Source organism: Helianthus annuus, chromosome 14, assembly GCF_002127325.2.
Source record: "Helianthus annuus cultivar XRQ/B chromosome 14, HanXRQr2.0-SUNRISE, whole genome shotgun sequence".
NCBI lineage: Eukaryota > Viridiplantae > Streptophyta > Magnoliopsida > Asterales > Asteraceae > Helianthus > Helianthus annuus.
Window position 1 is genome coordinate 151,770,460 of NC_035446.2, and position 144,179 is coordinate 151,914,638.

At 37.8% G+C, this 144,179-nt stretch overlaps 6 protein-coding genes, 1 long non-coding RNA gene and 1 pseudogene across 8 annotated transcripts; 1 reads left to right on the plus strand and 7 right to left on the minus strand.

Moving 5' to 3' along the window:
* Nucleotides 1–27,271: 27,271 nt before the first annotated feature.
* On the minus strand, nt 27,272–30,040 carry LOC110907594 (replication protein A 70 kDa DNA-binding subunit B-like). The gene is made up of 11 exons (XM_035983376.1): nt 29,900–30,040; nt 29,527–29,806; nt 29,328–29,430; nt 29,105–29,232; nt 28,929–29,013; nt 28,712–28,847; nt 28,415–28,623; nt 28,214–28,334; nt 27,928–28,107; nt 27,761–27,830; nt 27,272–27,658 (listed from the first exon to the last, which is right to left on the minus strand). Exons 1-11 carry the CDS (start codon nt 29,918–29,920, stop codon nt 27,417–27,419), a joined length of 1,575 nt encoding a protein of 524 aa, XP_035839269.1. The 5' UTR covers nt 29,921–30,040; the 3' UTR covers nt 27,272–27,416.
* Nucleotides 30,041–30,967: 927 nt separating this feature from the next.
* On the minus strand, nt 30,968–32,816 carry LOC110906091. 2 transcript variants are annotated; one of them, XM_035983377.1, is made up of 4 exons: nt 32,569–32,816; nt 32,385–32,477; nt 32,107–32,292; nt 30,968–31,402 (listed from the first exon to the last, which is right to left on the minus strand). In XM_035983377.1, the coding sequence occupies exons 1-4, from the start codon at nt 32,776–32,778 to the stop codon at nt 31,316–31,318; spliced, it is 576 nt and encodes a 191-aa protein (XP_035839270.1). In that variant the 5' UTR covers nt 32,779–32,816; the 3' UTR covers nt 30,968–31,315. The 2 variants fall into 2 exon arrangements, with proteins under 2 accessions (XP_035839270.1, XP_022007088.2); XM_022151396.2 differs by having other exon boundaries at nt 32,047–32,292.
* A 14-nt stretch (nt 32,817–32,830) lies between these two features.
* Nucleotides 32,831–35,313, minus strand: LOC110906090. Its single transcript, XM_035983127.1, has 5 exons — nt 35,245–35,313; nt 33,520–33,557; nt 33,359–33,413; nt 32,989–33,235; nt 32,831–32,841 (listed from the first exon to the last, which is right to left on the minus strand). Exons 1-5 carry the CDS (start codon nt 35,311–35,313, stop codon nt 32,831–32,833), a joined length of 420 nt encoding a protein of 139 aa, XP_035839020.1.
* Nucleotides 35,314–39,971: 4,658 nt separating this feature from the next.
* Nucleotides 39,972–43,551, plus strand: LOC110904345. The gene is made up of 2 exons (XR_002572490.2): nt 39,972–41,285; nt 42,469–43,551. It is a non-coding gene; the product is annotated as an uncharacterized LOC110904345 (long non-coding RNA).
* Nucleotides 43,552–63,280: 19,729 nt separating this feature from the next.
* LOC110904344 (sucrose-phosphatase 2) lies at nt 63,281–66,687 on the minus strand. The gene is made up of 9 exons (XM_022150189.2): nt 66,539–66,687; nt 65,878–65,958; nt 65,489–65,788; nt 65,257–65,358; nt 64,473–64,667; nt 64,094–64,384; nt 63,807–63,993; nt 63,681–63,727; nt 63,281–63,591 (listed from the first exon to the last, which is right to left on the minus strand). The coding sequence occupies exons 2-9, from the start codon at nt 65,935–65,937 to the stop codon at nt 63,499–63,501; spliced, it is 1,275 nt and encodes a 424-aa protein (XP_022005881.1). The 5' UTR covers nt 65,938–65,958; nt 66,539–66,687; the 3' UTR covers nt 63,281–63,498.
* A 3,004-nt stretch (nt 66,688–69,691) lies between these two features.
* LOC110904342 lies at nt 69,692–72,746 on the minus strand (annotated as a pseudogene).
* Nucleotides 72,747–77,289: 4,543 nt separating this feature from the next.
* Nucleotides 77,290–79,702, minus strand: LOC110904341 (myosin-binding protein 7). Its single transcript, XM_022150187.2, has 3 exons — nt 77,953–79,702; nt 77,829–77,872; nt 77,290–77,738 (listed from the first exon to the last, which is right to left on the minus strand). The coding sequence occupies exons 1-3, from the start codon at nt 79,135–79,137 to the stop codon at nt 77,627–77,629; spliced, it is 1,341 nt and encodes a 446-aa protein (XP_022005879.1). The 5' UTR covers nt 79,138–79,702; the 3' UTR covers nt 77,290–77,626.
* Nucleotides 79,703–81,126: 1,424 nt separating this feature from the next.
* LOC110904340 (D-lactate dehydrogenase [cytochrome], mitochondrial) lies at nt 81,127–85,505 on the minus strand. The gene is made up of 17 exons (XM_022150186.2): nt 85,194–85,505; nt 84,991–85,093; nt 84,073–84,173; nt 83,884–83,932; nt 83,678–83,770; nt 83,307–83,421; nt 83,168–83,228; nt 82,957–82,993; nt 82,817–82,878; nt 82,626–82,722; nt 82,476–82,550; nt 82,270–82,378; nt 82,049–82,158; nt 81,909–81,971; nt 81,708–81,787; nt 81,442–81,616; nt 81,127–81,355 (listed from the first exon to the last, which is right to left on the minus strand). Exons 1-17 carry the CDS (start codon nt 85,439–85,441, stop codon nt 81,236–81,238), a joined length of 1,698 nt encoding a protein of 565 aa, XP_022005878.1. The 5' UTR covers nt 85,442–85,505; the 3' UTR covers nt 81,127–81,235.
* Between the last annotated feature and the right edge of the window lie 58,674 nt (nt 85,506–144,179).

Consider the following 144,179-nt stretch of genomic DNA (forward strand, 5'->3'; position numbering starts at 1 on the left):
ATTGATCACCCCGAATACTCTTGTGCTTGACAGGACCGAACAAATCCATGTGCAAACGTTCAAGAGGAACTGCCACTGTGTTGATCTTCTTTGTAGGGTGCTTCTTCTTTGTTTGCTTTCCTTTCTGGCACGAAACACAGATGTCTTGAAGATGGAAATTTTTGAGAGGAACACCATTCACCAATTCATTTGAAACCAAATGATTCATTTTGCGTAAGTGAATGTGACCCATTCGTCTGTGCCAAGAGATAGTGTCTTTTTCTGTGGCTTTAGAAACGAAACAAGTTGCTTGTGCAGACGTAGTAATAGCCTGGCTCATGTCAAGGACGTACAAATCATTTATCCTTGGAGCCGACAAGAGAATCCATTCTTTTGGAATTTTGAAGCCGGGTTTCAGCACATAACATCCATTAGCATCAAAGTGTACTGAAAATTTCTTGTCACAAATTTGAGAAACACTAAGAAGATTGTGATCAAGTTGTTGCACAAAATTGATCTTGTCAAAGCTGACAATCCCGTTAGATATCATTCCTTCTCCCGTAATGTATCCACCTTTATCTCCAGCAAAAGCAACATAACCTCCTCTAATAGATTTAACGTCGTAGAGAAGCTTCATGTCGCCCGTCATGTGCCTGGATGCCCCACTATCAACAATCCAGTGACTACTGATAGTTCCTCCTGAAGCACCCTGCACATGAACTCAAATGAATTAGTTGGAGATTGGGACCCAAGCCATTGTGGTCTTGGGTCTTCCATTTTCATCAATGACAATAACTTCTTGTCTTTGATGGTTGGTGAATTGTGATGGTCCCCCTGATTCAACAACCGTTTTTGGTTTCCAAGTCTGTTTGGTTTCACCAGTGTTTTTCTTTAAAATTTTAACTTCTTGATGATTTGAAGTTTTAGAATTTTCTGGTTTTACGACAACAGATTGTTTTTGAACCACATCGGTTTTAATCGCTTTTTCAATCTTTTTGACCTGTTGGCGTTTCTGTTTCTTTTCCCTTTCTTTTACAAGGCGGGGATCTTGTTTTGTGGAAACAGTTGGCTTACGGTCAGTTTTGCCACGGGGATCATCAACCTTTCCTTTCTGCTTATGAAGATATGGGCAGTTTCTAATAATGTGCCCAATGGTTCCACACTCAAAACATGATCTTCGTTCTACAAACCCCGAAGAATCATGTGATCGTCTAGCCGATGATGTTGAACTTTGTGAACCCGAGGTACTAGGTTTTGAACTGCTTGGTTCATTTCTTTTCTCGACAATAGCTTTCTTGACAAAATCTAAGTTAGATTGATTTTCAAACTTTTCAATTTTGTCTGTTCCCGTCGATTTCACAAAGTTAACATTCTTCTTCTTCTTTTGGTTCGGCTTCTTGTTAGCTTGAGCCGGTGCTTTACCTTTGGGTTTGGTGTGATTTTGCTGTGTTGGCACTGTTGGTAATTTCTTGTTACCAAATTGCTTTCGAACTTCAGCCTTTGGGATTGGAGGACACTGTGTGACTGTAACTTTAGGTCCTGCCTTTCCCAAGAACTTACTCGTCGAATTCTCAAAGACTTTGCAGATTAAGGATTGATTAACGTTCTTAATGGGAAAATCTTTGTCTGAGTAAATTTTATCATCACCAACTAGAGTGTACAGCAAATTCACACTCTCCGACTCTCCTGCAGATGAGGACTCAGTTGCAACAGTCTTAGCGGGTTGAACAGGGGGATCACATAGAATGTGATTCTCAAGAGGTATGTCCTCATTTTTGACTACCGCATCAGACTTTGCTGGGACAGTATCGTCAGATTCATCATCAGACGAATCAGCATCCTCAATCACAACTGGAGGATCTTGATTCTGTTCAGCACTCACAAATGTATCTGCTGACACATCTGAATCTGAGGATACTTCCTTTTGGTATCCAAGTCCTGCAGCAAACTCCTTAACATCTAGAGGCACAGAAGGTTCAAAGAAAACCCTGTCCTCTTCATCAGGCATGGCGTCATAGTTATGTCTCACTGGTGGTGGACACTTCTTGTAGCCTATGCATGTGACATCTCTCTTTTCCTTCTGAACGTCAATGATGTGATCTAACACATAGCTAGAACTCAAATAACTGTCTAGCTTGAGTTTGATCGCATCACTTTCGGTTTTCACACAAGCCATCTCTTTTTGCATACTCTCAAGGCGAGATATATACAAATTAATATCAGTTTGTTTTCTTGAAACCATTTTAGTCAGTTCTGTTTTATCCTTCTTTAATGTTTCAATTACTGACTTAAATTCTTTCTCATGGTTTTCATAAAACATGTTAGCTTCTGTGCATTTTGAGAGATCCACAGTCAATTTCTGATTGTGGAGAAAGGTCACATCATATTTCTCTTGCAAAGCGTCATGCTTACTTTGCAAGTCACTCAAATTCTCATTTACAGTAGTATGTTTGTCTTGCAAGTCAAACAAACTAGCTTGTAAAGCATCATGTTTGCCTTGCAACTCAGACATACTTTTCTCAAGATCATCACATCTAGCATGCAACCTAGCACATTCATCACAATTAACAGCAGTGGGTTCATCGACACATACCTGACTTGATGAACCGTCGACATTAGCCATAAAGGCTGAATGGAGAGAAGACGAAGAGTAAGCAGCTTGATCCACCAGAATAGATCTTCTTTGAGTTTCTGCTACAGTTTCCCCCAAGAGTTCATCAATGTCAATATCATCCGAAACATTAGATGTCTCACCCACATGATCATCACCAGAGTTGGATGATTCTTCATCAACACTCCTGCTGTATCCAGAGGAGTCTTCATCTTCAGACGATTCATCACCACTGGCAGAAGATTCTCCACCACTGGTGTGAACTAGCTCCTTCACAATCTGAGCAAAACATGCTGTTCCATCAGGAGCATCACCACCCAACTGGATTGACCAGTCACAACCTTCATCCACCTGAACTGCAAGTGCTCGGTTGGTTTGGTTGTTAACAGGCACCAATGTACGATCATTGTTTCTGTTCTGCTGGTTTCCTTGGTTTCTGAAGGGGTTTTGATTCCCGTGTTGTGCTGGCTTTGTACATTCCCTTTTAAAATGGCCCCGTTCACCACAGTTGAAGCACTTAACAGCCTGCTTATCGAACCCATACTTGGTGTCTCGCTTACTTTCCAAGCTGGTTCTGCCAGTGCTTTCCATCCAATCCTTTGCTCTTCTCACTGCACTCGCAAAGGCCCACTTGATATCCATCAAGTCCATCTCTTCCTTATCAATCTGCCTGTAATCTTCTTGTGTCAGATTAATGTTTCCAATCTGACCTTCTATCAGCCCACAGTACGCGCTCACTACAGTGTTAAGCAGCTCCATGTGTTCCTTAGCTACTTCTACACTGATTTTAGAAAAACTTGAAGTGTCAAGCTGTACTGTATTTGGCTTTGATTGTTGACCTGCAGCAGATGATGTTCCTCCATAACATGCATATTGTTGTTGTTGAGCAGGAGGAGGAGGAGGTGGTTGTATTGGATTTCCATACAGATCTGTGGTTGGAGGCGGCTTTACAGGAACTTGCACTGGATTGCCATACATATCCGTGCTTGTGACAAACGCCGTTTGAAGTGGAGCATGTGAACCGGCTTTTGCAGATGAAGAAGTGGAGGTGCCATAATACATCTCTGGATTCTGTGGCACTGCAACTCTCTTTGCCTTCAACGTTTCTTCCTGATCCTTGTTCTCCAGAAGCTGCACGAAATCGTTGATATTTGTAGTTCTCAACGTTCCGTTGTACTTCAAGATTTCCAGGAAGTTATTCCATTGAGGAGGCAATGCATCGGCAAACTTCTTTACCACCTCTGTTGGAGTCGTTGTGACTTCAAAGTTGGTCAGCTCAGTAAGTAGATGATAGAAACGGCTTGTCATATCTCCCAAGGACTCCTTATCCATACATGTGAAGCCATCGAATTCTTTCTTCAGTAGATCTCGTCGTAGTTGACGTGTGGCTTCATTACCTACTCCTCTCGTCTTCAATGCATCCCACAGCTTCTTCGTAGTCTTGAAACTGACGAACTGATGATAAATATCCTTGCTCAGTGCTTGAGTGAGAATAGCGTATGCTTTCTTTTCTAAGTCATACGTCTTCTTTTGATCATCAGGAAGATCGGCAAATGTAGCTGTCGAAGAAGCAGCAACCTCGATAGTTTGATCGAATTCCGTAATGAACCGCAACCACAACTCTGTATTTTGACCAAGAATGTATGTATGAAAACGATCAACCCATCCTGGATATTCATGAAGATGCATCAGCTTTGGAGGCCTGTTCAAACTTCCGGTTTCACTTTCGCTTAGTAGAAGACTTTGAATACTCGGAGTTTGATTTGAAACAAATGCCCATTGACCAGCTGGAGTGGCATTTGCTTGTGAGGATGTAGAAACTGGAGATTCGGCCCATGATGGAGATTGACTGGTATTCATGTATTTTCCACTGTCTGGAGCCGGACTTCCCCACCAACTCGGATTCATGATAGATGAGCAAAATAAATGCTAAGTAAGAATGATCCGAAAGATACACACCCGAAGGATCCTGGTCGAAGGATCTAAGATCACAGAAACTTGTTAGCAATAAACTGACCACAGTCGAAAGATATAATCTTGTTCGAAGGATCAACAGTACTCGAAGGATTACTGTTGACTCTCGAACAATGATCTCGAAAGACTCAAGAACACGAAGGATTCCCTTTTGAAAGATCCTTATCTTTCGTGTTAAATCCTTATCTTTCGATCGACAGATCTCGAAAGATTCACCAGTACTAAGGATCCTAATCTTTCGGACACTAGTCTTTCGAAAAGATTCCTCTGTCGAAGGATATGTTTCAGACTTCAAAGGATGGGTCGAAGGATATAAATCTTTCGAGCCCTCCTTGATCGAAAGATATCGAAGGATGATCTTTCGATGTCGAAAGATATCTTTCGAGAGTCTCTGACACAACTGACTTTGATGTGATAGGTTGGTGAAAAGGTGATGGGTTGGTGTACCAACTTTCGGCAGAATGGATGGTTCTGCAACAACTTTTCACCAAACTTTTTGACTTTCAAAAATTTTACCAAAATAGGCAAACCAAATCCTCAAGTCCAGTTCACCGGAATGATAACCGGAATATGGCCGGAAAAATCAAAGTTTCACAAACACGATTTTTATGTTACCCAAACCGACCCCGAACACTCCCGATAGGTTTAAACACGTTTTTACTCAAAGAAAGTGCAAGAAACCAAGTAAAAACAGGTGCAAAACCAAGTGTTTCAACACACCAAAACTTGTAAAAACCCGGTTTTAAACAAGGTTAAGAGCCAAGCTCTGATACCACTTGTAGGTCCCTCTCGGAGGATCGAGAACAAACCTATACCTTGTTATACCAACCCACTAGCGAGTGCGGAATCCAAGCTAGTAGGCAAACCGGGATGACACAAGTAGAAACACAATCACACAAAGATTCACCGATTAACACTAGTCGTATTAATGCAAATGAAGGTTTCGGTTACAAGCACAATGTTTACAAATATAACATGTAAACTCTCAAGTGTGTGTGTGTGTGTGAGTTCCGACAGAATGCTCTCAAAGAAACTCTCTATCTCTCGGTTGTCTTTCTGTCTGTGTGTCTACTGAAACTCAACACATGCATGGGTATATATACCCAGCCCAAGATGCTATGTCCGAAGGATTCGACAGATGGTCCGAAGGATCATCTGTCGACCACATGTTACACGAAATATCAGCATGAACCTCGAAGGATCATCCTTCGAGGTCTAATGGTCGAACCATATCTTTCGAGCATCTCGAAGGATCAGTTGTATCCTTCGAGGCTATCCTTCGATCCAGACAAACATCTTTCTAACTGTTGACTAAGTCAAACCGGAGGATGGTTGACTTTGTCAACTTTACAGAACTGACATGGACATCGTTTACATACAGACCGAATACAGACAAAGTACAGACACAAGTGCACCAACATACCTAAATATCGATTGCCTGTTTGAAATTTCGTTCTCAGTATCATATATGTATAGTTGGCAAAATTTTGGTTGAGCTCCGTTGATTGGCATAAGACTTCCAATTGTATGATAATTCTCACCGCTAATTCTAAAGCAAAAAGGACCATTGCCTCTGTTAACCGTCGAATCAACCTTACCACCCATTGAAGTAAATGCGAACATAGAATTGTAACGGCGAATATTTTTCAAAAAGTGCTTGCTTTCATCACCATTGTTAGTAAACAGGATTCGATAACTTCCTCTTGCATCTTTGTAATCTGGAAGCTCTACTATGCCATAAGAACAACAAATGAAATAACAAACTTTTCCATCCTTTTTTCTTCCTTTTCCTTTTTCTGCATTCCACAACTTTGCATTACATACTTCACAAGTAACGCATTGGTCACCATGGTCCAAATAATCTGTTGTGAAAATAAACAAAAAAATGTTAACAATGTTATTTAATAAAGAAGATAACATTATATCGACAAATTTAATACTTTTTGTGCATAAGAATACAAATTATTTGAAATGTACCTTTTGAAACACCTTTCAAGGGATCTTGAACCATAATTTGCTCTGTGGTAAAGTCAATAATTGGTATTGGAGAAGTAATTCGTGGTCTACCAATTAACTTACGTTTACCGGATGACAACCTTTCAAAAGAAGAATTTTGAAGAATACCGGAGGTGCCACTAAATGACGTAATGTTAAATGCAATATGACCGGGAGTAGCGTCTGTTGGTAGAGTACCGTTGTTCGTAACACAACTTAAATTGCCTATAATATATATAAAAAAAAATATAATCTTCATGATATAAATTTATATACAAAAACATTGAAGCGTATAAAAGTTAATAAGTATTTACTTGTTCCCATGAATGATGCAGTTCGATTAGTAATGACATTTTGAGTTGCTTCTAGATCAGGAGAGCTATGTATATTCCTATTGGAATATGATATACTATTTCTCAGATGAGATCTTGTATTCTCCAAATTTACTTCCCTAAAACGGCTGTTATCTATATATACAAATTATTAAATATTGTTATATAAAAATAACATTAAAAAAATATATGATTACGTTGAATTAAACATATTGTGAAATGCAAGTTTAGTAAAATAAGGTATTCTAAATACGGCTATTATAAATTACAAAAAAACAAAATACAAACTAACCTGCAGATAAAGCAGATAATTGTTGGGTAACGGTCGGAATAGAAGGAGTGGGTATCGAATCAGTTGTTATGACCATTGTATGGTCAACATTTGATGGACATCCATCTAATTTAGATCTTTTGTTATCCAATAATACTTTCCTAATTTTTCGACTATGTCTTGCCTGATCTTGTGTTACAGTAGGAACAACAACTAAAACAACAACATACATAAAAATTAATTTTATAAAGAATATGGAAAAAATAGCTAAAAATCAATGAACATGAATGTACAAAAACAGGAAAGTAAAAAAAGTTAGTAAATTAGTACCATTAGTAATTGTCGATAATGGCCTTCTACCTCTACGAACTGTAAGGGAAAAATATAGACAGTTTAGCAAAACTAATTGTTTGTTAAGATATACATGATAAAAAATAAACGTAATACAATATAAAAATTAATTTAATTTTATGATAAAGCAAAAAGATTTGAATATTTATAACAACTTAAATTACCATTTGTATGACCAGTTGTAATATTTGTAGATGCATTCGTATTTAAGATGGCTGGAACACCTGTAATTAACATGATTAAATTATGTATAAAGATGTAAATAAAATAAAACTATATGAAATAAAAATCGATATTTAAATTAACGACATTACCGTTAGAAATGTTTTCTTTTCCTTTGTTGTAAGATTCAGATGAAAACTCGTTTTTTCTTTTAGATATTCCTGAAATCATAATGTGATATGATTTAAGCATGCGACATTCCAAAATTGTAGTAAAGTTTAAATATATTTAAGTATGACATTCTAAACATTCTTATTCTTATGTATTATATAGTAATTGATACGTCAATTATATTATCCTAAATTAACATTATACAACCACAATATAAATGCATCACAAAAATTAAAAAAATCACAAACAGAAACAAAACACAATTGATGTGAATACATAACTTCAAATGTTGTATTAAACCAATGAAAAAAGAAAGTATAATAAGGTCTTTAGTTATTCAGTTTAAGATAGGATATAAGATTAAGCAGTTGAAACAATAATATAAAAATATTTAAACTATAGGAGACATAGTGGTCTCGATAAATAAAGCTCCTTTAGGACCAATGTAGTCATCAACATGTTGTAGGTACTCAAAAGATTCGTTGGAAAGGTCAACTTCTACAATATCACCCCAGATGCTTGTTATGAGCCACTTGTTGTCTTGAATTATATTATTCCTTCGACGCCTTTCAAGATAATGAACAACATGAGGCGTATTGAAAGAAAACACCTTCGCCCAAGCCTCATCTTCAAATTTGAACAAATCAGCATATAGGTTTTCAGAACGTCCAACATTGTACGTGCAGCTTCATTTCTATGCTCAAAAAATGTCCTTGCCAAGGATTCAAATCCAAAACTTCGGGAAAAGGAATTGTGCTGAAAGTTTCGGAGACAACGTCGAAAGCTACCATGTGTCTCTCACCTGGTGGAAACCAATAATTGGAAACCATAAAATAAATGCTTCTACCAGAATAAATTGCGGGAGACCATGAATAATATGTTGAAGCATAATTAGTGACGTTAAATGAATTTATCTTTCTCCATGACTCACGGCGACGTGAGTAAACTCGTGCAGTAAGAACATTACGGTAACGTTTGATGTGGAGAACTTTGAGATCGTTCGAGTCGTCAAAGTACATTCCACCAGTAGAAGCGTCTCGCTCAAAATTACGATCAAAGTAGTCATCGGCCAAAATTTTAAAGCGCCTTGTTGTTGGATTCCAAAGAATGAGCTCACAAAACATCCTTTCATTGCAAATTAAGATCAGACCTTTAAAGGATGCTAAAATACGTAAGTATGAAGGATGGACATTAGATGGAGAAATTATAGTTTTGCTTGTATCGGCTTGCAAATTACCCCCTACTATGTTGTCAACAATAATTGTGTTGTCTTTTAAGGAAAGAAGCTTCTTTTGTAGCGAAGTTATAATTCGCCTAGAATGCGTAATCTCAAAATTGTTATTTGATAGTTCATCACGAAAAAATTTAGATAGACACTTGAAACGGCCTATAGCTTTTGCAGGCAGCCTCATGAAAATCTCGTCCACAATCAATTCAGAACCAAGCTTCTCCATTTTATGATAAAATTTTGCTACAATAAAAGATATAAGAAATAAAAAAAAACTTTATGTATACATTAAAAAAAAAACTATCTGTTATTTCTTGCTATAATTACACAATAAATTTTTAATTCAAAAACTTATTATGTAATAAAAAAATTAAATATAATACAAAAATCACGTAAGCATGTTTAACTGTGTATTACAACATAGAAGAACATTAATTAAAAATCTCTAAAATAGTATCAAAATATATAATAACGGTAATTTAAGTTGTTAACTTAAAGAATATATGAATGTATAATAATGTTATTAGTACAATGGAAGAATGAACAACAAAAAAAATTGTAATTGTAATACACATTAAAATTTATATATGCTTATACAATAAAATTTTATAATATTCACTTATTATGTGTTACATTAAACGAAATTAACTACAAACGTAGACAATTACATGGTATAAAAATAAAAAGCAAAAAGATTCAAAAATATCCAGTAACTATTATTTATCTTAAAGTTATTATGTATAAAAATAATCGGAATTAACTATAACCGGAACCAATTGCATAGTATATAAAATAAAAATCAATAAGATACTGAATTATAAACAATATTAATCCACATACGCATTAAACTTAATAATTCCGTATAACAATTTAAATTGTAATCTGGAAATAAGAGGTAGACTGAATACTAATACTAATAAGAATACATGATCATGTAACTTTTACTCTAAAAAAAACATTGTTATAAATACAAAAAATAACAGATGAAAAGAAATCAAAGAAATTAGGTTGATATTAACGGACAATGGATGAATGATGAAATAGATAATAGCATTACCTTTGATCGTGTAGAATGGATTGACAGAAACTCTAAATGTTAGATGTGAATGAAACACAATGAAAGAAAGGTATTTATAATAGAGGATGGGTTTGAAATTTTATCAATCAATTTTAAATTTTAAAATTTGGTAATGAAAATTTACTAAAATATTCAAATCAAGGTGAAATAATTTCTTTGATTTAGCAGTTCCCAAAAATAATGTAAACGTTAATTTATGGTAATAAAAAAAGTTAGTTGTTAAAATTTAAAAGTTAAACATATTATGTAAAATTTTACATCATACTAATATCTAAATTTGTAAAGATATTTATCATCTCATTTAAAAACTAAAAATATGTATTGCATATCCATTGCTAAATATAAACGATATCAAACAATTTAAAATAATAATTACAATAGTTTGTTTAAATTTACAAAGTAAACTCGTTATTCTTTTTTTTTTAAATTCGATTTGTCTGTTTTTAAAAAGATATTAAATTGAAAATTATATTTGTTTGTATAAAAAAATATTAATGTCTCTATAGCTATCAAACAAAACAATGTATCGGAATAACTTGTTTCAGAACTATGCTTGTAAAGTATGTTGTAAAGTTATTAGGTGTATTGTATGTAAAATCATAAATGTTTACATTGCTTATATTTATGCATATAATTATAATGTCTTTATATAAGTAATGAAACATTTAGAAAGAAATAATATGAACTGGATATATTAAATTCATTTAAAAAATCGATTGACCTTAATTAATAACTTTAACAAACATGGATTCGTATGATTATTGCAAGTTAATGTTTACGTTGATAAGTAACATTCATGTTAATACTATATATTATTAGTTGCATAAGAAAACCCAATAACGCTACATACAAACAAAATGGTTTACTCAAGTTGTAGACAATTAGATTTAAAAGATCAAAGAGTAACATACAAACAAAAACAATAATACTAAAGTTCTAAAATACTGGTTCAATACACAAAAGTTAACAAACCAACAAAAGTTTAGTTCATGTCAACTTCCACTTAACTTGGAAATACAAATATCTAAAGTTTTACTAACCGGATCGGACGTTTTTCAATATTATGGTGTTTTTCGAAGTAACAAAGGTGAAATCAAGCATCATACCATCAATCAATTTGTTGTCATCCATAAATTTTTGCCAGTTTTCAACAGAATAACGCTTCGCAGTTCCGTTTTTTTCAATCTTGGCAGTGTAAACAACAACCTCACCTTCCAAATTCTGAACTTTCAATGAATGTCTCTTCTTCTTGAACCCAGCTCGATTAGCAACTTCGACGGGAAGACGCTGCATTAACAACAGACCTTGCTTAGCAACATACGTTAAAAGTAAACAATATTTAAAATTAATTAATAATTGCTAAAATGTATATCAAATTTTAATATACGAAAAATCATACCAGCCTATATTCTCCTTTCCGAGTAAAGTCGAAAAATTCCGAGTCCGTGTTAACATTCCATGTTTGTACCTTCTTCGGCAGGCTATACTTCTTCACTTGTTTAATCTTTTTATCCTGATAGATGTTAAAAAAAGTATACTAAATACTTATAATCGTAAAAAAATTAAAATAGTATCATACACAAAATGAGCGTTTTCAAATACATGGTGATACTTAACACGGATACATACCTTTAAAGTGCAATGAACAACATCTTCTCTCGTTTTCATTGGTTTGAAAAGTTCTTTGTTAATCATGATACCTTTTCCTTTATAAATGTCAGGTAGCTTCGTCGATACACATATCAATCATCAAACAATCAAACAAATTATTATAAATAAATAACTTTATTATGTAACATCCTAAAATTGATTATGAAGTGTAACCATTATAAATACTAATATCAAATACAACATTACCTTGTTATCTGTTTTTTGTTCATGTCGGATGATGTCGCCAGAATGTATACCATATGCCTATCAAAAAAATATTGTAATAAATTCTGAAATATTATTTAATAAAATCAGGTGTATATAACAAAAAAAAGATAAATACCTTGTCTAACTCATCAACAAATTGACCATGACTTATTTCAACAACCTCATCATCATCGACTGAATCAACTTCGTCAACCAAACCAACAGGAATACAATCACGATAAACTGATAATTGAAAGGAAACATTATCAATCTTATTAAAAATCAATAAATCTTCATCAACGATTTTAAGCCTTTCGCAAAGAGTAGGCCATCCGTCCGTGAATGCATAGCAGTTATGTATTTTAGCAGATTCCACAGTCCATCGATTACCAGCAGCTAGTATTTCATAAGTGCCGTTTAGATTTTGTTTTTGAAAAAACTTTTTAATAAAAGCATCTGGAATTACCTGTATTAAATGAAAATGAAATAAATAACTTCCCGCGAATGTTGATTCATTATAGTAAACATAACTAATAATATAATGTAACATAAATATATACTAAATAACATGTATACAGTTAGATTAATAATGTGCAAAAGGAAATAAAGATACATACAGTCAAGCCCAATTGTGTGTATCGCTGATATGTGAAATACGATTGACCGCATACACCGTCAATAAAAAACTTCAGTTCAAAAACATCATGTAGGATCGACTTGAAAACCAAGAGTGAATCCTTTGGCAATTGAAGGCCTTTAACAACTGCTGCCCAACCATCAGCCAAAGCCGGTCTAGACTCTAATGTTTTCATAGTTACGGTCCAAGACTTACCAGATTCATGAACTATCTTGAGATGAATACGTGGCCATGGACGACCCCAATGTTTATAAACATAACTGAGAGGTAACTCCTGAACACAAAGATATTACTATTAAGTATATATAATGAAGTTAAATAAATATTATATGAATTTGGGTACTAAACATCATATTATTCAGTAAAATGTAAATAATCATACCGGCTTTAAAGAGTTTGGATCTTCTAGGATCTTGACAAACGAAACATTCATGAATTCACCTGAATTTTGAAGATATATATATTTTTTGTTACATCTTAACATATCAACTTGAATTCATGAAAAAACAAAATGTATAAGGTTAAGAAAAATACAATTTCTTTCTTATTACCTTCAATCCGATAACTAATTTGTAAGAATCAGAAATTTATTGTTCCTAATAAAGGTTCTATGAGATTCTAAGTTAATGACTAAAAATCAAATAATCAATGTCATTATGTCTAAATTACGGTTGGTATGTAAACAAAATTTGAACAAAAGATAACTACAAACACTTAATTTCGGACAAATAAAGAGTGAATCTTACAAAGACAAAACTATAAACGGTTTAGATTTCCGTTATTGACCATTATAATAACTAATAATATCCTTAAACAAATATCGGATAAACCATTACAATCAATCTTATAAGTACCTATAATGATTTTGAAATCTAATGTTCTAATAACTGTATCTATGAAATTATAAGTGAATGTATATAATGAAGAAATCATAACAAATCACAACTACGAACAATAAATTCCAAACAATTAAAGATTCAACCCTAAAAAAACAACACTAAAACCGGTTTAGATCTAAAATATCTAAAATTATATATCATCAATCAACGATTCAAACGATTAAGTAACAAAATAAAAGAAAATCTCAATGAAGTGGAATGTTATTACCTTTAGATGAGGAATCCATCTAAGAAAACTCCGACGGCAAGCTTAAGATCGGTAAAAATGGATATTATCGGAGCCCTAGTTTCCGTCGCCGATGAAGTGACTGGTAGTGAGAATTTGAGACATGCTATGATGGTATAGGTTGCTATGTAATGATGATGGACTATATTTCAAAGAACCATCATTTAATATTTTACATAAACAACCCACAAACTTTTAAAAATTACGATAATATAATGGATTTCGATTTAACTTACAACAACATGTTTTTATCTTTGTATGTTACAATTATGTATATAAATATTAACGGTTTTATTGGTTAAAAAATCATTAACTAACAAATGAATTAGTAAAAATAAAATCTAATTACCATTCTAAAGTTAGATATTTAGGTTTACTTAAATAAATATGGTTGTTAATTACAAATAAAATTCCGCCAAAAATATGAACTTGAGTTAGATAGATGTATAAATAAATTTGAATTATACTTAAAAACATTAGCATATTCAAATTTGTGATTCCAAAGATCGACTTGCCTTTTTTAAATACAAATCGTATTTTTTTTATAATGCAAAACCTAAGGTATTATATAAAGGATATACTTTACATATTCACTTATATGTATTGAAGTTTATAAACAATGGTTTATATTCCTTTCGATATTATACTCTTTGAAATCTTGATTAGGCTGAATGTAAGATACATTTGTCAAAACAAATGTGTGTGCAAACAGTGGAATGAAGGGCTAACATCATGGCCGTTTGAATGGTTACACGTCAACTATGCTAACGAATGTCTGGTATTATATTATAGTTGTTTTTTTATAATTTTCAAAATTTAAATAAAATGTATGAAAATTGTTGGTTTTTTAATTGAAATTTATTTGCCAATTATGCACACAGGAAAGTTTTTGGGAGGATTGCCTATCGTTATATGGAGAACATTATAAAGATTTTTTTACTTCTGAATCGAAACGCAACAAAATAGAAGAATATGAGGCAATTGAAGAAGATAAAACGATTGGGAAAAAAAGAATTAGTATTTTGGAACATTATTGTTCTGGCTTGTTTGTTCGTTATAATAAGTGTTTCCTATGTTTGAATAATATTAACAGTTTTAATTTTTAATGGATTAAAAAGAAAATTGTGGTATGCAAGTCAATGGGTTTTGATTGATAATAATGAATACAAATAATACAAAATATATATAATAACAATAAATAAGATTGCAAAACAAAAAAAAAATAAACATTGTGCTTGAATAAATGAAACAAATATTACGATTGATTAATTATTCATTAATCCTTAAAAATGGTCAATAATAGAAAAATTCAAAACATATAAAGACAATGTACACCCCATGCAGGTTCTCAAACGTCAAAAGGATCTGGAAACATGCCTTGTTCCAATAGTTCATCCTAAAACATATATGATAAAAAAATTTAACAATAAATATGAACAATGTTAACGAAATATTAATATTGTAATCATTGAAATTATATAACAAATTTATTATCTTACCACTCTATTACTAACGCGATTGGTGTGTCTCTGTAAAAACTCAAAACTTAAAAGATCTTCATACCATTTTTTGCATACGCTTCTAAACCGACATATTGATTTCATAGAAAGCCTAACAAAAATTTCCATCATGACAACATCAAACGGAATTTGTTCCATTATATGGAATACCTAAAAAAATAAAAACGTATAATAAAACATATATTACATTTGTTTGTATCTTCCACATGAAAATATATTTTGTATTAATTAAAAATTTTGCATAATACCTGGTTGAAGAAACAAATGAATAGCTTAAAACTGCATATATAATACATATGTATGTTGTAATTTATATTCATATAGAATGATTTTATAAATAGAAAGTTATATTATTAAGGTAAATTTAAATCAACTCTAGTAAACCTGATTGGGTTTATATTATTGTAATCGAATACTTTTGTAAATGTAACCAATAATTAAAAATTAATACATATAATAATAATATCTCTAACTATACTTTCAGTGTATATTTAAATAATTAAAATGTCTTATTTTTAAAATGGCTAATTGTAACTTTATATTACACAATCAGAAAAATAATTGTAACTAATACTATGTGTTTGTGCAATCTACATATAAATTATATCTTTTAATTTAAGAAACTTTCCATAAATTTAAAAATAATAATACATAGAATTGTATATCTCTTTATAATTTAACAAAATATCGTAATTAGTAGTTACTATATTAAGATAGTGAATTACTTGAAAATAGAATTATAAATGGAATGATATATAACATTATTTTTTATCAACATATTTTAAGTAATATGAAAATGTAACAATTATAATAAAACAAAAGAATATTCGAAAGGTAAGTTGTGCTAATTAATGAATTCGGACAATTAATTTAAAAACCAATTAAATTAACAATTTTATAAACTATATATAATAAAAGTTTATTAGTTATTAACTACTATAAATAACAATTATTATAATTACACACTTTTTTTTAAATCATGTTAAAAGTTTAAATGATTAAAATAAAATTGTGTTTACAATGCTTTTTGATGAAATTAATAACGTAAATAAACAGCCAACAAATGTCAAAACCATACCGGATGTAAAATATATATATATATATATATATATATATATATATATAAATTTAATATCTAACATATGAAAGGGAGATAACTTGAAGTATATGTCATAAACTGTAACAGCTTTCATATCTAGTGACTACGCTTGACGAAGGGTACAACCAGATCAACACTCAACACCTGCTCGTTTTCATCAAAAGAATAGTGAACCCTGTCACGGACATTAATTCTAGCAGCTTTCATAAACTTCTTCCAACTGGTAAATGCGTATCGCCAACCTCCGTCGGATTTTCTTTCACGTCTGGTACCGTTGGTAATTTGCTGTGGCGGATTCAAATGCATAAGCCTAACGCTGATATCTTTTAAACCTTCATCAAGTCTAGCCATCCGTGAAACAGGATCAGGAATCCTCTGTATTGTCGTAAAAATAAAATTATTAATACATATGAACCTAAACCAACAATGTTTATTAAGTAACAACAAACAGTAAGACCTGTATTTTAGCAGTTTAAAAAAATAATATTAGAACTTACAAAATAACGATCACCAGCCATACGAATAAAACGACGAACACCCCCATGTATTTGTTCATCGACTTCATTTTCAGCATCGATAGGTACAACATCAGCCTTAAAATTAAATATATAAAATGTATTACATTAACATATATAAAACATGCAATTAAGTAATAAAATGTAACTTACTTCGTCGACATCCACATCAGGAAACTTCATTTCAACACCGTTTTTTCCAAATATTTTTAAATAGAAAAAATTACCAAACCCTTTCGTAAATAACAAAAGACAGTCATCCTTCAACTGTAACTGACTAACAATTACATCAAAACCAACTGTAAACCCGACTTTACCGTCAGACGTTTCAATGGCAACGTCATAAGTTTTGTTGTCTACTATTACCGTAGATATTACATCATTTGAAGAATAATCATAAACTTTTGGCAAGATACATTCAGGAATAACCTGTGGGAATGATAAAAAAAAGGAAAAAATATTTGTATTTAATAATAGTGACGTAATAGATCAATATATATCAAAAAATAAAGAAATACTTTATCTTACGTAAAAATGAGATGATGGAGGGAGCATATATGTCCAGAAAGAGCCACGACTAACCCCATCAACGAAATATGTTAATTTAAAGGTAGTAGATTCTAAAGGATTAAATACTACCAAACAGCCTCTGGTTAGTCGTAGATGTTCTACAACTTTGGACCAACCGTGAAAAAAGAATAACTTTCCTTTAGCAGCGCTTAAAGAAACATTAAATAATCGGCCATCTTCAGTGTGTATCATGACATTTGTAGGGACTTGGTCTACAACCCATAGTTTGCACGCAGCGTCGTCCGGAATAGACTAAAAAAACAAACAGATACAAAATTAATTATTAGTATAATAAGAATATATAAACAGTACAATAATATTAAAGTGTATTTAATAATGATAAAAAAACAAAATAATAAATATAAATTATAAAGTAAGTTATCAAAATACCAAAATAACTTTGTCAGCTACATTCATTAGCCTACAGAACCAGTATCCTCTGAAACTGATTTTAAAATTACAACATTAATAAAGAGTAATAAGTAAAGGTTAGTGTGAGAAGAATAAAAAAATTTGAAAAAATAAACAAAGATACTACAAATTAGATGTTACATAAAGTAACAAAATTAAAAATAAATACCTTGATGACCCTTCAGCCATAAGAAATACCTACAAAAGGACGTTACATAAACAAACCGCAACTAATGAGTCATTAAAAAAGATATTACTAACAACATAAATAATATGTGAACAACATCTTTTAATATAAAATAGATATGTAATAGTTTCTTCATGATACGTCATGTTTATAACATAATTCATAAAAAAAAGGAAACATATGATATAACATTATAATACATCGAAAAAAAAATCATCAAACAAATTTATTTACACTAACAGTTAACAAATTTTAACACTCTTTAAAATATACAATAATATTCTACGGTTATGAAATATAGATACAATTTGATAAAAATTTAATAACAATACGAATGAATTAAAAATTATATAACAGCAACTGTAAAAAAACTTAATAAATATATTTATACCAAACGGATTAAGATTTTCATAAAAACTACAGTCAATAAATAAACATTACAAAAAAAATAAAAATAAAAAAATAATATATGAATGGTTATCGGATTTAGGGATTTGCATAAACAACATATAATTTAACAACAACATATTATTAAAACAAAAAAATTAAGAACTCTTAGAAAAACTAACAGATTTAGGATTAAGTAAACATAAAGATAGTTTAAAGAATTTCAATAAAATAAAAAACACATGAATACAGATGGAATTTAACAAAAAACGACTTACAGATTTGTAGAGCGATATGTGAAATTCAGAACTCAATTAAATAAAAAGAAAATGTAGATGAACACGGTTAGGAATGTAAAACCATGTATATATGTAGATCCATTGAAGTAATGAATTGTTATATGGAAACCGAGTGTTTTATTGGAAGACGATTGGAGTGAAGTTGAAAAGATGATTGGAACCATAACTGAAAATATAGTAAGTAAATAATTTTTCGATTATAACATCAACATAATCGTAGAAACAGTGACTAAATAAAGAAACGGACTTATAATTATAATTTCGTAAATTAAAAAAAATTCGTTAGACTGTTTATATACAAAAAATACATTTTTCTATAATTAGATTCAAAACATTAATCTGATACCTTAAAAATCAAAATATAATATTAAATGTGTTGTGAACAAAAATCACACAGCCTATCAAGAGAAAGAGGATGAATCAACGGGTCAAAATAAAGAAATCAATCAAGGCAATAAGGAAGGTCAAAGCAATTTAAGGAAGAGCACAAGAACCTCTCAATGAAAGCACCAATGAAGTGAACAGAAATATAAGAACGAACAGGGGGTGGAATGAGAATTTCAAATTAGATCAAGAAGGGGATGAGGATTCAAGAATTCATAGAAGGAGATGAGAATGATAGACCACAAATTACATAATTTTTCTATCCTCAATACTAATTCTACCTCTCCTTAATATAGACTTCTAAATCAATTATTTTAGGTAATACTCCTTCAATTTACTGGGTAATTGAGAGGTTCTTGTGCTCTTCCTTAAATTGCTTTGACCTTCCTTATTGCCTTGATTGATTTCTTTATTTTGACCCGTTGATTCTCATTCCACCCCCTGTTCGTTCTTATATTTCTGTTCACTTCATTGGTGCTTTCATCAACCTTCGGAACCATGGCCGACGGAACCCGATTCAAGGTACTGGATGAACAACTCAAAATGTTGCAGGAGAATCAAAAGGAATTGCAATCACATCTTGCTGATACAGCTCAGCAATCAGATGTTGCCCTCATAGCTACTTCTCTGGAAGAAACAAAACAAGCTATGAATAAGTTATGTGTTCAGGTGGGGTTATTAGCCAAACAAAAGTCAACAGATGATTCTGGACCGTCAGGTAAAACCTTCAATTCTGGGTTCTCTATTTTCGGTCGACACAAACCAGCCCCGGATAATCTTCCTCGATTTACTGGGTTAAACCCGGAGCGTTGGGTCGCTCAATCGACTCGTTACTTCGAATTTTATAACATACCAGCAGATGAACGATTGATGATTGCTTCGTTCTATATGGACGATGCTGCTGCGGACTGGTATGATTGGATGGAACGTCACTCCCAGATCCCCACCTGGTCGGCATTTACGACCGAGATTATACAGCGATTCAAGGCTAAAGATCTGGAACCCCCTGAGGGTCTCCTTGCCAAGCTTCAACAGACATCCACGGTGGAGGATTATCGAAAACGGTTCGAAGAAATCTCTAATCGTACTACCGTTGCGCTGCCAAAAGAATTTTTGATCTCCTGTTTTATTTCCGGCTTGCGTGCAGACATTAAACAATCGGTTCTCATTCACAACCCCACCACGTTAACAGATGCAATAGACAAAGCCCACCTACATGAAAATCGGATCCAGATGGAAAAAGGTGTGGGCCGTGTGTTTTTGGGCTCAAGTAAGCCCCTTCTTCCAACCCCTAAGATAAGTTCCCTTGTTCCACCTCTTACATATGCTCCTAAATCAGGCACCTCCTCAACACCTACTGGCCAATTAGGGTTTCGCCGACTTTCTCATGCTGAAATTGCCCAAAAGAAAGCCAAAGGGTTATGTTTTCGCTGTGATGGACCTTATTCCAAGGATCACCAGTGTACTGCTGCACCACAATTACTTTTTTTTTGATGATGACCCAGGACCAAAGGATTCATCTATACCGATACCCACGGATTCGGAGGTTGCCGACGCCTTGCAACTAACCGAGAAACATCACTCGGAAATTTCGTATAATGCCCTGGCAGGAGGTTGTTCTGCATCAACACTTCGCTTTACAGGCTTAGTCAAAGGTCAGAAGGTCCAAGTACTCTTAGATGGAGGCAGCACTCACTGCTTTGTTCAAACCCGCATGGCTACATTTCTCAACCTGACCATTGAATCTATTGAGCCATTCTCTGTCTTAGTGGGTAGTGGAGAGAAACTCCCTTGCACCGGCATCGCCAAAAACGTTGAGTTGTCTATTCAAAATTCTTCTATTGTTGTTGATTTTTATGTCCTTCCTTTACAAGGATGGGATATGGTATTGGGTGTCTCTTGGTTGTCTACTTTGGGACCAGTAGTCACGAATTATGCGACTTCTACTTTCTAGTTCGTATCGGGTAAGACACGCGTCTTATGGCATGGTGATTCGTCCACCACCGTGCAACCTCTTCAATTCAACGGTCTTCGAAAACTAGCTGCTTCTGATGCAATTGCTATGTATTTTCATTTGGCGTTACTGCCCCGGGACAATACCCTTCCAACGGTCTATTCTAAGGATGTGCAAAGTTTAATTAATGAATTTGCGCAGGTCTTTAAACCACCAACGGGGCTGCCACCTCCACGACCACAGGACCATGTGGTTGAATTAATTCCAAATTCTGTACCAGTAGCTGTCCGTCCATATCGTTATCCCCATTTTCAGAAACAAGAGGTTGAAAAAATGGTGCAAGATATGTTACAACAAGGCATTATCAGACCAAGTTGCAGCCCTTTCTCTTCGCCCGTATTATTAGTCCGCAAGAAGGACGGGACCTGGCGATTTTGCGTGGACTACCACGCGCTGAATGCAATTACCGTTCGTGATCGTTTCCCTATTCCTTCTATTGACGAGCTTTCTGACGAGTTATACGGGGCCAAATTTTTCTCTAAATTGGACCTTCTATCCGGCTATCATCAGATTCGACTTCAAGAAGGTACCATTGCTAAAACAGCCTTTAGAACCCACGATGGTCATTATGAATTTCTTGTCATGCCCTTTGGGCTCACTAATGCACCATCGACTTTCCAACGCCTCATGAACGATATCTTTCGACCGTATCTTCGCAAATTCGTACTCGTTTTTTTTTTGATGATATTTTGGTTTATAGCTCTAGTTGGTCAAGACATTTGCAGCATTTGAGAATGGTCTTCCAAACTCTTTTGTCCAATAGTTTGGTTGCCAAGCTTTCTAAATGTTTGTTTGGTCAACAAGAAGTGGGGTACTTGGGACATATTGTATCAGCTGATGGGGTTGCTGTTGACCCTGACAAAATTATTTCTATTCAGCAATGGCCTAATCCCCGTAATGTCAAAGATATTCGTGGGTTTTTGGGACTCACCGGCTACTATCGCCGGTTTATTCGCAACTACGCCTCCGTTGCTGGCCCCTTAACTGATTTGTTACGCAAAGACAACTTTCAATGGTCACCACAGGCCGACGCGGCTTTTACTCAGTTGAAGCACCTCCTAAGTTCCACCCCGGTATTGAAATTACCGGACTTCTCTCGCCCTTTTACAGTTGAGACAGATGCTTCCGGATCCGGTATTGGCGCGGTTCTTTCCCAAGATAAGCAACCCATAGCCTATTATAGTCACAAACTCTGCCCTCGCATGCAGCAAGCATCTGCATACCAACGAGAGATGTTTGCAATAACCAAAGCTGTTTCAAAATGGCGCCAATATTTGTTGGGGCGGAAATTTTATATTATGACGGATCAACAATCCCTTCGCAATCTTCAAACTCAGGTTATCCAAACACCGGATCAGCATAAATGGCTAGGTAAATTGTTGGGGTATGATTTTGATATCATATACCGACCGGGTAAACTTAATGGCGCAGCTGATGCTTTATCCCGTACTTTTTCATCCCATTTATTAGCCTATTCTCGACAGGATCCCACACTGTTAGAGGAGCTACGTTTGGCAATTCGATCAGACTCAACCTTGCAGACTTTAATGGCTGCTGTCCAAGGGTCCCCCTCAACATATCCGGATTACTCCCTCCAACATGACTTGTTGCTTTATCGGGGTCGTTTGGTGGTACCCACCCCTTCCTCTATTTGTCAACGCCTGTTATTCGAGTTCCATAGCTCAGCTACCGGGGGCCATGCAGGGATTACACGCACCTTCCATCGGCTTTCATCTAATTTTTATTGGAAGAAAATGCGTCACGATGTCCAACAATTTGTAGCTCAATGCCAAGTCTGCCAACAAATGAAATCAAGTTCTTTGTCGCCAGGGGGTCTGCTACAACCTTTACCTATTCCCCAGCTCGTATTTGAAAACCTCGCTATGGATTTTATCACTTGGCTGCCTCCTTCCCTCGGTAAATCGGTCATTATGGTGGTCGTGGACCGACTGTCGAAATACGGGCATTTTATTGGGCTTCCTTCTACCTTTACTAGCCAAAGTGTCGCAGCTGCGTTTGTTACCGACATTGTCCGCTTACATGGGATCCCCGTGGATATTGTCACTGACCGAGATCCCCGGTTTATGTCTGAATTTTGGAAGGAATTGCATCGCCTACAAGGTACCCATTTATCCTTTAGTGCCGCGTATCACCCGCAATCCGATGGCCAAACTGAGTCTCTCAACAAATGTCTCGAAATGTACCTTCGATGCTATGTTTCCGACTGCCCGAAGGAGTGGATGCGTATGCTTCCGTGGGCTGAATACTGGTACAACACATCGTACCAGACATCAGCACAGATGACTCCCTTTGAGATTCTTTATGGGAGAAAACCACCAACTTTGACCCGCTACCTACGTTCCGACACCGACAATTCCACCGTGGCTACGCAATTACTGGAACGGGATGCGCTCTTAGCCCTTCTCAAGCAAAATTTGCTCAAAGCCCAGGCACGCATGAAAGCCTATGCTGATTCTCATCGTACTGACGTTTCCCTTCAAATCGGAGACTGGGTGTACGTAAAACTACAACCCTACCGACAACATTCTGCTCGTCTCCAACGACATTCTAAGCTCGGCAGGAGATACTTTGGACCTTATGAGATCGCTGAGAAAATTGGGGCGGTTTCTTATAAGCTGAACTTACCTTCTTCTGCTCGGATTCATAATGTTTTCCACGTCTCGTTACTCCGCAAATGCATCGGCAAACCAGCTCAGCAAGTCACGCCTCTTGGTCTGGTAGATTCCACCACTACCTTACATCTCCGACCATTGCAGATTCTGGATCTCCGCACTATTATCCGTTCAAACAAACCAGTAGAACAATATCTCATTCAATGGGCTGGGCTCACGGCTGAAGATGCAACTGGGAAGATAAGACAGCAGTCCAGCACGCTTTTCCTCATCTACACCTTGAGGGCAAGGTGTTTGTTAAAGGGGGAGGTAATGTTGTGAACAAAAATCACACAGCCTATCAAGAGAAAGAGGATGAATCAACGGGTCAAAATAAAGAAATCAATCAAGGCAATAAGGAAGGTCAAAGCAATTTAAGGAAGAGCACAAGAACCTCTCAATTACCCAGTAAATTGAAGGAGTATTACCTAAAATAATTGATTTAGAAGTCTATATTAAGGAGAGGTAGAATTAGTATTGAGGATAGAAAAATTATGTAATTTGTGGTCTATCATTCTCATCTCCTTCTATGAATTCTTGAATCCTCATCCCCTTCTTGATCTAATTTGAAATTCTCATTCCACCCCCTGTTCGTTCTTATATTTCTGTTCACTTCAAAATGTAAAAAGAATAAAAATTGAATATTTGGTAAATGGTTAGTTCGAATTAAAAAAATAATAATGTATAGATAATTTACTGAGAATTTAAAGGACATTAAAAAATTAAAATTAAAAATAAATTGTGTATGTTTTTAATTAGTTATTCATATGAAAACATAAATTCAGTAAACAACAATATGTAATACTTCCTATAATTGATTACTATATATGTTTAGAAACACCTTTAGAAACTGTATATAATAAAAGTTGATTATGGAAATTATGATCAGCATATTTTGTATTGAAATATATACATAATTTGTAAACTATTGAACTACATATCTTATTGTGTATATAGTGTATAATCAAAATATACGAATTTTTTTAAAAAAATTTCCATATTTATTGATAATGCTTATGGTGGTGTTACAATCTATTATCTATATTAATAAACATCAAAGATATTCTTTTTTTAATTATAAGATTTGTAATTTTATTAGGATGGATCTTAATCGATGATGGTATTTGTTAATAAAGAATACCATCACGACAATGAATGTTAAAATACGTAATTTACGGTACACGTTAATTGGATATAAGAAAATGTGAAACATAATACAAAACTCTTTTATTATTAAAGTAACGAAAGGATAAAATTTCAGATACTTTAAACAAATTAGATAGTTTGAGAAACAAAAGATGAAATAGTATCAAATTAATTCCTAATTTTTAATCGGAAGGCGAAACGATTGTCTCCAAAAATAATGCGCCTTTCGGTCCGTTGTAGCTGTCAACATGTTGGATGTAGTTAAAAGACTCATTGCAAAGTAGAACTTCAACAGTATCTCCACAAATACTGGTTATCAACCACTTGTTGTCTCGAATTACATTTGTCCTTTGCTGAGGGTCCAAATGTTGAACTATGCGAGCCTTATTGAAAGAAAAGACCTTGATCCAGTGATCATGTTCAAATTTGACCAAATCTGCAATTAGTTCACCAGCATATTGAACGACAATGACATGGAGCTTGTTCGAAATTGTTAGAAAATGTACTTGGCAAGGATTGACTTCAATACGCTCCGGAAAACGAAGTAAACTGAAAGATTCAGAGATAACATCGAAAGCAACTATGTTCCTTTCACCAGGTGGAATCCAGTAATTAGAAACAATGAAATATATTGTTTTGCCGGAATAAATTCCAGAAGACCATGAATAAAAGTTTGAAGCTAATTGAGTTCCGTTCAAGAAGTTTAATTTTCTCCATGAGTCATGACGTGGTGAATATACACGAGCAGTGACTACGTCCCAGTAACAATTAATATGAAGCACTTTTAGGTCGTTGTCCTCGTCTAAGTACATTCCACCCGTATCGTTATGTCGACCAAAATAACGAATAAAGTAGTCGTCCGATATCAACTTAAAACGTCTCGTCGTTGGATTCCAAAGGACCAGCTCATTGTGCTCATTGTGATTCCTTTTAATGCAAACTAAAATCAGACCATTAAACGAACATATAATGCTTAAAAAGGATGGATGAACATCCAAAGGAAAATTTACGGTTTTGATAGTATCGACTTCTAAGTCGCCAGATACTATGTCGTCGACGACTATGGAATTTTCTTTCAAGGAGAGCAGCTTCTTTTTTGTTGAATTTCCAACTCGGCGAGTATGGATGAAAACAAACTTTGGTGTGGATAATTGATAACACCATTGTTTAGAAACACATTTGAAACGACAAACTACCTTTGCGGGTAGTCTCGTTAAGATCTCTTCAAATATCATGTCATCCCCAATAAGTTCCATGATAACTAATAATCTGAAAGAATAAATAAAAAAAAACGATTGTATACAAAGTTATTGTATAAAAAATTGATAATTATCAATGGAAGATTAAACAATTATAATACAGTTCAAAGTAACTAACCGTGTAAGTGGAGGTGTTATGTATACGAATTTTTGAATGAGCAAGAATTACACGAAATATGGGTATTTATAGGACTTTCATCATATAGTGAATATCTATTTTGGAAACCTTAATTTTTTAATATATGATTTTATCAAATAATGCAAAACTTATGAAAGATTTATGTAGATCATCTTGACTTATGGTTAATTAGTGTTTCGAAATTTAAAAGCACATATATTTTAAACTATTTTTTGATTTTTTGTTATTTAATCAATTACATTAATCAAATAACGGATAAATATTATATCATCAATATTACATTTCGAGTAACATGTTTTTTTACAAACAAAGTTTAATATGTTACAATACGTGTATTATAAATTGTAAAAGATTATTCTTTAAAAAAAAAGGAGGGAAGGAAATAATCTTTCTTAATTTTGTAAAAGTCTATTACAGTTCAAATATATCGAAAAATTAATATCATAACTATCCAATGTAGATGTAGATTATAAATATGTAAATAATAACATCAAATAACATTTGCAGTTTATGATTTCATTGAAGCTTTAAAAAAGTATATAAAAATAAGTAAATTAATGCCATGTAACATAAAACAATGAACGGGTCATTTTGTAATACAATCGCATGGAATAGATGATCGAATATTAAAAACAATAAGATGTGATTTCGGAATTTTAGACGAAAAAATGATGTTAGTCAAATTCGTTGATCTAAAAATGTTTATTGTAAATTATATTAAATAGTTTTAAACAAATAATTGTGTAAACTTAAATGTTATGTAACAAAAATAAATTAATTATTCACGTTATGTAAAATAATTTAATCCATATAACTATTCAATATACATGTAACAAAATAAAAAGGTTTGAATTGATGCAATAAAGAAGAGGAAATTTAAAAAAATTAAAGCAATCAAATCATCTTTTAATACCACGATAATAAACGAAATATCCATATGAAACCAAACATCAAGTACTGAAATAAATGTTACGAAATAAACAAACCAAAATAAAACATGTCAAATTGTTCGAAAAAACTGAAATGACTGTTAAATGTTAATACTAATTTTCCAGCTTTGCTTTCATCTTCAAACCTTCATTGTTCTCACAATCACCCTGACGCGGTTTAGTTGAAGACTGAGAAGAACAAAGATCCACATCATAAACCGCCTCCAAATTTCGCTTCAGCTCATTGTCCAGCATCTTTGAAGAACAACTATTATGAGCGCCAGATGGTGTAGTAAAGATGCTGTTGTTCAAATTGGACATGGGAGTGTCTTCATCAACGACACGGGAAACAGAATCTTGTACAACAAAATTAAAAAAGTAAAAAATATAAATGGACATAAAAGTTGAATACAAAAAAATAATACAGGTTTAATGAAATAAAAAAGTTGCTTAACAAACCCGGATGTTAACGTTAACAATTGGATTTGGATCAGAAGCAACAGGATCTAAAGGTTCTTCATCAGCAGCCTGTATGTAGTTCATAAACTACAATAAGTATTCCTAAATGGTATATAAGATTTCTATAACAAAAAATTTAAGTTAACGTGTAGGGTACATATAGAACCTGGTAAACATCAAAATGAGTATCAAGATCTTTGATGATAGAAGGATTTTCAGTCAACTTGGAAACAGAGTAGCCATCTGATTTCTTTTGTATATTAAACGAACCTATGGCTATCTTAAACGCAAACCTCTTGTTTATCAATGCCTTCAGCCCACTCGGAAAGTTGCCTTCGCTTGCTAACTGTTACATATGAAGTTCATATATAAGTTAGATACATAATGGAAAATAAGAAAATATATACGTATAAAGCAATTAAGAAAACTTATATTTGGATACTATAAGTTACCTCCATGTTATTATCCAAAAGTTGGTTTGCGTTAACATTTAGGAGTTTAACAACTTCACGTTCAAACAACGTCAAAGTAACAATCCCGGTACAATCCTGAACACGAATAGGAAGTTTTATCCTAAAAAATTAACAAAAAAAGATGGTGTTAATAATCAGTATGTTTTATAATATAGCAACAATTGAATCAAGTAATTTCACCTGGGAACAGAGACAACAGTCCTTTTATTGCAACGATCAGTTTGGCATTCCAAGACAGTTACTTCATCGTATCCTTCGCTACCATCTTCCTTGGCCTTGGAAATAGTGTTGGTGAAAACCTTTTTGTTGCAAGTTTTACATGCATTGTAAAACCATGAGTCTTCTGAAGCAAAGCTTTTAATTGTTCCCAGTATAATAACAAACTTTTCCTGTATACATATTTGTATTTATTTGCATTATAGTAATTTAAAAAAAATAAAGGGTATAACAATAAAATACTACTAAACGTAATATTACTTCTGATATTCCGCTTAATGCTCCAATTGTACTAAAGGAAATATCAGAAAGAAACTCCTCAGCCATTGACTTCATAACAGGGAAACTCAAACCAGAGTAACCGGAAGACGTTGACGTATTCAGCTGAGCAAGGAAACTGTACAGAAATAATGGCATTTTTTAGACTAATATGTACAAAAAGTAGACTATAAAACAAAAACGTAATAAGATTACGTACCTTCTTTTAAATTCCAAAATCTCGGGAATTTCAGTGTTTATGAACACTCGAGTTACAGTATACAAATTGGATACAAACAAATTTCCTGTATAGTTATAGGAAAGTATAAAAAAATATATAGTTCAAACATTTAATATGAAGTTGTTTTTAAATTGACAATCACTATAAAAATATACCTCCCCAAAAACGGTACTTGCCAAACTGAACAACCACAACAACATTTTTTTCATCCTTATGTTTTCTTTGAAATTCAATAATCTGATCAGCATAAACCCCCCATAGAGTAACGTAAATCTGCTGGTGTCTACAACAAACAGTTTATAAAGTTTGGTTAGAAGGTGTAAACAAAAAATAAAATCTAATAAACCGAATTAAATTTATGTATGTACTAGACGGTACTGCAAATCCTCCAGAATAAAGGTAGCCTTCTTCTCATCTTTCCCGTTATTATTTTCAGTCTTCTCCTCTGACGGAAGACACTTAACCACAAAACCGATAACGTCTACATAATGTACAAACAGAACTATAATTAAAACAACATCAAATTTAAAAAAAAATTTAATATTAATTATGCATAAAATATTTTGTTAAAACATACCAATAGGGCTTTTGAATGACTTGCCGTCATTATCAGGGTCTTCAACAACAGACTCAAATGGAGAAAAATCAAATCCCCATTCAGCACCAACAGGTTCGGCAGATTGCTCGACAATGGTGGTCTCATTTAGATTTATCTTGAACAAACTATGAACGTATTTCACTTTCTGACGGTTTTCTCCAAGAGAAGGATTACGAATAGTTAAACACTGATTTTCTTTCAGCAAATGCTCGTAAACAGTAGTGTTTTTTTGTAAAACGAAAGCCTGCATTTTGGTGCCCTACACCAAGGCATTGTATAAAGAAAAAATCATAAAACATAATAACACGTTAGAAACATAATAAAAAATAATATGAATTGCCACTAAGAAAACCTCCTGGTCCATGAATATCATGTCGTAGCAATAAACCTTCCTAGGATTGTTGAAAGAAGGTCTTGTCCATAGCCGAACAATACGGATTCTGATAGTGTAATCATCAACATTAAGATCAACATTATTTAGAAGTGTGATAGCAGCCTGTTCCATCTCTGAAATCAAAAAAAAAGAAAAAACATCACATTAGAAACTTTAATATTATAATACACATATCAATTAAGAGATGTGTGTAAAGAACATAATGTGTTAAATAAAAAAACAATAAACATGTGAAATGTATTGAAACTCTGAAGAGTCTTACCAGAAGTAATGCACTCGAATTATACCAACTCCGTAGCTGGGTTGTGTATCAAACATAAGTAATTATACTTATTTATAACCAAAGATACAAAATACTTTTGGAAACGTATTTTTTAATTATAATTAAAAATAGGCAACCTTTACTAAATTACAAAAAAACGCGTAAAATAAAGAGTTATGGTTGACCAGTTTCCTTAATTCTGAATATCATTAAAAGGAAAGACGTATTTTATTTTTAAAATAAACATATATGATTGAACATTTTCCAAAATTATATAAAATAGTGTGACTACATAAAAACAAATGATGACATCCAAAATTCATACATACGAATTAACAGCTGGAAATACAAACTATAGTACCTAAACTACCTATACTACCAATAATAATTTTAATAATTATACTACATATATAATACCTATATAAGCAATAAAAATAAAGATCGATTACAACAAACACCATGTATAACAGCGGATAACACATTTAGTAGCTAATAACGTAAATATCAAAGGTAAAAAAACATTTACCGTTAGCCATTTCAATCATAACGTCAAACGTTTTGTTGGATATCGATATCGATATCGATATCGTGTATATTAGATAAATGATTGTAACGTCAATATCAAAGGTTTCCGGCGTTGATAAATTAACGAATGACCTATAAAATAAATAAGAAAACAAATTATAACTTTAGTTTTAATATAAATAAAGAGCAACAGAAAGACTTTAAGATAGATAAATTAAATAAATGACTTACATAAAAATGAGATGATATGTGGTGATGAAAAGTTATTCCGATCAACTTTAATTAAGAAATTAATCTTAATTGAATGTTGATGTAATAACAATAAACAGTCAGTCAAAAAAAGTTGAGATGATACAGGTTCAGGTAACAAAAAAAAAACCCTCTGTTGAAGAAGCAACCGGTGTGAGAGTTTTGATGGAGTTTTTAAGAGGGGTCGGTGACATTGTCGAGGAGTATAAGAAAATGCTAGCACTAAGCATTTCCGGACACTCCTCGACAACATCACCGACACATCCATCTTTTAAGCAAAACTCTAAAAATGGTTGCTAATTCGACAGAGGGTTTCTTCTTATTACCTTGAACATGTATCATCTAAACCGTATTTGACATATCCTTTGTGTATAGCTCTCTTCCTTAATAGCTAAAAGCATGTCATTTACATCATCGACAACATCCTGAAACCTCCATTAATAGGTGTTTAGAAAAGGTAATAAAATTAGAAATGTATTATGTAAAATTAAGCATCTTACTACAAAAAACGTGAAACAATTATACAAAATTTAATACTTGAAATGATATAAAACAATAAATTTAGTGAAATTGTAACAGAAATAGCAATCGAGTAACTAAATTCTTTCTATTTATTGACTTATAAATGATACGAAAACAACCCAGGAATACAAATTTCTTTTAGTTATTTGTTTGAAGTTCAATAATAATACCTATAAGCAATAAGCATTTGTAACCTATCGTAAAGGTGTAACTTATACATACTACATAATGTAACAGATATTCAAGAAATTTAAATGAAAAGTAATGAATAGTTATTAAAATTAGAAATAGGTATTTTATCAAAAATTTGATGATAACATTGTACACATTGGGTTTTTAATAATTTAATATTACCATATACAATTCATTTTTATTGGATAAAATCATACATAACGTAAACGAACATGTACTATCTTGATATTGAAAACCATAACAATGTTAAAAACCAAAAAAACCGTAAAAAGTAAATATATAAACTAATGATAAAGGAAAAAACAACAGCGAAAGTGTCAAATAACTAATTACGACCACTAACGTAAGGTACAACCTTTTCAACACTTAGCACTTGATCATTTTCGTCAAAACAATAGTCAACGGTGTCACGGACCTTAATTCCAGCAGTTTTCATGAACTTAGACCATCGCCTTAACGCATATCGAAAACCATTATGTGTCCTTTCACGTCTTGTACCATTGGTAAACTGAACTGGAGGTTCCAGATTCAAAAGTCTGACGGTTATATCTTTCAAACAAATATTAAGTTTGGCCATTTCAGAAACACGATCGGGAAGCATCTGTATTGTTAACAAAAAATAATTAATAAAAAAAATACGGATTATAAATAATGAAATTATTGTATATTAGATAAAATATTATTAGAACTTACAAAATCGGTACCAACGGTACGGGAAAACCGATACATACGACTATGTGGTTCTTCATAAATTTCATTCACAGCATCAATAGGAGGAACTAAAGGCTGCAAATTAAATAACACATTTAATACAATTTATTACATTATTAATTTAACAAATGTATAAATAACATATAATAACAAAATGTAACCTTACCACATCAACGTCTACATCAAGAAAGTTCTTTTCAACACAATTTTTTCCAAATACTTTTAAGTTAAAATCATTACCAAAATACTTTGTAAATATCAAAAAACAACCAGGCTCTAAATGTAAAAAACTAACAATAACGTCAATACCAACGGTAAATCCGAATTTACCGCCATCCATTTCAATCCTAACATGAAACGGATTGTTGTTTATCATTATAGTGGATATTAAATCAATGGATGTAGAAAAGGTTTCCGGCCGAAGAACTTCAGGTATTACCTATAAAAACGATAATTAAAAGAAATAAGATAACTATTTTTAATATCAATAAAGATAAACACAAATAATTTAAGATGCATAAAAGTAAATAATAACTTACATAAAAATGTGATGATGTACGTAGCAGATATGTCCAAAAAGACCTACCGCTAACACCATCAATGAAATGCGTTAATTTAAACGTAGTACAATCGAGGGGATTGAATACTATAAAACATCCTTCGGATAGTCCCAAATGTTGTGTTACATTGGACCATCCATGGAAAAGGAACAAATTTCCTTTAGAGTAGCTTAAACAAACATTAAAAATGCGGCCATCATCAGTATGTATGTCCACATTTGTAGGGCCCATATCAACACCCCACAGCTTGCAAGCAGCATCAGAAGGAATAGACTAACAAACCAAACAGTGGAAGATGAAATATAATTAGAGAAAAAAATTATAAAAAAATAATATAAAAAAAGTATAACAAATTTAGTTTAATAATAACAACAGAAAATATGAAATATTAATTACCAGAATTATCTCATCTGCTTTTTTCATATGCCTACAGAAACAGGGTTCTCTGATACTGATTTTAAAATTAGAATGTTAGTAAACATTTTTATATGTTATTGTTCGAAACAAATGATACAGAATGAAAGAAAAATAAACAAACAATACAGTTATATATATACCTTAATGAAGATGAAGATGACCCATGCATATTGTAAACCTGCATTCAAGTAGGAAAAAATTAACATAAGGAAGAAAATTAAAAGTGATGTATCGGTTTAGGTCTATGAGTAAGAATCAAAATCTATAACAAAGAAATACAGAAAATAAACATAAACAGCAGTTATAGAATGATAATAGGATTTAGGGTTTTTACTAAATAAATCACATATTTCATATTTATACCTAACAATCGGTTAAGGGATATGAGTAACAATCAAAATCTATAATAAAAAACTACATAAATAAATATAAAGAACATATCTACATTGACAATCGGATTTAGGGTTTGTAAAACATAAAAATTAAAATCAGTTTAGGACTATGAGTAACAATAAAATTGTATAACAAAAGAAGACATTAAGTAAACATAAACAACAGATATTGGATGCAAATCAGATTTAGGGTTTTTAGAACAGAAAAATACTTATACTTTACAATCGGTTTAAGTCCATGAGCAACAATCAAAACATAAACAAAAAAACTTGCAACAAATAAATATAAACAACAGATCGATGCTGACAATAGGATTAGGGTTTCTAGAACAGAGAAATTACAATCGATTTAGGGCTATGATTAACAATCACAAACAAAACCTATACCTAAAACATACAGTCATTAAACATAAACAACAGATCTATAATTAAAGTCCGATTACACCCAAATTTTAACAACCAAGACTTACAGATGTCGATATGGATTAACGAAAAAAAACCCGAAATAGATGGATGAAAAGACAGATGAAGATGAAGAGGATGCAGAAGACCAATCTTTACATGAACTTGATTGCGAAAATGGATTGATTTATGGAACGATATGATTACAGAGAATTGAAGAGAGAAGGCGGTGGTAGGTTTTGGGTAATGAATGGCATTGAATAGAATGAATACGTTTTATATAAAGAGCGCATATGAAAGGAAAATGAATAGCCCGCCTTTGGCTGAATTATCAGCCTTTTGAGCAATGCCACATCATCAAAATGATTGGCTAAGATTAAACCTTGTGGCTTAAGAGAATTCATTTAGTATAATAGATAGATGTTAATAAAATGTTAAATCAATATAACTCTTAAAACAAACTTATGTGCATATAATATTATTTAGGGTTGTTAATTATTTGCCTATTCAATAGTGTGTGTTACGGTAGTTATATAGGATTGTTGAATCAATTATTATAATTATTGGTAAATTAAAGCATATCATGATTATTTGCTCTAAGATCGAATTTCGATCTAGAATATCAATCGTTTAGCATTTTCCTAATTATAAGGCGGTTCTACAATCATTTTATAATGTAATTATATCGTTATTATTTAAGTTAGTTATCAAATAAATATTATATATGTGATATGAGATATTGAAATTTAGACTATGTAGGTTTCTAATCGTAATTAATAATAATAATAATTGTAATAATAATAAATTGGCTTTGAAAAATTGGTTCCATGATCTGGTAACCGAAATATAAAATAAATTTAAACAAAATTTAAGAAACAAACAAAATTTAAGAAACAAATATATGGATGGAGTAAATTGTACAGTTATCATTTTTCACCATTCCAATTTTTTTTGATCCATTTAATGCCACATTCCTTTTTCATCTTCAACAACCGAATCAATTAGGATCTTTCCAATCTGATTGGTTTCAATCATAATGTTAATCGAATCAAACTTAAGCCACCACCTCACCTTGCCTTGCCTTCGTCCTTGACCTCTATCCACCGTCACAACGACACCACCTTCACCGCTTGCTTTCATCGCCAACACAATTCCACTTGAACTATAACCCCGCCAACACAACTAATTGCTGTCGCCGCTAGTTCGAATCACCTTCTTTGCAACGTCAGCCACCGTGAATCAGCAATGACCGCCGTTCGCCGCCTTCAGTCACCATGAACCGCCGCCACTTTCATCCTTGTTGTAACTGTAATGCTGCCGCACTCCGTCACTTCTGCTGGTCGCCGGACGAAACAACTCTGATCACCGTCATGGTTCAGTCGTGACCATCAACCGGCTGCCAAGCGTCAACACGATTCGGCGAAATTTTCGGTTCACGATTGGCCACCTCCGCACACTGTGTACCAAGTCGCTATCTCATATCCTTGTTCGGCTAATTGAGGTAATAACTCCAAGCCTTACGTGTTATGTAAAGCTTAAGGTACCTGTAAAAACTCGATAATTGATTCTTTTCAGCGACTGATTTATTGTTTTTTTTTTCTAAAGATGATTATGAATTGTTACTGTTTTAAAACTATTTTGGTTTGTTTAGTAGATAGCAACACTACCTACAAACATTTTGTAATAATTTGAATTTACAAGTTAATATGTAATAACTAGTTCAAAAAAAAAAGAGATTTCTTAAGTGCTAAATCAATATGTATTTCAACGTTTTCAAAGTTGTGATTATTTGGAGAGAAGGTAATCAAGTAAATTGTATGGTTAAAACCTTTTTAATTGATATAATTGTTTTAAGGTTAAAACCTTTTAAATCGATATAACTATTTTAAGATATCGTGGTAGTAGCTGGTATGACAAAGTGTAGAGACACAAGTTGAAATTTGACTAATTATTATGTGTTTGAAGAGATCTAAAGATCTTAGTCGCTGGAAAATCGATCTACCAATAAATAAACCACTTCGTGAATTTGATTCGAGATAACTAAACTATAGGTAATTTTATGACTTGAGGACGACTAAGACTTTGTCGCTTTTGCTTTTTGGCCAAGGTACGGATTCCGTTTCTTTTACATCGTAGTATAATTTTATTTTTCGTTACTCGTTAGTACGGATTCTGTTTTGATTACATCGTAGTATCTCTATTTATCAAATTCGTTTTCCTTGGTACGAATTCTTTGGTCTTCTAATCATGGTATTTATCTTTATCATATCCGTTACTTTGTAGTACGAATTTTGTGTCTGTCTTAAAGTGTTATTTTCATGATTCGATATCTATATTCGTTTAATATGTGATAGGTTATAGGAGTCGGTTTTTATTTGTGTGTTGTTTATTAGCGTGTTGTAACATGCCATACCTCAGACTTGTACTCATGGTCGCATGTTCCTGTTAGTATTATTTCAGCTGCCTGTAAATTATTTATAAGGCGTAAATATTTATACTCTGTCACCTAAGCATGCCTGGCTTGTCGTTTGGGCGTCAACGGCAAGGCACTTATCGTGACAGTGCGTAATAAAGTTCACGGCGTCTCTAGCTTGTGCTTGTGTAGCACTTTGGCCACTAGAGGCGTATAGATCGATCTTAGCTCTGAGTTTGAGTTTGTTTGTCTGGAGATGGAATAAGGGGTGAACGCCACACTCACCATCTCATAGGTGCATGGACTAGCTAGCTGTGTACCAGTCTGTTTCTGTTTCTGGCTTTGGGTGCTTCTGTGTTACACGATTTATTTTGTTGATATATACATTTGTCGTGTAAGTTAGTATATGTTTCTTTCTGTGAATAAGTTCAGTATCAGTTCTGATATGTTTTGTACGCATCTGGATATGTTCCCGATCGTTTATCGGGTTATGCTTCTGATTATGTTTAGCGTCTGCTCTGATATGTCTGATATGTTTGTACGCATCTGGTTATGTTTCCGATCATGCATCTGGTTAATTATGCGTCTGACTATGTTCAGTATCCGATTCTGTTATGTATTAGTTATGTTTGTTTTGACTCAACATCTGCACCGCTTTGTATTAGTTCTGTCTCAGTATCAGTCTCGATTTGGATGTAGATTCCGTGTTATACGTTTAGTCTGTCTCCGTCAGTATCTGTGTTCAGTATTTGATTCGGTGTCTATCCGATATTTGTCGTGGGATTTGTCTTTGTTTCGTGTCGATTTTCCGATTGGTTTAAGAAATTTCGTAAGGATTTTATTATTCTACATATAAACTTAGATGATTTAAAGTATTTTGTTTACTACATATAAATCTTTAAAGTTATAAAAATAATTATTTTGACTAAATAATAACTTATGAATATTGAGTAATAGATATGAATTTGAATCTAAATGTTTATTTAAAGATAATAGTTTCAACAATCCTACCTTTTAAAGATTATGATATTATAAATGGTATTTAAAATGTTTAGGCTTACGTATTTGGTTTTGTTTCGGTATCGGCTTCCCATGTCGGTTTACAAAATTATCATAAGTGTTACGTTTTGAAAACCAAGTTATTTGATTCATTCTATTTCTTAAATTTAACTTTTCAGTGTTATAAAATTAGTTATTTTGTCTAGTTATGATTTACTATGAAGTACGATAAATTATTATATTTGATAAGATTCAAACCTTCAATAAAAGAATATAGTTTTGCCCTTCGTATAAAAAAAATATTAGCATTATTAAAGGATGTTCTAAAATGAGTTCGTTTATAGAAAAAATGGTTTTAATCATCATGGTCAACCATGTATCGGTTCTCTACATCGGTTTTTTGTCGAGTTCGATATCGGTTATGCATCTGAATGACTTTTGTTCCATATCAGTTTCCGTTACAGTTCAGATCGGTTTGTGTATCAGTCTAGTGTCTTCATCTATTTTTAGTACTCGTGTCAGTAACCATTTCAGTTCGGTCTCAGTTTTGTTATGTTGTGTTTTGCTTCCGCTGATATGACTTTACTTGTACTGTTGATTTCTCCGTTACTGAGCAATTTTTGGCTCAACCGTATTTTTCTTTTTGTGTTTTTTTTATTTGTTTTACAGGTAATATGGGATGATATGGGATTTCAGTGAGGAGAGTTAGGAAGTTGCTGGCCGAGATTATTTATTTCAGTAATGTAATAAATGTAATTAGGATCTTTTATTTAATGTTATGGATTGGTGTTTAGTTTTGATATCCGTAAGAGTGACACGTCAGCCCTAGCGGGGTTAGGGTGTTACATGCAATATCTTGTCAACCAAAGAGACATAAACTGTACTTTACTCTTAAGTAAAATAAAGTTATAACTTCTCAAATTGTTGCTAAAGTTGAGTTAAACATTATATTATATTATACTATAGGTTATAAAGATACTAAGTTGAATAGTGATCTGTGACGTTGCGTTTTGTTGGACCCCTAAAGAACCAACCAATCACAACCTGCCAAGTGGCAAGCTGTGTGTTTATTCTTTTTTATAAAGTTCAACTTTTCTTTTTAGCATATATACATTTTGGAGTGAAGTCGTTACTTAGATGGTGGGTTGATGAAGCGTTTCATTACCTGTTTTTCACCTGGGTTCAAGTCTGGGCAGCATGTTGCTTCCTTTTTAAGTGAATTTTTACTCGCTTCCTTTTTGCAGTGATTTTTTTTTTCATCAAATATATTTTCTTCATTAGGGGAATGAACAAATATAAATAATAGTATAGTTGCTTTAAAAGAATGTGTACATAGATGAAACTTAATGTGCATGTCGATGTTGGATTCCGGTCCAATGCATATACAGAAAGGCTGACCTAGACAAGGGCGAGCAGGACACCCGGTTTGAGCCCGAGTTTCAGAGGGCCAATATTTAAAACGCAAATACTTAAAATTTAAAAACCTAAAATAATTGGCAGATGTTTAAAAATTAAAAATAAACCTAGCCCAATATAAAACTTAAAAACTTATTAGCGCAGTACCTAAAAAAAATTATTGACAATATTGATCCCTAAAGGCTAGCACAAATGTGATATGCCTAGTATTTGATCCATTAACTAAATAAGTAATAACAATACTAACAAAATTATTTTATATAATTCAATTTGTTAGGACCTAAGGACGTTAGACTAAGGGGTATGGAGAGCCTCATCCCTAAGGGGATGGGCCGTCACGTCGGCGTCACGTAGGAGTGGCTTGGAGGGGATGGACCTAGGGGGATGGGGGATGAACCCCTTTATGTATATATATGTATGTATGTATGTATAGGTATATGTGAGAGAAGGGAGGCCCGGCGAGATCGTCTGTGGGCTGCTGGTTTAGCCGGAACGGGATGAGGGGGGCGGTGTGGGGGACCGGCGCCGGGGCTCGCTGGGCCTTAGCCGGCCTTACATTTGAATTATTAGGACTGACACCATACAAAACACCAACATCACATGTTTTTTTTTTTCTAAAATAAACCTAAATTAATATACTTCACACTCGTTATGTTTAGACGGAGGTTCACATGGATGCATGAGTCAGCAAATGACAGAGAAAGGTGTTGATAAGTTGCAAGTGTCGTTCTCTTTTGACTTTGGTCAAATGTGTGTGTGGTTCAGGCCACTGAAAGTCTGTATCAGAACTCAGAAGGATGTCTATTAACCGAAAATAAGCGATATTAGTAAATAAATATTTATTTATCACCTCTAATTTGTACACATATATCCAAATTATATATATTGTGGATAAGAAAATTAAAGAAATCATCACTAGGAGCCTTATTTTTTTCTTTGAACAGCAAAAGCTTTCATTATATAAATGAAATAAATGAATGGCAGTCTAGCAAAACACTAGAAAGCCAATTATACACCAAAATTACGATTTGTTTGAAACACTAAATTTGCACCACATATCCCAAATCTAAAAAAGACCAAATATCCCAAATCTAAAAAAGAGAAGAAGAACTATAGGTATGACGGAATCCGTAAGTAATTGTGAGGGGTGAGAAAACGAGGACATCGGTTTCTTACTAGTCATGCGGGCTTAGGCTGCGCTAGCGTGGAGGCTTATGTAAGGCTCTATATAGTTTGATATAACTAAAACAATGAGTTACATAATTTATATATACTCTAATTTGTAACATATATAGGCATTGGCTGGTTGTACTGTGTGCATAATCAGTTTTCTTGGCATACTGAATTTGTACTCTTCTTTGCTTTTGTTGTACTCTTATGTATTCATTACACTTTCTCTCAAAACACAATCACTCCTCAAGAGAGAGAGAGGAAGTTCAGATGAAATAGGGGATAAAGCAAGAGATGGAAAGAGACTGGAGGAAGGAGACAAGGAGGCCGACCACCGTTGTTAGTGGGTGGCTTGGCGTTGGCATCATCTTCATCCACACGCTTGGCCTGCCTGTATTCCGACGAACCTAGGGTTCTGCTGTCACTTCCGGCGATAGGGTCAAATCAACCACCAAATCCGGCGGCGGCTAGGGTTTCGTGGTGTAAGGGGTTGCTGATGATATTCAGATCCCCGACTTCCGGCGGTGGTGGATAGGGTCAAATAACCACCAAACCCGGCGGCGGCTAGGGTTTCGTAGAGCCAACTTGACATTTCTGGTGAATTCTGCAATGGTGTGGTAAGTTTTAACTTCCAAGAGCTTGAATTTGTAGAGCCAGTACTTAAGCCTTAGAATTACCCCACAAGTCAAACAACCGCCATCTGCATTCCTCCACCTTCGACATCTTTTACCTTTTCCATAGCTTAACCCTCTCACTTAAACCAAATCCAAATTCAGCTGACTTGCAATCAAACCCCGGTATAGCACTTGTATTGACATCGAAGATGATCCTGATCAGATCGATGCGCTCACATTCCTATTCATCGTCTCCGGCGTCAGTGATTATTTAAAGGTGAGATTTTGATATGAAATGGATAGTGAGGAATCGGATGTTAGTGGGTCTGATGAGGAGGACACATCGTGGATATCATGGTTTTGCAACCTGCGCAGAAACGTGTTTTTCTGTGAAGTTGATGATAATTACATCCAAGATGAGTTTAATCTCTGGTTTGAGCAGCCAAGTCCCCTATTATGAGACGCTCTTGATTTGATCCTGGACGTTGAATCCTCTCATGGTAAAACCTTTTTGCTCCTTAATTCATTAGGAGCCTATATGAGCTGTCTTTAAAATTAAGATACTGTCACTAATAATATGATCTATAAATTCATTTGGAGCCTATACCAGTTGTTTAAAATTATGGATTAAAAAAAACAGTTGTCCATTTTGTTTTGGTTGTATGCGTTAAAACCAAACATAAAAACGGAAGTGAACCAAATATACTAAACTATGTTGTCTAGGGTTAATAGTAACAGGTTACTAATTGATTTATTTTCTTTATTTATGATAATGAATCAAGTTTACGACTTTATGCTGATGATTGATGAATGTTATTTTTGAACCAGTCAAGTTAATATTTATATTAGTTTTGAACCAATCATGTTCTTTTGATATTATTTTTGAACCAATCATGTTCTTTTTATAATTTTTTTTGAACCAATCATGTTCCTATATTGGAATTCATAAATTAGAGGTATAAGAAATGTTAAAATAATGTTTTCTTTTGTTGATGAACTGTTTAGTGGCGAACCAGATCAATTCTGTTGATGATTTTAAATTGTTTGTTTGAACCATACCTTTTTAAATGCCCCGCTTACGGTATGCGCATATAATGTATATATGTGTAGGCCCATGGGGGGCAAAAGTGAAAGTGCACTAATTTTAACGTTATTTTACTAATTTCGCGAAAATAACGTTAAAAAGCAAGGGACGGTTAATCATGCATCATGTGGTGACGTTGATTGCTGAAAGACAATGGGGGTACATGCGCTAATCGGCTTTTGTCCCAGTTGTTGAGTGTTATGTGCCTTATGTCCAAGGCTTGATGCAAAACCACTACCGAGCCGGGGGTCTCACTGGAAGCAGCCTCTCTATTCATATGGGGTAGAGGTAAGGCTGTCTATATCTTACCCTCCTCAGACCCTACCTTAGCTTTGCTATTGGTGGGATATACTGACTATGATGATGATGATGATGATGATTTTGATATGAAGAATGGGTCTTCAGATGGTTTTGTAAACACCAATCTTTCCTGGTTGTAGGGTTGTTTAAGAAAGTTTTTTATTTATGTTTGTAGATTTATGTTGTTGGGGGTTAAGGTGTGTAATTACTGAAGACGAGGGCTTTGCATTTGTGCATTTTCATCCTTTTTATGCCATAGTTGTTTGCTGTTTGTTATTTAATTTTTCTTTATAATTTAGTTACAGGATTTTGTAATCATCTCCTACTCAGCGATGGTAATACTATTGTGTCGAAGTTGAACGCCACTGAACGACGGCGCTCACACGGCGGTTTCCAACAGATCGTAAGTTCGTTTAAAATTTGAAGCTTTTGTTTTGGTTTTGGTTTAGGTTTAGAAGAGCATTATGAATTCCTTTAAAATTTGGAGCTTTTGTTACCCATCGAGAAAAGGGTATGGAATTGAGAAGAGAGATGATAAATTAAATGGTATAGGATGCCTTTTGATCGTGTTAAGTTTTAATGCTTTTGCCCTTTTTCACTGCAACCAGCTATAAAAAAAAAAGAGAGAGATTTTCTGTTGTTTTTTATTATATGCATAACTCCTTTACAAATGAATAAATATGAAATTTGTAAAGTCTTACAAAATATTATATACAACCATTATAAAATTATTAAGTGATGCAGACAACTCAAACTCTTTCTCTATATCTTTCATGAAAAAAGATAGGATGGTATAGGTGTTGGTGTAGAGGAAAGGCTTGACTTGGATATCTGAGGTAATATACTTGAAATTGTTGGTTATGGTTTACTCATGTATGATCTAGAACATCTTTGTTGCAGCCTTTTTCTCCAATAGTGGTTGCTACAAATGAGGGTGAATGTATCAAGTATGCTACCTTTATTTGTTTTTTTGTTTCTGATACTTGGATTTCTTTTTTACTGTCGAAATTTTTCTCTCTACATTGTGTTTTATATAAACTGAACTAATACGCAACTGCAGGTTTTTATTTAACAATATATGGTTTTTAATATTTTTTTATTAAATGGAGAAGCATATATAACATCTGCATATATATGGAATATATCTTTTATATGTTCAACAATAAATGAGATACTATACAAGAACATGATTTGTAAGCTAATATTGCTAACCAAGTGCATTTAGCTTTTTCTTACAATGTAAGGTCCGTGCCTTTCTTTATCGTTTTCCTTAACATCTGAGGATGGCATCAACGTACGTCTCTCTATGTAACTCAATGACAACGGGCTTAATGTAAATATAAATCTTGCCCCCCGCCGCATCGCGGCGGGTTACTCTTCTAGTTACTTCAATTCGTTTACATGTAGAAAAACAAAACCTACAATTAATGATCGGTTTTCAATTGTGAATCATGTTATATCTTGAGTTAAAAAAAATTTAACAATGATTTTAATTTATAAAGATAAAAAGTAAAAACTATTATATTATTTATAGGATCTATAAGAAACCTTTTCAACAAATAATATATTAACTTTAATAAAAAAAATGCTTATATTAAAGGTGGAGAGGGCATCCCACGGGCTGCACCGTCGCCAACCCTCGGGTAGGCTTGATGGGTAGCCCGTGAGGGTGGATGCATCCGCTAGAAAGATGCTCAATATGATCTTTAGGTTATAAAAAAATAATTTTAAATTAGATATCCTATAAATACAACTTCTTTCAAACCATTTTTCACATTTTACACCATACTCACAATCTCCTTTATTTCACAAATACTACACAAACACCACACAATGGCCGAATAAACGGAACACTAAGAAATCACGTTGGCGAGGGTTTGGGTTAGTCTCGCCGAGAACAAAGTTCGAGGCTTGTGCGAGATGTTGCTTCAAATCCTTGATGTATTTCAGGAAAAAATGGGTAACAAAACACGCAAGGTATATGAGATCGTGAACATGTGGCATATAATCCAAATTAGTCGTGCCAAGTTTGACACATTGCACAAAGAGGCGATGAACAATGAATAGATGCAAAACGAGTAGGATGCGATTCAGGTGACCCTTCGTAAGTATAAACGGACTTATGAGCCTAAAGAATTTGATTCTTACGTTCAGGTGTGGAAAATTATGAGAACTCATCTCTAATTGCAATGGAGAGAATTTCTTTAATTTGTTGTATTATTTTTATTTCTTAACGGAAGTATAATTTAGTTATTTTAATGGGGTAATCACGAAAATAGCCAAAATTTGGTCAACTTTTCAAAAATAGCCAGTTGACACCCCATAAAATGCCGTTTCACGAATTCCAACCAGGCTCAAGACAAAAGTTAAGAACTTTCCTCAAAGACCAGTCAGCTTTTGACACGTGTTAACTGTCAAAACATCTCTCGTCAGTATCACCTTTCTCTCTCCTGTTTGTCTCTCCACTGTCATCTCCTATTTTCACAACTCCCAATCCCACCCTAAAACTTCACCTTCCTCCTCCATGTCTCCATATCTCTTCAAGTAAAGTTAAAACTCACACTATCTAAGGGTGAGCGGGGCACCAGCAGGAAGGGGGATCGGTGACCCCATTCACCGCTCGGGAACACCGCCGCCATCGGTGCGGGAAGGTGGTGCGGGGAGAGGAATCGGGGAGAAGACACCGAAGAGGGGAGTGGGTGCGGGGAGGGGGATCGGTGGGCCCATGCTTGTAGCAACCAATTAACATTTTTTCTTTTTTCTTTTTTTTTAATAAAAAAATAATTCCCTTAAGAGGGGAAGGGAGTGCCGCCATCAAATTGGGGTGCGAGGGGAGTTTAAGAGGGGAGTTGACGTGGCATAACCTGATTGGGTGTACGTAAGAGAGGGGATTCCCCTCTTAGGGGAGTGCCCCGCTCACCCTAAAGTTATATTCCATACCACCAATATGCTGCATAAGTCGTATTTTTAGACCGTAGATTCATGTATAACAGTCACTAGAATATACTGTATGTAAAGTTATACTCCATACCACCACCCTCACCTCCCACCACCACCCTGCAACCTCCCACCACCCTCACCGAACACCCCCACCCTGCAACCAACCACCACCCTCACCTCCCACCACCACCCTGCAACCTCCCACCACCCTCACCGAACACCACCACCCTGCAACTAACCACCACCCTCACCAAGCACCACCACCCTGCAACCGGGCACCACCAACCCTAAAATTTTCAAAACATGTGAACAGCCGCCAATTTTTTAATATCTCAGTTGCTTCAGGTTTTAAAAAAACGAATGGCTGATGTATGATGGTGATTCGATGAGTGGTGATCGGAGGAGGTGGATGATGGTGATGGTAACCGGAGGTTGCGTCGGAGAAGGTGAATGATGATGATGTTGCACGGTGGTCGTTCAGGAGGTGTTGAACGTACGTGGCGTTGGATGTGACGGAGTTGTAGCGATGAGCGGAGAATAATGATGGTGAATGAAGATTGACAGATGTTTGGTGATGGAGGTTAATGTGATGATGAATGATGAAGTGGAGAAGACGATGTATGGCGACAGTGATCAAATTTTTGGTCAAAATTGCAAAAATAGCCAGTTGAGTGGCTGTTGTCGGCCGGAGAACGTTGAATAGCCAAGTTTTTGAAATCTGGATGCAATTACAAAGCCTTTGACCAGTATGCTTTGGTTATCTCTTTCTCTGAAAGCTTGAATCCTTCCCAAGAATGGCATACTAATCAATGTCAACATCCATATCTTCTTTCTACTTGCTGGAAACAAGAATGGTTGTGAGTCTTCACCATCATCAGTAATGCATACTAGCTATTTAAATTCTTATTAAATACAAAATAAGTCATGATCTTATTATCACCTAATCTTCTCTCTTTGAAGAGAGAGAGGGTAGGTCACAGACTGAACAGTAAAAATTGTTTCAAAAAGTTGTACAGCCAGGCAAGAGATAAACGAGACAGAGAGAGAAAAGCTGGGTAATGAGAGAGAGTGAGGGGACAGCAGCACACGTGACAAAAGATGATTGGTTGTGAGGAAAGTTCTTAACTTTTAATTTGAGCCGCGTTGAAATCTGTGAAAACTCATTTTATGGGGTGTCAACTGGCTATTTTTGCAATTTTGACCAAAATTTGGCTATTCTCGTGATTAGCCCGGGTTTAACAATTTAAGGGTAATTTAAGATAAAAATGACGTGGCAACGCAGGATTAAACGAGGCTAAATTACATGAAAAGAGCACCTCCTTAGCTCTAGTGTTGGTTCTAATTTATTAGTTCGATTATTTACACACCAAATTATAAAAAAGTTATTAAAAAATCTACAACTGAATCATTGTTTTCTAAACCGGTTTTGTTATTCCGGTTCGTTTTTTTTTTTCAGTTCTGAAGAGGTATGGTCACAATTCCCTGCCTACATGGCAGGGACCACACCACTTTTGTGCACACAAGGCATCCACGTCAACGAAACACTCCAGAAGCTTCTAGAAACTTCTGGATGATTCACAGTTGGCACCAAAGATGCTCTATCCGACATAAAGGACAACACGTGTCACCACTAGCAGAATGCCACATAGGCCTGCGACAATTCAGGGAGCAGAACTGACAATACCGGTACGACGTATCCAGCGCAGGCGAATGCAAGAACGCCACGTGTACCACTACATCTGCCATGACAGAGCAGACCAAGAGGATATTCCCCTTGGTCGGACAGCTGGCACGCGCTCACAGCTGGCACAACTGCTCCTTCCTTCTTCACCCTCTGGCTATAAATAGGACCCTTCATCATTCAGGTTTAGGATCTTTTACTCTCCTTACTCACTCTATACACACACTGTTTATTTACTCTCAGAACAGTACTTATTCTCACGCCGGAGCCTGGTTAAGAAGGAAAACCCCCTTCCCCCCTCTTAACGAGACTAACGGTGTTTACTGTTTTGCAGATCTCGAGCCATCAATACGAGTAGAAGAAGAGGTTGAACCCCATAAGTGAAACAAACCTATTGATTAGCCTTGTGTTAATCAGTGTTTCAACATTGGCGCCATCCGCTTTTTTGCAAAACCATTCTCACCTCTTTTCTTTTCTAAAAAACACTCGTGAAAATGGCAGAACAAAATCACTCACACCCAGTCGACGGAGAAGTTTCTTCCTTTGAACTCGTTTCGGACACGGCACACGTCCAAAGGGGTCAAAGGAATGAGACCATCCAAGAGGGTCAGCTGAACAACGATTTTCCACCCATCTTTGAAAGTGCATCCAGGGCGGTTAGCCAAACAACAACTGGACCCACTTTCCAAACACCAGCAAGAATCATCACTCAAACCACAAACGGAGCTGCTTTCCAAACTCCAACGGGGATATTACACCAAACACCTCCGCCGATGCAGACTCTAAGCCATGGAGCAGGCCCTTCTGCTCCATCGGAACAAGCACAACTCAACTACTCTGCACTTTTAGGGCTACCTGAGGGAAAAACTCTGGCTTCCTGGTATGCCTAACAAATGGTGTCCATAAACCTCGTTTATACGCAGCTCAGCGCACAACAAGCCTTGCTCCAAGCACAGGCTAACCAATCAGCATTCGTAACTCCACAACCGAGGTCTCTGAGTACACACACGGCTCAGCAGACAAACGCGTGGAATTTACGTCCAGAAAAAGGACCAGTACAAAATGTAAGAAGACCCAGCGTGCACGACACGCGCGACACGTATGCTGAAACAGAAAGCAACTTCGTGCAAAACTCCAATCTACAACGAAGGCCGATCCAAACCCGTTTGGGCGCGCGCAACATGAATACAGAATGGGACGACGAAGAAGACGACCCAACGTACAAGGAAGAGTCCACGGTGTTTAGCAGACTCCATCCGGAACACGAAGCATACAAACCAACCAAGTGCGCGGGGTACAACCCAAAAGCAGAACATGATTACACCTTGAGCTATCGTCCTGAAGACATGGCTGAAAATTCAAAATTCATCCGAGAAATCGCCTGCGCCGCCATTGACAAAACGAAATTACCACACAACGTGGGGAAATACAACGGGCTGACGGACCCAGATGATCACCTCCAGGTGTTTAAGGGGGCAGGAGCAACAGGTGGGTGGAACTTACCAACGTGGTGCCACCTGTTCGCTCAGACATTCGTCGGCGCAGCGCGCATTTGGTTCGACAATTTACCAGCAGATAAAATCAAGTCATGGGTCGATTTCCGAGAGAAGTTCCTAGCACACTTCTCTCAGCAGAGAAGACAAGCTAGAGACCCCGGCGACTGTTTAAACATATGGAGAAAAGACTACGAAAGCGTAGAAGATTTCATTACCAGATACAACAAAGAATGTTTAGAGATCGGAGATATACCAGAAAAGATGATGCGCGCACACTTCATGAGGGCGGTCAAGTGTGACGATTTGGTTAAAAGAATCAAGGGGCGAGACGGAGGACCCAAAGACTGGGAAACCTTCATAGAAGCAGCCAAAACCATTGCGCAGACAGACAAGCAGTTGACCGGTGACGACCACCGTCAGCGCGCGCACAACCATAATGATCGACACAACAGGAGAGGCAGAAATCAACCCTGGAAGGCTTCTGGGCACAAAGAAAGAAGTCCTCCAAGGGAAGACGCACGCCATACGATCAACCAGATAGCCTATCGAAAAGAAGTAAAGCGAGAGAACAGGGAAAAGCAGTGGACTCCACTGACCAAAACACCTTCTGAAGTCCTAGCTACAGAAAATCATCCGTTCAAACCACCCCTACAGATGCGCAACAAGAGGGGTCAAGACCCAAATCTCTTCTGTGAATTCCACAAAGATACGGGCCATTTAACCGACGATTGCTTTGGCCTAAAGCAAGAAATCGAAAGAGCCCTAAGAGACGGAAAGCTCACTCACTTAGTCAAGGGCGGAAAGCGCGATTACCGCCAGATACAAAGAAGAGATGAAGGGAAGCTCAGAAAGCTAGAAACCCACATGGTACAGGGAGGTCCACGAAGACCGAGAAAAAACTACAACAAGCGCGCGCAGGATGATTCATGGCGCGAGAAACAAGTTATTTTCCCAGTTGTTAGAGGGGGTTCAAGAGAAAAGCGACCAATAGTCATTCCATGTGTGATTGGCCACTACCAGACAGATTACATCTTCATTGATCCCGGGAGCACCGCGGATATCATATATGAACAGTGCTTCAATCAATTTGATCAAGAGGACAAGGCGCGCCTAGAGCCAGTCGATTATCCACTAACTGGTTTCTGCAACGAAGCCGTCTTTCCCCTAGGACAAATATCATTCCCGGTGTTGCTTTCAGACGGGAGAAATTCAAGAACTGAAGAAGTGACATTCATGGTATTGCCGGCGCACTCAAGACATGACATCCTCCTAGGAAGAGAATCCCAAGGACACTTCAGTATGATCTGCTCTGCACCACATTCCGCTGTTGGATTACCCACCGAAACAAGCATTGAGTAAGGAAGTTTTAGCAACAGACGAAATCAGACCAGCCAAAGCAAGCAAGCCAGCACCGCGCATAGAGGCAAAAAAATGTGTATTGAACAGCGCATACCCAGAACAAACAGTCACTCTGGGGCCCGCCGTGTCCGACCTGACGCGCGCGGCGCTCAAGAAATTACTGCACGAAAACATGGACGTGTTCGCCTGGACACCGGCTGATATGGTTGGTGTTCCACGGCACATAGCAGAACACCGTCTAAATGTCTCAGAAGACGCAAAGCCAGTGGTGCACGCCAAACGCCACCTAGGCGACATCAAACACGATGCCATGAAAGAACAAGTGCTAGAGTTGCTAAACGCAGGAATCATCAGAGAAGTCAGGTACCAAACATGGGTAGCAAGCCCAGTAATGGTAAAGAAACCAAATGGCAGCTGGAGAATGTGTGTCGACTATAAGGATCTGAACAAGGCATGTCCCCGTGACTGCTACACTTTACCAGACATAGACGAGAAAATCGATTCTTTGGCAACATTCCGGTGGAAATGTTTTCTGGATTGCTACAAAGGGTACCATCAAGTTCAAATGGCCATTCAAGACGAAGATAAAACCGCATTTCGCACGCCAACAGGCCTGTATTGCTACACCAAGATGCCTTTCGGCTTGAAAAATGCAGGCGCGACATACCAAAGGTTGATGAACGAAACATTCAGTGACGCCATTGGTAAGTACATAGAAGTGTACATGGATGATCTGGTAATCATGAGCAAAGAGGAAAGCACGATGCTGGCGAACATACAGAAGACCTTCAATACGCTACGCAGCGTAAGTATCAAGTTGAACCCAGCAAAGTGCTCATTCGGAATGGAAGAAGGGAAGTTCTTGGGTTTCATCGTCACAAAGGATGGTTTTAAGGTAAATCCGGAAAAGGTCCAAGCCATAGAAAGGATGCATTCACCATCAAACATCAAAGACATGCAAAAACTAGCAGGACGATTAGCCGCACTCAATCGCTTCCTAGCTAACCACGCGGCAAAATCCTTCCCATTCATCAAGACCTTGCGCAATTGCATGAAGAAAAGCCAATTCCAATGGACTCCAGAAGCAGAGAGTGCGTTCCGCGAGATGAAAGATTGCCTCATAAAATTGCCGACACTAACCGCACCAAACAAGGGAGGACCTTTGGTACTCTACCTATCAGCTTCCGACAGGGCAGTCGGAGTTGTACTACTCGTCGATCGTCAAGGTGTCCAGACACCAGTTTACTATGTGTCGCGAACCTTGACCGATCCAGAGACTCGGTATGCAATCATGGAGAAGCTAGTCCTTGCACTGATTCACGCTTCAAGACGGTTGCGCAGGTATTTTGCCAACCACGTCATCCACGTGCTAACAAACTACAACATCGGAAATATCCTTGCAAGGCCAGAAGTATCAGGAAGGTTAGCCAAATGGGCAATAGAACTGGGAGGTCATAACGTGGTTTTCAGACCAAGACCATCAATCAAAGGCCAGGTCTTGCCAGATTTTATGACGGAAGTCCCAGATGACAAGGACAGAGAATGTAAGGCGATGGAGAAAGCCGAGAAAAAGCAAACAGAAGAGCCATGGCTGTTGTACACAGATGGTGCATCTAACGAAGATGGAGCAGGCGCGGGGCTAAGGCTAGTGAGCCCAGACAAACACGAGTTCACGTACGCCATACGCCTGGACTTCAAGAGCACAAACAACGAAGCTGAGTACGAAGCTTTCCTGGCGATCAAAATGGGGGTCCGACACATCGAAGCGCATGTGGACTCCATGTTAGTAGCAGGCCAAATCAACGGCCAATATGAAGCCAAGGGCGATATAATGGCACTCTATCTCAACCAAGCGAAAACATTGCTACAAACCTTCTATTCCTACAAGGTGCACCACATAAATCGAAGCGAAAACAAGCCGGCCGATGCTTTAAGCAAGCTGGCATCAACAAGTTTCCAGCACCTAGCAAAAGATGTGCGCATAGAGGTCTTAAGCAATCCATCCGTTCCACTGAGAGAAGTAAGCGTCATCCAGACAGGAACAACGTCCTGGATGACGCCGATAATCATGTACTTGCAGTCAGGGATACTTTCAGAGAACAAAGCCGAGGCGCGGAAGATCCAATACAAATCAGAACACTATCAAATGGCAGAACGGAAAATGTACCGAAAATCGTATCTTGGCCCACTGCTACGATGTGTTGACGCCGACGATGCGAACTATCTGATCCGGGAAGTGCATGAAGGAATCTGTGGTATCCATGCCGGGCCTCGAATGGTAGTGGCAATAGTGATGAATGCCGGATACTACTGGCCCGGGATGCATCTCGATGCTGTGAAAGAATTGAGAAAGTGCAGTGGCTGTCAGAGGCACGCGCCAAAGACCATACGCCCCAAATGAACTAGTGCCCGTAACAACCGCATGGCCTTTTCAACAATGGGGCATAGACATGGTAGGCCCTTTCCCAGAAGCTCCGAGGGAAGTCAAGTTCATAATAGTCGCGGTTGATTACTTCACCAAGTGGGTAGAAGCAAAGGCACTCGCATCAACCACATCGGCAGTCGTCAAACGATTCATATGGGAACAAATCATATGCCGGTTCGGCTTACCCCTCAGAATCATCACTGACAACGGAACAAACTTTGCAGCAGATGATCTCGAACGATGGTTCAAAGAATTGAACATCGAACACACCTTCTCTTCGGTTGCGCATCCGCAAGGGAACGGTAAAGTCGAAGCAGTCAACAAAAGCATTGTCGATGGCATAAAGGCAAGGCTCGGTGAAAAACGACGAGGATGGGTCGACGAACTACCCAGCATACTATGGGCCCATAGAACAATGCCAAAAACAAGCAATGGTGAAACGCCTTTCAGCTTGGTCTATGGGTCTGAAGCAGTGATCCCAGCAGAAATCGGGCTACCATCTCCTAGAATGCTCTCCATGAACCTAATCAACAACGACGAAGAAAGGAGGATCGACCTGGACCTCCTAGAAGAACGGAGGGAGATGGCAGCAACCAACGAAGCCAAGTACAAGTCGAAGCTGGAAAAGTATTACAACTCCAGAGTCCGAATCTGCACCTTCAATCCGGGAGATTATGTCCTAAGAGACAACGAAGCGTCCAACGCAGAAAAGCCCGGAAAACTGGCTCCCAAATGGGAAGGCCCATACATAGTCGATGCAGTACTCGGCAAAGGAGCCTACAAACTACGCACCATCAACGACAAAGAGGTTCCACGAACCTGGAATGCCCAGCAACTCCGAAAGTGCTACATGTAACACAACCATGTAATCGTAAAGGGCGTACAGCCAACACATTTACTTTAATACAAGAAGTGTTTGGCTACTTTTATTTCATGCAAATTTCTTGTCACAACTGCATTTATTACTTTGGGCGTACACGAAAACATCAATGGCTCGACCATAGGAAACGTTGTAGACCTCCACGGCTCGTCACAACCAAGTGAACAGCCGGGTCAGAAACACAACCAAAGCCTACAAAACGCCAAAACATAACTTCGTGCCCACATAAACACGAAAATATCGATAGCAAGGTAACTAAACATTGTAATGCTCCCAAGGCTGATTACAGCTGAGCTCACACAATAACCTGCAACTCGATCACTTCGTATGTCACATACAAGCGCACATACTTAAACGACAGAATAAAAACGTTGTAGTAACACAACATCACCTGTCAGCGCCGGCATTCATTCGTGACACCTCATCAAAGTAATTAAACATGCACATATTATGACGATAACAAAATTCGCATAACCATAGAAAAAAGCGATAAAATATTCACAAGAATCCCAGGTACACACACCCACAGGGAAACAAAATTTAAATTGTCTTAAACAACCAACATTACAGGCCCATTCATGGCCATACACGGTACACAGGCCGGAATCCACCGTTCAAGTCTGACTGGGGCCAGCACCCCCTGCCGCATCACTATCTTCTCCCAAAGCCTTCTTCAACAAAGCGACTCCATCTGGTTTCCGAGACAACTTCTGCGCTGCCCGGACGACGGCAAACTCAAGGGTTGAAAACTCCTTTCGCTTAGCAGCATAAGCACCGTCACAATCCTCTTTATACAATTCGAAGTGGTAGTCTTTCTCCTTGTTGATAACCGCAGACTTGCCTTCAGCAAAACCAAACTTACGACCGCTATTATACTTCGCTCGACCCAATTCAAGCATGTACGTGGCAAGCTCAGTCGAGTTCAGAATACGGTCAGCAAGCTGCATAAAACAGAGCAATCAGATAAATCCGCAAAAACCAAAGAATAAGGAAAAGCAAAAGAAATTACCAAGGGCACTCCACGGGAAAGCAACCATCTGGTGTCAGCAGACGTTTCCTCCGCAAGGAGTTCTGCTGCCTGAACTTCAGCAGCCTTTTCAGCAAGAAGGCGCTGTGCATCCTCACACTCAGTTGCCTTTTGTTGAGCAAGAACCTCTAACTTATCAATCCGAGCGACATACTCCTTCTCCTTCTTTTCGGATGTAACACGCGCCTGCTGCGCTTCTTCAGCAAGTGTTGTTTTTTCACCAGATAACCGCACGATAGCATCACGCTGCGACTGCATCTCAACGTTCGTACGCGCGCACGCGGTTTCCCAATCCTTCTGTCTCTGATCATTCAGCTGTTTTTGCTCCTCAAGCTTCCGTTCAGCTTCAGCAACCCTCCACTGCAAACCTTTCTTCTCAGCATTAAATTTTTCCCTCTCTTCAGCAAACGACTTCTTCGACTCCTCAAACTCAAGGGTCTCTTCCCCCATCGATCGCCACTCGCGAAGAATTTCCTGTGATGTGGCAAAGAAATTAACCCCAGCACGAACATGATCGTCCAAAAGGGAAAATCGATTGCGATTCTTCTGAAACATCCTCTCAGCAGGAGGAAGAGACATAGCAAAGAACTCATGGCAATTGTTAACATCATCCATCCGAGAACCCTGAGTAAGGTTCCAGCGCGGGGTGTGGGGCAAATCGTCACAAGCCGGATTACCCCAGGAATCAGCAGGGTAACGCTCAATGTGCGGGCTGCGCACAGCACCGGAAGTAGCTCCACCTCCACCAGGAGGACGCTTGGTATAAATAGTTTGTTGTGGAGTAGTCTCACTAGACTCCCCCTCTACTTCAATACCTTTGCCCTTATCAGCTCCACCATCAGCTCCGCCATCACCTCCAGGAGCAACACCTGCTCCAACCACACCTTCAGTAAACCCCTCACCACCCCTCGTGTCCACGTCAACATCATCACGAGGAGGGGTCAAACCAACTGTCCCCGACGGAGGAGAAGTAGGTGGAGTAATTTGAGAAATATCTACCGCACGAGGCTTCTTACCAATCTTGACTGCTGTCATGGAACATGAATCAAGAACAACTCCGAGAAAACAACACAAAAAACCAGGAAGGAAAAACAACAATGTACAACTAGAAGCTACTTACCAGTAGGAGGGGCAGATGCAGCATAAAGCTCCTCCAACAAATTCCCACGACCCCCACTAAAAACACCAAGGTCAATCTCAGACTCAGAAGGTGCGGGGGGGGGGGGGGGGAGCTTCCTTGTGAAGTTTTGCCTTTTTAGCAGCAAGAAGAGCAGCGGACTGCTCATCAAGCTTGCGTTTGTGATCCTCAAGGGCTTTTTTCTTCATGTGCTCGGTCAGAGTAGCACTGTCATCAGGATCCGACTGTTGACTCCTTTCACCAACCCCTAAGCCAGACAACGTATCAGAAACCACCACATAACCTAGACAAGGATGAGTAGAGGGTCACTTACGAGAAGAACCAGCAGCTTTACCCTCAGGCTTTCCCTCTCTCCTTCCAGACCTATCAGTTCTCGCTTTTTTCCTCGATTCCAACTGAGTAGAAGGATCAACGAGCACCTCTACATCATCGTCGGCACCAACAACCTCGTGCACGGGTTCAACAGCATCACCCTGCGCGGTACCTGCACGCGCGCAACGAGAGGTTAGATCTTCAAAGTTTTGATCAGAACTTTCACTTGAAAGAACAATGACTTCTTCGCGACCCGGCTCGACAGGGTCATTCAAAACATCTTCACCTAGAACTTCGGCGACATATCTATTCAAGCTCTCATCTGTTGGATACAAAAAACGACCTCGGATCTGGTCTAACCACGTCGGGTTCCCATCCGCTTGAATAGCCTCAACCATGGTACCCGCTGTCTTCGGATCCAAGACGTTTATCAAGCTGTAACCAACTGCAAAGGAGCAACAAGATAAGGGAACACATCAAAATATACTAAACCTAAAGGAAAATAAATCAAAAATAAACTCAAGGAAGAAACATGCATTTACCCTGATGGCTGTACACAGGTTGACCCAGTGGATGTTTGGGCACCCACAACAAACTCATCCCGGCCCCAACTAAAGCCATCTCATCCAGCTGAGAAATGACAGTCGCCTTAGAGGTTATCTTCCTATACCAGTCCTGAGCAGCAAAGTCTTGCACAACATCCACCTTCGGAATCCCTTGACTCACATGCCTGTACGGCATCTCTATTGGAATTACACCACGGCGGATGTAAAAGAAGTTCTGTTTCCAGTCATGAAGGCTCTTTAACGGCACAGAGCACACCGGAGCAACACCCGTTCTCGCTTGAAAAGAATAAAAACCACTGGTGTATGTAACGCTGTAGAAAACGTTAAACATTTCGAAAGTAGGCTCAATACGATAAGCCCTACAAACATATTCAAAATGGGTAATGTGTGGAAGCCCAATCGCATTTATCTGAGAAATATGAAGTCCATAACCCCTTAGCACAGCAGCAGTAAACTTCGTTATCGGTAACCGGAAACTACCCTCCCGGAAAAACGCTACATATAAGGTGATATAGCCTGGAGGAGCGTCCAAAGCAGTAGATCCGGGAGGAGGGTACTGAGCCCCCCACTCAGGACGGAAGTTCATCCCCCTCACCAGATTCTGAAACTCTTCCTCCTTCCAGCCAATAACAGCCTGGTCTGGACCAGGAGGGGCTTTACCTCTATGTTTTATCTTCTTTTGGGTGGGATTCTTCTCAGACATGATAAGTACAAAGAAGTAGAAGATCTGAACTCAAGAAAATATAGAGAAACGGAGAACAAGGGGAGAAGATAGAAAGAAAATCACACTTGAGATTTGAAAATGTAAAGGAGAAAGGGTAACCGCCTCCTATTTATACCCATCGCATTAAATGCGATGGGTAGTGGAACGGCAGGGCACAGAAAAAGCACCAACGGATGACTGACACGTCAGAAGAGAGAGAAGACGTCGTCTCTTTTTTCGGGAAGCATGGGCGACAAGGTCGGCCGACGTGACAGAAAGTCACTGAAAAAGCAACTGTTCACCTCCGATAAGACAGGGATGTCAGACGGTCACACCAAACACTTCCCCATAACCACCAAACTTCCACCAGAAGGAAACATCAAAAGCCAAAACCCATGCGCCATACGTCCATTTGGCTCACCTTTTTCAAAGGGCCAAAACCCATGCGCCATGCGTCCATTTGGCTCACTTTTTTCAAAGGGCCAAAACCCGTGCGCCATGCGTCCATTTAGCTCACTTTTTTCAAAGGGCCAAAACCCATGCGCCATGCGTCCATTCGGCCCACTTTTTTCAAAGGGCCAAAACCCATGCGCCATGCGTCCATTCGGCTCACTTTTTTCAAAGGGCCAAAACCCATGCGCTATGCGTCCATTTGGCTTACTTTTTTCAAAGGGCCAAAACCCATGCGCGATGCGTCCATTTGGCTCACTCTTTTCAAAAGGCCAAAACCCATGCGCCATACGTTCATTTGGCTCACTTTTTTCAAAGGGCCAAAACCCATGCGCGATGCGTCCATTTGGCTCACTCTTTTCAAAGGGCCAAAACCCATGCGCCATACGTCCACTTGGCTCACTTTTTTCAAAAGGCCAAAACCCATGCGCGATGCGTCCATTCGGTTCACTTTTTTCAAAAGGCCAAAACCCATGCGCGATGCGTCCGTTTGGCCCACCCGATACAAAAGACAAAATCCACATGCAACGCGCCCATTTTGGTTCACTTTACATGTACCAAACTCTACGCGATGCACAGAAACCACAACTCTCATAAGTCCAGAATCCCTCCTAGACGATCAACTCAACTAGAAGGCACACTGGACTGGGGGGACTTGAAGAGGTATGGTCCCAATTCCCTGCCTACATGGCAGGGACCACACCACTTTTGTGCACACAAGGCATCCACGTCAACGAAACACTCCAGAAGCTTCTAGAAACTTCTGGATGATTCACAGTTGGCACCAAAGATGCTCTATCCGACATAAAGGACAACACGTGTCACCACTAGCAGAATGCCACATAGGCCTGCGACAATTCAGGGAGCAGAACTGACAATATCGGTACGAGGTATCCAGCGCAGGCGAATGCAAGAATGCCACGTGTACCACTACACCTGCCATGACAGAGCAGACCAAGAGGATATTCCCCTTGGTCGGACAGCTGGCACGCGCTCACAGCTGGCACAGCTGCTCCTTCCTTCTTCACCCTCTGGCTATAAATAGGACCCTTCATCATTCAGGTTTAGGATCTTTTACTCTCCTTACTCACTCTATACACACACTGTTTATTTACTCTCAGAACAGTACTTATTCTTACGCCGGAGCCTGGTTAAGAGGGAAAACCCCCTTCCCCCCTCTTAACGAGACTAACGGTGTTTACTGTTTTGCAGATCTCGAGCCATCAATACGAGTAGAAGAAGATGTTGAACCCCATAAGTGAAACAAACCTATTGATTAGCCTTGTGTTAATCAGTATTTCAACAAGTTCCGAGCCGTTTATTCGTATTTTCTGTTTATCATTTGTAGCGAGCGCAGATCATCATCATCTCATATTGTGTAAAATTAACATAAATAACCATCTTCAAAGAAAGCTAGTTACATATACTTTGATTTGTTACAAACAAACAAACAAACAATTCAATACAATTACAACTGTCATTACATTCATGATACATCCACTCGAATTCCCCAACAAAGTTGGAGAAAATCTGGATTCGAGTATTGCGATTGGCTCCACATGAACCAAAAAAGTGCAAAACCTCCATGAAATATGCAGATCTAGAGGCATCAAACTCAACTAAAAACAAAAAAAACAACAGGCGAAACTGTAATACATGAAATCAAATTGCTAGCTAGAAAGCAAAAAAAGTCCAGTGTGATCATGTGGCGGTGAAATAGAAGAGAGGGTGCAGGGCAAGGTGGAGGAGCATGAAGAAAGCGCATGATGCTGAGATGAAGGCCACCACGTACACCACTCGGAGGAGAGCCATCGCTGCTTTTCCGATCCAGATCTCCACTGACTGTCCAAAGAGATTTGGTTGGTTTGGTTTGGTGGTTTGAATTCTGGAAAAAGTAAGTCGGTTCCGGTTAACCATACACGTGTCATTCTCATGGAGTCTGTCGGATCTCAGCTTAACCCTCACGTTTTCACTTTTCACCACTTTCGGTTCGTCAATTTTCGAGTTGGGGTGTTTGGATATACCTAGAGCATCCTTTATATAAAATATTGTGGTTTATTTTTGTGTTGTTCACGAGCCAAATCGAAGCAAATCGATTTTTCTTGTGTTTGGTTTGTTTACAAATCTAACCAAGTCGTCTGGCTTGTTTACAACAGAACTAAAAATCGAGCGGACATTTTTGAACGCACGTTTTTTTCCAAGCGAGCGGCGAGTGATTTTGACAACCATAAATGTGGGATATTTCCTTCGATGTTTCCGTCGTCGGTGATGACTGAGGCCCGACTGTCCAAGGATAAAGCTAAGCCTAAGGTCCGATTGTCCGAGGATGAGGCTAGTGAGGCGATGAGCATGCTCTAGAGAACAATTTTCGTATTGTGGCGTAGTGTGATAGCATAAGACGATTGACGACTAACGAGAGAAAGAAGTCAAGATTGTTGCTTCATGACTTTGGGTTTTACTATTAAACTTAGTGTTAATTTTTTTTATTAGGTTGATTAAGTTACTAAGTATAAATATAATTGTCTGTATACATATATTGTGCCAAACCCAATAGAGTGGTATGTATTAACTTTAAATATACTTGTAACTTGTGTGTGCATATAATAAATTACTAAAAGTTATTCCGTGCCAAACCAAGCCGAGCCGAACGAATCTTTGCTCGTGCTTGGCTCGTTTACAACCGAGCGGAAAATCGAACGAGTATTTTCCGAGCGAGCGATAAGTTGCGAGCGATTTGGACAACCCTAATCCAGAGTATCTTTCATATATCGGGTTAAAGTTATAGTTAAGTTTTATAAGAGTTGTAGTTTTGTTATATACAATAGAGGAGTTTTAGAGAATTTCAGAAAAAATCAGATATATGAAAAAAAATCAAAATACGACTATTAGCGTAGAGGCGTTTAACTAGCTTTTAGAGACGTTAAAGAAAACAATGAATAACTATAACATGAGAACATATGTGATAAATAGCACAGGGTCTAGTGGTTTAGTAATTCAGAAGTATAGGGATTGATATTGTAAATTGTAACAAGTTCTAAAAGGCTCGTTAAATAGTGTTTGGAAAGAAATAAATATAGTAGCTATTTTTTTTAGGACAAGAAATGAGGTGTCAACCATTGTGATATTGGGCGTTGTGGCCAAGGTCGACTACTTGAGCGCTGTCAGCCTTTTGGCTCTCCCAGATGCGCGGAAACCCGGTCTCCACCCGTCCGAAGACATGACAGTGGAATAATCGGTAAAACCTCGCCTCCCAACCAAGACGAACCGGCGCCACCCGTATTCGCCCTTCACCTGGATGCCCGCAGAAAATAACGGGGAGAGTGAGAGTCGAACCTGGGCTACAAAAAAACACCAACTATTTTCCCCAACCACTCCACAACTACCTCATTGGCAATATAGTAGCTATTGATTTGAGATAATTCTCTTCTGGTTCGGATTTCTTCTTTTCTTCTATCTTTAGCTCTTTTCTCTTGATTACTTTGATACGTGTCAATTTGTGTCTTTTTTATTGTAATTTTGAGTCTTCAAATCAGCAGTTAGTATGATATGTTAATAACTTCTAATTACAAACTGATGATGATGGTCTTTATAGTTAGTACCATATATTTTTAGAGTTAAGTTCTTGTAAAAATAAAGTAAACGTACGAATTGAGGGAAAAAACAAAAAGTGGCGGTGTCATTTTAGTAATTATCAGCAACTTCAAAATTACTCTACTGTAGAGTAATTTTGTAAATGTTCATGTAAAGTAATTTTGGTCATGTAGGGTAATTATCAAAATTGTAGGGTAATTATCAAAATGAAACAACCCCCCCCCCCCCCCCCCCGAAAAACCTAAACCATTGTAAATGTTCCTAAAAAAACCTAAACCATTGTAAATGTTCATGTAGAGTAATTTTGGTCGTGTAGGGTAATTATCAAAATTACACTAACCCCCACCCCCCCCCCCCAACTAAAAGCTAAAAAATAAACCATAAAGCTAAACCCCATAACTAAATGCTAACAAAATTACTCTACAAGACATTTTCCAAAATTACTCTACAGAAGTCAAAATTACTGTACTAGAGTAATTTGATAATTATACTCTTATACAATTAGCAACTTGGGTTATGTCCCATTTATTTAAAAGTCACACCCTTTAATTTATTTTACTCACACCATTTCATTTTATACATAACTTAGGACACAATGGTTTAAATAAAGGGTTACCACAAGCAACATGATTCCCTTACACTACCTAATTTATTTTACTCACACCATTTCATTTTATACATAACTTAGGACACAATGGTTTAAATGAAGGGTTAACAAGAAGCAACATGATTCCCTTACACTACCTATTTTCCTTACGCTAAAAAGCAAACCGTTGCATTGTTAACTTCAAGCAAACCGTTGCATTGTTCACTTCATTAGTTACTAGCGTTTCAATCAAAGGTTATGTCAAAAAAAGGTGTCCCTTCATTTATAATTACCGTTTCAAAATTAATTTAATGATTATTACTATTATTTAATTATTTAAATAGTAATAAAGTATCACAAAATTAAGCATTGCAAATGTGTTTCATTTGTGAAGCAATGTGTCCCTTCACTAAAATATTAATTTGATTACTACTATCATTTGAATAATAATAAATTAATAATAATGCATGCCACAATCAAGCGGTGTATATGTTTTTCATTTGTGAAACAACATAACTTCTAAAGTGAACCGACCTATTTAGCGTTTCAAGGTTCAAATTATTTTACTATTATTATTATTATTTAATAACAAGACATAACGTATCAAGATGTGTGCTTCTCATTTGTGAACCGACAAAACTTCCCATGCGAACCGACATATTTTGAGTGATACCTGTTGGATGATGAACCATGGCATCACTTCAAAATATTACAAAGGGTTCTGTTGCGACCTATAAATAGAAATCATATCATTTGGTTTTACATTCAATTTTTACACACAACAAACCCACTCAATATTTCATCCAATTTTTTACACACAACAAACTTTCTCAAGTATTCTTCAAACTCTCTCTCTCTCATAGCAAATTAAAGTGATGGATTTGAAAAATATTTGTTGTCTGTTTTTTTATATAAATCCAATAAACGTTGTGACTTGGATTGTTATTATTATTTTTCATAAGTCAAAATCGAAACCAATTAATCAGTCACAGTTTACTTCAAAGGTTAGATTTTTAAAGTTTCTTCAATGGATTCAACAATCCACATACATCGACTTAATACACATAACGATTCAAGCATATAGTTTTCCATAATCCTTCTTCTTGAATCGCGATTATGGTATCCATTCACGGGGTGGCTTCGTAGAAATCAAGAATAAAAATTAACAAAACAAATAACTTAAACGATAAACATGAATCATATATATAATAAATAAAATTTACAATTTATGATTTGCTTTAGGGTGATGAATCGACAAGAAGAGAATGTTTTTAATAAACTTGAGAAATTTCACATCTTATGCCGTATACTAAAACATTCATAATTAACATCCCGCTGCAACGCGCGGGCTAACGTCAACTCGTTACCCTACATTTCCCAAAATTACTCTACAGATGCTCAAAATTACTCTACAAATGCTCAAAATTACTCAAGAAGACACTTTTTGCTTTTTCCCCAGTAATATTAAAGTTGCTGATAATTACCAAAATGACACCGCCACTTTTTTGCTTTTTCCCCCAATTCGTACGTTTCGTACGTTAATTTTATTTCTATTTGATCCTTTACTTATATTTTTAACACTGTAAACTTGTTTACAGAATTAGAAACTTGGAAATTATAAACTCAGAATCAATAGAAATGGTACTTATGACTTTTTATATTTTCTAGTCGGATATTTTTTGAGTTTAGATGACACTCACCCGGTTAAGCGCATCGAAACCAAATATATTATATATAATCTTAAAATATATGTTAAATAGTATGTTGAAACTGCTAGAAACTTTAAATTAATATAAGATGATAGAATCGTTAAAAGCGTAGCTGAATATCTTTTATTTTAATATCGAGGTTTTTTTTTTTTTTTTTTTTTTTTTTTTTTTTTTTTTAGTGAGCAAATCAAGAAGTATTTCTAACCAAATAAGACAACAAATGGTTAGGCCTCTTCAAGTCAATCAAGTTCATCAAAACATCCAAAAACAAAATGTGTGTATAATTCATGGTTTTTCATGCATTTAAGGCTTACATATTGAAAGCATGCCCTTAATCAATCTGAGAAACAGAACATGTCACTGCATGTAATACAAATATCATATCGAATAATTTCACTAGAACAAACCAGCTATAAATGTTCAATATGACACCGAGATACCTCAAAGGCGGGCAAGCTGTACCACGTCAAAGAAACCAACTTTTGTCATCACCTGTCGATCCATCCATCCACGTCTGGTGCACGTGGACCCACGTGAGCCCCTGTGACGGTTCCACATCCTGCAAGGCACAATATATCAAGAAACACTAGTACACTACCACGCTTTGTTACAGCAAATCTCATAAAAACATCCTTAACAAAACATTACCTTTGAACTTAGTATAGCTGTAGTATAACAACATTGTTGCTCTTCACCTACATCGTTCAATCCATTGTTAGATAATTCAAGTTCCGTAAACCTGTTCTTAGTTTTTATTTATAAACATTTCCGTACCGGTTTGGTCCAACTTCTTGAACTTGACTAGCCACGTGTCAGAATCGATTTGAGTAGGGAAAACTTGATCAACCCAAACTTGGTATTGTTTCCCTTTTTTGTCTCCGTAGCAGTCTTTTAGCTTACCAATGACATCACCAAACGATTGCTCGATGCCAAAAGGATTAACATACAGACCCGCAGGAGACTGGTAAACAGAAATATCAACAGGAAAAACAAGGTTAAAATTTAAAGCCAGTAATAAACATAACAAATATGCAGTTCAAAGATAAATATCATGAACATACGCAAACGGCTTTCAGATTGTTCAAATAACGTTCTGGAGAGTCAATTTCTGCACGTCGCCACTTCTCAAGAAGCAAGTAAAACTTCACTACTTCATACGCAGGGTCAAAATGGTCCAACTTTGCATCTAAAAGATCGGGTAGATCTCTGGGTGATGTATTAGGGCCTAGGTTAAAATGACCAATTGCTTGTATGATACCAGCCGCACATGTTTCATCAGCATGTATAATTTTAGGGTTATTTTTGGCATTTTCAGCATGCCACTGCAAAAGTTCTTCCTGTGCGTTCTTGACCTGCATGAAGAAAAGATGTTAATACAAGTACACTTTGATACAAACGCGATGATGGAGAAACAGGCGAGTCAAAGTAAAAGTCAACAACCATGACACCGTGCACATCTGGAATAGTGAATAGTTCAGCGTCATTCCCAGAATCGCCACATGCGAGGGTATTTTGTGGTAATTTCCCCTCGGCCTTTAACTTTTTATGCAAGTAAGCAAGAGCTTGACCTTTTCCAGCACCTTGGGGTAATATATCCAAATCCATACCACCACTGTAAATTATTTTCACATCCAACTGACAAGCAAGAAATCAATGACACGATGAGAATTTAAACATGGCATCGAAAATATTATATACAAGGATTAATATCATATATACCCTTACAAACTTGAAAATTTTCATATATACCCAACCAAAACTTAAAATATCATATACGCCCTTACAAAATAGTTAAAATATCATATATACCCAATTTATTAAAAATAATCTAATAAATAATCATTTTACCCTTATTTTTTTAACTTCAAGTTTTCATATATGCTCATCTTTTAACTTCATAATTTTATATAACACATTTTAAGCTTCAATTACTTTTACTCATTTTTATTTTTATTTTTTCCCATAAACAATAGGATTCTTCATAATAATTAATAATATTTAGCTAAATAATTTAAGCTAGAAATGAGTAAATATAATGTTTGAAGTTAAAAGTCATATATGAGATTTTGAAGTTTTAGAAAAATAAGGGTAAAATTGTTATCTATTAAATTGTTTTTAATGAATTGGGTATATATGACATTTCAACTACTTTGTAAGGGTATATATGTATGATATTTTACAAGTTTGTAGGGGTATATAAGGATATGGAAAACAGAACGCTTACCCCTCGTTTGACCAGACTTTCAGAAAGAGTTTTCATTATTTCTTGAGCCTTCTCTTTCTTAACATAGAAGCTAGCTTTGTGAGGACGTTGCTCGGTTTCAGACTGCATTGCCAAATAAAATAACAAACTATCAAGCCTGAACAGTTGTAAACACTATCAAAAGGTTGCAAACTTGCAATCCCCAGAATACCCTTCTAAATAAGTTAATATCAAATACGATGCGAAACCATACTTGGAGAGTGAGGTCAGGAATCTTGCTTGTTTCCTCTGTAACTATCTTTTTGTCCCATTTATGATTCAAAAAGTCGACCCAACCTTCATCCGGGACCATTGCATTGCCATACGTTATCTCGGTTCCAACTGACATAATCGTAATATCAGGGGTTAACATGGGCTTTTCCTTCCTTAACTGCTTGTATAAAGTAGGTGATCTTCCGGTTGAAAACACCAATAACGAATCATGACGGTATTTAGCTTCCCACAAGGCATTGAACCTTAGTATAGAAAGGTTATTAGGGTCATGATGATCAACCTACAATACATCACAATACTTGAAAATCATACCCATGAATGCATATGACTAGAAATAATAGAGGATAGGATAGGATAGTTCTTTTCTACCATAGTATGGTCAAGATCCGAGACGATCATGAGACGTGCAGAACTCTTGAGTCGCTCCATGATTTTCGCCCTTACTCAACCCTATCAACCATAAATTTACCACTATCATTACTATGAAAAGTGTGACACTTTTGGACCAACATTAAAATAACTCAATTTCGCATAGTCTTATTATGTCTGTTTCTTTGCTTTTTCCCATGATTGCAACTAAATACACATTGGTTCAGAAATCATACCAACAAAGCATTGTTGAGTACCAAATTATGCCATTTAAAGGTGATTACAAGAGTTACTTGATGATCTTGATTTTCGAATTCACACTTATATGTTAGAATAAAATACCGATCGATTGAACATGCAAGATGCTCACTTTTTTATAAATTATCAAAGGGTAAAGGGATTTATAGTTTTATACTAAATAAATACCAACGAAACCTAATTTTTATTATTCCTAATGTATAAATCTTAAAATGAAAATCGAACTCAAAGGGTTTCTTCGTAAAATAAAATAATTTGGGGAAAAATTGCTGGAATTTCTTCTTAATCAGATGAATCTGAACCCAGACACTGAAATAAATAAAGGATATATATGTGCAGAGATTAAACAATTGAAATGAAATTAATATCCGATCAAATGGTATAAGAAGACGAGATTACTCACCAGGAAAACTGAAAATTGAAAGATCGGATTTGGGAGTGATAACAAATGAATGGAAAACTGAATGATGGCGTCTTCTTTCAGATATGAAAGGATCGGATCCCACTTATTTGGCGCTTTTTTGGTGACAAATATCGTTGTCACGAGTAATTTAGAACAAAAGCATAAGAAATACTCACGAATATGATGCCATAAAACCAATTTATCTTTTTTATTTTTGCTGCAATACGTGTCCCAAATATCGAAGAACTTTTTTTCATATGGTTCCTTTTAATAGATTTTCACTATTTTTTTCTAAATAATACAAGGTTCTCACTAATTTTTTTCATTTTTTTTTTCAAAACGAATGGGTTTCTAGGAACTCACAAAAGTGGACTAGATCCACCCCTGTCATTATCACACGGTGAACCTGAGTGATACAGCACGTATCACTTTTTTGCCACCATTACGACATGTATCACTTGTTTCACAGTTTAAAAATGATTGATGTGACGTTGATACGATTAATACGACATGTATCGCTTTTTGGTCCATAAATGCTACTTGTTTGAAACAATAAGGTACGTATCATTTTTCCCCACCAATATTGCTCGTGTTACTTATGAGGTGGTGTACTTAGAACCTAATTTATAAATACTATTGAAGGATTTCGGTACAAATTTATGTACTATATATAATTTTATGATATTAATATATTTATATGTATATTAAATTAAGATTTAAGTTGATGTAGTTTTTACAAGTGAATGACAATATTAAGGGTGTATATTAAATATTCTTCAAAACCAAAATTGTGACAAATCTATCTACTATAATAAAAGAAACCAACTTCTGGACACGTGTCATTCATTGAAGGTATTCTCAAATCTATACTAAATAAATAATAAATTAATATTAAATCTTATCATACTTTAATAAAATATTATCCTCAAATCTAAATTGTTAACTTAATATTTTTTAAAACAAATACCTCTCTTTCCTACTTATCTTATATTAAATATAAAAATAATAAATTAATATTAAATATTATCCTTATTTATTAAAGTCTAACTTTTTTTTATTATTTGGGTATACAAAATTATATTTATTCAACTCGTGTAAAACGGGGGGTTTTTAAAAACTTAACCCTTTTTCATTATTTACTATACAAAGTTACATTTATATAACATGTGTAATACACGAAGTTTTTAAAGATATAACTTTTTATCATTTGCTATGTATAATTAGATTTATTCAACACGTGTAAAACACGGGGTTTTTAAGGATATATATTTTTTTATTATTTGGTAGATTTTTCAACCCGACTATACACGAGTTTTTTAAAGATACGTCGTTTTTAGTATTTAATATACAAAATTACATTTATTTAATCTGTGTAGTACACATGGTTTTTAAAGATATAACTCTTTTTTAGATCTATTCAACACGTGTAATATACAAGGTTTTTAAGGACGTAATTTTTTTATAATTTGGTAGATTTATTCAACCCGATTATACACGGGTTTTTTAAAGATGCGGCGTTTTTAGTATTTAGTATACAAAATTACATTTATTTAATATGTGTAATACACATAGTTTTTAACTCGTACAATATACGAGTTTCATAAAGATATGACTTTTTATTATTTAATATATAAAATTACATTTATTCAACCCGTGTAATACACGAGGTTCTAAGCTAGTATCATTATATTTTAATCGTGTGTTTATTATTTCTTCATGTATGTAAGATTATAATTTTCTTTTGAAGGTTCAATAATGGATTCATCTTAACAATGAGCATAAGTTGGTTATATTTCAACCAAATCAAAACTAAATTGCGGTTACTCATGACATTATAGCCTAGTGACATCTTAGAGGTGAAATAAGAATTATAAACCATTAGGTCCTGAGTTCGATTCTCACAAGAGGGTTTTCTCCTCAGTGATCCAAATTTTCCGTTAAAAATTGCGGTTAGTAGGGATGGTGTTGTATTTCGGGTCATCGACCCGTCCGCCCGTGACCCGGAACCACAAGTGGATCCACGTTTTCTATTATGACAACTGCAATTTTATTTCCTAAGTTTATTTTATGTTATGTTGCATTTCAATTTAGTTATTTAGTAGTGGTAAGTGGTCAAAGGTAGTTTTCATGTTTTTAGTAGCAGTTTCTTTTCTCTTTATGTATTGGTCGAACAAGCAACAAGAAAGAGAAGTGAGTTTATGTTTGAGAGAAGAATGTTGTTGATTTATCTCTAGAGTGTTGGAGTTAAATTAATTGTCTATGCTAGCTCAATTTTGGCACATTGGGTGGTGTTCTTAGACCCGAATTTATAACCGGAGTGGTGATTTCTGTATCTTCGAGAGTGATTCGCAGCCCTACTGTTGGTTTTGGTGGTGTATCTGTATCCAAAACGAACCGTAGATCTATCTTTTATTTTACCGTTTGATTTGAACTGGTGATTCGAGGGTCATACTCCTATCAGATGGCAATGGGCCGGGTATTGGTAATCCCATACCCATACCCGGTTGTAAAATCGTGTCCCATACTCGTCGGGTATCGGGTATACCCATTAGTTTGTTAAAAGATATACGTTAGGATTTCCAAATACATTTTTTTACTATTATATAATTTTATTTATGCAACAATTATTATAAATTAAAAATGTACATTACATACATATAAGTTTTATCTTAAATTAATAAGAAATTTAAAATACTTGTATATACTTCACACATAAAAAATATAAATACTATTATCAAATACATATACTAAAAGAAAATTTACTTTTTCATATTATGAAAATAGTGAAATAAATCACTAATAGACGAGGGTTAACGGGTATGTGGTTTCGGGTACTCAGGTCGGGTATCACCCAATCCCATACCCGACCCATACCTGCGAAAATTTTTATAACTAATCCCATACCCGGCCCAATAGCCGTCGGGTATCGGGTATACCCGTCCCATTTGTGTCAGGTTTCGAGTATACCCATCGGGCTCGGGTATTTTAGCCATCCGTAGCGGTTAGCAGGTTTCACAAATTGTTTGATTAGAGTTAACTGTACACATGTTTGACCAACTTTGTTCGAATACATACAAACCATATATACACATACATTCAGTTAAGAAATAACCAAGAAGATTACTTGTATTTTTAAAAAATGATGCCGTATTCTAAGTAAAATAGCCTCTTAAATAATAATTTATGATAAAAAAAATAACATTTGAAACAGATGAGTGTATATCATGAATCAAAATGCAATTTCCAATACCAGAAAAATAACAATTTATTTTTATTCATTTGAGTTTCTGATATGGGTCAAAATGGTGATCACCCACTGTCCAGGATCTTCAAGAACCAACATTCTATCAGAAAATCCAAATCTTGACGACGTTAACTGTTCAAGTGTCGATTATGAGAGGTTAGCCTGCAGGTTTGATGTTCTTCCCAAAATCACTCTCTTCCATCATATCCACAAATTCACTGTAACCAATCCTACCATCCTGAAACACCAAAAGCAGGTCAAGCTACTTGAATAAAGAAAAAACAGGTTGCAGAAAGGCGATAACTTAAAAAAAAAAAAAAAAAAAAAAAAGCATTTACATGATCCTTGTCAATTTCATCCATAACCTCATTAAGAGGTATATCACCCAAACCGAAACTCTCACAGGCTTGACGGAGTTCCTCTGCAGTAATATATCCACTACCGTCTTTATCAAAATACGAGAAGGCTGCAAATAAGTTATCTTCCTTCTGGATTTTATGCGAATCAAGCATTGCTGCTATAAACTCTCCATAATCTATGGCACCACTATGGTCTATATCAGCCTGCAAAGAAGATGATGTTATTGACGATGGATACAAGACGGTTGACAAAACCAAACTATATAGATATTACCGCTTCCATTAATCTAGTGATTTCTGAATCTTTTAATGCGACACCAGCTCGTTCTAAGCCTTCCCTTAATTCCTCTAATGTGATTTGATTACTGCCGTCAGTGTCCATAGTCTTGAACATTTCTGTAAGTCCAGCAATTTCCTCTCCGGATAAACTCATAGCAATAACCTGCAACAAGAACGATAGCATAAGAAGATAAACTAAAACATTTAAGCGTTGTGCTATAAAACTTACTTCTATTGCAATCTTCTTGACCTTGTTCAAGGCAGCGAATTGCTTCAATCGAGATAGAACAGCGGAATCGAGTGGCTTATCTGGAGCCACACCATCAGCCTGAATCCAAGGGTGGTCTATAACATAATTAAGAATTTTGTGATCAAATTATTATTATAAATATAAACAAATAAATGGAAAATCTAATGGTCTAAACTCACTTAGAACTGCATGTGCTGTCATCCTTTTTGTGACATCGCGTTCAAGCATTCCTCTAATCAGATCTTTTGCACTTTCGGATATACTGGGCCATGGTTCGGATTCAAGGTCAAGTACGCCATGCAAAATCTGTTCGTATACCCCTTCTTCCGTTTCTGATTCATATCACAAACAGCTCTTGTTCACGATACAGTTAATACAGTTTATAAAACCTTTAGAGAATCTCACCATCCCAAAAAGGTGGGACACCACATAGTAAGATGTATATGATCACCCCTGCACTCCAAACATCACATTCTTTATCGTATTGTTTTCGCAGCACCTCTGGTGCCATATAATACATGCTCCCAACTGTATCATACCGCATTTCACCTGTGAATAATTACAACATCAAGATACTTTAGTCTAGTGCTGCAAATGAACCAAACGTTCGGCTAACAGTTCGTGAACCGTTCGGCGGGAAGTTCGTTTGTGTTCGTTCGTTTCTTAAACAAACGAACACAAACACGAAATTTCGTTTGTTTGGTTAAATGAACGAACATGAACAGAGGCCACGTTTGTTCATTTATGTTTGTGAACGTTCGGTAACGTGTTCTTTTATGTTCGATAGTTCATTAGTGTTTCTCGTTTTTATATTTATTTAAATACTTCAAAATTTCGACAAATAAAATATTTAATAAGTGTCAGAATTATATATTTTGTTCATGAACGCTTGTTTGTGTTCGTTTGCTTCCATTTGTGTTCATAAACATTAGTTTGTGCTCATTTTTGTTCATCAACGTTCGTTGCCTAAAATTAACAAACAAACACGAACAAGTTCATTTCCTTAACAAACGAACACAGACATAAAATCTCGTTCGATAAGTGTTCATGAACGGTTCGCGAACACATATAGTTCTTGACAAACGAACACGAACAAGTTACGTCACACAACAATTAATCTTCGAATGAACGAAAATACCTGGTTTAAAGAACACCGAAAGCCCAAAATGATTCGTCTTAAGAACCGACTCTTCATCCTCATTAACAAACAAAAACTTCTCCGGCTTCAAGTCTCTATGCATCACCCCTAAACTATGACAAGCTTCCACAACCCCAACTACAACCCTCGATATATCCGACGCCTTCTTCTCACTATAACACCCACGTTCAACAATCCGATCAAACAACTCACCCCCAGTACAAAGCTCCATAACTACAGAAACCGAAACCCTGTCCTCATACACACCGACAACCGATATGACGTTCGGCTGACCCGCCATGTGGTGCATTATCTGTATCTCCATCCTAACATTTTCTATATCCTCCTGCATTATTAACCTCCTTTTTGGGATTGTTTTGCATGCATACTGGTTTCCTGTACTCTTTTCCGTACAGAGATATGTGGTTCCTAAGTCTCCGTGCCCTAATTCTTTACCTAATGTGTATAGCTCTTTCATGTTACCTGCTGTTGTTTGTAATATTGTTAGGGTTTCCGGGTCGGATCCTTTGGCGTTGCACCGCTTCATCTGCCCTCGTGGCCGGCTTTTCCGTTTAATTGGTTGGAAGACACCGGGTTTTGCCGGACCGGAGGATTTGTTTCCCATTATGAATTAATTAGCGCTAACGTGCAGGTTTACATCGACTAAATTTGATGATTTTGAAATGACGATCAAGTAGTAGTGGTTGATCCATCGATTAGTTATGAAATAGTACGAGTTTGGAACCCTAATTTTTCTCGTCAAATGGAGAATTGACGGATGAGAGTTGTCTGAAGAAGAAGAGTTGGATGCAATGTCGGAGGAAAACATGGAGGAGAATACCGAGTTAGAAGCTGAGTTGACTCGGGGAACTCGGTGCCTTTTTCATGAAGTTTGAAGGGGTGTAAAGGTACCGAAGGTTCAGGGAACAGTCTGTGAATCGTTCGGTGGAAAGTTCGTTTACGTTCGTTTGTTTATTAGATGAACGAACATGAGTAAAAAATTTCATTTGGTTAGTTAAATGAATGAACACGAATAGATGTCTTGTTCGTTCAATTGCGTTCGTGAACGTTCAGTAATGTGTTTGTGACCATTTGTTCATGTTCGTTTGTTTATGTTGTCCATAAAAGATTTTTTTAGGATTTATTTCTTTTATCTAAACTTTTGATATTCTTTAATTCTTGTTTATCTCGTAACCCAGAGAAATAAAATAGGAAACCCTATCTCCGTCTTGTTTATGCAACGTTTTACTTTCCTTATTATTCACATTGAAAAATGTTATCGACCTTCGTTCAATAATTAGAGCTTCAAGGTCTAGCGTTGCTCCCTCTCACCATCCACTTCTAGCCTCCGCTGTCTTCGTCGATTTTATCTTGTTCATTTGTGTTCATGAACTGTGCGTGAACACTTTCCTTTCTTTAATGAACGAATACGAACAAAAAAATCTTGTTTGGTAAGTATTCATGAACCGTTCGTGAACACATTATATCCTTAACGAACTTTGTTCGTATTTGTTCGGTTCGTTGACAACCCTAATCCCATTAGATAGATATTTATGCTACACTCACAAACTTACTTAAACGAAATTTATTTTGTATTTGGGTGTGTCTATTGTCTAAACATACCATTCCCATTCTAAAAATACCCCCATGTGAGAAAGAAATATTTTTTTAACGACGAGCCTTTTATCTAAGTTTGTATAAGAGGGAGACACGTTTAGCACAACCCAAACAGATTGTTAAGTGGGTCCTATAATCCTTCCTATCTATTTGAGTATATTGGCAGTGTCGTTTGCCACTTAGGGGGTGTTTGGGGTTGAGTTTTGAAAATAGATTATGCGTTTTGAATAATCAGAATCAGATAATTAGCTGTAACAAAACGTGCTGGAGAAAGATAGTGTTTGGATTTGATTATGTTGTTTGATATCACAATAATCAGATAATCAACATTGTTTGGATTTGATTGTGTTGTTTGATATCACAATAATCAGATAATCAACTATTTGAGTGTTTGGCAAGTATATATACTTTAAAAAAATAAATAAGTGAAAACGTAAAAAATCAGTTTTTGGATTATCACGTTTTCCTGCAGCAAGGGGTGACCTACTTATGGATTATCACGTTTTGAACTCTACAAAACGTAATAAATCACTTTTTATTAATTTTTTGCCAAACACTCAAAATAGATTTTTTTGCGATTTCAAAACACAATAATCAAATAATCAGGTTGAAAACGCAATCCCAAACACCCCCTTAATCTAGAAAAAAGTCAACTGAACATATAGGAACACAATATCATATAGAACAAAAACAATTGATTGTTATGGAGACATTTTACAATAAGAGTTTTATATTTCATGTCGAGATAGTGTATGTTATATGATACCAGGGTAGGGATATGGTAAAAAGTGTTTAAAATGTGAGAAAGGTAAGAAGTGTTTTAAACTATTAGATATTTGATCTAATGGTTGAGATCAATAGGGTATAAAAATGTAAATTGTGTTTTAATTAGAAGGACCTTATGTAAAATTGAAGGGCAATAGTGTCTTTTCGGATGTTTCAAATATGGTAACCGTATCCTACACAACCAAAACCCCCATCATTATCCTAAAAACTAGCGACTTCCATTCAAAACGATTTAAATCAGTTAATACTCATAAAACACTACGAACCAGAAATTAAGATGTCTGTACAGAATATAACACTATTGATTGAGGATAAAACACTACGAAAGGAAATTAAGATGTCTGTACATAATATAACACTATTGATTGGGGATAAAACACTATACATATAAATATAAAAAAAATAACACTGTTAATGATAAAACACTAAAACAAAAACTTACCATAAACGATTCAACGTATAAAACACTATTGATTAGGGATAAAACACTATGAAAGTAAATTAAGATGTTTGTACAGAATATAACACTATTGATTGGGGATAAAACACTATGAAAGAAATTAAGATGTCTGTACAGTATATAACACTATTGATTGGGGATAAAACACTATACATATAAAATATAAAAAAATAACACTGTTAATGTATAAAACACTATGAAAGGAAATTAAGATGTCTGTACATAATATAACACTATTGATCATCCATATGACACTATATATCTAAATATAAAAAAATATAACTCTGTTCATGATAAAACACTAAAACAATTATAATTGATGAAGAATGATGCGTACATGAAATTCTTATTAGACCATGTGTAGTGGTGAACAAAAATAATGCCCCCACCATGGGGCATTATCCGACACGTGGCATCCTAGTCAGCGTTGGGCATTATAGCAAAAGTGGCGTAGTGGGGCATTATTCCAATAACCCCCATACAATCAATAAATAATTATTATTTTTTATAGAGAAAAGAACTTAAAAAAAAAGCAAATGGATAATGCAAGACCCCACCATGTGGCCTGACCTTCTTCTCCCATTGGCCAATGCAAGAATCACGCCAAAAGCAAATGGATATTGCAGCGTTTTCCTCATCACGCCAAAAGCAAATTTCTGAATTTTTTTTTTTAAAATAACGCCTAGTGTAATGGTGCTTTGGGCGTTTTCGGGCGTTTTTTTTTTAATTTAAAAAAAAAAAACGCCCCACTACGGATGCTCTTAGATCTTGCAAAAAATTACAAAATTCGAAAGAATCCCTAAAATATCTCGCCAGTTTTTTTGGCAGTTATCTTGGAATCAATTAATTGATAAGAATGGAAAATTACTAATACACCCTTTTGAATTAATTAAGATAAATGACAATTGTCATTCCCAAATTATTTCTCACACTTCTCACAAAAGTTGGACTTTGTACAGGATCCTCTACCTATGATACCATACTAATAGCCAATTATTAGAAAATCGAGAGATAATCTTTATTTATATGTGCGATCTTTTACATTCATGTATGAACAAGTATTGCTAATCTTTTTGAAGAGGCTAAAGAACAATGAAGAAGACTTGTATGGGTTCTAGCACCAAATGAAATAGGAGCCGGTTCAGAAACAGTGGCGGATCCAGCCCTATTTTGTGGGTTCATATGAACCCACTTGGTTTGGAAAAAATGGAAAAAATTAGTGAAAACCTTGTATGATTCGGAAAAAATTAGTGAGAATATATCAAAACGAACCCACTGAAAAAATTTCATGGATCCGCCACTGTTCAGAAACTTTTGGGATCCTAATCATAGTGTATCAAAATTTTGACAGGTTAAGGATTTGTACATAGACTTTTATATTTTAAGCAATGGAAGACGACGACTTCAAATATTTATAAAACTCCCTCCCACTATAGATGCATTTGTAAGAAAACAAGACACTTAAACAAAACAAACCATAAGGTGTTAGAAGGTTACAATCTTTAAAGATAAATTTGTTTAATGTGGCCCTTTAAGATCATATATCAATATCAATATTGTTATATACAATAACAGGGTTTCACTTTTAAGTTACAATACTCCACACCTAAATTAATGGTTATCTTGTTATGTCATCCTTGTGATACTTTTTCACATCGCCTTGAGTTGTCATGCAATGTATTCTCCCTCCTGACCTGAGTTGTTTCATTATTAGAACCCTCATCACCAATTATTTTAAAGTGAAAACTAAAAAGTTAGTGGTAATCTAATTCGTATTATATAAGAAAGAAGTTGTCGTGATCACTACCATATTAAGTTGCGACGATCTCTATACTTCTAGAGATAAAATTGTACACCAACGATTAGAAGAAAAAGATGGATCAGATATAAAATGAGTTTAAAGAATTTAAATATAGGGCCAACTTTGGAGGTGCAAATACGTAGTTACAATGTCTGGTCTTAGTTTTGGATCATGAATTTTTAATCTCTGGTTTGTATTTCCAGGTTTCTTTTAACATCGCTGTCGGGTTATGATGTTCCATTATGGTACTCCCCGGTGCCATTTCAAAACGCTTCTCTTTCTGCACCAGAGGTTTGTTAAGCTTTTCTGTATTGTTTTCTCAGATATGTAAAAACTCGGTCATGGATTCATTAAATTCATATTCGGGTCAAATACAAAGTCAGCAGAATTGACAACTTGCTTGTTTCACAAGAAACTTCTACTACAAGTAACCCTACTCAAGGTTTAGATTCCACTTCCTGTTACAATATAAAAATCATTTATGCTTATCTTCCTCCATGGATCATAAAAGTGTATTTGATGCACTGAAGGCATCACAAACGTGGTTGTTTCCCCTCAATTGAGCCGTGCGTTTGTAAAATGCCTAAAATATTCAGATATGTCTTGCACAGCTTCTCTTTTACCAGTTTGATCTGAAACCAGGGATCAATTTTGTGTATTTATCATGATTGTTAACTCAGGTGAAGTTCAGATAGATTTGATCATGGTGAAATGATGGCAACATTCAGGTATTTTAGTAACAGAGTCTGCATTAAATCTTAAACACAAATCTTTATAATTCAATTTGTATGGTTCATGCAACAAAACACCTGTAATATTCCAACATGAAAACTTTCATATCCACACGATCAATTCTTATTTACAATATAACAAAAATGCACAAACAGATTTCCACATTACATTCATGCATCGAGCTATGTTCAAGAAAACCTTACAAGCCAGCAATTTCTTATGACTATATATATGTATGTATCCACATTTCTTTAACACTAACCAATCAGAAGACCAGTCCAATTTCAACAAATCAAAAACAATAACACTTCACCCACGAAAATAGTTGGAAAAAAAATTATTTAAAACCTAAAAATCAAACAGTGTGATGTAGATGTCCAGCCTATACCAGATCACAAGTCCAAACAGATGTGTGTTCGAGATCAATATTTCAAGAATCGTGTTCTTGATAGACACCTCCATTGCCCCATCTGTGGTCCCTTGTTTACCAGCATTCGCAAACCTGCGTTACTGGCCGACATACCAAACATGTATCTGGAAAATAAAAAGTTTTAATTTTGATCAGGGAAAACACTTGCAGCCAAAGAAAGTATATAAAAACAATTAAGACGATGATTAACTTACTTGCTTTGACTTGCTCTCCTCCAAAACAGAAACGAAACAATCCACTGACCAAAAGTTATCAAATTAGAAAATATACTAATAGATTAATATAGATTAATCACCAACATATAATTTGCTATTTTACCTTGAACAGCAAGACAAACGAAAAGTTACCAAACAATGATTGTTTCTTAACAGGCATCCTGTTTGGCTGCGGAGACATGTCTTTATACAAATGCTGAGCTATCTCCTTCAACAATACCAGTTGTGCTTTTTCCGTTCTCATAGAAATCAACGCCTGCTTCATTGATTCCCTGTCTGCTTCCAGTGCATGAAGCCTTGCGTACAGATTTTTTACCTCCGTATTTCCAATGCTTTGAGTAACCTTAACATCATCATCAACCTTTGGATTCTTATCGAAAGATGTCACGTTATATACAGAATCAACTGTATATACCCTGTCACTCATGTCATCACCGAATTCCGATGCATTATCCACCAATTTTTCTTTAGTTGGAACAAACGAGCCACCACTATCAGAAGATAGATTCCTTGGTGAATTACCAATGATGACCTCCTTCACTGGACTATGCTGAGAATCCCCCTCCAATTCACTGATTCTTTCTTCAATAGCTTTCAATGAATGTGGGGATTCACCAAATGCGTGCTTCTCGATGTCGATCATTTCACCGTCAAGATCCTGGTCAGGATGATGTTCAATCGAATTGCATTTTAGTGGTGGGTAATTGTATGTAGGGAGCTCAAAATGTGTCTCGCTATAAATCTCCCCACCTGCTTCGTCTTCCGTGAGCCCATAACTCAACATTCGGTGTTTATACGCATGTACTTCACAAGTCAAAGCTTCTATGGTCTGTTCTCTTTGGTATAACAAATCTTCCAATGCCATAACTTCTTCCTGATCATGGGCCATTTTTTCCTCTGAAAACCGTTTAAACTGCCGGGCCTCCATCTGGACTTCGGCCTTCTCACTCTGTAACCTTAAGATCATAGACATGGCTTCATTTGCAGCCGACGAGGCCGCATTTCTCTCTTCATCTAACTCAACCGACAAATCCTGAATTGTTTCCTGTTGACTTTTGACCATTTCCCGTAAAGCCATACATTCATATTCAATGTCGACACGAGCCACATCAGAATTCGAAAGCCCAGGTATGACCAATACATCCTTATCATCTCTTTCGTCAAGCTTTCTCTTCACTGACCGAATCCAGACCCCCGACTCATCAAGCTTTGCAGAACAACAATCACATCCACAATCACACCATTTGATCACTGTACCCACAACAGGCTGCTCGATCTCGGTTTCCATATTTATAACAATTTTTCATTCAAATTTCAGCAAATCAAAGTCTTTGATCCACCAATAGTTTCTGAACCCCCACCCCCTACCAATCAAGCGTCTAAAACACGATATCACCGATCGAGATAAACAACTTAACACAGACTTTTCTAACTACAAACTTAGGTTGGAACTGTCACAACTTCCTCATGAAACCGAAACACCGTAATAACTACACACAATTCGATCAATTATTGCCCTAATTGCTACAAAAGTACGTTACTTATCACTACAACTTCTTCATGAAACCGAAATACTATTGTAATTACATATATTCCGATAAATTCCTGATCTAAATGACGGAATCACGTTACCTTGATCGATTTGTAGCAGAAATCAGAGGCCGGCAAGGGAATCAGTCCATGCCGATGAACAGAGACGAAATTTCCACAATAAAAATGAGATTTTTTTTCTGATAATTTTTGATGAATTGTGAGAAAATTGGGGGGAATTGGGGGGTTGAAGGAAGGTGGAGCGATTTGGAACCCTAGAAATATAATTTTTGTGTTACTTGTCAAATGTTTTGGATATTCCGGGAATTAGTTTAGATATTTATTTAAATGTATAGTTGAAAAAATATATACATAATATCCAAATAAAGTAGTTGTGGTGTGGGACTGGAATTGTGATTCTTCGTTCGTGGGTTAGCTGTCGGAGCCTACAACTAACTTTTCTTGTTAGTTTTTTTAAAAAACCATCAAAACTTTATTAAAGTTATAGTAATAATGATGTAAAAGGAAAATGTGGAGCATAACTAAATAATCATAATCTCATAATCGATAACATTTTCTTAATGTTTTGATTTATTAAGCTTGCTGCTTCTATTCAAATTTAGTTGCTAACGCCATGCTTTATTCTCATCACTCACCATTAACAACTCATTGTCACAACAGCTTCACATCATCGCATCCCTCATATCACTCAACTCAGAGCCGGCCCTGAAGAAGGGCGGAGAGGACAACCGAACAGGGCCTGTGATTTCGTAGGGCACGTAATTTTTTTAAAAAATCCGATATTATACATGTAAAAAAAAAATTTTAATAGGGTATAACCAAAAAAATATTAACATAGGCTCACTTAAAAAAAATCATATTGTTTAAACTATTTAGCCCATTAGGTTAATGAGCCCAATACCCAAATATTTTCTAAAAACTAATAAAAAAAAGAATTTTGGGCGGCCCTAAGGGCACGTTTTTTCGAGCTCGAACAAGGTACATGAATTCACAGGGCCGGCCCTGACTCAACTTATGATATACCATTCATCATTCACCAATCGTTTTTCTTTACATACAATTAATTCATATTAGAGGAAGATGGAGAGAGAGGGTGAGCGGGATGAGGGTCAGGCACATGCTTCAGTTTCACAGAATGAGGGGGTGGTCTAGTGTTCACCGCAACCCTGCATTGCAACATCACCTCCATGTACATCTGTTTCAAACCCATAACACATAGCCTTAGAAAGACAAAAAAACATACAAATTTCCATTTAAACTACATTATTTCAGTTAAATACTTATACAATTAATTTTATAATTTTACTTTCTAACATCAAAATATATTTAGTCTACAATGTTTCTCTTATCATGTCTATTGCTTGTGTACTGATGAGTCCCTGATACATTATGTTCCAAAAGAAATATATGATGTGAAGAGCACAACTAGAAAAACTATTTCTAGATATTAATTATAAAATTAAAATAAAATAATGTAAATAAATCAAAATAACGTTATTTTAAAAGATTTCATATCAGGCGTGTGAATACACCCTATTATAATGTTAACAACTTAATTTTATCACGCGTTCTAATTGTTAATTATTATAGAAATATCGCACAATGACCAATTCTTTTAGCTAATATTATTAACTTAATTAGAAAATAATAATTCAACGATTTTTGGTCAAAATTTGTAACCCAGCCAACTCAAATCCTTTGCAGGCTTCTTCATGTCTACTTCTCAAAACATAAATAAAAACTATAGTTGTATTTATTGTTAACCATATCTTTCTAATCAGTTTGATTATACATATGTTTTTGTTACAACAGTACAACACTAAAAGACATCTTGATTACAAGCAAACATGAGGTGGAATAAGCTTTCCAGGATTCATGATGCCATTGGGATCCAAAGCCGCCTTTATCTTTCTCATCGTCCTCAAATTCGCTGTTCCAAGTTCTTTTTCAAGATACTGCAAATACAATCATTAGTCAGGGGCATTTCAGACATTTAACCCAACCCAAAAAACATAAAATCAATACATATATATATGCTTACTTTCAGTTTCCCTGTACCAACGCCGTGTTCTCCGGTACATGTACCCTCCATTGATAATGCAGCGTGAACCATGAAGTTGTTTAATCTTTCAGCCTCCTTACGTTGTTCTTCGTCTTCGGGATTGAATAAAATTACGGTGTGAAAGTTACCGTCACCGGCATGAGCGATAACCGTGCTGTTAACAGGAATGGGTCAAAATGTCAAATAGTCAACGATTTCATATCAAGTCAAATTGTTGAGAACACAGATGAAACATAGTTACATACCCTAGCAGAGGTGAAGCGTCTAGTTCTTGTTTAGATTTAGAAATTAGTTCAGCCAGATGTGATAAGGGTACACATACATCCTGAAAAGAGAAATTGATTTTGACTTTTTCTGGTCAAGCGTAATAGTTTGCGGATATTTGTGGTGCTTTTTGGAGGGGAAAAAGATGAGAAAAAATGAATGAATTAATTAACGGGACTAACCGTTGTCATTGCTTCACAATTAGGTGCCATTGCTAAACAGGCATAAAGAGCTTCTTTCCTTATCTACAAAAACGCAAGAAAAATTAAGATAAGGATCAGAAATTAACATAGTAAACATGCAGTGATTAGCATTAATTAACCTTCCAAAGTTCCTTTTTAGCATCTTTATCTTCTGCAAAAACAAAATCTGAGCCGTTATGCTCGGATGCAATCTTCTGAACTATGTGTGTCTGCTCACGTGTATATGCTTCTGTAAAATAACAAATTTTGATGCCAAACATTAGCAGTCTTGTTATAAGAACTTACAAGCATCGACAATCTTTTTTTGCAAATACCAAGAAGGAGAACGAGAATAAATTACCGGTGCCGATTAATTCAAACATTAAAGTTGGAAACTCGGGCAAATCTTTTCCATTAGCAAGATTAATAGCCTTAACTTGAACCTCATCTAACAGCTCCACTCTTGACACCTACCAAAAACATTATCCACTTTGTTTCACAAATTCACGCTTTTTATAGTGTCAGTTGAACATGATTCAAAAAAAGCATGATTCAAAAAAAGCATACCTGAATGCCAGACAACATTGCTGCTATTGCCACATCAGCTGCATCTTTGATGGTAGGAAAATTGCACATTGCAACCTGCAACCAAATCCAATTGTGTGTTAGGTTTAAATATAAGGGAGTTTTAAGTAATTTTATCAAAATGGAGGTTACAATGGAATGTTCTGGAATCTTCTGTAGGCGCAGTGTAACTTCTGTTATTACACCTAAAGTGCCTTCACTGCCAATCATCAGCCGAGTAAGATCATACCTACACCAACATAATACTTTTAATTGATATTTAAGTAAAGTCCAAAGTATAAACTAAAATGCATATTCTTATAGTAAATGACAATTATACCCACCCAGCAGCACTTTTTCTAGCACGAGATGCTGTCTTGACAACCTCTCCGTCTGCTAAAACAGCCTACAAAGGAAGCTAATCATGATGTGATGTGGCATTTACTTCACTAAAAGAAATTGAATTAAATTTATAAAAACAAACCTTAAGATTTATGACATTGTCACGCATGGTTCCGTACCTGCATACTTAAAGCATAAATACACACTCAAATACTCGAAAAACAAGAGCCATATAACAATATTACTATCTACAACAATTTCATAATGTTATTGTCGACAATTTTTTTCCTTAAAACGTGTTATATTAAATGTAATTTTGTGATAAGAGGATATTAAAAAAACAAAGTGTCTACCTAACAGCTAATGAACCAGAACAACGCGTCCCGCACATCCCTCCAATGGTTGCTCCAGGTCCTATACAATAAATGTATAAACATGGATTAACATGAGAACATTTTTTTATGTAAAAGAACTTATATAATATATACTAACCGGGGTCAAGAGGAAAGAATAGACCATAAGGTGCTAAGTATTCATTAAGCTCCATCCATCCAATCCCAGGCTCGACAACGACGTCCATGTCCTTAACATGAAGTGCTTTAACATTCTATAACAAAATCAATAAGAATGAATATCAACAAATGCTTCTTATATATAACAAGATTGAGGAACAGATTAACTAAGAACAAGATTTCAAAATTGATGGTTCTAAATTGAAACCACCCATGTATATGTGTATATATATAAAGATATATGTATATACACATATGTGTGTACGTATGTTTATTGAAAATCAACCAACAAGTCAATCACACAAGGTTGGTCATGTACCATAAGTTTGAACAAGAAAGGGCGGTTCATACTTTCATTAAGGTCATGTCAATGCAAACACCTCCGTTAGGAGATAAAGTGTGACCTTCAATTGATGTAGCTCCACCATACGGTACAATAGGGACCTGCAAAATGGAATATTTAAAGAAAGTTCATAATATATTGTTAGTGTATATTCATACGAGTAGCTTTAAAAGCAGACATACTTCAATTCGTGAAACAACATAAGAGATCTGACCTTATACTTGTTACAAGCTTGGACAATCTTAGACACCTCGTCTTCAGACCTGCACACATAAAAAAAAGGTTCTACATGAGATGGATCAGACAAAATAACTATTTATCCAATATCCAAAAAATGAAGAGTAGTTCGATAACACCACACTTATCTTGACGTTAAATTTTAAAACCACAAATTGTGTGTTACCTCGGAAACACAACAACGTCAGGGATATTGACTGCTTTGTGAAAACTGTACTGTGGTTTCCCATGGAAGTATCTCTCATCATGATCTAGAGTCATGTTATCCTGTTAAATTAGCATAAACACTCATGTTCATCTTCATAGCTATCCAAATTCTATGTTTACTTGCCACAAAATTGTCAATAACCACCAGGGAGCTTGGCCCGAAAATGAGAAAGAAAAAAACAGATACATAACCGTAGTTGTTAATGGTGAATAGCAACAAATAGCGGTAAAGGGTATATGCTACATAGCGAATAGCGATAAATAGCGGGGGCTATTTTATAAATAGCGATACACTATAAAGAAATTTTTTAAAAATTATGTGTATATTATATCAAAATACCCTGGCATATACGCTATTTTACATGTATATTTAAAAAAAAACCCAAAATCCAGCTATTTTATAGCTATATTTAATTGCTATTTATATTAAAAAAAACTGAAATCCGGCTATTTATGGCTACATGCCCTGTAGCGACCCTCGACCAATACGCTACGCTATAGCGACCGCGCTATTGACCATGATGTACATAAGACTGAAATAATCTGTTTTTTTTTTTCAAAGAAAGAGGTACAATTTAATAATCAACATCAAACATTCATTTTAAACTTAATGTATATAAACCACTAGTGTATATTTTAACAAACCTAATTTAGCCTAACTTCATGATACACACTAGTGATTGGCCATATGAACCATGATTCCTGTTCTTTTGGAAACACAAATAAAAAAATGTGTAACTTTAAAGAAATAAAAAATATGCTACAAAAACACCCCTCATTCTTGCAATATCAAATTAGGTTTTTTTTTCACAGTAACACAAACTTGCAATGAGATATTAAAAAAGTTACATATAAAAACAATAAGAAAAAAGATTACTTGACATATGGCCTTGAGTTCATGAATAAGCTCAGATGGGACTGGCTTATAACTGCCCTTCACAACAAGCTCTGTGCTATCTTTGCCCCCAATTCGCCCACCTCTGAAACCCCACAAAAATTAAAACCCATTCAAATTAGACCATAACAACTAAACCCCACAAGACAAAATCAAGAAAATGGTGAAGATGAAAACAAAAGTACGTTTCTTGGAGATTAGGGGCATCACATAAAGATGGGTTTTTCTGAAAGTGAATCGCAAGTGAGCCCCCGAGGATAATGGGAAGCAAGAAAGTCCTCCATGATTGATAGTTGTTGTTGTTGTGATTGTTAAGAATGGTGCTGTCAAGAATTGGTGATTGAGATTTGGGTGTGTGTTTGATGAAGTTGTGAATGAATCTGATGGGTTTGGAAGAAGGGCGCAAACGAGAGAGTAAACCGGAGAACGCCATTGCTTTCTCCAGATGAATGAATGTGTATTGGATAAAGTGAAGTTAAATAATACACATACACTATACACGAAGCAATTTATTGTAAATGAATATTGTTTAATAGCATTTTTTTCTGAACGGCGAATAAAAGATTATTAATGGCCAAAGCTACCGACACGAACGTAGCAGGAGATACAGATACACTGTGGTAAAACCCTGACTCATTTCAGAGTAATTTTGCTCTTAGATAAGACTCGAATATATTATCTTCACTTTGAAAAGTTATAAGATGTCAATATACCAGAATGTTTTGTAGGTTTTTTTAAGATATAATATGACGAAACCTTTTATAAAAGACTAGTGGGTTTATCCGCGCGTTGCAGCGGGATCCAAAAAAACATGCAATAGATTAACTTTCATTATAACCTTCTCTACAATTATATATCTGGACTCACGACTTGGCCAACGCTTTTTATCCTATCGGGCTATCGGCTCCATCTTATGCTAGTGCCCATTACTCTCACTTTCACTGTTTGTTTTGTTCTATTTGATTATTTTTGTAATTTATACATATAACCATGACAGTTATGTAACCATAAAATCTTGTTGTAAAAAACATAATTAAACCATTACTTTCTCTATTAGTTTAGTTAGGTTATCTTAGTTATAATTCGACTCACCAGTATTGTAATTCAACATTATAAGGATTACACTTCTATAGACTGATAAAAATTAAGTATAAACACTAAAATATCAAAAAATATTTAAAAATGTAGATGGTGTTCATTTTTAGAATGGTTTTATAAACCATAAATTATATCCTACACTTTGTACAACTTGTCCCAAGAACAAACAAATTACAAAAATTTACATGAACATTTTAATCTAAAAATGGACATTGACTATCAACCGATATGTATACAAAAAAATCCGATTTAAAAACTTAGAATCGGAAACATAAGCCTTCCTTCCTGTAAAGAACACTAATAAATGCATTTATGAGAAATTGATAGAAAGATAAATGAGATGAAGTTTGACTTTCTAACATCAAAGAAAGTACTAACCAACTTAAATCAGTATGATGGTTTTTAGATTATAAAGTAATTTGATGAGTACATCATCGCTTCACGTCTGCATGGAGTCAACTTAGATGATCATGGTTCTTGGTGTCATTACATGGATTGCGTACCTAATTCAAATTAAAAAGAGAAAATTAAGCGCAGGAGGCATGGTTCGAACTCGTTATCACCTGCTTGTCAATCCAACAATTCTAAAAATAAATAATAGGTGAGATAGATGTTGTGCTTACAAATATATTTTGAGAATATGAAAAGCAAACCTGACTCACTTGAAATTTTACCGTCTCCCTCCAACATGTCAGGCTTGAAAGATTAAGCTAATATTCAACTTTTCTTTTCCTTGTCTTCTCCATCCACTCTCTTCTCTATAATACAGTTTAATACAATTCTTTTTTTTATATATTTCAATTTCCCTAAAGAAATGAAGTTTATATTCCATCATATTATCAGAAGACGAAAACGTAGAGACGAATACATTTTTTTTCTATAACACAGTTTCTCTAGAGAGATGAAGGTTATACTCCATCATAATATCAGAAGATGAAAATGTAGAAACAGAGATGTAAAGTCAACGATTTAAAGGATGAGTAGAAGTTCATTTACAACTCAAGACATTATGCTATTACTACTCGGTCTTGGTCCTTAGATTGTAAACCTGCTAACTGAAACCAGGTCCGACAAAAGCCAGACTACACATTTTAGGGTTGGTGCAGTTCGGTTTGTCATTCATGCTCAGCCCTGCATTACCAATGTTTTACTCCAATCCAAAAACATAATTCAAGCAACACAAGATGTTTAACGTTTCTGGTTATCGAGTTAATTGTTTGGGATTTACCTTGAATCGCGATTGATGACCAAAAACAACGGGGATGTTGGTATTTTGCGGTGGCTGACCAGAGGTACGAACGAACAACATACCGGTATGACACCAGCTTCTAGTATCTCAGGCAACAACGGTGGTAACTTCACAAACTATGATCGACGAACTTATCTAGAAAGAAAATATGTGAGGGATGCAGGATGTTTATTAAGATCGAACATATAGGCAATGAGGGAGTCATGAAATTTTGAGACATGATATATATACACTTCGAATTGCTTATCATGGCTATTCAATGGTAACATTATGGTGTTTAATTTTTGTATGATTGCCATAAATTTGATCGGTTATTAGACCTATCAATTCTTCCGTTTCATATCTTAAGTCATGAATTGAAATATGATGAATCATAATGATAACTCATTTGTTATGAGGTTTATGAAAAGGTGGTAGTTGGTTACCGAAACCAAAGCATTTACAAGCATATAAAATTCCATTTAATATATAATATTAACTCATTGATGTACATTAATTTTATTTAATATATATTATCTCTCATTAACTTTTTATGGTGCAAAAGAAGAAGACAAATTTACCTCTAAAAGATAATTAATACATGTATTTTGTGTTGTATTCAAAGCATTTCTACTTGTACCTCTTAAGTTTTAAGAAGTCCCTAATGAAATGCTTTATAATATATATAGTATAGATTAATTTTGTGTTAAGTTTTACTAGAAGCATATAAACTTTTTTCGAAAAAGGTATATCTTAGGTTGTGAGGTATGAGGCATTTTTGTTGGGGAATTTTCAGAAACCGGACGATCAGAGAGGCGTGTAATCACTCTCAGATCAAATTATTTCAGTGGTTCACCTGAATAATTCAATCGGATACAACTCTGATTTCGAGAAATTGAACTAGTGTATGTTGTTTGTGTGAATTGATGAACCAGAAAATATGATCAAAAACTGAATACGAATTGGGTTTTGGGGTGTAACTGTCCAATGGCAGTTAATCCAATTTTTGGACAAAACTGTCATTTAACTGCCATTTTCAAACATTTCGAAAATGTGGCAAAATTCAGAAAAATAAAATTTCTGTCACATTTTTATTAAAACCCCAGCCAGGGGCTCTGCCCCTTGGACCCCGCCAGGGGCTGCCGCCCCTTGGACCCTGCTCCCAGGGGCGCTGCCCCCGAACCCCCGCCAAGGGGGCGCTGCCCCCTTGGAACCCCCGTAGAGTACGGGCTCCGCCCGTACACTTCGAATAATAATAACTCAAACAAGCGTGCACTCCCGCACCTCCTAACTTGCTTGATGTGTATTATTATTCGCTTTGATCACCAAGTCAATCCCCGATTACACTAAAATATCTAACATTATGCCCATGCCACCTCAGCAAAAAATACATGATAGCGCCCCTCCTACCATATCACGGACACCATTAGAGGCGCTATTGAGAGGATGTGATTGCAATTGTGGTACTTGTGTGTGGAAGGGGGCGCCATTAACGAGAAGGGGGTTTTATGTTATATCCTCCAAGTTAAAGGGGCACTATTATTGAGGTGGAGCTGAGGTGGCACAATGGAGTCTCAGAGCTCCATTCCATACCCTAATGGGGCGTTATCCCCATGCCATATCAGCCAAAAAGAACCAATAGCACACCCCCCCTCTTACCATACCCGAAGTGCTATCATGAGGGTGCTATTGGTAGGTTGTTAAGGCAATGACAAGCAATAGCGAGATATGTGTGTGAAGAAGGGGACGCTATATCATACCCTAGAAAGAGGACGATATTAATGAAATGGAGTTGAAGTGTTACAATGAAGACCTAGAAGTTCCATTCCATACCCTCAAATGTTTTATTCAACTTCACTAGATAAAGACAAATCTTGTAACCGCATATCGTTGGGTTTTTTCACTAAATCAACAATAGCTATGTACGAATTCGTTATATGGTTTCTCCTCCTTGTTCCATTTAAAGAAATATAATAATAATAACTAGGAATTAGTACCCGCCGCAATGCGGCGGGGTTCTTACATGCGAGCATCCGTCCTTGTCTTCTTCTCCAACCTTCCGACTCGTAGTTATCTCATCGCACCGGAAAAAAAGCCGGATCTAAATGACACCAAAAGTGAGTTGTAAAGTAGTTTGGATCTGATTGTATGCATATGCTTTCCTTCAATTCTTTCTTGTTTTCCTTATCTTTCTCCTGAGCAAAAAAAAAAGACCATTTTTCATTTGGTGCTACATCATATATAGTATAAAAACATTTGGAAAGAGATCAAAAAATAATGTGATGCTTATGCCTAATAATTTAGTGTACATGGAGCACATTTGATAAACAAAAGGGATAAACTTGTACATGCCTGTCTATTTCTTTTAGCATGAGTAGATCTGGATGTGGTTAAATGCATTCGCAATGGCCGTTCGAATAGCTCAAATTTATTATCATCGTAATGGCCGTCCGAATAGCTCAAATTTATTATCAAACAGCTTGCTACTAACAAAAACGTTAAACGGATGCACACATGTGACTATTTGTATATGCACTTCGACACCCATAACAAAACTCAAGCACACGTCTTTAAGCTGGTAGGTTTGGCGGCATTCACCAGTTTGTCAGTTTCTGTAGTATGTTGTTGGCTTGGAGTTTTTGTTGTTTTGTTCTTTTATTATCTTTGTTTTTCGTCTCGCAAGTTGCCAAATACACAGACATTGGATTAGCCGTACATGTCAGAGGCTCTTTTAGATAACATACTTACAGACAAAAAAAAACCAAAAATATAAATGAAATAATAATAGTTGTACATGTTAAAAAAAGAAAGGTATTCAGACCAGTTGACCAGAAGCCGTCACCTCCTCGAGTAGTGGTCTTGTGTTTGAGCGCTCAACAGGATGCTTGTTGTCTTCATTGTATATGGCCACACTCGGAATAAAAATACCTGAAACAAACGGAAATGCAGCATTGGCATCCATCAATCAATCAATAATTTATCTGTTATAAACCAATTTCGAGCTGCCAAGGGCCAAAAATAGTATTGAAGCTAGGATCAAGGCAGACGCCCTCCAATTGTTAATTCTTTCATGCATTACTCCAACAATAGGAGACAAAGGCACGTCATCAAACATATGAATTGAGACCGTAGCCATACATAATGGCAACACTTATACAGCAAGTAATGATGATATCTCATCTCATTTTTCTATTTTTGTGCATAAGCACAATAGCTCGCGTAGATACACAAAGGGCTGCCGTACGCCGTCCTCAAGTTTGTATCACCTTTATTATCATAGTCATTAAGCACGACTAAAAATGAAGCTAGACACAAAGGTGTAGTGTTTCTCATATAGGTGTAACCGCGGTATCACAAGTCTGGCTACACTTGCAAGACATTGCTGGATACGTATCCGATATCCTAAATTTAGCTCTTAAATCTATGGGTATGCAGTTAAAAAAACTAAATGATTTCCGTGTGGTTTTGCTAGATCCAAAAGAGGTTATACAGATTTACCCCTTGCTATCTGGATGCGAATAGCATAGAAGATTTGCCCTCTGTCGGTCGAGCCGGAGGGTTGACTGATGTGGGCTTGACGTATATCGGTCAAAGCAGTAAAAATATAAGATAGATGCTGCTAGGTTATCTTGGGGAATCTGAGAGTACACCATAAACTTACATCATTAATTTTATCATAAAACATATACTTCAACAAAAAGTAAAAAACTTACGCTTTTTGGAATTTAGGATCTTTGAATATTCCATATCCAATGTCATTCACCAAAGCTTACAAGCAATGAAGTAACATGTGGGTATCTTCAGCATAAATATTATAATTTTTCTTTTACACACCTAGTTTGGTATATTAATTTACACTCAGCATCAGTTTTACAAATCCTACCCATTCATAACAATTTTCGAATTGAACTACACGATCACATTATGAAATTCATCTCCACCCAAGCAGGAGCCGAAGAAGAACACTCAAAGTTAAAAACACTAACCTAAATGTAACTGAAATTAGAAACCTAGTTTGTTGAATTGAAGCGTACCTTTTGGGGGCCTAATCTCAGACGGAAACCATCACTTGGGTTGTGGTTGACGAAGTAGACAATGCGGCGACTTATCGATTTGGCGGTGGTGTCTCGCCGACATCGATTTGGGTAGAGCGGGAATTAGGTGTCGTTGGTTTGAGCCAGAGTGTGGTTGATCGTTGGTATTAACTGGAGGATTGGTGTTGAAGCCGACAGAGAGGGGTTTGAGCCAGAGCAGTGGTGATTGGTGTGGAAGAGCGGTGTCGATGCCCTAAGTATGAATGGCGTTTGGCAGCTCCGACAATCTACACCGCCGGAGATCCGTCACCATCATGAGATTCCTTACTCTCAGATTAGTGGGTTGAGGCCTACCACGCAACGGAGGTCGGCCAATTGCCGGAAGAACCGGTCGCCGGAGACACGTCTCTCTCTCCCGAATCGAGCGTCACCGCCACTCTTCTCTCCAGACCCCCTATCTCTCACTAATTTTCTTTCTACGAACGTGAAGAAGGAAGAACTCAGGAGGAGCAGAGGGCATGTAGTTTTGTAGTAGATGAAGGGGTGGAATACAGATCACCACACATCATATAACCCAATTATTTTTGAAAAACACCCAAAGCCATATGTACAACCAAGAGATGCACAAACTTGTTGCTTCTTTATATAGGTTTTAATACGCAGAAGAAATAGACACATGGACATTCATATGTCTAAATATTTAATGATGATAGGTGTCTTATCAATTTCTTTCTAAAGTGACGCATCATGACAACTATTATTTTCAAATTCTTGTATTACTTGTGAACTAAACAAATTTTCCCTGCTTTAGTTGCAAATATACCTTGAAAATCAACTAAAGATGGATACAACCACAAAACGCAAAACGTTACATCACTAAAATAATAACATAGTTATATTTATAATCCTTCAAAAACGCAAAACATTACATGGCGAGGTCAGTTATGTTATTTTGACGTTTCATTATCTTCGGGTAATTCTTAGGGCCGGCCCAAGCCCAAGTATTTTGAGCTTGGGCTTTGGGTCTCCATTTTATAAGGGTCTCCCTTTTTTAAAAATTCCAGGGTTCTTGGTGTTTGTGGCTGCAAGAATAATTGTTCTAGAAGAGAGAGTACGCTCGATAGACTGGGAATTCCAAAACATGAAAGAAACAATTAGTTTCTAATTGAAATTGCTAGTTTTTTTTTCTTTATTAAAATTGTCTTGCTAGTTTTTTTCTTTATTAAAATTGCTTTGCTAGTTTCTAATTGAAATTAGTTTGCTAGTTTATAATGTTAAATAGAAATTTTAAGTACGAATCCGGTCCCAAGGTTGGGTAAATAAAGACGGTTTGTAAACTTTTTTAACGGTTTTGCATCCAGGACCGGAAATAGAGTTAAATTCGTATCATCCTTATAAAAAAAACCAATGTTTTCAGAACCGGACCGGACGTCGAACCGGTCTCTTTAGCGGTTCACTGGTCGAACCGGTCAGACCGGTCGAACCGGATTTAAGAGCCGGATATACTTTTACAAAAATCTCTACTTCTTACTCTTATAATCTTTCTAAAGTTCTTAAGGATTTAGTATTAATCTTTTATTCAAAATTGAGGTATTATAACAGGATCAATTAATAAAGAAAATCAAATAAATAGTTGAATATTATTGACTATTATAGGTTGTAGGTCAGTGCCTTTGGTTTTCAAGTCTCACTTGCAGACTTCGTAAATCCCCCCACTTTACATAAAAAATTTAAACAAACTTAGGGTGAAGGGGGCACCCCCCTAATCAGGTGAGGGGAAACTTTTTGTAACACAATCATACGTTGCCATGTCATTTCCCCTCTATAACTTCTCTATTGTCCAAAAACGTACGGGGTGCACCCCTCTTAGGGGAATTGTTTTTTTATTCAAAAAAAAAAAAGTTTTCAATGGTTGAAAAAAAGGGTGGCCCACCTTCTCTCTCCTTCCTTCTTCGGTGACTTCTCCCCCAAACATCTCACCGATTTGGCTCCCCTCTTGGATGGCGGCACCACACCCGCTCGGCAAAATTGGTCCCCGAAGGGAGTCACCGAGGGTGCCCCGCTCAGCCTTAAATAAAAGGCATACTATAAGTCTTCTTCTTCAAAGAGATCCAACATATCAAAACTCAGAGGCTTCATGTTTTCAGATTATTCCATATGATTGTTTAAAAAACAAAAAAAAAACATTGAAGTCATCTTCTTCCCTTTTATCTTAAACGGAGCTTGTCACGTCTTATTAGTCACTCACTCGCCAAAAAGAGTTCCGGTTAGACAAAAATCCTCTCTTCATCCTACACCTTCTTTACAGGTTCGACCGTTATCTCGCCGGTTTTCTGGTTTAACCGCTGGCCACTGTTCCGGCCGGCCGGCCACTGTTAAAACGGCTCTACCATCACAATCGGACCGTTCATGTCTACGGTTCCCGGTCGGGCCGGTCCGGTCCGGCCCTCAAAACATTGAAAAAAACTATAACTATAACTAGATGGTTAAAAAAACACGATACCCAATCCGAAACAACGGACAACCAAACAAGAATCCAAATAACCCATTCTTAATTGAATCAGTTTAATTATTCAGTTATCGGATGAAATCTCGTTAAAAAAACCAATCAAACTACCCAATAACTGAAGAAATCTCATTCAATAAAAATACAAAAAAAGTGTTTTTTATAATTTTGAATCGTGTTTATCCCCTTCATCATGAAGGGACTCAAAGTACATTTAACGTACAAAGTGAAAAGTGATTATGCGTGAAGGAACTCATAATTATGCATAAAGGAAATCAAAATTATGCATAATAAAATACACATGAAGGAAATGACAAATGAAAATTACACATTAAGGAAATCAAAATTACACAACCTACTAAAATCTGTTTTACACTTTGTATGTTAACAACCCTTTGTATTTAAATTTTTTACCACGTTTATATAACCATTGATCTAGCAAATTTAATAGGTGTAATACGTTTCTAAATTTTCATCATATTTACCTGTACTTGTATACACCCCTATTTTAATTTTACTTTATCAGTTACCTTCATATGAAATTGAAAACTACAACTATGTATAACTAGTAAATACACCCGCGCTTCGCTGCGGGTTTCGCGATGTGTAAGTTATTTTGTGTTAGTAACTTGTATTCATTTCAACAACACGCTAATATTGGCTAACAACGCCAAGGTAAACCATTAACTACTTAATGTCACACCCCGATATTTCCACGTATTACCGGTGGGCCCAGTGGGGAGTATCGTGATGTAGTTGATATCTTCATAGTCAAACAACACAATTTAAATGCACAGCGGAATCAAATGATAGTATATAATACAATCCGATATAAAGTAATATCAAAGTATTACAAACGGAAAGTAAAGGATCCACAGGCGGATCAAAGATAAATGAAACATTGTTCAACAGACTTTAGGCATCTTAAGCTTGCGAGGCTCTTTATTGATGCTAGGAGTAGCCAACCTATTCCGATTAGTACCTGCACTTAGCCTTTTTGGAAAATACGTCAGTTTTCACTGGAAAATACAATTTAACTGACTCATTTTGAAAATGTTTAAGAAAATTGGTTTAAATGCACATGGCACAAAAGATTTTTATAACTTGGGATAATTATTTGAATATAAACTTGTAAAAGATTTACATGTCTGTTATGCGTTCAGTAGCCCTGATCATGTCAGGTTAAAGATTAATAGACACACCACATAGTATAGTCCCGCGGCGAGTTTTTCTCATACCTGGCGGTTATACTTTATTAATTATAAATGCACTGACGGGTGTACGCCTACACCTGTGTGCTAAGGTCGTGGCCATTCTTTGAATGATGCCAAGGATATCCGGGACATGGTCATTAAACTCCCAAATGCGCAAAACAAACAAAACAGATTTTTAAACGGGTCATCTTGATAATACTTAACCACCCACGATTAAGGTCAAATGCCCGACCAAGCGGTATTTTATATACCGTACCCCAAGCCCGTATAGGGAAAATAAGTTAAAAGTATTTACCTGAGCAAATCTATACAATTTATCCCAGCCGTATACCACCAAGCAAGTACATATAGCTTTTACTAGGCTCCTAAATCTGGAACGAAGATTTTTAATAACCTATTAGATTCCTAACGGGTCTTTAATTAAGCCTAAGCTTAGACCGGCTAGTTTTAAAGGAGGATACGGTTCAAAACGCATGATTAAGCGAGAACCGGATTAGAATGTGGTTTAGACCCGACAAGCTTGTATACTTGTGTAATAAGGGTAAACTAAACACATTCTGGATTTTGAGATAAAAACGATAAGGTTTGTCCCGTTTCGGCTAATTTATGCAAACTAGTTACATAAGTCGATCCGAACGCGAAAAGGGCGTAACGGGTAACCACAAGAGTCATGAACAGGTTTCCTAAGTCAATAAGTCAATATGCCTTACATATGTTGTGATATCAGTAGGATACCTTCCATTATGCCCAAAGCGAATTTAAAGCCAATTTATGCCCCGAAGGGGTATTTTGGTCATTTAAAAGGTTATAAAAGAGTTTAATTATAAATCTGAGTTTCAGGTCTGATATAATTAGTAAAAATACTTAATTTAATAAGTTATAACAGTAGGGTATAGCATATAGGTGAAATTTACTATTTATAACCAAACTATGCGCCGTAGGGGCATTTTGGTAATTTCACATAAGCTTAAAAGGTCAAAACTGAAAACCTGAGTTTAAAACTTTTCCTTACTGTTAAAATATAAAAATTTACTGAATATATCAGTAGGTATCAACCCTTATATGTTTAAAATAGTTTTGATACATACTATACGTTAAAAACGCTTAAAAAGACGATTTGGAGCCATTTCTGGGTTTTCAAAGGAAAGCTGATGTTTTTATTATTCCAGAAGGCTCAAAACATTTTATTTATCATATTAGATTAGTAGAAAAAGGTTTGGCATCAAAAGGATTTGTAAAACTCATTTTATAGCCCAAAGGGCAAAACCGACAACTACCGAATCAAGCTTAGAACCCTATGTTATGCTCCGCCTAAAAATAAATAAAAATCTCTAAAAATCCCAAAATATTATTTTATATCAGTAGGTAAAAATTTTGATATCAAAAATTGGGTTTAGATAGGATATACGCTAATTATGCCGTTTAATTAATAAAAAAACTTTTCATTTACGCTAATGAGCATAACTCCTAATCTAGACCTCAAAATGATGTCAAATTTTAGGGACAAGTTTATAAATGAGTAATAAAGATTATTGTCCTCTCACATTTTCATAATTCTCGTTTTAGGGTCAAAAGGCATAATGGTCAACATTTAGGCATTTAACGGAAACATGCATGAACTAGGATTTCTATGGAACCAAGTTGTATAACCTTGGAGGGTTATACTAACTTATAATATAGTCCTAATGGAATCCTAAGGCATATCTAAACTAATATAAATCGGGTCAGAACTGAAAATCAAAGCAAAAGTCAACTTTTGCGACTTTCGGTTCCGAACCGAGCCTATACTTAGAATTGCCGGGTTGAATCATGCTTAGGCATGTTCAACTAATATTTACCAAGTTATTAAAGTGAGAAAACTGATTTTATGACTTTTATATTTATACTTTTGAATTTATTTAAAGACTAACCCGATTGCCTTTTATTTGACCCGACAATTTAACTAAGTGAACGTGGTAATTAGGAGGTGCCCTTTTGAGGGTTTAACACCTACCTAATTACTGTCACGTAGCCATGTTCGTTGCGAACAATGGCTTAACCGTTTTAAAAGTCAAAGCGTTTATCGAAAATGCTTGACTTTCGGTTATAACTGCTAAAAATTAAACTAAGCACGAAAGGACACTTACAAAGGGTCCAAGCAAGGAGGTTTGATCCCAAATTCTCAGGTATGAAGAGCAAGGTCTTCAACTTAGAGAATTTAGAATCAAGTGTGGGTTATGAAGGAAGTGGGGAAGGGGTATTTATAGGTTTTTGAGGACCGTTAGGATCGTTCCTTAATAAGCGTGATCAAATATGAGCCATACACCTCTTACCCATGGTTTACTAAGCAATGGGCAGCCCCTAGATTGAAGAAATGTGAGAAAGGAAGCAAAACCACAGCTGGTTTTCAGTTTCTGGTTGCTGAGCAAGGCTTACGGACCGTAAGGGTCCAGCCATACGGTCCGTAAGGACCAGGTCTACACATGGGAACTTTCATTAGTTGACAGTTTTGGCCCCTGCACTTCCAAATGCCATTTCCGACGCATCCAAGGCCCGTTTATTTTTAAGGCTCTAAAATGATGCCTAAGCATAGGGAACATAAAAAATGCTCAAAAATATGCCGGATGTCGGTTCGTTTGGTCATACGGCCCGTTGTTCGGCTAATTACGACGAAACACGGACGGACGCTAAAAACGATCCAAATTACGCGACGAATGGAATATTATCAAGCCAAACACTAAAATAAAATACTTTAGTGCTTACATAAATTTTTGGGTGTCCGAGGATATTCAGAATGCAAGATATGCGCGAAAATGCAAACTTGTGCACTTTTTGACACTTTTAGTCCCTGCATGACGTAAAAGTTTATTTTTGCGCACCAAACACCTCTAAGCCTATATCTAAGCTATATAAAGAATAAATAGGGTATGTTTAACTCATGGTCACATTCCGAAAGGTCCGATACCCTGCGAATTGACGTACTTTTGCAGTTTGACGCAATTAGTCCTTTAATTGCGCAAAGTAGCACGAGATGCCGTTTAATGATATCTAAGCCTTCCATGGCCCATATTGACCATTCCCAAGCATATACCTAAATAATACTATGCTCATGATCGCTTAAATGGTCACCGAAAGGCGTAGATTCAAAAGTTGACGCTTTAGGCCCCTCTATTGCGCAAACTTGCGCATCCCATCATTTAATAGCATTGAAGCCTTATATAATCCATATTAGGCATTCTTGAAAGTATAATTAAACATCACGATGCTTCGGGTTCGCTAAAAGGTCATTCAGAGGTACATTTAAACATATTGACACTTTTAGCCCCTCTAATTTGCAAAGTTGCGCGTAACTTTACTTATAGGCATAAAAAGCCTTAGTTGGCCAATAATTGGCATTCCCGAGAGTATAATCAAATATCATGAAGCTCCCGGTTTGTTAAAAGGTCACTCAGAGGTAAGAATTTAACATGTTGACGCTTTTAACCCTTTATTGTGCAAACTTTCAATTTATTCCGTAAATGGCTACACTTGATCGACAAGTGGCTCATTTGTAAATATAATCATCGTGAGAGGTTATTTAGAAACTTATTTTAGGTATGCTAACACTTCGAATCCTTTCATAATCAAAGTTTTCGATTTTTCGAAAAATAAGTCCCTTAAATTCAGTATTTGACTTCATTAGGGTTTATTACAAGTGTCAATACATCATTGGACGTGATTTTACGAGGTGTTACACTTAATTGATGATATTTTGTTCAATCTGAACTGATGTTGTAGTCTGAGCATCACCAAGATCTGGCAAAACAAAGGCTAAAAGCTCATTAGCCGTGGTTGCGCCAAATGTTCAGACAACACTTTCAAGGTTGAATTTTGCTCTCTCCCCTCACTTGTTCCATGAAACCTGCCATTGCCAAAACAATCAAGTATCAAAATTTCGACCTTCTTAATCATTGCTTAATACATATGAACATATTTGGTTTGTACATTTTGGTAAAAAGGTTGTACTTTCTAAAAGATAAAATCCCATGATAATCTTGAAACAAAGCATTATCTCTAGAGCCAAAAACTTTTCGTCCCCAGTTTGTTGCTTCAAGATTTCCCTCCAAATATTCTTCAAGTATATCAAAGCTTACTTGATTTTATATTAATCCCATTTGAATGACCCATGATAAGTGTTTTCATCATAAGCCTAAAGGTAAAAATTGCTTAAAAACAAATACTTCGGAATTGAACATAACAAATTAGTACACCAGCAATGTATAGCATTAAATTACAATTCAAGGGTTAACAGGACAAACCCAATACCCGAGCCAAGCTCTAACACACTTGGTTACATGAAAGTTAAAAATACTTCTTTGGGTTAATTGGTTCCTCGTCCGCCCTATTATAAAAAGTATTAATCTACACAACAGTAGAATAAAAGCTTAGAATCTTGTAACATTGCTTGAGAAATTTGTTTAGTATTTTGGATTTCCTAAATGATATTGGGTGAAAAAGATGGTGCCCCTTCAAAATTTACTTACAATCTGCACAAAGCTACAAATATAGAAGAAACTCAAAATCTTCAATCCCATCATGTTCCATTAATTATAGCATTAAAAAATCTTATTAGGTTTCAAGTTTTAATCCAGGGATTAGAAGATCTCACAGTCTTGATTCTTCCATGGAAGTTCAGCATTTAGAGCCCTAATAGAACCTTGTTTCATGATCCAAATAAACACGACTAGACACCCAATTTATATAACAAATATATAAAGCATTTCATCGAACATTTTACCTACATACAACACTAGTGGGTCAAAACCTATAATAAAAGCAACAGATGAGTTTCGGAAGAGGAAATGAGGATTTAAGAACCCTAACACAGTAATGGTATCATCAACCAGCAGCTCAAAACCTAAACCACCATGATGAATGTAGGAAAAAACGAAGCAACAGAGTCGGAACTGCAGAAAGGGGGTAGAAGACGAAGATGTTCCCAAATCAGGGTGGCCAGCCGTAGGCCGTGGCCGGATCCCCTTCTGTTCAAGCTCTCTCCCTTTCTACGTCGATTCGATTCTCTGTCTCTCTCTCTCTCTTGCTTCTAAACCCCTATAAGAACATCCGTAGTGGGGTTTTTTGGGCGTTTTTCTCCTAAAAACGCCCCACAACGCCAGACTCCCATCCCCTGGGCGTTTTTTTTCAATAAAATCTGGTTTGGCGTTGTTTTTTTTTCACGCCCAAGCTCTTTGTGTGTTGACCAATCACCTTTTTGATGGTTTTTTGTCCAATAACATTTTTTGATAGTTTTTTTTTATTTAATTCTACATCTCCACTACACCTATTTATGAAAAATGCTCTATAATGCCCCATTGTTGACTGGACTATCACATGACGTAAAACGCCCCAGGGTGAGGGCATTATTCATGTGTACCACTACACGTGGTCTAATTATCTATTGTTTATGCAACAAATAATAGACCAAACCTAGTAGCGAGGATGGTTAGGCAGAAGGGTTAAAGGATTTAACCTTGCCTAACGCAGGTCGTGGGGTCCCCCCACGTTTGCAAGACGTGGAAGGAGGTTCACTAGTTTGTTTTTGTTGTTTGAAGATCCTACTCTGAAATGTGTTCAGAAAAGGATGAAGAAACAAATAGAATATGTGTGAGTGAGATGTGAGTGAGAGCACCTTGCATGAAGCAAGTACACGATGTAAAGGACCAGAGTTTAAGGAAACAAGTCTGATCCGAAATGTCCCAACTCAGTAAATGAAGTGTCAATTATATAGGAGAAGATGTCTCCCAAAGAAGAGTGCTTTTGACTAGTGACCTCACTTGCAGTGAGGGGCTTACCCTTTCGGGGGTTGAAGCCTTTTGTCCCCCGGATAATAGCATGTATTCTGCTGACCTGCATTGCTTTTACGGCTGGTGGGTTGGTGAAGCAATCCAAGGATGTGACTGGCTACTGTTTCCGTATTGCTTTTCCCCACCTTACAGCTTTTTAACCTTTGAACCATTTAACCTTTCGGACGTGTGTGTACTTAAGTCATTTTATTTGATCTTGGGCTACCCCCGTCATCAGCCCCCCAAGTCAGAGGTTTTTGGGGAATGAGCTCAAAGACTTCTGACTTTTGTACATCTATTTTATTGCCTGAAGGTTTTTAAGGGTTCAATGCTTGAAGGCTTGAAAGGTTGTTGGCAGTTAATGTTTGAATTTTGAATACCTGACAACTGCTTTAATTGACATATGGCAGTTCATAGGGTGGCGGTTTTTGCAGGAGTTACTGTTTTACCATTATTACCCCTACATTAGGTTATTTTCTTTTTTATATTTGCATTTTCTCATTTACTTTCCTCATAACTCCATCAAGTTCCTCTCTGCGATTCCCTTCCTTTTTCTCCAAGGTTAGTCTCGGTTTCCTTTGTATTTCATTACATTCTTCGTATTTTTCTTTGCAAAAATGGGTGCTCGTAAGGATTTAGCAAAATCCTTTTCCCGATTAACCCAAGAGGAAGTAGAATTATTTTGTATGGAATATGGTATTGATAAAATGTTTAAACCGACTGCTCCTGCTTGTGATGTTCCTGTTGAAAAACCGACCCCTGGTTCGATTGCTCTTACTGTCGTCATTTTGAGTTTTCGAATCTTCGTTATCCCTTTTCTATCTTTGTTTTGAATCTGTTAGAATATTATCGAATTTCCTTTGGACAAGTTCATCCGAAGGGTATGGCTAGGGTTTTGCATTTTGAGGTTTTGTGCCATGCCCTTGGATATGATCCTTCGTTGTTGCTTTTTCGCCGGTTTTTTCGTTTAGCCAAAAATGGTGATTGGTTCACTTTTGAAACGTCCAAGGTTGATTCTTGTCTCATTTCGTCTATGGTTACAACACTTGGGACATGAAAGGATCGTTTTTTCTGGATTTCTGATTCTATTGTCCCATTCAAGATGGTGTGGAGGCACCCGGATGCCGTTCTCAATGAACCGGAGCCCTCTGAATCTGAGTTGAATGATGCTTTTCTCCAAGCCATCCGGGAGTGCCCTTCGAGGGTTCGTCCCTTCCCTGAACATTTGCTTGTTCTATTAGGGGTTAGTAAAATATGGGGAAATGCCAACCGGGATCCGGTTCTAATGAGAAATGGCACGGGTATGTGTTTTTTGTTTTTTGCCCTCTTTGCATTTTCTTAACTTATGCCTTATGTGTTTTTGTTTTTTATTGTTTGCGGTCATGTCTGCCCTGGATTTCATTAAGAGTGACGACACCTCTGATGTTGTGTTTGGGGATGCTCCATCCGTTCCGGGTGAAAATGTTGTTGTTAGAACTGCTGAGCAAAGGTTTGAGGGCTCTGGTTATGTTAGTGCTTCCAATGTCAAAGGGTTTTCTAAGCCTAGTGCTCCTAAGTCCTCCACCCGTCGATCTACCCGCCGTTTGTTGAAGGCTGCTCCTCAATCCACTTCTACTGAACCAGTGGAATTGAGTGATGATGTTGAAATTTCTGAAGATCAAGGTGTTGAGGCAGGTGTTGAAAAGGAGAAGGGATTAGTTGTTCATGGCAAGAAAGCTTCAAGCAAAAAGGTTGTTGTGACTCCTGTTCAGGGTTCTTCGAGCAGGGATGTTGAAGGGTTGGATCCCGAAGAGGTTTATGTGCCTGGTTGGTCGATGAAAAATGATGATAGCTTTAAAGATGCTGCTGTTTGTGAAGATGCTTTGAGTCATCTTGCTCCTCCTTCGGTTCACAATACTATTGCTGGGATGGATGATGACTTAATGTTATCTCGTATGATTTTGAGCACCTGTAACCTTGCTTCTATGCTTCCTCAAGGGATTGCTCGTTTTCACAAGAGGATGCATGAATATGAGGAATTTTCTAAGAAGAAGGATAAAATGAAATCCTCCATGGCTGTGATGAAAAAGGAGATAGTTGGTTTTGCTGAGAAGGAAGAGGCCTGGGACAAAAAGGTTAGTGAGCTTACTAGGGCGCATGAGATCGAGATGGGTAACTTGAAGAAAAGCTTTGAGGCTGATCGGTTGAAGCTTAAGGCTGATAGGGAAGCCTTATTTGTTCAGCAACGGGTTTTTGATGAGGAAAATGAGGGGTTGAAGTCTTCGGTTGCTCGATCCACTCTTGATAATCAATGGTTAATTGAGCAGGGTTTTCATCAGGTCGTTACTTACCTTCTTCATACCAAGGAGTTTAATTCTGCCCTTGGTGAAGTTTATACTAAGTTGCTCAACCTGGGGAAACACCAAGGCCTCATCGCTGGTTATAAGCTTCATGAATCCGGTCAACCTTTGGAGAAGTCTCCTTTGTTCCGTCCCGAGGCTTCCGATGTTTTCAAAGGCTCCGTTGAGCAGATGGTGTCACACCCCTCCAAAACCCCACCCCGCCTTGGAGGCGTGACATGCCCAGGATCATAGCCACCAATCATATTGAACAAGCATGTAGTTTATTTATAAAAACCAACCACAATACAATTGGTGTCAAAACATAGTTTGAGTTTACAGCGGAAGCAAAACACAAGTTTAATATAAGTTTTCCCACAACGACCACGCCTCCTTGTGCAAGCTCCTTAAGCTAGGGACCTAACGACCTGCAAGGCATGTAACAACGAGTCAACAACAAAGTTGAGTGAATTCACGGTTGGTTCACTGGCTTACTAGCCCGTATCGTGGTCTCCCAGACATGTGTGCGAAGGTTAGTATCCGTATCGCGTCGCATCGCGGCCCTACAGGCATGTGTGCGAAGATCAGTGGAGTGGCATCCTACCTCTGGAGGATGGCCGTGCCTTGTAGAAAGTTCGTGAACTCACCTTTGCTTTTGCTTTGCTCGGTTTGCTTATCTTCTTTGATTGTGAGGGTATGGGAATTAGCCTACTGATAAGCCTAATAATCTAACGCACACGAAATTAGGTAAGTAACCAATACAGCATTTACGACAATTCACGAGATTAAACCCTCACAACGATTAACAAAGTGCAATACTTAACAATTCAGCGGATTCACAACGAATAACAGAGCATAGTCCGAAATTGGATAATACTCAAATATTCAAGTCGAAATCACGACGAATAACAAAGTATAAACTCAATTTGAGCAGCACTTAATCATACGTTGGATAGTTTCAATCCATCGGACGTTGAATCGTAATAGCGATCGAATTAATACCCTGAATCGTAGCAGCGTTTCGGGATTGGTGTGTGTTTGTATTAATCGAACTATAACTCAGTGGATATTGTGAATTTCTACGTCGAAGTAAAGCAGAATTTCAAGTGCCAACCCCCTCTATATATACTGAAAATTGGAACCGCCCGCGTGTCGCGAAGGGTTCCTTGGTCCCTGTCGCGTGTCGCGGGGCACACCCCTATGGCCTAGGGTAGCCTGGTCATCTGCATATCCTAGGTGAGTCAGTTATACGATTAGTTTTAACTTGAACAGAGAATTCTGAAGATAAATATTGATTAGGTTTTACCCCCTCTGAGTTTTAGGGGCCCTGATCCTGATTCTAATTGTTCTGGAAATCTTAGGGTTTCTGAAGAATCACTTGGGTTTCTGAATTTGGTTTCCTATTAGACTAATAATAAATAGGACTTTTAGTGAGAGTTACTACATTCTCCACTCCTTATAGAAATCTCGTCCTCGAGATTTACTCGAATAAGTAAAGATACTAGTACTAATCTTTTATGCTCGAGAAACTTAACCTTTCTGTCTTCTATCTAAAGTGGTTTCTCAACTAATCTTTAAATTTTTCATTCACTTATATGTCTTGAAGAGGTACTACCAGCTATTCGTCAGATAGATATTTCTTAAAGTTGGATACATGAAATACTTAGGGAAGACTTAACCTTAGCCATAACACTTAAAATAAATAACACAGTAAAGTATTGAGTCTTGCACTTGGAGAGAAGCATCGTTGCGGATTACTGTACAGGTTATAGTCTGGTTTTATAAAAAAACTTTTCCCTTTTTAAAACCAAGTTTACTATAACCAATGGCTCTGATACCACTCTGTCACACCCCTCCAAAACCCCACCCCGCCTTGGAGGCGTGACATGCCCAGGATCATAGCCACCAATCATATTGAATAAGCATGTAGTTTATTTATAAAAACCAACCACAATACAATTGGTGTCAAAACATAGTTTGAGTTTACAGCGGAAGCAAAACACAAGTTTAATATAAGTTTTCCCACAACGACCACGCCTCCTTGTGCAAGCTCCTTAAGCTAGGGACCTAACGACCTGCAAGGCATGTAACAACGAGTCAACAACAAAGTTGAGTGAATTCACGGTTGGTTCACTGGCTTACTAGCCCGTATCGCGGTCTCCCAGACATGTGTGCGAAGGTTAGTATCCGTATCGCGTCGCATCGCGGCCCTACAGGCATGTGTGCGAAGATCAGTGGAGTGGCATCCTACCTCTGGAGGATGGCCGTGCCTTGTAGAAAGTTTGTGAACTCACCTTTGCTTTTGCTTTGCTCGGTTTGCTTATCTTCTTTGATTGTGAGGGTATGGGAATTAGCCTACTGATAAGCCTAATAATCTAACGCACACGAAATTAGGTAAGTAACCAATACAACATTTACGACAATTCACGAGATTAAACCCTCACAACGATTAACAAAGTGTAATACTTAACAATTCAGCGGATTCACAACGAATAACAGAGCATAGTCCGAAATTGGATAATACTCAAATATTCAAGTCGAAATCACGACGAATAACAAAGTATAAACTCAATTTGAGCAGCACTTAATCATACGTTGGATAGTTTCAATCGATCGGACGTTGAATCGTAATAGCGATCGAATTAATACCCTGAATCGTAGCAGCGTTTCAAGGTTGGTGTGTGTTTGTATTAATCGAACTATAACTCAGTGGATATTGTGAATTTCTACATCGAAGTAAAGCAGAATGTCAAGTGCCAACCCCCTCTATATATACTGAAAATTGGAACCGCCCGCGTGTCGCGAAGGGTTCCTTGGTCCCTGTCGCGTGTCGCGGGGCACACCCCTATGGCCTAGGGTAGCCTGGTCATCTGCATAGCCTAGGTGAGTCAGTTATACGATTAGTTTTAACTTGAACAGAGAATTCTGAAGATAAATATTGATTAGGTTTTACCCCCTCTGAGTTTTAGGGGCCCTGATCCTGATTCTGATTGTTCTGGAAATCTTAGGGTTTCTGCAGAATCACTTGGGTTTCTCAATTTGGTTTCCTATTAGACTAATATTAAATAGGACTTTTAGTGAGAGTTGCTACATTCTCCCCTCCTTATAGAAATCTCGTCCTCGAGATTTACTCGAATAAGTAAAGATACTAGTACTAATCTTTTATGCTCGAGAAACTTAACCTTTCTGTCTTCTATCTAAAGTGGTTTCTCAACTAATCTTTAAATTTTTCATTCACTTATGTGTCTTGAAGAGGTACTACCAGCTGTTCGTCAGATAGATATTTCTTAAAGTTGGATACATGAAATACTTAGGGAAGACTTAACCTTAGCCATAACACTTAAAATAAATAACACAGTAAAGTATTGAGTCTTGCACTTGGAGAGAAGCATCGTTGCGGATTACTGTACAGGTTATAGTCTGGTTTTATCAAAAAACTTTTCCTTTTTTTAAAACCAAGTTCACTATAACCAATGGCTCTGATACCACTCTGTCACACCCCTCCAAAACCCTACCCCGCCTTGGAGGCGTGACATGCCCAGGATCATAGCCACCAATCATATTGAACAAGCATGTAGTTTATTTATAAAAACCAACCACAATACAATTGGTGTCAAAACATAGTTTGAGTTTACAGCGGAAGCAAAACACAAGTTTAATATAAGTTTTCCCACAACGACCACGCCTCCTTGTGCAAGCTCCTTAAGCTAGGGACCTAACGACCTGCAAGGCATGTAACAACGAGTCAACAACAAAGTTGAGTGAATTCACGGTTGGTTCACTGGCTTACTAGCCCGTATCGCGGTCTCCCAGACATGTGTGCGAAGGTTAGTATCCGTATCGCGTCGCATCGCGGCCCTACAGGCATGTGTGCGAAGATCAGTGGAGTGGCATCCTACCTCTGGAGGATGGCCGTGCCTTGTAGAAAGTTCGTGAACTCACCTTTGCTTTTGCTTTGCTCGGTTTGCTTATCTTCTTTGATTGTGAGGGTATGGGAATTAGCCTACTGATAAGCCTAATAATCTAACGCACACGAAATTAGGTAAGTAACCAATACAGCATTTACGACAATTCACGAGATTAAACCCTCACAACGATTAACAAAGTGTAATACTTAACAATTCAGCGGATTCACAACGAATAACAGAGCATAGTCCGAAATTGGATAATACTCAAATATTCAAGTCGAAATCACGACGAATAACAAAGTATAAACTCAATTTGAGCAGCACTTAATCATACGTTGGATAGTTTCAATCGATCGGACGTTGAATCGTAATAGCGATCGAATTAATACCCTGAATCGTAGCAGCGTTTCAAGATTGGTGTGTGTTTGTATTAATCGAACTATAACTCAGTGGATATTGTGAATTTCTACATCGAAGTAAAGCAGAATGTCAAGTGCCAACCCCCTCTATATATACTGAAAATTGGAACCGCCCGCGTGTCGCGAAGGGTTCCTTGGTCCCTGTCGCGTGTCGCGGGGCACACCCCTATGGCCTAGGGTAGCCTGGTCATCTGCATAGCCTAGGTGAGTCAGTTATACGATTAGTTTTAACTTGAACAGAGAATTCTGAAGATAAATATTGATTAGGTTTTACCCCCTCTGAGTTTTAGGGGCCCTGATCCTGATTCTGATTGTTCTGGAAATCTTAGGGTTTCTGCAGAATCACTTGGGTTTCTCAATTTGGTTTCCTATTAGACTAATATTAAATAGGACTTTTAGTGAGAGTTGCTACATTCTCCCCTCCTTATAGAAATCTCGTCCTCGAGATTTACTCGAATAAGTAAAGATACTAGTACTAATCTTTTATGCTCGAGAAACTTAACCTTTCTGTCTTCTATCTAAAGTGGTTTCTCAACTAATCTTTAAATTTTTCATTCACTTATGTGTCTTGAAGAGGTACTACCAGCTGTTCGTCAGATAGATATTTCTTAAAGTTGGATACATGAAATACTTAGGGAAGACTTAACCTTAGCCATAACACTTAAAATAAATAACACAGTAAAGTATTGAGTCTTGCACTTGGAGAGAAGCATCGTTGCGGATTACTGTACAGGTTATAGTCTGGTTTTATCAAAAAAACTTTTCCTTTTTTTAAAACCAAGTTCACTATAACCAATGGCTCTGATACCACTCTGTCACACCCCTCCAAAACCCTACCCCGCCTTGGAGGCGTGACATGCCCAGGATCATAGCCACCAATCATATTGAACAAGCATGTAGTTTATTTATAAAAACCAACCACAATACAATTGGTGTCAAAACATAGTTTGAGTTTACAGCGGAAGCAAAACACAAGTTTAATATAAGTTTTCCCACAACGACCACGCCTCCTTGTGCAAGCTCCTTAAGCTAGGGACCTAACGACCTGCAAGGCATGTAACAACGAGTCAACAACAAAGTTGAGTGAATTCACGGTTGGTTCACTGGCTTACTAGCCCGTATCGCGGTCTCCCAGACATGTGTGCGAAGGTTAGTATCCGTATCGCGTCGCATCGCGGCCCTACAGGCATGTGTGCGAAGATCAGTGGAGTGGCATCCTACCTCTGGAGGATGGCCGTGCCTTGTAGAAAGTTCGTGAACTCACCTTTGCTTTTGCTTTGCTCGGTTTGCTTATCTTCTTTGATTGTGAGGGTATGGGAATTAGCCTACTGATAAGCCTAATAATCTAACGCACACGAAATTAGGTAAGTAACCAATACAGCATTTACGACAATTCACGAGATTAAACCCTCACAACGATTAACAAAGTGCAATACTTAACAATTCAGCGGATTCACAACGAATAACAGAGCATAGTCCGAAATTGGATAATACTCAAATATTCAAGTCGAAATCACGACGAATAACAAAGTATAAACTCAATTTGAGCAGCACTTAATCATACGTTGGATAGTTTCAATCGATCGGACGTTGAATCGTAATAGCGATCGAATTAATACCCTGAATCGTAGCAGCGTTTCGGGATTGGTGTGTGTTTGTATTAATCGAACTATAACTCAGTGGATATTGAGAATTTCTACGTCGAAGTAAAGCAGAATGTCAAGTGCCAACCCCCTCTATATATACTGAAAATTGGAACCGCCCGCGTGTCGCGAAGGGTTCCTTGGTCCCTGTCGCGTGTCGCGGGGCACACCCCTATGGCCTAGGGTAGCCTGGTCATCTGCATAGCCTAGGTGAGTCAGTTGTACGATTAGTTTTAACTTGAACAACGAATTCTGAAGATAAATATTGATTAGGTTTTACCCCCTCTGAGTTTTAGGGGCCCTGATCCTGATTCTGATTGTTCTGGAAATCTTAGGGTTTCTGCAGAATCACTTGGGTTTCTCAATTTGGTTTCCTATTAGACTAATAATAAATAGGACTTTTAGTGAGAGTTGCTACAGATGGAGAAGCTGACCTACCCTTACATTCATCAGGTTTCTGCTTGTTTTGGTAAGCCTCTTGCTGTGTTGCAGGACTTGAAGCCGGAAGGCCTTAATGAAAAGGTCTGTGCTGAGATATTGGGTTCCCTTTCAAGGAAAAGGTCCTACTCGGGTGATAGTGATGACACCTTTTCAGCAGAACAAGGTGTTCCAAAGGATGCAAGCTTGGAGGCTTCAGCGGTAGGCGGTGATGGTGATGCAAAGACTAAGAAGTCTAAAAAAGCGAAGAAGGTGAGAGGTGAAGGTTCCGGGGTTTCTAAGTCCTCTGCTGATGTTTGATTCGTAGCTTTCTTAGCATCAAAAACAATTTGTGGTTTGTAATGTTAACTTGAACAATATTAGGTTTCCAGGAACCCTTAAGGTTTCTGTTGGTTGTGTGTTAGGCCTGTATGGCCGTTTGAACAATAGCTAAACTTGCAAGTTACTAGGACTTGCCTTAACTCTTGTTGGAAAGTCTTTCAGGACTTTCTTTGCTATGGTATGATGTTTAACTATTTTATTTGTGTTATGTTTTTATACTTATGTTCGTTTTGTTAAGGCAGTTTGGTTGGCTTTAACCCTTCAAGCCTTTTGGCTACTCATAGATGGGTTGAAGCCTTCGGGGTTTTGAGCTGTCACGTAGGTGGCTTGAAGCCTTGACGGCTCTTTATGACTTGATTTGGTTTGTATTTTTTGCCAAAAAAAAATTTCCTTTTTGCTTGTATTTTTCCTTAGATAATTTTCATCTTCTTGTAACTTTGTCTTTGTCGAGTTTGTGTTGCCTTTATGTTTTTTACACCTTAAAGGGTTCAGTGCTGCAGACACTTAGCCTTGGTGTTTTTTAACAAGAAGACATAGCACCTATCCTTTTTATTATTTCTTTGTGATTTATTTGACTTCGTAAGCCTGTTTGTTGGTTATATTTCTAAGGCTTAAGGAACAGTTGGTGTAGGTTGTTCAGACCTGTCTATGAGACAATTTTGCTTTGGCTTAATAAGTCTCATGGAGTTGTATTGATTCAGGAACTCACCCCTTATATAGGTTCATTCAACCCTTGAACCTATTGAGCGATGTGGCCTGGGAGCTCATCCCCTTACATGGCCCTTGCCATGGAGTTTTTTGCTAGGTTCTCAACCTGATCTTAGGATAGAAAGACAAGTTTGATAAAACAACTTCATTCATTCAAGCAATATTTGCTTTTTACAAAAGGTATTCATAGTGTTTTTCGAAATACATTTTGATACAAACCAAACTTTCCTGTCTAAACATGGAACCTTCTCAGGGTTTTGCCATTCCAATGCCTTGGAAGCCTTTTGCCTTCTGAATCTGCTAGCTTGTAGGATCCCCCCTTGTGAGCTTCAAGGATGGTATATGGACCTTCCCATTTCGGGCCTAGCTTTCCTTGACTTTCTTTTTTTCTAGCTTCATTGTTTCTGAGGACCAGGTCCCCTGGCTTGAAACGTTCGTTCTTGACTTTCTTGTTGTAATAGGCTTCCATTCGTTGCTTGTATTTGGCTTCTTGAATTGCGGCTTGATCTCGGGCTTCCTCTAGGAGTTGTAAATTCAACATGGTCTCTTTTTGGTTTGTTTCGGGATCCATGTTGACAATTCGTTGGGTTACAACACCTATTTCAGCAGGGATTACAGCCTCGGATCCAAATACCAAGCTATAAGGTGTTTTCTTGTGGCTTGTTTTTTCGGTTGTTCTAACTGCCCATAGAACACTAGGCAATTCTTCAAGCCAGTTGCTTTCGTATCTTCCCAATCTTGTCTTGATACCTTCCACTATGCTTCGATTTGCCCTTTCAACCTGGCCATTTGATTGCGGGTAAGCCACTGAGCTGAAGATCTGGTTGATCCTGTACTCTTTACACCAAACGCTAAAAGGCTTTTCAGCAAATTGCTTCCCATTGTCGGTGACGATCACTCCAGGCAATCCATAACGGCAGATGATGTTTTCCCAAACGAAGTCAATGACCTGTTTGCCTGTGATCTTTGCGAGTGGTTTAACCTCGGGCCACTTGGTGAAATAATCTATTGCCACCAGCAAGAATTTTACTCCACCTTTGCTTGGAGGGAATGGTCCAACAATGTCCATTCCCCACTTATGGAATGGCCATGCCGAGGTTATTGGGACAAGATCATGCTTGGGATTTTTTTGGGATTGGTGCATGAATCTGGCAAGCATCACATTTCTTCAATTGCTCAGTGGTGTCACGATGCATCGAGGGCCAGAAATATCCAAGGTTCATGAGTTTTGCAACCACCGACCTAGCTCCAAAATGAGCTCCACATATGCCTTCGTGAATTTCTTTGATCAAATACTTATTTTGCTCGGGACCAACACATCTTAGCAAGGGGGCAAGGTAACCCTTTTTGTAAAGGGTTTCTCCCTGTAGCACATATTGCCTTGCTTTGATTTTAACCCTTTCAGCTTCTACTTGATCATTGGGTAGTTCACCATTTTTAAGGAATTTTTTGATGGGAGTCATCCAGTTTGGATCTTCCTCGGTGACTACGTCTTGAACCTCCAATTCATCAATCGATGCAGCCTTCAACACTTCTACCAACACCTTCTTGGTGAGGTGGGCAAAGGTGAGAGATGCTAGCTTACTTATGGCATCAGCCTTTTTGTTTTGGGATTGGGGAATTTGTTTGATACTGCATGTTTTGAAGGTATTCATCAACTCCTTGGATTTTTCCTTATATCTTCTCATATTGGGTTCTTTGGCAACATAGCTATCGTTTACTTGGCTCGAGACTAGTAATGAATCTACGAACACTTCAAGCTTTTGGACTTTCATCTCTTTGGCCAACCTTAGACCGGCGATCAGTGCCTTGTATTCATCCTCGTTATTGGTGGTCTGAAAATCAAAACGAAGAGCATATGTGAATTCCAACCCTTCTGGGTTGATCAAAATTAGCCCAGCCCCTGACCCTTCAACACTTGAAGCTCCGTCGGTAAAAAGCTTCCAGGCTTCAGGGTTGGAGGGTTCAGTTGTGGTGGTGTTTACTTCATTGATTGTTTGGTTCGGGATTTCCACGATGAAGTCAGCCAAAACTTGGGCTTTGATAGCTTTTCGTGGGACGTAGGTGATGTTGTGTTCACCTAGTTCCACTGCCCATTTTGCCAATCTTCCTGAGTTCTCAGGTTTTTCAAGCACATTCTTAATAGGTTGGTCAGTGACCACCTGCATAGGATGTGCTTGAAAATACCTCTGAAGCCTCCTAGCTGTTTGAACTAGGGCTAGGGCAAGCTTTTCAAGGGGAGGATATTTGGTCTCAGCCAATTTTAAAGTTTTGCTGAAGAAATAAACAGGTACATGAGCCGTGTTTCTTTTGATGGCGAGGACTGCACTTATGGCCTCTTCAGCAATTAATAGATAAACTGAAATTAATTCTCCCGTTTCTGGAGCTGCAATGTCTGGCAAGGAAGCAAGATGTTGTTTCATCTGGTTGAAGGCTTCCTCAGCCTCGTCAGTCCACTTGAAAACCTTCTTATCAGAACAATTTTTGAGTGTTTTGTAGAAGGGTAGGGACCTTTCAGCCAGCTTGGAGGTGAAACGCTTCAAGGCTGCAAGTTTCCCGTTTAAGCTTTCCACCTTCTTTTTGGTTTTTGGTGATTTGGTGATTTGGTTTCGAGGACAGCTTTTACTTTGTTTGGGTTGGCCTTGATGCTTTGTTTTCCGACAATGTGACCTAGGAATTTTCCTTCTTCGAATCCAAATGAGCATTTTTCAGGGTTAAGCTTCATGTTAACCTTTATGAGATTCTTGAAAGTTTCTTGGATGTCATCAAGCATTTGATACTCCATCTTGCTTTTGATTACCAAATCATCGACGTAAGCTTCCATGTTTTTACCAATTTGGCTTGCAAAAGCTTTGTTTACCAGACGTTGGTAGGTTGCTCCAGCGTTCTTGAGTCCAAAGGGCATCTTCTTGTAGCAGAAGATTCCTTTATCAGTGTGGAATGTCGTCTTTTCTTCGTCCTCTTCTTTCATGAGTATTTGATGATACCCTTTGTAAGCATCAAGAAAGCATTTGAAAGGGTAACCGGTGAGCGAGTCAACCTTGAGATCGATTTCCGGTAGTGGATAGCAGTCCTTAGGACAAGCCTTATTGAGATCCTTGAAGTCTATTGATGTGGAAAAAGTAGTTCAACTAATTAAACTAAAATTACCCTAAATTAAGACTCAAGTAATAAAAATCTAGACTCTCTAACCTGACTAAACTACTCACCGGCAAGTGAATCGGTCGACTCTAGCACAGAAAAGTAAGTCCGGATGTCGAACCCACAAGGACTCTAATGAATTACGTTAACGACTCTATTTAGACTAGACACTGACACGATTAAACAATTGTTGTGTTTTAAGGGGGGTTTTTATTAAAATCCTAAAATTGCAATTAAAATGAAATTAAACTAAGACACGAACGAAGACTAGGGTTTTAATTCAGAGGAGATTAAGGACTACCTAGACTTGAATCCAGTTTAACTATGAATGGACTTCTAACGGTTTTATTGTTGTATGGAGCCGGGATCGTAAAATACTAAACCTTAAGGTATTTCAATGCTAAGACTTCCCGACCCTTCTCAGGAAGAAACCTAGGAAACCCTACAAGGATGTTGTGTATACCGACTGTTAGACTTCCTCTCAGTCATCTAACGACTCTAAAAGTGCCCTAATACGACTATCTACCTCTCAGCGCGACAATCTAAGGCAATTCTAGGTTCTAACTTGGTTTACTAGACACAAATGCAATTAGGGAACTAAAGTCGACTTCTCTCAAAATCTAATTTAGCTATATACTGCACCGAGACCTAATAACTAACTCGAGCCTCTCAGCGACAAGTTAAGCAGAATATTTACTTCTAATTATATTTTAATTACTGTTTTTAAGGCTATCGGCTGATTTACCCAAAGATCACCCGAACCCGCACGGATGCAAATAATCAACACAGATCTATTATGTGAAAGACATCCACCAAAATCTATGTGAAACAGTAAACAATCCACAATCAAAAGTAAATACGCACACGCACCAAATCAGAAAATCTAGAACACTTTACTTTCAGAAATCAATCCATAATCAATCAATAAAAACCGTTAAAAGATCCAAACATAAATTAAACCATCATCAAATCTAGGTAGTATCTAAGGTTTAGCCAAGAAACATGATGTTCAGAATAAACAAACTAAGTTCAAAACAAGAATTCATCGGAAAGAAATCGAAAACACGAAATTAAAGAAAACCGGGAGATAAAACCCGAACAATCTTCACTTCCACGCTCCAAGCTTTAACCGAATGATTCCCGCAAGCTAAAGCACTCCAAAATACTCAAAATCACCTTCAAAATTCGCCCTAGGGTTGCTTGATTCGTAATTAGAGTTGTGTTAAGTTTCTTGGAAAATCATCATCAAAACCCCAGCTAGAGAACACTTTTCCCGGAAAATCAAGGCCCTCGCGTGACGCCAAGGGGGTGTCGCGTCACGCGGCGCCTCCTTGCCTGATTTTTATTATTTTTTATTCAGCTTCGAGTTCCAGCTTCTCCGACGCGCGTACGAATCCCGGTTTTCTTCTAAACTGCTCGGTTTTACTCGTTTTTCATCACTTTAAGCTACGGGACCTGAAATCAAAGCTTAACGTCAGCAGTATCAAAGTTCTAACCTAAACTAGACTCTAAACGACTGAAAGCTGACCAAAATATACACTATAAACATATGTACTTTTCAGTACATCAACCATCCCCACACTTACTCTTTTTTCATCCTCGAAAAAGAATTATGCAACGGAATCATAGATAAATATTCACTTGGGTCGAAAATTATAGGTATAATTAATTAAAACCAAGGCTTGCGTTAGCTGCGATTGCGAATACACTTTGTCCACTTTAAACCCGAATCCAATCCTAAGCCCTTATCATGTGATTTTAATTTAAGTGCGGCCAATCCACCTAGGGTCTCACACTAGAATCAACAGTCCACCTACTCCCGCCTCAAGCTTATAGGACTAAAAGAACGATCATTTGACCAATTCCCAACCGTCTTATATCAAAACCAAGAGAGTTTACAATCACAATTTTTTTCTTTTTCCATTTTTTTTTCTTTTCTTTTTTTTTCTTTCATGAGTCTAGACGGTGCTTTCCCTAGCCAAGAGGCAATCCGGCTGTAGAGTCGCTATCCCCAACCACAGATTACTTAGGTTTCGGTACTTATTTTTTTTTCTAGCACGATCGATTTCACACACCCTAGAGGTAATTCGGCTGTAGAGTCGCTATCCCCAACCCAAACTACATAGGAATGCATTACTTTCATTTAGTTTCTAGCTCACTTTTTATTCTATTTTTTTTTTCAGATCACAAACTCTAACGGTTTTAACTTATAACAGTGCCCCTTATACTATTATTGGCGGTTTTAGTTTCCCATATCTCCCAGGCGAAAACCCACTAGCGGACCGACAATTAATGTATATTAGCTCAAAGGGACTTAAAACCAAACCCGGGCCTATCCACATATCCTTAACTAGACGCAAGCTCGATTTATTTAACTCTCATATTATTATTATTCGAACCCGAGCAAAAATTTGTCTTTTCTATCATTTTCCGTTCAAAGATGCAAACTTCTTTTTTATTCGAAAGACATTTTTTTCTAATTTTTTTTCAATTTTTTTGGATTTTCTCAATTTTTTAATTTTTTTTGTATTTTTTTTAATAATTAAGACTCGATTATTTACATGTATTCCCATCCCCACACTTAGAGATTGCATTGTCCCTAATGCAAGAACGAAAACACGACTCGACACTACCTAAAAACTACTAGACTACTAACGAACTACTAAATAACTAGACGACGAAATAAATAAAAGTACAACAACAACAAAAAGGAAAACGACTTAACTGAATATGTGAGACTGTCAAAGTACCAGTCGTTTCCACATAAGCCCTCCAATACCGAACGTGCTCAGCAAACAATACCAAACTCTCTCACACACGAACGGAAAGCGGCTCCAAATCATCAACCTAAAACATAAAAACCATACCAAACATACCACTACCACGTGTCCAACATACCATCATCCAAAGTTCAAACAGAAAATAAAATATATGTCCTACGGATACAACCACATCGAACTACTGAAACAACATAAATAAAATAAAACATGAAAGGATATATATGCTGATGCAGTCTGCTACATCACTCCTCCTCTGAATCTTCCTCCATCTGCTGGGTCCCCGAACCTCCAGCCTGCTGCCACCCGAACTGACCACTATACGCAAAACCACTTTGACCCCCCACCGGTCATACCCCGGATACTGACCATAAACATATGGGGTCTGCTGCTCGCCTCCATAAACTGGTGGAGGTAATAATCCTGCAAAGGGTGGAGGTATCTGTGGACCTAGTGACATACCCGACATCATGTACCTGAGCATGTCGTCCTGTCGGTGGTGGCTCTGCATGGTCCACTGATGGTCAACCTGCATCCTATCTTCAATCTGAGCAAACCTCTGCTGCGTGTAGTCAAAAGCAGCCTCAGGAGTGAACGGGTCGGGTCTCGGCTGTCTAACTGGCTGCTATGGCGCTGGGATCGCACGCCTCTGTCGAGGTGCCGGCTGTCGCTGTGGAGGAGCACCAACCTCGAAGTTCCACTCTGGCGGGTCCGAATGTGTAAGAATACATGCCAACCGTAAATCCGCAACATCCCAACGAACCGTTGGCATACCCTCATGCATCTGCTCAAGCTTGTATTTTGTAAGGGCCCGAATATTCCTTGCTAACCGAGCTATGTAAGGCCCAAGATCCATTGCAGCCCGTTTTCCTCCCGACGAGGCCTATTGGACGACCATGCAAAGAAGCTTGCCAAATTCCAATTTCGCTTTTCAACCATACACATCAACGCGAAAATATCTAACCAATTCGCTTTATTCTCGCCCGACTTCCTCGCTACAACCGTCGTTGCCAATGCCTTCAAAATATACCTATATATTGGATCACGAACCGATGTGATGAGGTTCGTTTGAGCGAATGGCTGAGACGCAATTGTATCCCAAAATCTTTCCAAATCCACCGAATTCAAACACTTCGGCCGAGGGTGATTGTACACACCCCTTAACCCATTCACAAATTCATCCGTCTCCACTTCTTCCGGTGTGTAAAAACCCAGAGCTAGTCCAAACTGAGCCATATTCATTTCATAAAGATTTCTACCCAATGAGAACGATACCGCATCCTTTTCAGCAAAAGTACCCTCTTTGTGACGGAAGGTACAATGGAACTCAATTGTAAGTTCGGTATACTGCGGCCCATCACAATAATCCATAGCCGCTCTCAACCTCAGCCCCAATAATTCTGCCACACGCTCGCTCGCTCCCATGCCTTGTAACCACTCCCAATCAATTACACGATGCTCCAATGTCTGAGTTACCACATACTTTTTGAGCTTTACCCTCTCTGCAATAGCCTCTTCAAAATCCAATACCGGGTGATAGGCCAACCTCTCAATTCGGGAATACACCCTCCTATCGTTTCCGCGATACTTGATTTTCCTTTTTCTTGGGTTTGACGACGAACCTTCACCCGACATGTTCTGCAAAACAAGAAAGATTTGACAAGAAAAACAATGCAGACTGTTAGTAATCACAAGCTATTTTTGGTATTTTTAATTTTTTTATTTTTTTAAAAACGAAATAGCCGTATAACATTTCATTCGCGGCTAATTTCGAAAACATGGGTTACCGTTTACAAAAGCTTAAGTTACACATCATTCTACCTGAATGGAGATAGAGTACGGGCAAAATGTTGTGAACTTGTACATTGTAACACCTCGAAATTTTGTGTCCAATAATGTATTGACACGTGTCTTGAGTTTACACGTGGCACTTAATATTAAATAAAGGACTAAAGTTGACAAACCTTGAAAGTATGTAAATTCGAGGGTTATAAATGTCAAACAACAACAACAACAACAACCATACCCAGTAAATCCCACAAATAGCAACGCTACTTATAAATGTCAAACAAAGGTAAGTATACTGTATAGTAACCCTAAACGATGCTCGTACCTTCAAACGAATAAATCATGGATCGTACGGAAGCGAAACACGGAAGAAAGTGAGAGATTACAAGCTGCAGGGGTTAACTGTGTCAACATGTTTAATTATACCTCTGAGTGACCCTTTGACGTACCCGAGGCTTTGTAACAGTAAAATACGCTCACTAGAATGTACTATATAAATTCCGCGAAGTTCCGTTTTAAAACGAGAAAATTATGATCAAGTTCGTACGAGAGGGGTTAGAAGCGTCAACAATGAAAGTTAAGGCTGTTCGGATAATAATTAAACTAACCAGGGGCTTGACAGTACGGGTAAATAACACGAGGCCCTTAGTTGTAAATAATCAAGGGCCAAATCGCAAAGTTACCCCTTCAAACCCGAAAGGTCAGGTTATTAATTACCAAAGATTTCGTTACTAATTACAAGGATTTTGTTAATCATTACAAAAGATTGAAAAAGATTTAAAAACAACCTTTACGGACCGCAAGGGTCCTGCCTTACGGACCGTAAAGGGGTGAATGATTAAGCTTGTCTCCGCCACATGCTTGCGGACCGCAAGGCCCAAGCCATACGGTCCGTAAGCGATGCCCAGCGACAGAAAGTTGGCTGTTGGCTGTTTAAAACGGTAAAACATGTATGAATGGGTTTCCCAGAGGTATGGGCGCCCCCTACTCGACCCATAGCACCTTAGGACACCTGCCATTCATCCATACTCATTTGTAGGATGTGTTGTAATGATCTAGAGGCAAGTCTTGCACTATAAATAGGCCTATTGTGTGCATAAGTTCACCACACCTCAAAACACATTCTCTTGATCATCTCTGGAGCTTCCAAGCTTTATTCTATCATCCTAAATCGTGCTCAAGCTTCTGTAAGTTGTTTAAATCCCTTGTGGTTTAGTTTTACTTAGTTAAATAGCTAAAAATCAAACTGTCGTAACTACGGTTTGACTTCGAGATAAGTCCTTAATGGCTCAGTCATATCTCGAATCAAAAGTAGTTATAAGTTGGTATTTGTATGGGTAATAAACCCCTAAAAGGGTTCCCTCTGATCACCACTCTAACTAGTTCAAATGTTGAGTCAAACGTATACTTAAAAAGTCAACAGAAAGCCATTTTTGCGATTCTTGCATAATCTGTAATATAGATGATATGAAACCTGTTTGAATACTTATAAAACATGATATTAAGTATATAAACTTGTCTAAACTCGTTTGATTCGGCCATTTGCTATATTGACCCGGTTCGGAGCCGAATGTCGCAAAAGTTTGACTTTTGCTTTGACTTCAGTTCTGACCCGTTTTAGTGCAATGTAGATATGCCTTAGGACTCTCTTAGGACCAGGTCACGTGATGGTATCACCCTCTGTGACCGGTTCGTTGTTTGTCCGAGTCTTTTACGCATTTCCGTTAATCGCTTAAAAGTTGACCGTTACGCCCTTTTTAAAATAAAACAAGTATTTCGGACACGTGAAGGGACCATAACCTTGCTTACTAAATTCTAAGCATGTCCCTAAAGTTTCACGCCAATCCGAGGTCTAGAATAGGAGTTATGCTAAATAGCGCAATTAAAAGAAACTTTTGTAATAAACGGCGCGATTGGCATAACGCCTACCTAAACCAAGATTCCGTCACCAAAACTTTTACTCACTGTTGTAAAATAATATTTTGGGATTTTTAAAGATTTTTAATTAATTTTAACCTGCTCATAACCTGCGGTTATGGCTACGGTTCGGTAAATACCGAATATGCCCTTTTCGGCCAAAACTTGAGTTCTACAAGGTATTTTGACCCGATTCCAGTTGCTACTGATTTTAAATAATAAACAAAGTATTTCGAACTTTATAAACTGATCGGGAAACTCAGATTTCCTGTAGAACTCAGAAATCTCTTTAAAAGCCCTTAAAATGACCGGAAAACCCCTACGGGGCGTATAATAAACTTAAACTCGTTACGGGCATCACGGAAGGTATCCTACTGATACCACAACCTCTTTAAGACATATTGACTTAGGAAAAAAGTGTAGGACTCTTACGGTCACCCGTTGCGCCTATTGCGCGCACGGTTCGGCTTATGTAACTAGTTTACATAAATTAGCCGATACGGGTCAAACCATATTATTTTGACCCCAAAATCCAGAGTGTGAATATTAAGCCCATCTAAAACAAGTCTTCGAGCTTGTTGGGTCAGAATCACATTCAATTCTCGGTTTTCGCCTTTCACGCGATTAAACCATATTTATCCCTTGAAACTGACCGGTCTAGGCTACGGCTAATATAAAGACCCGTTAGGATTCTAATAGGTTATTTTAAAACCTTCGTTCCAGAATAGGAGCCCCAGTAAAAGATATCTGTGATTTAATCAATTAAGGACAATACTTGCAAAGGTAAATACTTTTAACTTATTTTCCGTATTACGGGCTTGGGTTACGGTATATATAAAATACCGCTTGATTGAGCATCAAATCTTCCATCGCTTAGGTGGTTAATTGAATAATTTGATCGGCTCATTTAAACAGTCTTGTTACTTAAAAGCCTTTGGGGGGTTAATGACCATGTCCCGGATATCCTAGGCATCATTTTACGAAATGGCCACGACCTCGACATCCGGGTGTAGGCGTACACCCGACATTATGTCTATATTAATTAAAAGGCGTAACCGTTGGTTTACCCACCGCGGTTTTACGCAATGTGGTGTGTCTATTGATCTTTAACCCGGACTAGATCCGGGCTACTGAACACAAAGAAGGAACATGTAATTCGTTCACAAGATTATAATATTAAATAATTCTCCCAAGTTATAAAAGAGTTTGTGCCTTGTGCATTCAAATCAATTTTAATAAACATTTTCAAAAGTGTCGGTTGAATGTATTTACCAGTGTAAACTGACGTATTTTCCCAAAAAGATTAAGTACAGGTACTACACGTAATCTGTCACACCTTGGCTTTGCGGAAGCGTGGTTAATTTGGTGTGACTTCTTAATACCATAGCTTAATCATAACAAAGCTATATGAATTAAAAATATGCAAGATCATCCATTAAAATAAAAATACCATAACATTGTCTTAACGGGATAACACCCTAACAACCATAAACTTGTCCAAACATTACAAACACCAAACATAACATAAACATGGTTTAAGGACTGTGACTTGTCCAGGAAAGAGTCACATTCCCCAAACCCTGGATGACCTCGGTGACTAATGCAGCGGAAAACATGTCATACCGTGCCAGATCTTTTAATTCCCTGAAATACATGTAAGTTGAAAAATCAACAATAATGTTGAGCGAGTTCATGTGTAAGTGAGTAAATAAACCTTTGTATTTATCAAAAACCCTGGTATGTAGCAAATAAGGAAAAAGAGATCACCAATGGTTTGCAAGGCCATTGATATGTGTGAAGTGCAAGTAGGAAGACTCAAACCTAGCGGATTTATGCGTCGGGCACTAAGTCACCCCGAGGTCCGTTATGCTGGACCTAGGGCTGGGCTCACTACACCCAGATAGATCTACCGCTCCTGTCCCTCGGTCCTACCATGAGGATTAATGGCCTCAAGTTTCCGCCTACCCACTCACATGATCTAAGTAACAAACCTCCTTACGCTAACCATACCATGTATAAAGTATTCATAATCAATGTAACATGTATTTCACCCCCGCAGTTTAGAAAACTGAAAACAGTTAAGAGAAAAGGGGGACATGAACTCACAGTCAGTGCGTCGCTGTACCAAGTACTCCGAATGTCAGGCTGCTGTGCAACGACCTACATGTGCTAATTCTATTAGACGGATGGCCGTGCCTTAGCTTCATAGTTTAAGTTTTTGGGAAATAGTTAGACAACTATTTCGTGTTTATATTTTGCATGTACTTGGTAGTTAATCTCCTTACTAAGGATGGGGGATTTAATACATGTGTATTTGTATTATATCATTAAGTCCCACTTAATATATTTTTTTACTTCTTCTTCCAAAATATAAATATTTTTCTCAAAAATATTATATTTTCACTTCACATAATACTTCCAAAATAATGCGTTGACAAAATACGCGTTCATGAATATTTCCGTATAATGCGTAAGTTACGTTTTAACGATTAAGTGGTAATAATAATTACCGGTGTAACTTATATGTTTATCGTAAAAGCGTTTGTATTATTTTGGATTCGTCAACGTTTGTAAATATTATTTTTACCCTAAAAATAATATTTGTGTATTTTCACAAAATAATCATAAACAGTGTTGTGAAAAATTATATTTATCAAATATATATTTATCACGTTAGTTTTGTGAAAATCCCACCTCCGAATATTTGTAAATAAAGTCGTGGCGAAATATATTTTGAAAACATATCAAAAATAATTCTAACACTTGTAAATAATTCTAAGTGTTATATTTTTAGAAAAATTTCGCCAGAGTTTCCCCTGTAACTGGAGGTGGCCACGCTTTCAAGCGTATCATTTTCTTTTACAAAATCATTTCAACACTTCTTTAATCAATCAATCAATTTCCGACACATCAAACTAGTCGACAAGTATGTAAATCGCATAATCACATGAACTTGTGATTTTTCCGAAAACTATAGTGTAGATCCCGTTATATTTTGTGGATCTATGTGTAAGATAACTTATTATCGTAAAAACCTCGTTTTTAGAATAAATCATCCTTTACAACTTCCCGTCATCTTTTACAAAAATTGTTATTTTGTCGAAACTTTTCATCTCACAAGTGTTTATACACTTGTGGTTTGTAAAAATCATACTTGTTAGTGTGTCATCCGACTTTTATAAAACATGATTTTCTCGACACTTGGTTCTACGAAAATACCACTTGTACATACGTAGATCCGCTAGTTTTAAATACTATTTTACAAGTAAAAATACTTTTACACAAGTTCATGTTTCTCGTGTGGTAGAGTTTCACCTTTTAACCCTCGTACCGTCCGAAACAAGCTTATGTCAAGATCCATGATCTTAACAAAGTCGGGTTAAACGATGATCCGAGCTACCACAACGTAGATCGGGCCTAAATAATCACCACTTTCAAATACTACAACTTTTACACAAGTATTAAGCTTTTAACCAACTATATTCATGTTTTAGTAGACTTTAAAGATTCAAAATGCAAGTTTCCGAGTTTTAACCGTTACAAATCTTATTAACCACTTTAGAATGATCCGAGTATGAGTTTTAAGTGTTATACCTCTAGCTCGAGGCTAGGGAAGAATCTAGGCGAAAATGTGGTGGATAAAAGCAAGATAACGAGGTCCTTCCACTTCCGTTAGCTCCAAGACTCCTTATGCGTGACCCGAAAGGCTTGTGTATGCTTGGAATGTGATGTTTGAAGTTGGATGATGGATGGATGGAAGTGTGGGTGCTCGGCCGAGAGGAAGCAAGAGGGAGAGAGAGAGCTTGAGTGGTGAGTGGTGTGAGTAATCTCTAGTGTGTTTAGGTTAGATTTTATAGACAAAAATTCAAGTTCTTCGTCCAATGGATTACATGTCCCCTTGATATTAAGCATAAACAATATAATAATCGAGATTGTACCCTTGTTGTCTCCCTCTAGTTGGCCGATCTCAGTGGGGGGGGGGGGTCTTGGTTCGATTTCAAGTCTATAGTTAGTGTTTAGTTACTTTAAACCAAGTTAGATTTAGAGGTTAACTCGGTTAGTTGTATGATGTGTTATAACGCGGGTGTTAGGGTATTCAGGGACCCTAACTGGCTCAGAAAAAGACCAATAATATTATTGTCAATATTTTTATGTCCCGGGTATAGTCCGGTTGTTCGGATAGAAATCCGTTAAAGAGCTTAAGTAAGCTTTTAAGCGTCGTTAATAATATTTTTAGTGACACAATTTATTTCCCAAAGTGTCAGGAATATTTCCTCATGTCTTGGCACTTTATTAGTTAGCCAGAAGCTAGTATGTAAATAAAAGTGCTGTGTTTCGTGCTTAGAGTACGTTTTAGGCACATCCAGTCATTATATCTTATTCCTAGAGACGCAGTTCTACAACCCTTGTATCCCTACACTCACTATGGGTGTAGTAAAATAATTCTGGCTCATACAGGCCTTAGAGGCAGTGTCTGCCTGATGCTGGCTTTACCAGCATGTTCAATAGGACATCCGTTCTAATGCTACTGTGCTTTAGTGCATCATGTTTGTCACTAAGGTTCAACTTGTAAATAATGTAGTGACGGCAATCAAAGTATGATGCAGGAATATACAAGTACTAGAAATCAAGTAGCAGTTCGTCAGCAATTTCAGTTAAGCACAGTAATTAAGCAGCAATTATTTATTAATTAAATCGTACGGATACCTGGTTTAGTGAGGGTTGTCACATTCTCCCCCCGTTAGAAAAATTTCGTCCCGAAATTTTAAGTTCTGCTTGTAGAAGCAGGGTTCTCAGGAAATAGATGGGGGTATTTCTCTTTCATTCGGTCCTCACGCTCCCAGGTGAATTCAGGACCATGTCTAGCATTCCAACGAACTTTGACGAGCTTGACACTGCTCCGGCGGGTCTTGTTAACTTTCCAATCCGTGACCTCGACAGGTTCTTCAACGAAATGGAGCGTGTCGTCAACATGAATTTCGTTGGTAGGAATGACAACGGTATCTTGTGTTGGACTTCTCTTCAGATTGGATACATGAAATGTATCGTGAACACCATTTAGTTCAGCAGGTAGGTCCAACTTGTATGCTACTAACCCGATTCTCTCCAAGATCTTGAACGGTCCAATATACCTCGGATTCAACTTTCCACGTTTCCCAAAGCGTGCCACACCCTTCCAGGGTGATACCTTCAACAAAACCATCTCACCAACCTCAAACTCTAGAGGTTTCCTGCTTCGATCTGCGTAGGCTTTCTGCCGGTCACGAGCCGCGCTGATGCGATCTCGTATCTGTGCGATCTTATCTGTGGTTTCCTGTACCACTTCAGGACCAACCAACTGTCTATCACCTGCGTCAGCCCAACAAAGCGGCGATCTGCACTTGCGCCCATATAAAGCTTCGAATGGCGCGGCACCAATACTGGTGTGGTAGCTGTTGTTGTATGAAAACTCAACCAGAGGCAAATGCTTATCCCAGCTACCGCCCAAATCCATCACACATGCTCTCAGCATGTCCTCCAATGTCTGAATCGTCTTCTCGCTTTGACCGTCGGTCTGTGGGTGAAACGCAGTGCTCATATTCAACTTCGAGCCAAAAGCTTCTTGGAAGGATTGCCATATCCTTGACACGAACCTTCCGTCTCTATTGGAGATAATCGAGAGAGGTACTCCATGGCGTGTAACAATTTCTCTCATGTAAATTTCGGCCAGTTTGCTCGTATTATCCTTTTCTCGGATAGGTAGGAAGTGTGCTGACTTCGTTAAGCGATCCACTATTACCCAAATAGTGTCATGGCCTCTTGGCGTTCTTGGAAACTTCGTAATAAAATCCATAGAGATTTGTTCCCACTTCCACTTGGGAATCTCTGGTTGCTGCAGAAGTCCCGAAGGCTTCTGGTATTCCGCCTTAACTTTGGCGCAAGTTAAACATTTGCTCACATAAACAGCCACATCGCCTTTCATCCTAGGCCACCAATAGTAATCTTTAAGATCCTGGTACATCTTATCCGCTCCAGGATGGATAGAGTACCGCGACTTGTGAGCTTCATCGAAAATAACCTTCCTTAAACCACCAAACAGAGGAACCCAAATCCTTTTCTCAAAACACAACGTTCCTTCCCTGTTTGGTACCAATAACTTCTCCATCCCACGGAGATACTCTTCTTCAAGGTTTCTTTCCTTGAGAGCTTCTTTCTGCGCGGCACGAATGCGCAGAGGAAAGTCGGTTCGAATAACCATCTCCAAAGCCCTAACCCTTATGGGCTTGATCCTCTCCTTTCGACTTAGGGCATCGGCGACCACATTCGCCTTCCCTGGATGATACTTAATCTCGCAGTCGTAGTCATTCAACAGTTCTACCCATCGTCTTTGCCTCATGTTCAACTCCTTCTGGTTGAATATATGTTGGAGGCTCTTGTGATCTGTGAAGATTGTGCACTTCGTACCATAAAGGTAGTGTCTCCAGATCTTTAAAGCAAAAACTACTGCGCCGAGTTCCAAGTCATGTGTGGTATAGTTCTTTTCATGAACTTTCAGCTGGCGTGACGCGTAAGCAATAACCTTCTGGCGTTGCATCAACACGCAACCCAATCCTTGACGCGATGCGTCGCAGTATACCACAAAATCATCGGTACCTTCCGGTAGAGCTAAGATTGGCGCGTTGCAAAGCTTATCTTTCAATGTCTGAAACGCTTCTTCCTGTTTGATTCCCCAATCAAACTTCTTATCCTTCTGAGTGAGGAGCGTCAATGGTTGAGCGATCTTTGAAAAGTTCTCGATGAACCTCCGATAATAGCCAGCCAAACCCAAGAATTGCCGAATCTCGGTTGGCGTCTTTGGCGTTTCCCAATCTTTGATCGCCTCGATCTTGGTTGGGTCCACGTGGATTCCATCTCCGTTTACCACGTGCCCAAGGAATTGCACTTCTCGTAGCCAAAACTCGCACTTAGAGAACTTGGCGTACAACTGTTCCTTCTTTAGTAGCTCCAGAATAGCTCTTAAATGCTGCTCGTGCTCAGCCTCCGTCTTTGAATAAATCAAAATATCATCGATGAATACAATCACGAACTTGTCCAGGTACGGCTTACAAACTCGATTCATCAAATCCATGAATACTGCAGGTGCGTTTGTCAACCCAAACGGCATAACGAGGAACTCGTAGTGTCCATATCGAGTTCTGAAGGCTGTCTTTGGGATACTCTCTTCCTGTATCCGTAGCTGATGGTATCCAGATCGAAGATCGATCTTTGAATAGAAGCTTGAACCTTGAAGTTGGTCAAACAGATCATCGATTCTTGGCAGGGGATACCTATTCTTGATCGTCAGCTTGTTCAACTCTCTGTAATCAATACACATACGGAAACTACCGTCCTTCTTCTTGACAAACAAAACTGGAGCTCCCCAAGGCGAGAAGCTCGGTCGGATGAATCCCTTGTCTAACAACTCTTGAAGTTGTGTCGACAGTTCCTGCATCTCAGACGGAGCAAGTCTGTAGGGTGCCTTAGCCACAGGCGCGGCGCCTGGAACTAAGTCAATACGAAACTCCACTTGCCTTTGAGGCGGCAAGCCAGGCAAATCTTCTGGGAAAACTTCTGGGTATTCCCTCACGACAGGGATGTCTTCGATCTTTGGCTCAGCAGCCTTCTTATCTACTGTGTGTGCCAGAAAGGCAGCACATCCCTTCTGCAAACACTTTCTTGCCTTCAGGCAGCTAATAATCCTCAACGACGTCTCACGCTTCTCTCCGTGAACAATAATGGTCTCACCATCATCGATCGGGATACGAATGACCTTCTCATGACAAACTATCTCGGCCTTGTTACTCGATAACCAATCCATCCCTACTACCACGTCGAAGCTTCCCAACTGGACTGGTAGTAGATCTAGAGCGAACTCGCGCTCTCCCAACTCGATTACGCAACCTCGAATCACCTCATTAGCTTCTACTAACTTTCCATTCGCTAATTCGATCGAGTACGGAACATCTAACTTACTAGCGGCTAGACCAAGCATATTCTTAAATTCTAACGACACGAAGCTATAATCGGCGCCAGTATCAAATAAAACGGATGCATAGCGTTGGTTTACAAGAAACGTACCAGTGACAACATTGGGATCCTGGCGCGCTTCCCTTGCTTCTATGTTGAAAACCCTTCCGCGGGCTTGGTTCAATTCCGGGCAATTCCTCTTGTAATGCCCAACATCACCGCAGTTGAAACATCCGGGCCTCTGCCCGTTCCCACCATTGTTTCCAGCTTGATTGTTTCCCTGATTTCGATTCATGGCGCCCGCTTGGTTTGCGTTGTTGACTCGGTTCCCATCACCTCCATGGTTTCCTTGGGGGCGGTTCCCATTACCACCACGATTATTCCTATTCCCAGATCCTCCTTGGCCTCCCCGGCCAGCACTAGCCCAACAAAAATCCTTCGTATGACCAGACTTCCCACATGATTCACAAACTCTTAGCCTGCAACGACCAGAGTGATGTCGTTGGCATGAGTTGCACTTGGGTTGTGCACCCATATATCCCTTTCCTTTCTTCCTACCACCAGTTGTATCCTGAGCTGGCGCGTTCTGCTCTCCTTTCTTAACCACCACCCCGGTGCCCTGCTTGAAGTTCGAAAACTTCCGCTTGTTCCCTCCAGATGACTCCACATGCGTCTCTTTCTTTTTGGGCTCAGCTTCATCAAACTTGTTCAAACGAATTGCCTCCTCGGTGAGAGCCACACTCAAATCAATGGCTTCAGTGATAGTTGCAGGTTTGGAGGAGGTCACCATGCTGATGATTTGAGGAGCTAATCCCCAAATGAAGCGTTCAATTCTCTTGAACTCAGGTGTAACCATGTAGGGTACCACATGCGACAAATCGTGGAACCTTTGAACATACTCAGCTATCTTAGGACCTTCCATTTTTAGATGCCAGAACTCGGTCTCCAATCTCTGAATTTCAGCGCGGGAACAGTACTTCTTGCGCATGAGTTCCTTCAGTTCAGCCCAAGTCAGCGCGTAAGCAGCAGCTTCGCCAAGTGTCTGGACTTGTAGATTCCACCATGATAGGGCTCCATCCAAAAATAGCCCTGAGATATAAGTGACTTGTTGATCCAGCGCGCATTTGCTCATGCGAAGAACGGATTCTGTTTTCTCAGCCCAGCGGACAAAAGAGACAGCACCACCTGTGCCATCGAAGTTTACGGGCTTGCAGTCCAAGAACTGTTTGTAGGTGCACCCTGCACATACATTATAACGCATGATTGGCATTAGCACTCTTGCTAAGGATATCCATTTAGGTCATGGTATGTCTTAATGACTTAGGGTTACCATGAGGTGGATTGTTGTTGTTGCCAGTGTTGCCAGAGTTGCTTCCACTCATTCCTCCTTGAGAGGCAGCATATTGAGCAATAGCAGCAGCAATGACTTGCTGTAGTTCGGCCTGAGTAGTGGGCATTTGCTGTGGTTGACGTCTTGGCAGCATCTTCTAAAGATGTGTTTACGTCGGTCAGGCCATAGTAACGCGTACGTATATAGTAATAGTAATAGCACATAACATCTCATGTTATCAAAACTTCACAAATACTAATCACACAACATCCCATGTCACAAATATTATACACACAACATCCCATGTCATAAAAATATACACACAACATCCCATGTCATAATAATGTAAATAAGAAATCAAGCGAATCAAATATGATGAGAATACTGCGATTGCCATATATATCGAGACCACAACGTAAGTGTATCAGTACATCACTGTGTCATACAATCATCAATCAACTAGGGGCTACATCACCCCTGTCCAAAAGCTATATCAAATCAGTGTCAAATACATCAAATACATCAAGTATGTGTCAAAAGTCAGTATCATCATGTAGTCTCCAAAATGCTATGCAACCAAAAGCAATCGCGGTCCTCTCACCAACGTCTACACAAGCAGTACTGATGAGCTCTATACAGATGGCGGTGGAGGAGGGGGAAAGTAAGTGTAAAGCAAGCGGCGTAGCTGAAGCCAGTCCTCCTCCATAGCCTACTGAGTGCGAATGACGGAAGCAACCTGCTGCTCTAGTGTAAAGAGACGAGCAGCATAATCTAGGGGTAATGATCGACATGGCTGAAGAGGAGAGTGTATCTGACCATGGCATGAACATGGTGGCAGCTGAGCTCTCTCGAGCTCCTGGAGACGCTGCGTGTGTGACTCGTGCTGATGAACGAAGGACATCAAAACATCCTCTATAGTGTGTCCCACATGAAATGGATGGTAAGGATCAGTAGGTGGCATGACTGCTGGTGTCGACCAAAGCAAAGGCTCACTGGTGGGGTCAAACGGTGCCACATGAAACGGTGCAGTAGAGGATGGAACAGATGACATCTGGGGCATGAAGGGAATAGACATCGGTACGTGCCCAAAAGGATGGGCTGAAGAGCCCTCTCCAGGCCTCGCTGGAGGTACGAACTGAGGAACCTGAAAAGTGAAATCAATATGTCGTGTAACAGGGATCTGAGGGGGCAAAGGTGGAACGTCCTCATCAGCAGGTATCCAACCGTGCTGTGCATGCTCATCCGGTGGATCCATGTGATCTGCAAACAGTGCGTGCTCAGGCTCAAGTGGAACGGGATCAAATGGGGGAGCAACAATAGGATCAACTGGTGCAACGTGATCAACAGGATGGTCAACAGGTATATCAACAATAGGTGGGGGAACAACAGGATCGACAGCAACAACATGATCACCCTCCAGATGATCATCAACGGGCGGGTCAACTAGAACGGGCTCAACTGGGATGCCAGCATGTACGGGGTCATGCTCGGGCATAGGATCTAGAGCAGCTGCCTGCTCAGGAGCCAAGTGTCACACCCCGATTTCCACGTGTCTCACCGGTGGGCCCGGTGGGGGATTACCGTGATGATGTTGGCAACAATATAGTCAAACCACACAATTATATAATGCACAGCGGAAGCATAATTTAAATATATAATTTCAACCTCTGATTGTAATATCAAAATGTATTACAGAAGTTGAATATCCACAGTGGATCGTAAATACAGATAAAGTATTGTTCCATTAGATACTGCAATCAAGCTTGCGAGGCTTATCCCGACGCTAGGGAGCTAATACCAGCCAATTACGTTTAGGTACCTGCACTTAATCTTTTTGGGGAAAATACGTCAGTTTACACTGGTAAATACATTCAACTGACACATTTGAAAATGTTTATTAAAATTGATTTGAATGCACAAGGCACAAACTCTTTTATAACTTGGGAAAATTCATAATGATCTTGTGAACGTTTTACATGTTCTTTTATGCGTTCAGTAGCCCGGGTCGTGCCGGGTTAAAGATTTATAGACACACCACGTTTGCGTAAAACCGTAGTATGAAAACCAACGGCTACGTCTTTTAGTTTTAATGTCGACACTTTATACCGGGTGTACGCCTACACCGGGATGTCGATGGTCGTGGCCATTTCGTAAAATGATGCCGAGGATATCCGGGACAACGATCATTAAACCCCCCAAAGGCTTATAAGCAACAAAACTGTTTAAATGAGCCAATCATATTTAATCAATTAACCACCTAAGCGATGGAAGTATATAATGCTCAATCAAGCGGTATTAATATACCGTAACCCAAGCCCGTATAGGGGAAATAAGTCAAAAGTATTTACCTTTGCAAGTATTAATCCTTAATTTAGATCAAGTCACCGATAGCTTTTACTGGGGCTCCTAATCTGGAACGAAGGTTTTAATTAACCTCTTAGAATCCTAACGGTCCTTGTATTAGCCGTAGCTTTAAACCGGTTGATTCCGATATATAGATATGGTTAATTCGCACGAAAAGGCGAAAACCGAGAATGGAGTATGATTTGGACCCGACAAGTTCAGTGACTTGTTTTATATGGGTTTATAGTTCATACTCTGGATTTTGGGGTTCAAATAATATAATTTGACCCATATCGGCTATTGCACGAAAACTAGTTCCGTGGGCCGTACCGTGTGCGCAAATAGGCGAAACGGTTAACCATAAGAGTCCTACGCTTATTTCCTAAGTCAATATGCCTTAAAAGTATTTTGGTATCAGTAGGATACCTTCCGTAATGCCCGTAACGAGTTTAAGTTAATATTATGCCCCGTAGGGGCTTTTCGGTCATTTTAAAGACTTTAAAAGGGATTTTCGAGTTCTACAGGAAATCTGAGTTTCCCGAACAGCTTATAAAGCTTAAAATACTTTATTTATTATTTAAAACCAGTGGCGACTGGAATCGGGTCAAAAGACCTTGTAGAACTCCCGTTTTGGCCAAAAAGGGCATATTCGGTATTTACCGGACCGTAGCCATAACCGCAGGTTATGAGCAAGGTAAAAATTATTAAAAATCTTTAAAATTCCCAAAATATTATTTTACCACAGTGGGTAAAAGTTTTAGTGACGAAAACTTGGGTTAGATGGGCGTTATGCTAATTGCGCCGTTAATTACAAAACTTTCTTAAAAGTGCGCCTTTTAGCATAACTCTCATTCTAGACCTCGGATTGACGTGAAACTTTAGGGACATGCTTATAATTTAATAAGCAAGGTTTTGGTCCGTTCACGTGTCCGAAATACTCGTTTTTATTTTAAAAGGCCGTTACGGTCAACTTTTAGGCGAATGACGGAAATACTTAAAAGACTCGGATAACTCATGAACCGACCACAGAGGTGTATACCAACATGTGACCTGGTCCTAAGAGAGTCCTAAGGTATATTTATACCTCACTAAAACGGGTCAGAACTGAAGTCAAAGCAAAAGTCAAACTTATGCGACTTTCGGCTTCGAACCGGTTCTATATAGTAAATGATCGATTCAAACGAGCGCAAACAGGTTTATATACTTATTATCATGTTTTATGATTGTCAAAACAGGTTCCATAACATATATATTACAGATTATGCATAAATCGCTAAAATAGCTTTCTGTTGACTTTTTAACCGCACGTTTGACTCGACATTTGACATAGTTAGAGTGGTGATCAGGGGGAACCATTTTAGAGGTTTATTACCCACATAAATACCAACTCAAAACTACTTTTGATTCGTCATAAGACTGAACCATCACTGAGTTATTTTAAAGTCAAACCATACTTACGACGGTTTGGTTTTTAGCTAAATACTAAGCATAAACTGAAGTATGAATGATCAAGGCAACTTACAGAAGTTAGGACTTGAATATGGAGCAGAGAAGAACACTTGGGAGCACTTAGAATGATCAGATGGAAGTTGTTTGAGTTGTGTGAATGTTGTAACTACAACATGGCTATTTATAGCCAAATGCTAAGCCATATTGATCATTGCAAGCACTACTATCAGACCAGAGGTGATGGTAGGTGTCCCCTAAGTGTTATGGGTTGAGCATAGGGTGCCCATGCCCCATAATTATGTGCATGATCGTTCACAAGCTCCAAAAGTCAAGAAAACACAATTTTTCTGCATCTGGGCACTTTACGCGGCCCGCATGGGAGTTCCCATGTGTTTTAATGCGGGTCGCCTAAAGATCAAATATCAGACGCGAAATAGAGGAGGCTCGCGGCCCGCCTCAACTTATGTTTAAACCTTACGCGGGTCGCCTAAGGTTAAGATTTCAGGATTTTTAAATCTTTTTGTAATGATTACAGAATCTGGCCATTAATAACGAAATCTTTCGTAATGATTCACCTGACCTTTCGGTTTTGAAGGGGTAACTTTGCGGTTTGGCCCTCGGTTATTTACCGATAGGGGCCTCGTGTTAATTACCCGCATTATTAAGTCCCCGGTTTATTTATTAATTATATTGGAAAGCCTTAACTTTCACTGTTGACGCTTTTAACCCTTCTTCTACGAATTCGATCGTAACTTTCTCGTTTCATATCGAAACTTCGCGAAATTCATATATGTTATTTTAGTGAGGGTATAATACCGTTACAAAGTCTTTGGAACGTTAAAGGGTCACTCAGAGGTATTATTAAACATGTTGACACAGTTAACCCCTGTAGTTTGTAATCTCTCACTTTCTTCCGCGTTTTATTTTTGTACGATCTATAATTTATTCGTTTGAAGGTTTAAGCATTATTTAGGGATACTATACAGTATATTTACCCTTGTTGACATTTATAACCCTCGAATTTATATACTTTCAAGGTTTGCCAAAATTAGTCCTTTATTTATTATAGATGCCACGTGTAAACAAATGACACGTGTTAGCACATCATTGGACACAAAATTTTCGAGGTGTTACATCCTCACCCCCTTAAAATAAATCTCGACCCGAGATTTACTCAAATAAATAGGGGTATTTTTCTTTCATTGTAGCTTCGACTTCCCACGTATATTCAGGACCTCTACGAGCATCCCATTTGACTTTTACAATCGGTACGTGCTTTCTGCGAAGCTTCTTCACCTGTCGATCTTCAATCGACAAAGGTTTTTCAATGAATTTTAAGCTCTCATCTATATGCACATCTGTGTGTGGAATCACCAACGACTCGTCGGCGAAGCACTTTTTGAGATTGCAGATGTGGAACACATTGTGAATTCCATTGAGCTCTTCAGGCAAGTTTAGTTTATAGGCAACTGATCCGACTCGTTCAATGACCTCAAAAGGCCCTATGTATCTCGGACTCAGCTTGCCCTTCTTGCCGAAACGCATCACCCCCTTCCAGGGTGACACCTTAAGTAATACCTTTTCACCCACTTCGAAGTGAAAATCCTTACGCTTTGGATCAGCGTAGCTCTTCTGCCTATCGCGGGCAGCCTTGAGACGTTCCCGGATCTGGACAATCTTGTCCGTCGTCTGGAAAACAATCTCTGGTCCCGACAATTGGACCTCTCCTACTTCCGCCCAACAAACAGGCGATCTGCATTTCCTACCATATAATGCCTCAAAAGGCGCAGCCTTTATGCTGGTGTGGTAGCTATTATTGTAGGAGAATTCGATCAGGGGTAGGTTTTTATCCCAGTTACCACCTAAATCGATCGCACATGCACGTAGCATGTCTTCTAGCGTTTGGATAGTACGCTCACTTTGACCGTCCGTCTGTGGATGGTAAGCCGTACTAAAGTTCAAACGCGTGCCCAAAGATTGCTGGAAACTTTTCCAGAAATGAGATGTGTATCTAGTATCCCTGTCGGAGATAATAGACACAGGTATGCCGTGTAAGGCTACAATCTTATCAACATAAAGTTGGGCTAACATATCGGAGCTATACGTCTCCTTAATGGGTAGAAAATGAGCTGATTTAGTCAGCCTATCGACTATGACCCATATTGTATCATTTCCTTTCCTGGTCTTGGGTAACTTGGTTATGAAGTCCATAGTTACACATTCCCACTTCCACTTGGGAAGTTCAGGCTGTTGTAGCAAGCCAGACGGCTTTTGGTGCTCGGCTTTGACTTGAGCACAAGTCAAGCACTTTGCTACATGTGCGGCTACAGACTTTTTCAAGCCTATCCACCAATAATTTGCCTTTAAGTCTTGGTACATTTTATCTGCACCCGGATGGACTGAGTATTTGGAACTATGGGCTTCCTGGAGAACAACATCTCGTAGTCCCCCATAAATCGGAACCCATATACGTCCATTCAGCCTAAGAATTCCATCCTTGCTAAGAGTCAACTGCTCCTCAGTTACTCCCAGCTTTTCATTAGGATAATTAGCTTCCAACACAGCCTCTCGCTGTGCAGCCAAAATCCTTTCAATCAAATTATTTTTAACTTCAATGCTCTTGGCATTGATTCGAATGGGTTTTACCCTTTCTTTCCTGCTCAATGCATCGACGACCACATTCGCCTTGCCAGGATGGTACCTGATTTCACAGTCATAATCATTCAGGGTTTCCATCCAACGGCGCTGTCTCATGTTCAACTCCTTCTGGTTGAACAGGTGCTGGAGGCTTTTGTGATCAGAATAAATCACAAATTTAATACCATAAAGGTAATGTCTCCACAACTTTAGTGCAAATACAACGGCACCCAACTCCAAATCATGGGTGGTGTAATTCTTTTCATGCACCTTTAATTGCCTTGAAGCATAGGCAATCACCTTGCCCTTTTGCATAAGCACACACCCCATGCCCGTGTGTGATGCGTCGCAGTAAACTACGAATTCATCTGTACCCTCAGGTAAGGTCAACACAGGTGCGTTGCTTAGTTTCTGCTTCAGTATTTCAAAGGACTCTTGCTGCTTCGGGCCCCAAATGTACTTTTCTTTCTTCTTGGTCAAGGAAGTCAAGGGCGCAGCAATCCTTGAAAAATTTTCAATAAATCTCCGGTAGTATCCTGCTAACCCCAGGAAACTACGAATCTCGGTAGGCGTCTTTGGCTCTTGCCACTTCATGACTGCCTCTACCTTAGCGGGATCCACTTGGATACCACGCTCACTCACAACGTGTCCTAAAAATTGAACTTCTCGTAGCCAGAATTCACATTTCGAGAACTTGGCGTAGAGTTTCTCACGTTGTAGTAATTCGAGAATGCAACGAAGGTGCTTCTCGTGGTCAGCTTGGTTCTTGGAATAGATAAGGATATCGTCAATGAAGACTATGACGAATTTGTCCAAGTACGGCTTGCAAACGCGATTCATGAGATCCATGAACGCAGCCGGCGCATTTGTGAGCCCAAAAGGCATCACTAGGAACTCGTAATGACCATAGCGAGTCCTAAATGCAGTCTTGTGTACATCTTCATCTCTGACCCTTAGTTGATGATAACCCGACTTTAAGTCGATCTTGGAGAAGTAGCTTGCTCCTTGCAGCTGGTCGAACAGATCATCGATCCTTGGTAAAGGATATCTATTCTTTATGGTAACTTTATTTAGTTCTCGATAGTCGATGCACAACCGCATCGATCCGTCCTTCTTCTTTACAAATAGGACAGGAGCTCCCCAGGGAGATGAACTAGGTCTGATAAAACCTTTCGCCAGCAGTTCATCCAACTGGGTCCTCAGTTCTTTCATTTCTGTTGGCGCTAATCTGTAAGGTGCTCTTGCTATCGGAGCTGCTCCAGGAATGATGTCAATTCTGAACTCCACTTGTCTATCTGGTGGCAAACCAGGTAGTTCTTCAGGAAAAACCTCGGGGTATTCAGAAATGACAGGAAGATCCTCGATCTTCGGCTTTGGTTCTTCAATTATCACCTGAGCCATGTAAATTACACAGCCTCTGTTCAAACACCTTGAAGCTTTCAGCATAGATACGTCTTCTGGCAATCCGTAGTGCGTATCCCCTCGAATGGTAAGAGATTCACCACTCGGAGTCTTTAAAACTATTTGCCTCTTGCCACAAATGATTTGGGCCTGGTTATGGGATAACCAGTCCATGCCTAGCACGATATCAAAACCCGCCAATTTGAAGGGAAGTAGAGATAAAGGAAAAGAATGGTTCCTAATGGATATTTCACATTCTTCTAGAATAGTAGAGACGGTTTCTATCGTGCCGTCCGCTAACTCTACTTCGTATTTCACGTCAAGGGTTTTGATTGGCATATTTAGTAGTTGGCAAAATTTCTGGTCTACAAAGGACTTGTCAGCGCCAGAATCGAACAGTACTCTTGCAAATATATTATTTACGAGAAAAGTACCTGTAAGCACATTGTCGTCCTTGACCGCTTCCTTTGCATCCAAGCGAAAAACTCTCGCATTTGTCTTCTTAGTCTCTTCTGCCTTCTTGGCATACTTCGGGCAATTACTCTTTATGTGCCCCTTTTCATTACAATTATAGCAGGTTGCGTCCTTTATCTTTTTGCACTCCACTGTCTTATGATCCTTGGACTTGCATAGCCCACAGGGTGGAGTCCTTTGTTGCGACTGCGAACCAGACGCAAACCTACACTTCCCGGAGTGAGGTTTCTTGCAGACCTTGCAGTAAGGTCTTCCATCAGCTTGCCCCTCCTTCTTTGCCTCCGACCCTCTCTTGCCTTCACCGTTTCCACGGTGCTTTTTCCCAGACTTTCGTGAGGTATCATCCTCACGCTTTCGTTTTTCAGCCTCCTTGCTCCTTTGTGCCCTCAGACGGACAGCATCAAGTGTAAGAGACAAGGAGAGGTCAGTAACTGACCTGAAGGTCGTCGGCCTAGAGGCCTTCACACTGGCCTTGATTGCCGGCTCTAAGCCCCCAATGAATCGGGCAATCCTTCTAGGTTCTGGTGTCACAAGATATGGTACCAGGCGTGACATAGTGTTAAAACTTGTCAGATATGCTTGACAATCCAGGTTTGTCATCATTAGTGAGACAAAATCAGCCTCAATCTTTTCAACCTCGTGCTGAGGGCAGTAGTTTTCTTTTATGAGGGTAATAAACTCCCCCCATGACATTTTGTACAAGGCAGACTTACCTGAAGCCTGCACCAGAGCTCTCCACCACGCCAGGGCCTCGCCCTTGAATGACTGGGACACAAACTTAACCACGTCCCTCTCAGCGCACCCGCTGATGTCCACAATCGTGTCCATCTCGTCCAGCCAGGTGATACAATCAACCGCACCCTTCTCCCCTGTAAATTCACGGGGCTTACATGATACAAAGTATTTGTAGGTGCAACCCTTAGCACTGGACGCATCAGTATATTCTCTATCGCGGTGAACGTTGTGCTCAGTAGACGAATGCTTGTCGTCATCTTTCTTGGGTTCAGAGGGTGGTTTGGAGTGTGTCTTTGGTTTAGAGGGTGGTTTTGACACAGATCTGCCTTGAGACTCAGTATGTTGACGATCAATAGCTGCCTGGACAGCATTGTTGATCAGAGCCTTTAGCTGTGCGCCTGTCAAATGTACTGACGCATTGTCATAGTCATCTTCATTTGTGTGGCTGTTCTCTCCATTGGGATCCGCCATTGTAACTTGAATCTGTTACAGAAGATAACAAAATTTTAATTTAGGAGATTATTATATGATTGTCTTTTATGACAATTTGTCAACCATGGTACAGAGACCATATTCGGTTAACTTATTGATTCATTACATATTAGGATTTGAATATATCCTAATTCAACTATATAAGTAGTATTGGCGGCATAAAGCCTAATCATGATGATGTTTTATAATATTAGCCGAGATTCCAGAGAATCAAAGGCATAGAGAATTGAACCGTAGTTCTTTTTATCTCTTCCTGACAGGGAGTCATAGACCACCACTGTCTTTGTCATTATAAGGCAATTATTTCGGCCCATAGGCACTACACCTCTAATGGATGTTTTAGTATGGTTGGCCCGTAGGCACTACATCTCAAACGGATGTTTTTATAATATTGGCCCGTAGGCACTACATCACTAATGGATGTTTTAATAATATTGGCCCGTAGGCACTACATCACTAATGGATGTTTTAATATGTTGGCCCGTAGGCAATGCATCACTAATGGATGTCTTTATAATACTGGCCCGTAGGCACTACATCACTAAATGGATGTCTTTATAATACTGGCCCGTAGGCATTGCATCACTAAATGGATGTCCTTATAGTACTGGCCCGTAGGCATTGCATCACTAAATGGATGTCTTTATAGTACTGGCCCGTAGGCATTGCATCACTAAATGGATGTCTTTATAATATTGATCACCTTCATTGGTGATTTAACCCACGATCTATATATCATTTAGTTGGGTTTTGAAATCCTCAAAGGATTATTGTATAAGAATGACGTGCGTGATTATAACGAATCACATCTGCCATGAATGTTAACATGCGTACAGAGGTTAACAGGGAATCAGAATCTTTTCAGCTAGGTCGTACCATCTTGACTGATCTTAAAAGACCCCAAGCTAGGTTTCACCCCCTTAAGATTCTTTATTAGGCAGATCAATATAAAAGGAATGGTTTTGATTTATATATTAAAACAAAACTCATGACATACATTCCGAAATTTCAAATACAATTACATATTGCCCTAAACGGGTCTTTCAAATAATACATACCCCCATAGAGGTTTTAAAATAAGTGACAAGTCCACGCAAGGACTAATACAAGATAGGTGTCCATGCAAGGACTAAAGATAAGTCCACGTAGGGACTGAAATACGATAAGTTGTCCACACAGGGACTTATTTCAAAGTAGAAATTACATTAGTACAACTATTAAGGGCTAGTGGTCACGCTTCTTCTTTTTGCCCTTTAGTAGGTTCGCCAAGCCTTTGAGAAATCCTCGGTGGCTCTTTTTCTCTTCTTCGAACTCTCTCTCCACACGATCTAGTCGATGGAGTATTTCTTCCTGTTCAGGAGGAGAGAATCGTGGTTGTGGCGCTTGATGCGGAACTGGAGGTCTGGGAGGTATTGGATACCCATGAGCTGAGTAATCCGGTGGTCCCATGTTTCCATGTGCTCCGTCAGGGTAGCGCGCATTATATCTAGCCGACACCACATATGGGTCGCGCTCATAGCCGTAGTTGTATTGTGCTTGTGACGGTTCAAACGGGTTGTAAGCCGTTGGACCTGTGTAAGCTGGTATGGGTTGGTCATACCCAAATGGTGGCGAATTTCGTGCAGTAGGTGCGGAGTTCGCTTCTTGTATAGGACTTGAAGGTCCTTCTTCTTGTAGCGGCGGATAGTGACTGCTACTAGAATGTCGAGGAGTGCTGAAGTGGTTACCCCCTCCTCCTCGTGTAGACATACGAGCATTGGTCCTCCTACGCCTCGGCGGATCAGGTATTACTGGTTGTGCCGGTGGCGGAGGTGGTGGCGTAACTGCCTCAAAGCGTGAATCCTCAGAGGGATCCTGTGGATGTCTCGGTTGTTGTGTCTGATGAGATGGTGTGTTGTACCACTCATGTCGGTCAAACAAGGCCATAAAGCTATCTGGGCCTTGATACTGCGGACCATGATATGAAGATCCATCAGATACTTCTATCGGATGCGTGGGCGTACCACGAGCTGGTTCAGTTGGATCCTCATCTTCCTCCATGGGATCTTCAGAAAAGTGGTCTTGAGGACCAAGCGGAACAAATCCTGAAGGTTCCTGTATGTAGTCAGCCGGATTAAACTGAGCTACGTAGTAGGGAGTAGGGTCGTCGTAATTCCGGTGCGAAACCGAACGTTGTAGAGGTATGAAGGAAGGTTGTGGGTTGTTGAGATTATTTTCTGAATCTGGCCCAAAGGAGTGCCGGTAGGATGGCGTTGAGCTGTGCGAAGTGGAATGCCTCGCTGGTTCGTAAAGATCCCTTCGTCGTTGTGGCTCTTCGCTCCTTGTCATCGAAGGATGTCTTGTACCAGATGGTCCAGCTTCTTGATCGTGATGTGTCACGATTTCTCCTCGGCCTCTTCGTCCCCTTCCTCTTCCTCGAAATATAACAGGTGGCATTTTCCTGCTCCAAAACTTATTAAAAATCAAATCGAAAAATAAAGACAAAAAGGAGTATTAATCCGAATTTGTCCTAAGTTCTTGTCTAGACTCAAGTATGTGCAATTGTGTCACTGAGATTAAACACATTAGGGTAGTGTTTAATTCACTCAATGTTGGCTCTGATACCAACCTGTCACACCCCGATTTCCACGTGTCTCACCGGTGGGCCCGGTGGGGGATTACCGTGACGATGTTGGCAACAATATAGTCAAACCACACAATTATATAATGCACAGCGGAAGCATAATTTAAATATATAATTTCAACCTCTGATTGTAATATCAAAATGTATTACAGAAGTTGAATATCCACAGTGGATCGTAAATACAGATAAAGTATTGTTCCATTAGATACTGCAATCAAGCTTGCGAGGCTTATCCCGACGCTAGGGAGCTAATACCAGCCAATTACGTTTAGGTACCTGCACTTAATCTTTTTGGGGAAAATACGTCAGTTTACACTGGTAAATACATTCAACTAACACATTTGAAAATGTTTATTAAAATTGATTTGAATGCACAAGGCACAAACTCTTTTATAACTTGGGAAAATTCATAATGATCTTGTGAACGTTTTACATGTTCTTTTATGCGTTCAGTAGCCCGGGTCGTGCCGGGTTAAAGATTTATAGACACACCACGTTTGCGTAAAACCGTAGTATGAAAACCAACGGCTACGTCTTTTAGTTTTAATGTCGACACTTTATACCGGGTGTACGCCTACACCGGGATGTCGATGGTCGTGGCCATTTCGTAAAATGATGCCGAGGATATCCGGGACAACGGTCATTAAACCCCCCAAAGGCTTATAAGCAACAAAACTGTTTAAATGAGCCAATCATATTTAATCAATTAACCACCTAAGCGATGGAAGTATATAATGCTCAATCAAGCGGTATTAATATACCGTAACCCAAGCCCGTATAGGGGAAATAAGTCAAAAGTATTTACCTTTGCAAGTATTAATCCTTAATTTAGATCAAGTCACCGATAGCTTTTACTGGGGCTCCTAATCTGGAACGAAGGTTTTAATTAACCTCTTAGAATCCTAACGGTCCTTGTATTAGCCGTAGCTTTAAACCGGTTGATTCCGATATATAGATATGGTTAATTCGCACGAAAAGGCGAAAACCGAGAATGGAGTATGATTTGGACCCGACAAGTTCAGTGACTTGTTTTATATGGGTTTATAGTTCATACTCTGGATTTTGGGGTTCAAATAATATAATTTGACCCATATCGGCTATTGCACGAAAACTAGTTCCGTGGGCCGTACCGTGTGCGCAAATAGGCGAAACGGTTAACCATAAGAGTCCTACGCTTATTTCCTAAGTCAATATGCCTTAAAAGTATTTTGGTATCAGTAGGATACCTTCCGTAATGCCCGTAACGAGTTTAAGTTAATATTATGCCCCGTAGGGGCTTTTCGGTCATTTTAAAGACTTTAAAAGGGATTTTCGAGTTCTACAGGAAATCTGAGTTTCCCGAACAGCTTATAAAGCTTAAAATACTTTATTTATTATTTAAAACCAGTGGCGACTGGAATCGGGTCAAAAGACCTTGTAGAACTCCCGTTTTGGCCAAAAAGGGCATATTCGGTATTTACCGGACCGTAGCCATAACCGCAGGTTATGAGCAAGGTAAAAATTATTAAAAATCTTTAAAATTCCCAAAATATTATTTTACCACAGTGGGTAAAAGTTTTAGTGACGAAAACTTGGGTTAGATGGGCGTTATGCTAATTGCGCCGTTAATTACAAAACTTTCTTAAAAGTGCGCCTTTTAGCATAACTCTCATTCTAGACCTCGGATTGACGTGAAACTTTAGGGACATGCTTATAATTTAATAAGCAAGGTTTTGGTCCGTTCACGTGTCCGAAATACTCGTTTTTATTTTAAAAGGCCGTTACGGTCAACTTTTAGGCGAATGACGGAAATACTTAAAAGACTCGGATAACTCATGAACCGACCACAGAGGTGTATACCAACATGTGACCTGGTCCTAAGAGAGTCCTAAGGTATATTTATACCTCACTAAAACGGGTCAGAACTGAAGTCAAAGCAAAAGTCAAACTTATGCGACTTTCGGCTCCGAACCGGTTCTATATAGTAAATGATCGATTCAAACGAGCGCAAACAGGTTTATATACTTATTATCATGTTTTATGATTGTCAAAACAGGTTCCATAACATATATATTACAGATTATGCATAAATCGCTAAAATAGCTTTCTGTTGACTTTTTAACCGCACGTTTGACTCGACATTTGACATAGTTAGAGTGGTGATCAGGGGGAACCATTTTAGAGGTTTATTACCCACATAAATACCAACTCAAAACTACTTTTGATTCGTCATAAGACTGAACCATCACTGAGTTATTTTAAAGTCAAACCATACTTACGACGGTTTGGTTTTTAGCTAAATACTAAGCATAAACTGAAGTATGAATGATCAAGGCAACTTACAGAAGTTAGGACTTGAATATGGAGCAGAGAAGAACACTTGGGAGCACTTAGAATGATCAGATGGAAGTTGTTTGAGTTGTGTGAATGTTGTAACTACAACATGGCTATTTATAGCCAAAT

Bases quoted from the DNA above. Each gene is read 5' to 3' on its own strand.
- LOC110906090 (XM_035983127.1), bottom strand. From the start codon at position 35,313: ATGAAAGCAAGCGGTGAAGGTGGTGTCGTTGTGACGGTGGATAGAGGT. The intron at 33,558-35,244 runs GTGAGGTGGTGG...ACTTGAATGCAG, and splicing joins AAGGACGAAGGCAAGGCAAG to GTTTACAATATGCATGGGTC. The intron at 33,414-33,519 runs GTATATATATAA...TTTTAAAATCAG, and splicing joins TCATCTTCATCTTCATTAAG to TATCAGAGAACCCTGTTTCT.
- LOC110904341 (XM_022150187.2), bottom strand. From the start codon at position 79,137: ATGGAAACCGAGATCGAGCAGCCTGTTGTGGGTACAGTGATCAAATGG. The intron at 77,873-77,952 runs GTAAAATAGCAA...ACTTTTGGTCAG, and splicing joins CGTTTGTCTTGCTGTTCAAG to TGGATTGTTTCGTTTCTGTT. The intron at 77,739-77,828 runs GTAAGTTAATCA...TTTATTTTCCAG, and splicing joins AGGAGAGCAAGTCAAAGCAA to ATACATGTTTGGTATGTCGG.
- LOC110907594 (XM_035983376.1), bottom strand. From the start codon at position 29,920: ATGATATTCATGGACCAGGAG. The intron at 29,807-29,899 runs GTTTTCTTAGTG...GCCTTGGTGTAG, and splicing joins TGATATTCATGGACCAGGAG to GGCACCAAAATGCAGGCTTT. The intron at 28,848-28,928 runs GTACGTAATCTT...ATTTCTGTACAG, and splicing joins ATTTTGGAATTTAAAAGAAG to TTTCCTTGCTCAGCTGAATA.
- LOC110906091 (XM_022151396.2), bottom strand. From the start codon at position 32,778: ATGATAAACAACAATCCGTTTCATGTTAGGATTGAAATGGATGGCGGT. The intron at 32,293-32,384 runs GTAAGTTCTAAT...TTAACAATACAG, and splicing joins GTACCGTTGGTACCGATTTT to ATGCTTCCCGATCGTGTTTC. The intron at 31,403-32,046 runs GTTGTACCTTAC...TGGAGGTTTCAG, and splicing joins AAGTGCTAAGTGTTGAAAAG to GATGTTGTCGATGATGTAAA.
- LOC110904344 (XM_022150189.2), bottom strand. From the start codon at position 65,937: ATGGAGCGACTCAAGAGTTCTGCACGTCTCATGATCGTCTCGGATCTT. The intron at 65,789-65,877 runs GTAGAAAAGAAC...GATGTATTGTAG, and splicing joins CGGATCTTGACCATACTATG to GTTGATCATCATGACCCTAA. The intron at 64,385-64,472 runs GTTGTTGACTTT...TTCTTCATGCAG, and splicing joins CAGATGTGCACGGTGTCATG to GTCAAGAACGCACAGGAAGA.
- LOC110904340 (XM_022150186.2), bottom strand. From the start codon at position 85,441: ATGGCGTTCTCCGGTTTACTCTCTCGTTTGCGCCCTTCTTCCAAACCC. The intron at 82,879-82,956 runs GTTTGTTTTTAT...CTTCCTTTGTAG, and splicing joins ACAATGTCATAAATCTTAAG to GCTGTTTTAGCAGACGGAGA. The intron at 82,159-82,269 runs GTAATTTATTCT...GTTATTTTACAG, and splicing joins GTTTGAATTAATCGGCACCG to AAGCATATACACGTGAGCAG.